The sequence below is a fragment of the Nyctibius grandis genome, chromosome 1 (genome assembly GCF_013368605.1).
Source record: "Nyctibius grandis isolate bNycGra1 chromosome 1, bNycGra1.pri, whole genome shotgun sequence".
NCBI lineage: Eukaryota > Metazoa > Chordata > Aves > Nyctibiiformes > Nyctibiidae > Nyctibius > Nyctibius grandis.
The window spans coordinates 65,090,877-65,211,792 of NC_090658.1; the positions used below are offsets into that span (position 1 = coordinate 65,090,877).

The 120,916-nt window shown below is 40.7% G+C and overlaps 1 protein-coding gene across 1 annotated transcript; it reads left to right on the forward strand.

Annotated features, from left to right (window-relative positions):
- Nucleotides 1-788: 788 nt before the first annotated feature.
- Nucleotides 789-120,642, forward strand: MAP3K5 (mitogen-activated protein kinase kinase kinase 5). The gene is made up of 30 exons (XM_068398082.1): nucleotides 789-1,579; nucleotides 35,581-35,720; nucleotides 38,498-38,521; nucleotides 49,738-49,931; nucleotides 50,354-50,522; nucleotides 51,500-51,606; nucleotides 55,125-55,295; nucleotides 62,896-63,008; nucleotides 69,470-69,629; nucleotides 71,774-71,927; nucleotides 74,870-74,977; nucleotides 84,937-84,986; nucleotides 89,900-89,995; nucleotides 91,784-91,865; nucleotides 93,799-93,932; nucleotides 98,350-98,477; nucleotides 99,301-99,437; nucleotides 100,079-100,184; nucleotides 101,154-101,311; nucleotides 101,793-101,970; nucleotides 102,768-102,788; nucleotides 103,815-103,992; nucleotides 104,093-104,261; nucleotides 107,258-107,443; nucleotides 111,118-111,223; nucleotides 113,570-113,810; nucleotides 116,472-116,584; nucleotides 117,483-117,595; nucleotides 118,492-118,568; nucleotides 119,393-120,642. Exons 1-30 carry the CDS (start codon nucleotides 1,168-1,170, stop codon nucleotides 119,451-119,453), a joined length of 4,086 nt encoding a protein of 1,361 aa, XP_068254183.1. The 5' UTR covers nucleotides 789-1,167; the 3' UTR covers nucleotides 119,454-120,642.
- Nucleotides 120,643-120,916: the final 274 nt, after the last annotated feature.

The following is a 120,916-nucleotide window of genomic DNA, read 5'->3' on the forward strand; positions in this document are numbered from 1 at the left end:
AAAGATAGCACAGGTGTTGGCTATATGCTAGTTACTCCAACTAGTTTCCTTTTCCATGAAGAAACATTTTTGTTAATTATCAAGCATTTGAGTGTTCTGGACAGGTAAACTCCAGGTGAATGTAAGAAACCGACATATTTAATCAACATACAGGGGTAGTTTTCCAGTTTCCAGGCACAGCACTTGAAAAGCTCGAAGCTGATACTGCTGAAAGCGGCCACAAACCCTTCAGTGAACTCGAAGAGAACACAGAGAGTGGGAGGTTTAGATGGGTATAATAGTAGAAGACAAGAGCTAATGATTATTAAATGCTGACACTGCTCTCAACTCAGCGCAAACACCCAAAGCACTTACTCATGATGAACTCGTTACAAGACGTGTATCATTGAAAAAAAAAAAAAAGGCAAAACTGGCGAAAATCCCTTGAACAGGACCAGGTTTAACGCCGAGCCGTTACACACGACTTAGCTTCGTGCAAACAGAGGCTCATCGACTCCAGGGCAAGTCAGGGCCGTCTCCTCACAGGGCGGCCCAGGGAGCGCGGGCTGCGGGGTGGGGGTTCCCCGTGGGGAGGGGCGCCCCCGGCAGGCGGGAAAGCCCCGTGGCGACACGGCGTGACTCACCCACCCCGAGAGCTCCCACTCGGGACGCGAAGCCAGGGGAGCAGCGGGAGGCGAGGGGTGGTTATTCCTGCCCGGAGGCGGGGCCGGAGGGAGGTGCCCGGCACTGGGGGCCGCCTCAGCCCGCGCTGCCGGTGGTTTCGCAGCTGTCGCTCGGCTAAAGCGGGGGCGCCGAAGAGCGATCCTACAAGTGGTTCCTCCTCCGCGGCCGAGTAATTTCGCCCCGAGGAAAAGCAAGCTCCTGGGGACGGCAGGAGGAGGAGGAGGAGGTACTGCTGCCGGGGGTAGTCCCTGCAGGTGCGGGGGAGAAGGGAGCGGCGCGCCATGGTGCCGGCGGCAGACACCGAAGGAGGCTGTGCTCGTCTCCCCGCCTCCGGCTGCTTTCGTTAGCGCCCAAGGGGGAGCCCCTCGCTTCAGCCCGGCCGCCTCTCCCCTCCAGCAGCTCGGCGGGGCCGTTCCGGCCCGGGCGGCGCAGCATGGCATCCGCCTAACCCCGGCCAGCGCAGCAGAGCCCGGGACACGCTGCGGCGGCTGCTCCTCCGCAGGGATGAGTGACAGCAGCGAGGGGATCATCAGCGTGCCGGTGCCCGGCCCTCCCGGTGGCGGACCCCCCTGCGAGGAGGTGCTCGGCAGGCGGGCGCAAGAGGCCGACGGTGGCGCCCGCAGCCTCCTGCCTGACTTGGCCGCGCCGCCGCCCGGCACCCTCTGGGCTGAGGACGGCACCGCCGCCGCCGCCGCCTGCCCGGGCATCGCGGCGCGGGCCAAGGGTGGCGGCAGGCGGACCGCCGTCACCTACGTGATCAACGAGGCGAGCCAGGGACCGCTGCTGGCGGCGGAGAGCGGCGCCCTGCAGAGCCTGCGGGAGGCGTGCGAGGCGGTGGGGGCCGCGCTGGAGACCCTGCACTTCGGCAAGCTGGACTTCGGCGAGACGGCGGTGCTGGACCGCTTCTACAACGCAGGTGAGAGCGACCCGCCGGGGCTGATCGCCGCCGCGGGAGCGGCTCGGCCCGGGCTCGCCGTCACCCGCCCGGCCCGGCCCGCCCTGGGTTCACCGCGGGGCGGCGGGAGCAGGCGTGGCCCTCCCGCGCTGCCGGGGCAGCTCCGGCCGCCGAGCCCTCCGGCCGCTGAGCCGCACGGTGCCCGCGCTGCCCCCGGGCCTCGGTGACAGCCTTCGGGCGGCCACGGCGGTTATGTGGGGAGGCAAAAGTGCGTCAGAGCCTTTTTTTTTGTCCCCCCTCTAATGCGTTTTGGAGAAGAAACTCTGTCAGCAAACGCGCAGAGAATCAGCACTTGTCAGCGCCTGTGATCTTTACCTGTGGATTAAAAGCGACCTGGCTGTTTGCTCCCAGCCTCCCAACAGAGTGCAGGGACGCAAGTTTTTACTAACGCGCTGAGCCCTGGCTGGAGCAGGCAGGAGCTGCGAGGCCCCGGGGGCTTTGAAAAGTAGACTTGGCACCAGCCGTGTAGCTCGATAATTTCTTTGTGCTGACACAGTATCTGGGACGCTCTGTGTGTTTGTGCTTGGAAGTTTGTGCTTCAGGCATTGGTTGCATAAAACACTTAAAATGGATGGGTTTGAACTACACGCACCGATGTGGTTAGTTGGCGTGAATGCCCTGTGCTGCATCCTCTCACCCCAGTTCGCCAGCTTTCCCAGCGATAAAATTGTGATACCTTCATTTGAAGGTGTGGTGACCCGAGGTTGTGTGTTATGATTTACCTGGCCCCGTTTTTAAAAGTAATAACAAAAAAACCTTTTCCCTGTCTCTTTTATTTTATTGACAGATGTACGGCATTAATGTAGACTATGAAAAGCCTGCTTACTAGATTTGTAAAGGCTTCATACAACTAAAATTATAGTACTGAATTTATGTCTTTTTGCCTTAAAAAAACTGGAAGCAGGAAATTGACCTGACCTACCATTTCCAGCTTATTGTGTGGCGTGGTGGGATCGTAGCCAGTTTCCCCAAAAGGCTCTTCAGCACGGACATGCATATGTGTGTCGTCTGTCTGAAACTCCCCAAGCTTTTCCTCACGGACTGCTGCTTTCAGTTCAGTGAGGTGGGCGATTCTGAAGCATGCAGTTACAGCTTGTTCCTCACGCTTCTTGCAGAGCTGTGTCGGTAGAGGTAACGTTCTCAGAAGTCAGAGGAGCTGTCCTTATGGGTGGGAATAGGAGGGCCGTAGAGCTTTATTACAGATTATACTCTCCTCACACAGGGAAGAGGGACTTCAGGTTTCAGGCACCCCAGCGCCTCTGCTTTCCAGGACAGGTGAAACTTGAGAGTCTCTTGGTTCTGTTGTGGAAGCTGTAGCGTAGTGAGGCTCACAGAGTTGAATTATCTGTGTTTTTGTGCCTCTTATGTTGGTTAATTTTTAGACTCTGAGCTGTGCAATAGGCGGGGTCTCGGTAGTTCACAGAAGCTTTTCTTGTAATGGGAGATTGGAGTTGAAGTGGGCCCCTTTTAAATCTGGCAGTAGGCGTCTGGCATATAGTGCTACATAACTGCACACTTATGTAATATAATTTACTTATTTCAGTGGCTTTTGAGCAAACTGTAAATGTGAAAAAATACTTTTTCTTTCAGTACTGTTTGGCTGTGGGATTTTAGTCAAAGTATTGCAAAACAGGAGAAATACTTTGCCATTCTACTTTAGTAGCAAAGCCCATCAACATGTAAAGAACCAGGAGAGAAACATCCAGCTCCTGGACTGAAGAGAGCAGGGCATAAAAGTTTGTGTCTGCTCCACATATGCTCTGTACTGTCTGAGCTGACAAGTCATAAACCAGCTGCGATCCCAAAACTACATTGTGCTGCTCACTCTAAGGTTGAACTTAGCTCTAGAAGGATCTGTGAGTTTTCAGACTTGTTTCTTTATTCCTGTTACATTTTACACACTTTGTCTCTCTCTATATTTTTAAAAACTGGTTGTTCTCCAGAAACTTTAAGCTAGCAAAGGAGTGGCTCTGAGGCTAGGAACAAAACAGGGTTAAAGAGTAGAAGCTGTGTAAGCTGAAGAGTGCAAATGGGGAGCAGTGTAGGGAACAAAACCAAAATGGTCATGGAGGGTGTAACTGTTGCACTGTAGGTGCATCAAGTGTTGCATCTGTAGGTGACCTAAAGTCCTTCCCTATTACACCTCTTGTCTCTTGCTGTGTGCTTTCAGTGATCAAATATGGTATTAGTAATATTGATGAAGAATGTCTGCCACTATATTATTTAAATAATATAGTGTATGAAAATAGTACAGCATGACTGAATGTCAAATAAGAATTTAGCAATAAAAGTACTTTCAAATTAAGTAATGGTTAATTGGCCTTATTCAAGGTATCAAGTCTTACTAGCCTCAGTGTAAAGGCCAACCAAGTAACAAGTGTAAGGAGTGATGTGATTTCATGAAGGTTTGGAAAATCAAGCTATGACTGTGTTTGGATGAAATAAAACAATAAACCTCTCAACTCTCATAATGCGTATAGATCAACTGTGGTTTGGGGAGGGAAGAGCTACAGTATAACATATCTGTCCATCATCAGGCCTTCCTTTTTTAATATCTTGTTTCTGCTTTGTATAACATAGTCTGAACTCTTGGTGATCCGTGGTGTAGGCTCACTTTGACTTTCACTGCTTCAAAGAGAAGTTCAAGGAGTATTAAATAAAATATAATCTCAGATGTAAATTCTCATCATCCGCTCTAAATGTAGATTAGCCTACTAATAATCTTCTTCTGCCAGCTTCAGTCAACTGATGGTCCTTAAATGCTGAGATGTAATTAGCAATGCATATGATTAGTGAGTGGGTCTCAGCTATGTATAATTGAACCATTCAAGCACCAGATATTAACAATGAGCCTATTCCAACATTTCTGCTTGCATGGTTTAAATTCTGCTTGATTTCAGAACAAAAAAATTGCTCCTTCAGAAGCAAGTGTCAAATCAGCCCTAGAAACTGTTGGAAAAGTGTCTGACAGGAATAGAAACTTCAACATTTATCATATATTCCTCCACTTAAAGAGATAGTAAGGTGAGGAGAGGAAAATCTAGTCCGATTTCTTGCAAAACTCCATGTATCTGGGTTTGATCAGCTGTCTCAAGGGCTTTTTTCCTTCATGAAGAGGATACTTAAGAGTTTCTCTCTCCCCCCCTCCCCCCTCCCCAGTTGTATTAAGCTTCTGCAGGTGAATTTCAGGTCTCTCTTAAATTCAGTTTAATTTCTAAACAGTTCAGGAATGTTTAAAGAGTCAGGCAATTAGAGACATGCCAAAATATAGCAGGGAAACCTTTCTACAATGCAGTAGATAGTAACTTTTAAAACACCATTACTATAACCGTTGATATTTGTAATTAAATGGTATTTTCTCTACATTATAATGACCAGATCTGCATATCCTGTTGGTTTTTTTCCTTTAATTGCTCAGTTCCTTTTGGAAACTAAGCTGTAAATGAGTATAGAGTACTTAAGAGTTTGTTTGGCTTAGGTAAGCATTAATTTTTTTTTCTTTCCCATCTTTTTTAGGCAATTGAAATTAGGATGATTTGCTTTCTGTGCAGATCTTTGCACAGTCATTTTGTATTGCACAAATGCATCAAAGACTAGCTGAACAGAGTGTTTTAGAAAAAGAGAAAAGGTAAATACCATAAAAGGAAAAAAATAGCTTGAATTGATAATCTGGGTCAGCTCTTCATGGGACGGAGGTGCTCTAAGTCAAGCTAATTACTTCACACAGGCTTTTAGGATTAGGCAGATTTTTGTTGATTAAAGAAATACCTAATTTGACTTGTAATCTGGCATTTTAAAATTGTATTGATTTTAAAAGGCAGGGTAAGTTAGAGGTGAGTGTTCAGTTGACTAGCAAGACAAGTGGTGTACAAGTGTCAATAGTAAAGAGAGGTTTTTTGAATGACTTGTACAGTACTGTAAAGGTGAAAGTTGAGCTCCTTCTTCTTGAAGAGGTTAGTAGTCTCATATTTTGGGGGAGATACACCTTAAGGAGTTAGAGAGAAACCTTATTGGAAATTCGTCTTACCTTCACCTTGTGAAAACGTAAAATTAATTTTTTGAAAGAATGGTAATTTTTCAGAAGCACAGTATCAAGCATTCTGACTTCTGTGTGCAACTTCAGAGGTACCAGTGGAAGATGAGAAAGATAACACGGTGATCGAGGAGGATCTGGGTTCTCTAATCTGTATAGTCACTTGTTTTATGATGGTTCTCAAGCTAAAAAGCTTGACTGATGTGCTTGTCATACAAATGTCTCCTTGTAACTTTAATGTTGTGTTATACTAAACATTTCTTCTGCTAAAGTTTTACGAATCAATGGCCCTTATGATATTATTTTGTACTAACACTGTTGCGTGGGGCTATTGAGGGAATTCCCCGAAACGGCAATGATTGATTGAAATAGAGTTCATTGAATAACAGATACTAAAATGGGTTTAGCCTCTTATTGTTGTTTCTAGAATTCAGCATCATTGCTTTTAGAATTCATGCAGGCTTGGGCTAGAAATTGTCAGTGTCAGCTTATTGGGTTTAGAAACATATTGTGCAATATACTTGGGGAGAATCTTGGCATGCAAAGCAACAAAATCTTCAGTGAGACAGTACAGTCACCTGTGTGAAAGTGAACTTTGCTTGGAAGATGTTCTACATCTAAATTGTTTCTGCAGACTTCACAGAGCGTTTGTGGATTGTGCATTTATAAACATTTAAAGGCACACAGAAATGCAGCAAAGCAGTACCATGGTTCAATGGCATTCTTGCAGTTTCTTCCTATTTTTCTCTAAATATGCTAAATTTTATGACGCTAAATTGTTTTTTGAAGAGATTTATGCCTTTATATAAATTTCCTGGAAGTTCTGTGATTGTGACATGCTAATAGAGACTCTCCTCAAACACAAAAGAGGTGATGTTCTTTTCAAAAGTGATGTTCTTGATTCTAGCTTTTGATGTTCATGTTTTCCCTGCTAAAAACAGGCATGCTTCCTACAAATATTAGCTGTTTGTAGGAGCAAAAAAACTCTACCAAAGAGAGAAACTGCAAGGTTTATTCTATTCCACATTGTGTTTCAGAACGATTAGGGTTTTTTCACCACCTTTTTCTCTGTACTTCCTGATTATTGTGTTTTTCATTTCACTAACAGAGTTTTGTCAGACACTTGAAATACAGCACATGCTTTCTGTGATTATGCAGCACTTGCATCCATAATTTATTTCACTTTTTTGACATCCTCCCCCCCCCCCCCATTCCCCCAGGTGCTGCTGAATCACCACTACTATTTCTATAGCATCATGACTGGAGAATCGCTGTTCTAAATGATAGTTCCTGTTATGTAGCAGAAGTTGTTATCCTGATACATTATTCTTGTCCAATTTCAAAGTCAAGGGCAACTACTAAAAAAAAGTCTAGTTTCAATGTCAGTGGAACTCATGTTGAAAGAGCTTTGCGTTTCAGCAGCACGATGTTGCAAGTGATGAGTCGGAGCAAGAAATGCTGAGTAATTTAATAATGCAGATGGTATGCAGAATAGAGTTGATGATTATAGCCACACTGTCAACATAGACATGTCAGGGTTGTAAGGTATTACAGAATCTTTGTGTATGGATACGTTGTGTATATTGTAACACTTAAATAGGTGGGTTAAAAAGCTCCTTTTGACTCTGGAGATGGATTCTGGACTCTGTTAGAAGGCAGCATTAGGAACCTAAACCAAATACATAGCACATCTTCAACATAAACCAATATTTCATTCTGAAGCACATGAATGTGTTCTACAACAAAAATGATGATGATGAGTCTAGAAAAAAAATAATCCTGATGTAAAGATTCTTTTGTCTGTTCATAGTTGATGCTAGTGGAGAACTTCTGAATTTATGAAGAAACTATGGGATTTGAAACAACATGTTCACAAATACTTCCATTGCTGGGCCAGCTGTAAATTTTATAACCAGATTCCAGTATTGGTACTGTATGCGTAACTTCCAGGAGGCTACTTGTCAATAGGTGACTGGAAGACTAATATCCCATCCATTTCTATATGAAGTAGGTATATGGAGGGCATGTATGGAGTGGATGCATGTGGGCTGTGAGACCTGGGTTCTCTTTCAAACTTAGTCGCTGGCCTGTCATAGCAGTTTGTAGCTCTGCTGTGCAGCAAGAGCTTTCTTGGCCCTCTCCTCCAGCTGAGGTGCTTGTAGAGCATCTAGCATGGGTGCCCTGGGCACAGAAACCCTTCTGCCAGTGTGACTTTCCAGCCATTTCTGTAATGTAAATAATATTAAGGGTATGTTCTTGCAGTGCTTTTTTACTAAATCTCCTAGTGATATCAGTGAGATACCTGGAGAAACAGTCCACATCCAGGCTTTTGTTGGATTATTAGGAGTTCCAGGCTTTTGAAATGCTACCTTCTCTGCTAAGTGCATCAGGGTGTTAGAGCTAGTTTTCAAATACTATATGCTGCATAGTATTTGAAGTGGCGAGAGAAGTGCAGGTTATGAAATTATTAGGGTCTCTTAAAATGCAGTAAAGATGTAATACTCATCGTGAGGCATCTGTATGAGCAGACATCATGAAAGTATATTTCCCAGTGGAGAAAAGGCAGAATGGAGCTACATAAATGTTTTTCGAGAGTAATGCAGAAGAAAGCCTGTGACTGATATTTTTCTGCAGTTTGCATTTCTGTAGCTCTGAACAGGACGTGTCATACAGAAATGACTCCTGAATTTACCACAGCCATGCTAAGAATTTGACTTCTCTTTTTAGTCGCTCTCTAAAGTAAGCACAATACAAAAAGCTGTAAATGTAGCAAATGAGAACAGAATGAAACAAATTGTGTTAAAGCCTAAAGGATCAAGAGAAAAGTAGAAAAGGCCTTAATACTTAATTTAGCACCATTATCCTCAGTAAATGTTCATGTCTGTTATGGTCTTAAATAAAATTAAGCAAGTGAAAATTTCAGTTTTACGGCGGTTTATTTACTTTTGTTTCTCAGTAGAGAAAAGCTGAGTTGTAAGCATATTCTGTAGTGCTGGTCACAAAAAAAACTTGTTCCCTTTTTTCCCCAGCCCTTTGGAACAGTCGCTATTTGGAACCGCTGTATTTGCGTGCCTAGGTAACCTGCGAGTTGTATTTGTAAGTTATACCCAAAGAAACTAAAAAAATCTCAGCATCTCAACAATGATAGAGACTTTGCACATTTGTGGTTAATAAAATGGAAGTTATGGCTGGGATTCCCATCTTTCATTGTAGGCTCCCTGCTTTAAACTGTCCCCGAATATCCATGGCCCGCAGTAGTCTCCTGCCACTTATTTTGTATGGCTTCTCTGGGGGTTTATATTCAACAATACAGGCACACTCAGAAGTACAGCATTTGTTAGAATGAGATAGACATATGAAGCAGTCAGTGAAGTCACCTTGTACAGCAGAATGTGTGTGTGACACATGACAACAGAATCTGTTTTGACAATTGGGGCATTTTCTGGTAATCACTGGTAGGTAGATTTCTGTAAGAAGTTTGTGATTGATTGTATTCCAGGAGAAAATGAACCTCAGGCTGAGCTTGACACAGAAGCACAGGCTGCTTCTTTTTCATGTATATTACTTTTTTTCCTCTGAGACCGTATTTATTCCTTGACCGGAGCAGGTATAGTCCTTCTTTCAGTTGTGAAGAGCTGCTGATCAGCTACTAACAACAGCACACCAGAGTTGAATTCTCTTCTAAATCGTGTCTGCCTTTATTCATAACCTTTGGGATGCATTGAGATGCAGCATGGGGCTTAAAGATTTCCCACAGACTGACTCATTTGCAGTCAGTGGGAATCAGCACTCTTTCAAATCGCACAAGAAACGTATGTTTTGATTTAGGAACTAGATACTCTTGTAAAAATTTGGCTCTGCATTTCTCCCTTACTGTAGTAAAGTAAATGAGTTGCTCTGGGATTTGCTTGCTGATGGCATCAGTGGATGTCTCTTGCAGAGAGTGCGCTCTGGGTGAGTAAGCAGCTGGTGCTTTCAGTGGTGAAGACAGCTTTTCAGTGATGTCTTCACAGAAGAGTTATCTGCAGCTCTTGCAGAGAGTTTTGTCTGATCTTCTTCCCCTTTACACAATACCTGTCTGACACAGGTATAGCGCTGCTTTCAGTACAGTCTTTCTGGCTTACTAGGGACTATAGATTGAAACCTGCAGTCTGTGAAGTGTGAAGATGCAGGTTAAATAATTATCAAGAGTTGAAAAGTCCTCACGTGGGCTTACATGCTTCCAACAGATGGGTGTTTTGCAATGTGCAAGAGTGCCCAAGTCTGTCGTCTGACTGTAGCACAGAAAGCCCTGGGTATGAACAAGGAAGACTCAATGATACACCAAGAGGAAAGGAACACTTGTACCTCTGTAGGAATTCATTTGTGGTTCTGAAGTGGGGCCCCTCATTCTGGGGTTAAATTTATCCAGTAATGTTGACACAGTAGCAAAGTGCTACATTTAACTCCACCACAGAGGCACGCCCATAAGATTAAAAGCTCCTACTTCCACTGCTCCACCTTCAATATGATTTCTACAGCTACATACACTTTTGAAAGCATGATAGTACTGTTTTTTCCCTCTAGAAAAATATCTCTGAGGGGAAACATGCTAGATGTATGCCATAATTTTGTGTTGTATTGGTTTATTACTGCCTTTCAATGGAGTATCTAAGATAAGGTTTCTCAGCCATCTTCCAGGAACCTTACGGGTGATCCATATGAAAGTGGATTGACTTTAATCTGAATGTATGTGTGCTCACCACTAGTTCTGCTTCCACGTGCTGGCAATAACGTGGCGTGCTGGTGAAAGCCAGGTTTTTGGTTGTGTGCTGCATCCTGTCTTCACTCGCTCCTTGCAGCCCATGCCATCAGTGGAAGTGACATGTGGCATCTGTGGAGAAGGGCAGAAGCTATTTGCTTCCTGAACGTAACCTTGTCTTCCAGATCACAGTTGGAAATGAGGAGTTTTTGCCAGGCGGTTGGTGTGAAGAACTGGGAATCCTTCCAAGTCTCCTTGGGAGCGGAATTTGGTCAGTTCCGAACACCGTCACCGTTCCTGGGTCAAGTGCAATTGCAAAAGGCTCAGTGACTCTGTCCAGATCACTTTCACTAGAAAAGAAGTGGTTGTTACCTGTGTAAATAAACTGAAATTCTGTTTATTTATGTTCTCTGTTTCCTTGAGGTCAGTTTCAGTTTTTGTTTTCTGCAGAGCTGAACTCCACTGGTACTTCATGTCATGATAAATATACTTCATATGATACTTGGAGTCCTTTAACATGTGTTCTCTTACGAGGGTTTTCAGTGACCTTGCAACTCACGCAAACTGCTGTACAGAAACTATTTTCTTTGCTTATCATGATGAAACTTATTTAAGGAGGTAAACTCCCCTGCTTAATTCATTCAATATTTGTATATTATTTACATTTCAAGACTGCAAAGCCCATGCAACTGTACCTTGCACAACTGTGTTTTATGAGTGTACATTAATTAGAAGAACAGAACTTCTTAGAGATTTGTTTTTTTTTTTTTTTTTTTTTTATATGAGACTGTGTAACTCAAAACCTTGGTGGTTCTAGTTTCATTTTATTTCTGCTGGAGTTTTTTATTCCTTTTACGTCTTTCAGGGTTGTCACTGATGGGGAACTTTCCTGATTTATTAGCCAGGAGTAACAACTCTGGGTACAGCGAGTGTTGCACATATGAAGCATAGGAGAGATTGCAGGGAAACCAGAAAAAAAAAGTGGCACTTCCAAAATATCCTGTATAGTTATAGCATTGCTGTACAAAGCAGGATTTATTATTTTTTTAGAGGGTGCTGGTAGAGGGGAGAATGAGCATGTTCCCTAGTGGTGCAGCTCTAAAGGGAGGAGGGGAGAAAAGGCATTACCCTTGTTGTGAGAGCAGGCTGATGGGGCCAATGCTGTTATCTTTGAGGAAGTGCTGGGATCTTGCAGCACTGCCTGCTTCTGGTCTGTTCTTGAGGGATTATGTTCTCTCCTACTCCTAGATCAGAGTGAGCAGAGGATGTTTTTTTCCCCTCTTCTATTTGCTCTCACCGACCAAGGACAGCACATGAGTACCCTGACTTACTACAGCCATAGAAGGCCATCTCCAATGGTGAAGCTGAGCTTCACGGGGCATTGCTGAGTCCAGGTCTGTAGATGGAGAGAAAGTACTTCCTGAGCCTCTTGGCATGAGGGAGGAAGCACTCTGGCCTGGGCTAGAGCTGGGGATCACAGAATCACAGAATGTCAGGGATTGGAAGGGACCTGGAAAGATCAGCTAGTCCAATCCCCCTGCCGGAGCAGGATTGCCTAGACCATATCACACAGGAACGCGTCCAGGCGGGTTTTGAATGTCTCCAGAGAAGGAGACTCCACAACCTCTCTGGGCAGCCTGTTCCACTGTTCGGTTACCCTCACCGTAAAGAAGTTTTTCCTCATATTTATGTGGAACCTCCTGTGTTCCAGCTTGCACCCATTGCCCCTTGTCCTGTCAAGGGATGTCACTGAGAAGAGCCTGGCTCCATCCTCATGACACTTGCCCTTTACATATTTATAAACATTAATGAGGTCCCCCCTCAGTCTCCTCTTCTCTAAGCTAAAGAGACCCAGCTCCCTCAGCCTCTCCTCATAAGGGAGATGTTCCACCCCCTTAATCATCTTTGTGGCTCTGCGCTGGACTCTCTCTAGCAGTTCCCTGTCCTTCTTGAACTGAGGGGCCCAGAACTGGAATGTGTGGACGGGTGGTGGACACTGGGTTCTGGACAAGCCTTCTCCTGGGCTGGACCCTATATGGGCAGCACTGTCCAGGGTTGAGACTGCACGATGCAGCCCAGCCCAGCTGTGCTGGCAGCTTTTTGCTGGACTGGTCTCAGGGTGTATGGCAGAAGTCTCTGCTTGCAGCTGAGTTTTCAAGTGTCTCACAGGCTGGATTTAGCTGCCACTCAAAGAGCTTGTGTTGAAACTTTACTCGATGCACTTATTTCTTTGAGGCTTAGTAACAACAGAAGTTTGTGGAGGTCATTAAGCGTGAAGTGGTTTTAACTTGGTTTAAATACTTCAACACGCTTGGGTGTGTTTCATAATGTTGGGGAAAATGGAGAAAGTGTTAAAAGTATGCATTCTAAAAGTGTTCCACAAAAGAAGCAAGAAAATCGGGATTCTTGCCAGTAATTCTGTTACCAGAACCCATGATCCCCCTTTTCCAGCTGATGCAAGAGGGCCAAAATGCAATAAAAGCACTAGGAAAATGGACTAATCTAAAGCAAGAGCTTCTGTAGCAAAACCCTGCCAGATGGGTGTGTAACTGGAAAACTTCCAGTCCCTTTTGTTGCTTAACTGCTTGCATTTTGGGCTGTTTTCTGCGGTGTCCCAGAAGTGTCTCTGTTTTGAATGATCAGTGTGTTGACAACCTGATATTTTTGTCTCTGTTTCTTCTCTGTTCAAGTACTTTAATAGCAGTTCCAGTGGAAAAATTTCCTGGTAGGCAGACTTCCCAAGCCTTGGTGGATTTCAGTTTATGCTGTGGCTGGTTGCAAACTGGCAGGTGCCTGTCTTCAGGATTTAATTCAGTTCATAAGAAATTATTTATTCCTTATCTATTATGAATTGAAACTATTGATTTAGAGCTACTGCCGTAGTAATTTCTAGCTGTACTTTTGCAGTAGAACTGTCTCAGACTTCCAACACTAAAAGGCCTAGTTGACATGGCATATTTTCAAATAATCTTTAATGCTGATAAATAAATAAAGTAAGGTGACAGTCACTGCAATATGAATATCAATATCAGAAAAGAGAATTATCCTCCTGCTAAGAGTATACTGCTCCCTGTCTCTAGCTGCAGTGCTAAGTAGGGAAAGAAGATCATAAAATCCATTTCTGTATGCACGTACTCTCAATAAGTAGGACTGCTGGAAGAGCTGAGTGTATTGTGTCCCATTGAGGTGCAGTCCCATGGCAGCTTAAGTGGATGAAAAACTGGATTAACATACTCCTCCCTGGTGCTGATTTCAGCCTTCAGAGAGGTACGTGATGAGGTTAGTCAAGGAGCTGACCTGATTGCTAACTCACCCCTTCATTTCTTTCTGGCTAGCTTTCTGTCGAGTCGGTTCTCTGAGCTGAGCGTGCGTTTCAGAGGACAGGCCAGAAGCAGGACTGCAACAACCTGAGCTGAGATTGCCTAAAGGTGTGGTTTCGTGTTATTCTTGATCCTGTCTCGTTGTAGGTTGCCTCATATCCTTTCCCCTTCCGGTAAGAGTGGCTGAGGAGTGTGTTTTGTGTTGGCTGTGCCAGCTGTTTGTGCTCTCAGCCTGATGTTTTTCAGAAACCTTCAGTTTAGGTGAAAGTTTGAAAACACTGTTTGGGTTTTGCTCTGGATTGGAACCAGCTGAATGTTCAAAGATTCTGCCACTTGAATTGAAATTTGTGACTGCGTCTCTGGTAGCCAATGAGAGCGTTCATGAATACCGGCGTTCAGTTGCCTGTGCTGTTAAGTTGTTATCGCTTCTGGCATGCTTTTGGCCTGGACCAACTAGTACAGTCTCAGTAGCATTCCCAGTGGCCAGTCTGAAGGCAGCAACCTGCGGCTAGGAGAATTTAAGATGGATGTAAGCCATTCTGGGCCACTTGGTCCTCATACAGAAGTGGGACCTGGGGCATGTTTAATCAATCAGCATTGCTTTACTGGTCTGCTAGTGTAGGTGTAACAAGTGTGCTTCTTTAAAAAGGTTTGAAGCTTGCATTGACGGCTGAGGATGTGCAGAGTTGAAGTGCTATATCTGTTCAGGGAGGTGGGTTAAAGATATTTCATCTGTGAATGCACAATTCCAGCAGCTATCTTAGCTTCCAAATTTGCAGTATTTCTTGGAGCCCTTAAACTGAATGAAGGGCAGTGGGTAGCTATTGAAAGTTTTAGGCCTCGATAGTCATCAAGCAAATAATATGCTAGTATGTGCTGTCTGTTGAAAAGGAATCTTTCCAAAAAACAACTTATAGAACTAGATTGCAAGTACAGCACTTGTGCATCTTTTCCATCATGGATCATCAGTTCCTTTGTATCTGCATGTAACGTGCAAAAAGTCATGACTGAATATGATGTAGATAGGCTATTTTCCACTTTAGTACACTTGGACTTTCAGTCCAAGAGCACCTCTCAGTTCCTGTTTTGATAAAAGATATACTATTTTTCAGTGATTAATTTCAGCATAATGTAACTGCTCTGCATTACTGCAGTTATACTGAAAAGCCTTCAGTGTGGAAAATGAAGAAGGTTGACTACTAAAGAAACAAATGAAGTTTCAGGAGCTTAATTTGGACTCATGCTATTGTAAATGATTTGTTCAGTGCTGGTAAAATTGTTTCCTGGGTTTCATGGTTTAATGTGCTGGCCTTTGTATCCAGGTATTTTTGGACAAATCTCAGCCTTCCTCAAAGTGAAAGAGTGGTTACTCTGCTCAAAATGAATGTGTGAGTAGGTGGTGGCTGTTGTCGCCTTTTTTTTTAAGTCTCAGATGTTTCTTAATCCTAAATGATTCTCTTTCTCCTCTTCAGATGTTGAAGAAGAAGCTGAAGCATGAGAATTCAAGTGTGAATACTGTACAAATAGAAACAGAGATGCATTTCTTACCAGCTGTGTCAGTTTTTTAGTTTGTGTAAAGCTGAATATCTATTTTGCTGGCAATTATTCAGGCTTGCATCTCTGTAGCTTTCCTATTCACATCAGTAATTGTTGTAGGAAAAAAAGAATTCTATTTTTAGTATAAATGACTGTTATCTTACCATTTCATCACTTCAGCTTGAATGGAGCTTGAAGACTATGTTGAATCTTGTGGTTAGATCTTGCATACTGATCTATTTTAGTTAATTGGTACCAGGCCACTTGGAATACTAATTGAATTCCAGACATTATTTGGAATGAAAACATTTTTACCCATACACAGAATACAGAAGGAACAGAAATATAAGATTAAATAAATCACCTGTTAAATATGCAAATAGTCATTCCTACCATTTTGACTCTACTAGCCAGTCATCAAACTTTCTCTCAGACCACTGATTTAGCCAGTTGGAGTTGATGGAATTCATAAGCTGCTTCTGCTATCATTTCCATGTCTCGGTTGTGGGCTAGCTAGTGTGAGTTTTTGCTGTCTGTTGTGATTCAAGAAATCTAGGTGATGGATTAGTTTGTAGTCTTATTTTCTCAAGTAAGATGTTTGACTGTGTTCCTGTTCTCTTGGTCCTTGTTCTTACTCAAAAATATGATGTTATGCAAGACACTTAAAATGTATAACCTCATTTGCAGCTATGGTACTAGTTCTGTTTCAAAAACGGCTACTGGAACAATAATTTTTTTTTTTTCTTAACGTGGACTTTGGCGCTGTGCTAGCTTGGTGAGTGTCCATATATAAATACTTAAGAATCAAATTCAACACTTACAGTGCTCCAGGTGTTTTATCTTGAAGTTGCTTCTACCAGCTATGATGCTGGCCATTCCTGTTTGTAGGTAGTACGTCTATTTGTGGATTTCATCTATAGATCCTAAAGCACTTTATAGAGGCAAGAAAGAGCAAGCTTGCAATTTCAAGGATAGTGAAATCATAAGGATAGAGGCCTGAGGTTTGGCAGTAGACTGCAGCTAGAGCTGAGGAGAGACCTCAGGTTTCCTGAGTTTGTGAGCTGCTGGCTAGATCAGAGGTGCTGCTGCTGTGATCACTGATGATTTAGGTATGACTCATTTCTGTTAAGAAGACAAGAACATCTATGGTCCTTAACATCAAGTCAGAAGAAAAGTTTTAAAAACTCTTACACAGTGTTTGGATGTTAGATTCTACTGCAATAATTCTAACTTAGTGCTACAGCAAAATAAAAGCAGCTTTTGGTACTAGGATCATATGCAAAGCTGGTTTGCCTTTGAAAGTAAAGTTTGAGCATTTGTGTTTTCCTATAGAGAGTGACGAGCAACAGTAAGTCAAGGCTACTCTTTTTGCTGTAAAACTGAATTGAATGAGAATGAAATCATAGCTATCGCAGGCCACCTGGAGTTACCATTGACAAAGCCAAATGTGGACCTGCTTATCAGACCTGTTTAATCTCGTTTTGCAGCAATTAGCAGCCATCAGTCAAGCGTTAAGAATTTAACTCGCGTGAGTCATATCCGTTTTCTGTTGTGGGATGCAGTAGTGCAGTTAGTTGTGAGGCTGGGCTGCCGGTGCTGCTGTAGTGGCAGATGGTGTGGTGCTGTGAGCAGTAGTGATCTTAGGTATATAGTATTTTCTGTATTGGTTTGCAAGTTAATAGTTGCTTCTCAGGAATTTGAGTGTGAAAATCCAGGAACTTAAATACTAAGTAATGTCTTACGTGATGCACACAGTTATTTTGGTAGAGCAACTAGTGTGAAGTTTTGTCCTCCTCCATAAGAATAAAGCGTGTGTCTCCTCCTCTCCCCTTTACTGATACTCTCACTCTTACCCTGACAGGCTTGAAACATGAGGGGTAGCTTTGTGATCTGTGGATCTGTGCTCCAGTTGACTAAAGCAAAAAGTCATTTCTCAAATTCTGAGATTAATTTCAGACTTGGTCAATGTAAAAGAGAGATGAACGTAAGCTGAATAAAGCAGCCTGGATGAATCTGTGTCTGTCTGAACTTAAAGATATTCTGGTTCTGATAAAGCTGCTAAACCACCAGTTCCAAACGTCCAATGATCATGCACTGCGTGCCTAGATTAAAAAGCTGGATCAGAATCACCACTTGCAGGAAAAACTAGTGTACTTCAGCTTCGAGTATGTCTTATAAATTAATCTAAATTTTGTAAGCCTAATGTTCTCAAAATTTCAGATTTTCCGTTTTTTCCTAGATGAGGGCTACATTTTACTTTATGCAAAACTTTTGTAGTTATTGTCCTCAGGAACTGGTGAGAGATGAGGTTTACAAAAGGACAGCCATTCCAAACTTTCTTGTAGCTAGAAATAATACTTGCACTGCAATCGAACTTGTACACCTGCAATTGTATACACGGCTGCAACTTTGCTTCTTTCTGCTGGAGGTAAACTGCCCGTCCTTGTTAGCTTCTAACAAGGCCCTTTAAGTTTTTAAAAGGATTTGAGGCTTTTGTGTCACAGGGCAAGATTACTTGAGTCTATGCTAGTGGAGCGCTTTGCAAAGTGGGACACTGATTCCAGCAAGATCTTTTGTGAATTGATGCGATAGAAGGAACGTAAGTAATACTGCCATGTGCCTGTTAGTGACACATGTCAGGTTCTGATGGAGGGTTGGTTTTTTAATTTCTGAGTGCTCCAAACTGTGGTCTCATATTTAAATTTCAGAATTTATTTTCTGTGTGAAGTAGATACTTCTATGCAGTGTTTTTGGTAGAGCCCAGGAGATCTTTCAAATTAAGTTTAATCAGGTCTGCAGTGTTTACTCTGCACTTTCCCTGTGTTGACTGAAGTAAATTGGTGTGTGTGGCTGAGTGCTGCAGGTGGTACAAAGGATTCGGATTTTTCCCTGCTAAATTGCAAGGAGGGCTGCATGCAAAACTCGTGCTTATGATTTACGGATCGGTAAGGTCTGACCAAACCCTGGTAGGATTGTCCTGCCTGCTTCCAAATCATGTTTGACTTGTGAAGCCATGGTACTAGTGTTAAGTGGAAAAAGCAACTTAACTGTAATTCTGTAGCTTGCTTTTGTTGATGAAAGAAAGTAGTGGTGGTTTGCCTGTGTGGTTTGGTTTGTTTTTTTTTTTGTTAATTTTTATTCTTTTTAAAAGGAAGAACTGGAAGTGGATATGAGGGATATGAGGTATATGAGGTATGAGAGCAGAGACTGGTGTATCTTTGTTTTTCAAGGATTTCTTTGAAATGGGACTTAAATAGGCTTTGTAAGGTGCAGATGAGTAGGAAAAATTAGAAATCATCTTTTGAATTTAAACAATGAATATTTAGGACGTTGCACGTAGACAATAAATCATAATAAATTCATGTGCTAGAGGTGGTGAATTTACTGTTGTGCCTGCAGGGAAAGAACATGCTTTGCTACCTGGAAACCTGTGAGCAACAAAGCAATTGATAACTAGTGCTCATATGGGTTTATTTTGAGAAATATTGGTCAATGTGGTCACTAGGTGATTTTAAAAGCAAATGAATAGACACAGACACAAAAGACTAAATGCTGCGGGGCATGCTTATTTTCTAATCTATTAGGATGCCTAACAGAGGTTACAGCTATTGTGAATAAATTTCTGAAAACCTCATGGGAGTAATAAATAAAAATGTCAGGAGCTACTAGGAAAGAAATAGAAAAAAACCTAGAAAAGTCACTTGCTGTATAAATCTGTGATATGTCATGTCTTCGTTATTGCATGCATCTCTGGTCATCGCATTTCAAAAACTGAATTTGTAACTTGGTGGAAGACACAGACAAGGGAAAAAGGATTATCAGAAGCATTCATGGAATTGTTTCCATGCAGATGGAGGCTGAATAGATAACAGTCTCTGCAGAAGGAAAACAAAGGGAAAGGTGGCATAATTTAAAATCAGGAATGGGAAGGAAAGAATGATTAAGGAACAATTACTCATTTTTAATTTTTGTCCTTCTAGCTCTTACCTGGCAACAACTTTAGAAAAAACTAAAGGAAGCACTTTTCCGTACAATGACATAGTTAAATACTGTTCAAAAGGACCAAAATTCACGAGGGATGAGTTTGGTGAGACCTATTATGCGTGGGGGACACATGAAATGACTCGGGAGCTCTTCAGGGTGTTGAATTTCTGGAAGCTTTAAGGATATACCAGGTGGCTCTGCAGTCTCTCTGTTTCTTTTCTTTTCCCTAATAACTGCTGTTGGCAGTGGTAGAGATAAGATACTGGACTAGATGGACTTTTTCATCTGATGTGATGCTGCTACCCTTAAGACCAAACTGACACAGTTTATTGACAGATGATGTAAATTTTTTAACTAATTTGCTAGACAAATGAAATTGTAAATGTTTTCCAGAAGTAGATGCAAATGATGATGAACAAGGCTGACCTATTTAATGCCTGGTGGGGGCAGAACGTCAGCTAATATAACCTGATTCAAAGAAGCACGCTGGTTTATGCTGGGTGGGGATCTGGCATCAATCTGGCATCTGAAATAGCAGGAAGACTGTCCATTAGTGCCGGATCAGCTTTGGGGTGTGTTTCTGTGCACTGTTGTGCAGCCACCTGGGTGGCCTCCTTAGCTTCATCACAGCGGAGCTCCGGGAGCTCTCCTGTCAGGATGCTTTTCTCTGGCAGTAGCTCTGCATCTTTAATTTGTGGGTCACCTTCGAAGTGAAGCCAGGAAATTCAGTGTTTAGGCTCATATTTTTTTGAAGCATGAATTCCAGCAATTTGGAATTGAGACCTGTAGAGCAGAATCAGGAGGAGGGGGACTAGGATCCACTGATGCATGTATCCGAGAGGACCTCCCTAGAATGCGCTGAGACCTCGTAGGTACTTGAGGCAGCCTGGGTTCCGGTGAAATGAAGCTTGTCTTAGCTTGATTTCCTCTTGGCCAGGCTCTGTAATGGTGGGGATATCCCTAGGTGTGCTTTAGCACACACTTTTCACAGTCCAGTTTCTGACAACTGTGTTTTTCTCTTTGTGGTTGAAGTTGTGTCTGTAGATATGTTGGAGGTTGGTAAAAGCAGTGAAAAAGCATTTCTGTTAATGTAGCTGTTAGTAAAGGATACAAACTAATCATGGCTCTTTGGGTGGCAATAAATCTCTGGCTATTTTGCCCAGGGACAATTTTCTCCCAGTGGGAAGGGGGTTGTTTGTTTTTAAAAGTTCTTATCAGTAAATTAATGCCTTTTGCCCTTCAGTAACCACCTTTGACTTGAGTGGAAGAAAGTTTGGTTAATATGAAGTACTTATGAAGGCAACATCCTTCATTACATCTCCTAGAGTGTAACTCAGACACATGAGGAAGGTTTTTTAGAAGGTGCTTCTAGGAACTTCTTTTGGTTGGCATGTGTGCGTGGGGGGGTATTATGCAACCCTTAATTTGTGCAAAAACACTGAAAGTACGTCAGAGACATCTAGAATGTGCTGGAGTAAAAGGAGCTTTCTGTGCTGAAACAAATTACAGTGTGGTTGAGCATGGTCTGAGCAAATTTTCCATTTTGTATTTTCATTTCACAAAAATTTGAAAGGGGGGTTCTCTACCCATTTTCATCTGTCCGTTCCAGATAAGGACATTTTCTTGTAAGGAGTAAATAAAAGGAGGTCTCAGGCTGCTGGAGGTGTTTGTTGTCTGCTTCTTTATTGTGAATATTAATTTCTGTATTTCATGAAAGCTCATCTGATATATAATCAAAATGTGCTAGATCAAATCTGTGTACACAGACTGCTTGGAATACCTGCAGTGTAGATACTGGCATAAAAGCATTCCTGTTTTATTTGATCTAAGCATCATTAAATTGTTGTGAATGCATTTTAAACATGAAGAAAATTGACAAAGTTAGCGTCCTAATCGCGTGAAGCCAGAAGCAGCAGTGCAGTACGGTTTTTGTTAAATGAGAATAGTGTGGCTTGCAAATACCAAAGGGCAATGCAAATCATAGAAGAATGTAGGGTTGTCAGGGAGTCCATGGAGCCCCTAATCCACCTTGAACTCCAGGGATGGAGCGGGTATTGATGCCCTCACCCCACCATGAGGAATCCAGTCTGTTATGGGAAATTTCCAGTAGCAAGGAAGGGGTCTTCAGCCTCCCCTAAACCCTGCATGGACACAGTTGCCATTAAAGATAAGACTGTTTTTCCCCAAAATCTGTTCTATACCTCCTTTGCTTTGGGAGCAAATGTATTTGTTTTGTTCCTTTCTCCTGGATACTTTGCCAGTTTGACTTTCTTCCTTCAGTTATGCCCTAGGTTGTGCACAGTATTTCATTTGATGCCTCGTGAGTGCCAAGTAGAGGTGGATAATGCCGTCTTGTGTTTTTCACATGAAACTCCCCTTCACACAGTACAGAATGTCGGGGGTTTTTGCAGTAGCCTGTGGTGCTCGCTCATTTGTTTTATGACTGCTAGTATGTGCAGAATATAGGTCTTCTTTCCTGTATGCTGTCTAGGCAGTTTCACATTTTATTTCAGCACCCCTGAAAGTTATGATCAGATACTTTAGATGAGACTGCTCATATCAGTGTTTTAACAGAATATGAATAGTTACAATCACTTTGCAGCAGAGCTCCTAAGAATGTGCTCCATTCTGGATCAAGCCTAATGAATAAATATTTGTGTGCTTTTTAAGAGATGATGGTGTTTTCTATCAGAAAACATGGCATGTGAGACTCCTAAGCCCTTGGGCATTTAGTTTTCTCAGTGTCTTTCTGTTCCTGGGAAAACATTGGACACAGGACTGAAAATGCTACAGTGCAGAGATTTTTGTGGAGAGGGTGGTGAGAACCAGGGATAGTAGATGTATTTTGTATATTCAGTTTTGATGAGACTTGGGGCCTAAAATTCTCAAATACTATATTATTTGAGAGACATATTTTCCACTTAGGATAGAAATATTTTATTGACTAAGACATTTAACAAATGTGTTTGTTTACATCTCTTAAAATACTTCTGCTTCCAAATTTTCAGAAGCCTGGGAAGATCTCCATTTTGTACAGGCATTCCAGCTGCTGTTCATCATATCCTTGAAATACTTATATTTATTTTTCAGTCTATGCTCGCTGCTCATGAATCTTCTATGTTTAAACTGTTTTTGATATCGCTGGGTTGGAAAATGTGAACTCCCATGACTTGAAAATAATTTCATAAGAAATAATTCTGCATCTTCAGATTAGAAACACTTCTGGATTTTTTTTTTCAACAGCTTAATGGGCATGGCCCTGGCCTTCTTCAGAAGGGTCTACGCACTCTGCCTCAGTCTGTCTTAGCCTTTTAGCTTGGCTTGGTGCAGATCGCAATTCTACTAGTACCTGTGTAAAAAGGAGCAAGCTTCTTAACAAGAGATTGAAAGGGGTAAGCAAAAAGAGGAAAAGCTTTTGGATAGCATGAAGACGTCTTAAGGAAAATTGCTTCCAGAAAATTGCATGCAGAAAAAGGAATTTTAAAGTAACCCACAGAAGATGGCATTGCCAAGAGGATGAAGGAATGGAATGACGCCTTTTGAAAGAAGAACTTTTGTCCAGATGAGGAAACAAATTAAAAAACCCCATGAACTATGGCAAAATAAATGTAAATCTTAGTAAGGCGGTTTCCAAGAGTTTGAGCCATACTTGCTGACAACAGACTACAAAAAAAAAAAAAAGGCATTCTCAAATGCTTCGCCAAGAGGGAGCAAGGTAGGGATCCTATGCAGTCAAGATGGAAAAGGAGGACTTGAGAAAGATGCAGTTTTCCTGCTATGATCTTAAGAAAGGCTTTCTTTAAAGGGATAAGGCTGAGGACCTGCCTCAGATTTGAATTGCCAGAAAAGGATTTAAAATAAACTGATAAAATGAACGGTAACAACTCATAGGAACTATGTGATGATGACTCAAAAGTTCTCAAGGAGCTATGACTGAAACAAGCTGACCTGTTAATTATGGTGCATGACTTCTGACTTTAGTTGATGTTGTCAGCATAGGAAAGGGGGATGATAATATAATACCAAGAGGACAAATAGGCTGAAAATATAAATAAAGAATACATTGCATAGACATATGGATAAAATCTGGCAGTAGGGAAGAGTTGACATGGCTTTTTTGTAGAGGGAAATCACACTTTTTTTTTTTTAAACCTGTACTTAAGGGTGATCCATTTAAGACAGTATATATTGAGATGTCAAAAAGCTTTTGACGGGATACCTTACAGAAGACTCTTTTAAGAGACAAAATGACTGGAGATGACATCTTTACTCCCTTCAGATGAATGGATTCTTAAAGGAATGGAACAGAAGATCAGTTTTGCAATGAAGCAAGGTTGCCAGTAGAAAAATGTGCTGATGAAAGGATTGCTCTGTACTTTCTTTTTCAGTTGGGTTTTTCAGAAGATTCATGGCTGATCTGGAAACTTGCCGCTGGTGAACAGCATGATGGCAATGTTTGCTGATGTATAGGCTAGTCAAAACTATAAAGAATTGCAGAAAGTCTTATGGTACCAGGCATGTGGGCAGGTAAAGGACGGCTGAAGTTCAACGGTAGTGAATGCAAAGTAACATATAGGAAGAAAAGCAGCTCTAAGTATTCACGCAGTATTAAGTGCTCTCTAGTTAGCTCAAGAGTTTTCTGAAAATGTCTCTGGATTGCTGACTGAGAAATGTCAGTCTTTATTTGCTCCATTCTTACAATCTCTGCAACATTGACTGCTGGCTTCTGGCAGAGAGGAGATACTGAGCTAAACAGAGCTTTGATCTTATCCCTCTAACTGCTGCGATGAAACCCAGAGCTGGTTTTTGAAGCTTGGAGGTGGATCTGCGTAGACATTCTTGTCACAGTGAGCTGCTCAAAGAAGCCAAATATGTAACCATGTTATAAATGAAAATAGTCAGATTTTATTAGAATAAAAATTAGAATACGTCTCAGGTGGAGAAAACTTCAGGTCACTAAGGCAGAAATAAACAGAAGAGAATAAACAGAAATAAAAAGAACTTTTGATCAACTTTCCTCCTGCCCATCCTGTCCTTGAGGTGGATTGTTGTTTCCTGCCTTGGTTTTAATGAACTCTTTACCTTTGAAGTTGTAGCAAACTCTCTACAGTTCCTTTAGACTTCAGGAAATCTTTCCATCACCTCTGAGGCCTGGTTGTTTGCTTTTTGTAGGACTCTTCTCTGAGTTCTTCTGTTGGCATACCTGTGGTCCCACAAGTACTTTCTTCTTGGGTAGTCTCAGTCACTTCTCCAGAGACTGAATAACCACTCCTTCATCTGATGTCTTAAAAGCATGTAACTTGAAAACATAAACTAAAATAATCACACAGATGCAATCACATCTCTTATTTATTTGTTTGTTTGGGGGTTTTTTTGTCTGTTTACGATCCTGTCCAGGCCAAAGGAGTGCTTGGTCTTGATTGGGAAAAAAAAAAAAAAAAAAAGAAATTGCAGTGATGTAGATCCTCTGGACAAAACTTCTAAATGTGGAAGTACTGAGTTGCTACAGCTTGCCTTGTTTTCCTGGACTTTTTCTGCTGTTGTGTTTGTAGATTGTTTAAAAACACCTACAGGTTTTTAAACACCTAAAACCAGGTTCTAACACTTACTAGCCCTCCAGTGTGCTCAAGCCTGCAGCTGAGCCTCATTAGTTACCTCTGAGGTCTGAGTATTTTTTCTGATGCAAAGTTTGAAGCTGAGATAATACTTAGTATTTGGTGGTTTTGGCACTAGGGAGCCTGCTTCACTGGGATTGATACAGATGCAGTGAGCCTGAATGTATTGAGGTTGTTTTTAAATAAATGGCTCTTTGTTTGCTTGTCATCTTTTATTCTTGCCTAATTCTGAGTTCCTCCCACATGCATCAAGCTGAGAGTGGGTATTTTTCACTTGTTGGGGGTTGGAATCATGTGGTAACATCAGTCCTTTGTCTTGGGCCAAGAAAGAGTGGATTTTTTGAATCTCAAGCTTTCTTCTTTTTCATTTTTTTTCTTCAGCAGAAAGCCTTTCTATGTTGTTCCAGTTCTCTTCGGATCATTGATAGTTGTTTAGATTTTGCAATGTAGTTTGCTATGTTAATTCCTATGCACTCCCCTTTTATGTTTGTCACCTACATTTTTCCCCTCCTCTCATTCCTTTTCTAGTATCTATATGTGTTAACAGTTAGTTGCCAGCTTCTGCTGTTTTATTTCGGAATGTACTCTGTGCTTTGCTCCCATCAGCCTTGGATTACAGAAGGAAGAGGTTCCTTTCCCTTCGCATCCTTGAAGTGTAGGGCAGTCAACAAAGCCGGGGTTTTACTCGGAGGCTCTCAGTCTAGAATACTGTGGGATCAGTTGTGTTTTCCCTCCTCCTTGCCTGGATGGATCTGCTTGGTGAAGTCTTGCACTTGCTTTTATGAGAATAATCTGAGCTGATTAGCTACAGAAGTTGACAGGAACTGAATCACACAGGCTTTTTCTAAGAAGCATTTTGATGCATTGTGGGAGGGAGTGCAAGTTTTGCAATGCTCCTGTCTGACAGCAGAGCAACCACCACCAATCGGTTAAACATTTGGGGATGTGCCCCGGAACATGATTTGTGGGTTATGAACTTTCTTGTGATTTCTGGTTTAAATTTAGACAGGGGCAGCTTATATTTGCTCTTGTGCCACACTCTCATCCTTTAGTTTAAGTACTTGTTTCTTACCATATCTATCAAGAAATCAGAAACTGTCAATGTTTTAAAAAGTGGAATTGTTGCTTTTTAAATGATTAGCTAATTTATTTTTGTTACTGAGCGGATTCCCAGAGATATAAATTGAGTCACATACAGAGTCTGTCAGTATGGTTATAGATGCTTAATTTCTATCTGTAATGAAGTGGATTGGGGTGTGTCTGTGTGTGTGTTTGTTTATTTTCTGTATTATGCCTGAAAGAACTCTTCCTTCTCTGATGATGGTGTATCTAGGGTTCCTGAACAAGTGGATGTTACATCCATGTCTGTATAGAGGATAAAGTTTCCTTACCCACTGGAACAATACGTGACTCTCAATTTTGAGCAGAAGTAGGGAGGCATTCTGTTGCACCCCTGCAGATATCGCGGTGTCTGGTGCCTTCTTTGTATAGAACCTAGTGATTGTGTAGATGGAAAGTGAGATCATCTAACTGATCCAGGAGGCAACTGATCCTGTGCACTCATCCCACCCCTCCAAGCCAACAGATAGACTTACTCGGTTGTCTCATTGGGTATTAACCACGCTAGATCTGATACAAACACGGGGGGAGGGGGGGACAGGACAGGACGGTGTCAGGACCACCCCTAACAGTGACAGCTAGCGGTTAGAAAAGCTTATCTGAAATGAAGTAATACCTTTTGCTTGTGAGTCTAGATTTAGAAGCTCACTTTTAAATACCAGAGAAGTTCAACTCAGTTTAACTGTTCAGGGAGCAGTGGGCTGAGGGCAACATGGTACTGTTGTATTGGAAGGTAGCTTTTTGGTTTTTGGATAAGTATTAGGTGCCGTAGTTATTTCTATCTCTAATTTGTGCTACACAGCATCCAGAAAGGAACACCCATCAGACTGCTGGGTTTCCGTAGCGTCCGCTGGGAATGTGTGCTCAGAAATTCCCCTGTGAGTAGATGGTAGGACTGGCTCTAGTTCGTGCTTGAGTGATGCAAGATCTCTGCTTCCATTTCATAAAAATGACACTACTTGAGCCAGGATTATTGTAAGGATCCTGAACCATAATGCTTTATGCTAATTAGAACTAGCACATGTCCATCGCTTGTCTCTGTCTTAGTGCCCTTGCGCATACTTTGCACATCAGTTGGAGCTTCTACAAATATCATACCTTTCCTTTAATATATGGCATATTTAACTCACCTGTACAGTCATTACCTGCTTTTCCTTCCCCATGTCCAAGCCTCAGGCACCCTTATAAAGCCTCTCCCAACAGACTAGCTCAGCTGGATGGGTTTCCTGGGAGGTCAGCCATTCCCCTGCGTTTAGGTGTTCTCACCCCAGTGGCTCCCATCAATTGTTTCCGGTCTTGGAGACGCATGAGATGCTCTTGTCAGCACCACTGGCATCAGACATTTCCTGTCAAGTCAGTGATACTGTGGTTTGCATGGTTGAACCAGAAATACCAAACTGCACTGACGTGGTGCTGGGATTTCCAGAGCAGGTTTCCTACCTCATGCAGGCAGTGTCTGGGTAAAGAGGAAGGTATCCATGCCAAGCATAGAGAACTATGAAGAACTTGAAGCAGATAAGGATGTTGTTTACTTGCTTCTGGAAGCTTACTCAATAGTAAATGTCATCATGGCTTGTCAAAACCACTGTTATAATGCTGAATGGAGAGCTACTATTGCAGCGTGAAAAACGCTTAGTGTTCAGACTTGCACTGAAATGAAGTAAAATTTGTCACAAGCCCTTTTCTTCCTGTGGAAAAGAACCCTAAATATTGGTCTGTCTCAGAAGTTGCCGTTATCAGCTTTCCTTTTGCCCTGATTAATTGTGGGACAATGAAGGTAAGGCAGTGGCCATGTGTTTAATACCAATTAATTAGAAGATAATAGCGAACATAAACGTTCATTAGTTTTATAGCCGCTCTGTTTGTATTCGTTATTTTTCCTGGCAGCACTGTAGTAAGCAGGTAGTATCAAAAAGTAGGGTGTATGTCTATGATATCTCAGAGCATTTGTTTAAACATTCTTCTTTGCTCTGTTATATTTTAAACAATGAGTAGGAGAGGAACTTTGACCACTGCACTTCATTTATCGGCTTCTTGGTGACTAAAGGCATTGGTATTAGCCAAGAGCAAAGGGCTTGATATCCACTAATGGACACTTACCCTTCTTGACCATGTTATTGTGTATAATCTTAAGTTTTTACCATTTCTTAAGAAAGGTTAATTAGCAGAGATTTTATATGTGAAGTTCTCAGTCTTTGCACAGGTGTCTTAAAAAGAGCTACGTGGATTTACACTGCAGGTAAGAATTGTTGGTAACACAGCTGTAATATATGCCAAGCTTCAGAGATGTGTCCTTTCCCACTGCTTCTCAGGCAAGAAGGGTCAAGCCAACTGCCTCCAGTTCTGTCACCTGAATCTCACAGAATCACAGAATGTTAGGGATTGGAAGGGACCTCGAAAGATCATCTAGTCCAAGCCCCCTGCCGGGGCAGGATTACCTAGACCATATCACACAGGAACGCGTCCAGGCGGGTTTTGAATGTCTCCAGAGAAGGAGACTCCACAACCTCTCTGGACAGCCTGTTCCAGTGTTCGGTCACCCTCACCGTAAAGAAGTTTTTCCTCATATTTATGTGGAACCTCCTGTGTTCCAGCTTGCACCCATTGCCCCTTGTCCTGTCAAGGGATGTCACTGAGAAGAGCCTGGCTCCATCCTCATGACACTTGCCCTTTACATATTTATAAGCATTAATGAGGTCACCCCTCAGTCTCCTCTTCTCTAAGCTAAAGAGACCCAGCTCCCTCAGCCTCTCCTCATAAGGGAGATGTTCCACTCCCTTAATCATCTTTGTGGCTCTGCGCTGGACTCTCTCTAGCAGTTCCCTGTCCTTCTTGAACTGAGGGGCCCAGAACTGGACACAATATTCCAGATGCGGCCTCACCAGGGCAGAGTAGAGGGGGAGGAGAACCTCTCTCGACCTGCTGACCACACCCCTTCTAATACACCCCAGGATGCCATTGGCCTTCTTGGCCACAAGGGCACATTGCTGGCTCATGGTCATCCTGTTGTCCACTAGGATCCCCAGGTCCCTTTCCCCTACGCTGCTCTCCAACAGGTCTGTCCCCAACTTGTACTGGTACATGGGGTTGTTTGTGCCCAGATGCAGGACTCTACACTTGCCCTTGTTCTATTTCATTAAATTTCTCCCTGCCCAACTCTCCAGCCTGTCCAGGTCTCTCTGAATGGCTGCGCAGCCTTCCGGCGCATCAGCCACTCCTCCCAGTTTTGTGTCATCAGCGAACTTGCTGACAGTGCACTCTATTCCCTCATCCAAGTCATTAATGAATATATTGAATAGAACTGGTCCCAGTACCGACCCTTGAGGGACTCCGCTAGACACAGGCCTCCATCTGGACTCTGTCCCATTGACCACCACTCTCTGGCTTCTTTCCTTCAGCCAGTTCACAATCCACCTCACTACCCGATCATCCAGACCACACTTCCTCAGTTTAGCTGCAAGGATGCTGTGGGAGACCGTGTCAAACGCTTTACTGAAATCGAGATAGACCACATCCACAGCTTTACCATCATCTATCCACCGGGTTACGTCCTCATAAAAGGCTATCAAGTTGGTTAAGCATGACTTCCCCTTGGTGAAGCCATGCTGAGTGCCCCTAATGATCCCCCTATCCTTGATGTGCCTAGAGACAGCACCAAGAACAAGTTGTTCCATCACCTTTCCAGGGATGGAGGTGAGGCTGACCGGTCTATAGTTACCCGGCTCCTCCTTCTTGCCCTTTTTGAAGACTGGAGTGACATTCGCTTTCCTCCAGTCCTCAGGCACCTCTCCCGTTGCCCACGACTTAGCAAAGATGATGGAGAGTGGCCTAGCAATGACTTCCGCCAGCTCCCTCAGAACCCGCGGGTGCATCCCATCAGGGGCCCATGGATTTATGGACGTCCAGATTGCTTAATTGGTCCCTGACCCAGCCCTCATCTACCAAGACAGATTCCTCCTCTATCCTGACTTCTTCTGGGGCCTCAGGGGTCCGGGGCTCCTCAGGACAGCCTCCAGCAGTATAGACAGAGGCAAAGAAGGCATTCAGTAACTCCGCCTTCTTTTTATCCTCTGTCTCCAGGGCCCCCCTGGAGACAGGGAGCTTATTATCTTGTTTCTCAGGATAATAAGCTGATTCCAGTGTAGTGGTATTTTGTTCTCTTGAATGTGGTGGTGGTGTGTTTCGAGCTCCTGTTGGTACAGATGTTAGCCTACTAACATAGAGTGTGACTGCTCTGTGATTGTTGCTATGTCTGCAGCTCGGTGTGTGGTTATCCAAGCTAATCGGTAGGTAGGCATCTTCATTACAGGCGGCTTGGTGGCTGTCAGCAGGCAGGTGGAGCTTGGGGTGGTTTAGGAAATGGACACCAAGAGCTTACTGAACTGCCTGCTGCTGCATTTACGCCGCTTCTGCTACCTGGGCCAGAGCTAAGCTCTGGTCTCATGCTTATGTTATGCTTCAGCTCATCTGTGTAGGCTTGCCAGTTGTTTAAGGAGATGGGAGGACGGTAATGGCTAGACTTACTTTATTGTTCGTAATCTAGCAAGACACAATAATTTACTGTAAAATTTATTGTAAGACTTTTTAGCCATAATGTCAAAGATGACCAGCAAAGACAAAGACCATGCTATCCCCATTTTCTTTAAATGGTATCAGTGATCTGTAACCAGGTCCAATTTCATGAAGTAGAGAAAGCGACATTCAATCTTACGCCCAAAACCAAAGTAAGGGATAAAATTTATTCTTTCCCGCAACCTGTGGTGTTGGAAGAATCGGGTTATCCCACTTCCCTGTCTCTTGCTCCTCTGTTTTGCACAGTGTACTTCCACACCCACCTGCTGGAGCCTGAACAGACTTTCTTTGCTGCAACATAGAAGATGTGCAAGAGCATTTGCAGTGAATTGTCAGTCCCTGGTCTTCAGAGTGCTTCATCCTGTGGGCTTAAGTGTTGAGAGGGCTCTACTCTCATTCCTGTGCTTGGTCAATTATTATTTTACTTGCCTTGAAACTGGAATTGCAAATACTTTGATAAGTGGGGTTTATTCCAGTGTGACTGCAGAGATAATTCTTCTACCTTAATTGAAATACCATTTTGCCACTGGTGAAATTGAATTTTCTAGTGAATGGAGAACATATCTTTCATTGCAGCAGGCTGTTAGATTAATTTCATCTGGAGGAAATGAGAGTGAGAGCCTGATAAATGGGATTCTGGCAGTTTATGTATTCGTGACCAATACAGCTAAATCCTGGCTCTTCTGAACTAGTGAGAATTTTAATGTGTGTTTACTTGAGTTGGACTTGTCTTGAAAACCATCAGTCTTGCTCAGTTTTGCTAAACTTCTAATCATACTTCATGTAATGGAGTATAGTATTTAGCTGCTTTATGGTGCAGTTGACAGTACAATTCAGGTACTTTATAGGAATCATTACCACTACCCTTTTTTTTAATGAGCTTCCATTTGCTGCTTTGTATTTGACATCTGAACTTCTGACCAGTGCTCCATACACCAATCCCTCCTTTGGTCAGAGGAGTTTCTCTCCTGATGTTGTGAAAGAAGACAGTCAGAAATGGGTCTGTCAGAAGCGTTGGATTAGGGTATAGGGTTTTTTTATTGGATAGACACCTGGTCCCAAAAGTACACATACTTTTTTGTGACTTGTTGGAACTGGAGGTAAGAATTGGGCTGTTCCCTTTGGAAACTGTGATGCTAGCTTGGGCTTTAGAAATCTGATCTTTGTCATGAATGACAACTTCATCTTAAAATATATAACTGCTGGACCAAGAAGGAAAATTTCACGGAAGTTGAATCTATCCTAAGGAGGATACTACTTTATGAAATGAGATTATTCAGAAGACGTGAATTTCACAGAAGTCTTAAAATGTAAAGGAAAGAGATCCCCTTTAGTTACATGAGAAATATAAGTACCACAACAGAGTTTATACCAGTATTTTAGTGTAATTTTTCTTACAAACATTTCCTTATTCATGTGATCCTTCCCTCCTCTGTTGAAGTAACTCCAGGCTTTTGTTTTTTGGTTTTTTTTGTTTTTTTTTTTGTATTGCTGTGATAGGGATAGGACAGGACCCAAGAACATTTCTTACAGTGTGGCCCTGAGTCAGATCTGTTCTAGCAATTATGTTAAATGGATTTGGTCAGCTGATCTTGATGGTAATATGCACACACACACAAGCATATATGTATTTTATTTTATTTTTTTAAAGGGTTATTCTTTCCTCCTTCATGCTCCTGGGAACTTGTTGTTTTAATGTAGGATTTCTCAAGTATTTTCTGTATTCTGGTTTTGATCACGCTCTTATCAATTTATTTTTCCTTTTTAAGTAATATTTCTTTTCTAATCTTAGTTTTGCAACTGTAGTGAAAGCATGTTATCTTGCAAGATTTGAGAATTAAGTCGTGGCAAGTTGCGCAAATTTTCCTCCTGCTCGCTGTAACAGAAATGTACCAGAGACCTACAGTTGCTCAAGATTAGACTTTTATATGAATAAGAGTAGTTAAAAATAGAGCTTGTATTATGGCAGCTTCCTAGAGAAAATAAACAAACAAGCCCTAATGTCGCCCAAACAAAGTATAGTAGCAATGTTGTCATTCTTGTTTGGCTTTTGTGATGTCTCAGTTTCCTAAAATTAAAGTCAGCTGTGTATGGCCTTTTTTTGCTTCAATAAAATGTATTTGGTGGAATCCACACTGCAAATGTTTATTTGAAATTGGACAGAGGGAGATTCCTAGAACACAAATTATGAAACTTTTAGAAAATATAATTTAAGGTTTGATTTTTGAGGGGAAAAAAATTTCCATTTTTTTATACCATGTTAGTCTCCCTTCTTTTAATCTTGTTTTGTGAAGAGCCTAAGCTTGTATAGGCAAACGTTGTCTGTTCATCCTCCATGTGTTATCTATCCTTTCTTCAGCTTTCTAATGATTTCTAAGCCCGTAGGCCAGTTATAGTAAAGTATGACTGAAGAGTAGATGTCTCAAAGATGTTGTTTTTCAACAAGTTGGAGACAGCCTTGCTGCCTTCCCAGTTGAGAGTATGGCTGCAAGGCTTATCTTTTCTTGAATATCTTCATTACAGTTTTGATGATCTAAGGAAATAGGCAAGGTGGAAGTTGTGGTTGGAGGTAGAATCTCTTATTAGATCAATTAGAGTAGACAAACTAACAAGAGATAAGCCAGTCAGCCTCACACCCATCCCTGGAAAGGTGATGGAACAGCTCATTCTGGATGCCACCTCTAAGCATGTGGAGGAAAAGAAGGTTATCAGGAGTAGTCAACATGGATTCACCAAGGGGAAATCATGCTTGACCAATCTGATGGCCTTCTATGATGGCATGACTCGCTGGGTAAATGAGGGGAGAGCAGTGGGTGGTGGGTGTTGTCTACCTTGACTTCAGCAAGCCTTTTGACACTGTCTCCCATAATGTCCTCATAGGAAAGCTTGGGAAGTGTGCATTAGATGAGTGGACAGTGAAGTGGATTGAGAACTGGCTGAATTGCAGAGCTCAGAGGGTTGTTGTCAGTGGTGCTGAGTCTAGTTGGAGGCCTGTGGCTAGTGGTGTTCCCCAGGGGTCAGTACCGGGTCCAGCCTTGTTCAACTTCTTCATCAATGACCTAGATGAAGGGAGGAGCATACTCTCAGCAAGTTTGCTGATGACACAAAAGGAGGAGAGACCATTACACCAGAAGGCTGTGCTGCCATTCAGCGAGACCTCGACAGGCTAGAGAGTTCGGTGGAGAGGAACCTAATGAAATTCAACAAAGGCAAGTGTAGGGTCCTGCACCTAGGGAGGAATAACCCCATGCACCAGTGCAGGTTGGAGGTTGACCTACTGGAAAGCAGCTCTGCGGAGAAGGACGTGGGAGTTCTGGTGGACAAGTTCACCATGAGCCAGCCAATGGCTTGTGGCTAAGAAGGCCAATGGTATCCTGGGGTGCATTAGGAAGAGTGTGGCCAGCAAGTCAAGGGAAGTTATCCTCCCCCTCTACACTGTGCTAGTGAGGCCACACCTGGAGTGCTGTGTGCAGTTCTCGGCCCTCCAGTTCAAGAAAGATAAGGAGCTACTGGAGAGAGTCCAAGCGAAGGGCTACAAAGATGATCAGAGGACTGGAGCATCTCTCTTCTGAGGAGAGGCTGAGGGAGCTGGGTCTGTTTAGTCTGGAGAAGAGAAGACTGAGAGAGGGGATCTTATCAATACTTGCAAATACCTTAAGGGTGGGTGTCAAGAGGATGGGGCCAGATTCTTCTCAGTGGTGACCAGCGACAGGACAAGGGGCAATGGGCACAAACTGAAACATGGGAAGTTCCATCTAAATATGAGAAAGAACTTCTTTACTTTGAGGGTGACAGAGCACTGGAGCGGGCTGCCCAGGGAGGTTGTGGAGTCTCCTCTGGAGATATTCAAACCAGCCTGGATGCGACTCTGTGCAACGTGCTCTAGGTGAACCTGCTTTGGCAGGGGGTTGGACTAGATGATCTCCAGGGGTCCCTTCCAACCCTTACCATGCTGTGACACTGGAAAGCAGGCTGCTTTTTTTGTTGTTCTGCTCTTCACAGAACTACATTTCTATGATGATTCTTTTTCTGAAAGAAAAGAAAAAACTGAATTGGGTGAAGAGACACAAGTGTGTTTGCGGGAGAGGTGGACATGAGTCATTATTCTTGTTTTGCTCTCTTGATCCTGCAAGCCCTTTGCAGTGGAAATCTGCTGCCTGTTATAATAGAAGCCATAACTATTTCTGCTGACACTTTGTAATTGCCTCTTGTTTTACTTTTACATTGGTGTGAATCTGGGCAAGTGAAAAACACATTTTAAGGGAAATTGGGGACTACGTTCCTTGTTCTGTTAGCATTTGTGCATGTGCTTAATTTTATTCATGCAGGTAAAATTTATTATGAACGGAATTTTCCACACAATAAAGGTCTTACTTATATGGGGGTTTCTATGGCTTTACATATTGACTCCCTCTTTCCTTCTCTTCTGCTGTACCTTGTCCTTCTCTCTCTAGTCCTTCTCTATGAATCAAAATAGATCTCAATGGTAGTTTACATTGGAACTTTACTTTTGCTTTCTTCCAGTTTACAGCTGCTTTCTTCCCAAGTTCTAATACAGAATCTATATAGTATGTTCTGCGATGTTGTACATGTATTGCATGAATTTTTATTGCAACTTGCACAGGGGGTGAAAATACACATCAAATGTAATTGTTTTCTTTTTTTCCATAAGGTCATCAAATAACCAAACAGATTTTATCGTCCAAGGCACCAAATGAACTTTTTGCCTTTTCTTGATTAGTGACGTTTTATCCCTTTTTACCTGACGAAATAAAGATCTCATTTAAAGGAAAAAAAAAAAAAAAAAAGCGGGGGGGAGAAAGGAAGAAAGAAAAGAGAAAAAGAATTAAACCACATCCTGCTGAATATATTCAAAATTCAGACATAACAGCTAAAATGGGGAAATCCCTCTAGAACTCTTATTTCCTACTTAAAATCGGATCTTCTTATCAAAGCAAATTTTGTGAAGAGACATGGCCTACAAGTATTTGGCTGTCAGAAATGTGTGGCATTGACAATGAATTTTTGATTTCTTTCTGCAGATATCGCTGTCGTAGAGATGAGTGACGCCTTCCGTCAGCCTTCCCTGTTCTACCACCTGGGAGTCAGGGAGAGCTTCAGCATGGCTAACAACATTATCCTCTACTGTGACACAAATGCGGAGTCTCTGCAGTCACTGAAGGTACCTCTGAATGGAGAAATGGGGTGTGTTGGGGAGGAAGTCACAGTTGGTCCAACTCTTGAAATGTGTTGTGTGTTTCCAGAGGAAATACAGATATGACTTGTGGTTCACAAAAGAACTGCAGAAATATTCTCAGGCCTGGAAAACGTGGCCACAGTGAAATGCTGAAAATCTGAGTTTAGTTTTCCCAAGAGAAAGACAGATGACTTCTATCACAGTGGGTTAAATACCTAGGTGTTAAATGTCTCTTCACAGAAACAGAAGTTGAACAAATACCAGATGAGAAATGAAATACATGGTTTTGTTGCTCAGTGTTGTTTTTTTTTTTACTGGTATTTGGGGTAAATTACTGGTGTTTGGGGTAAATTGTTACAGTAATAACAATCAGGTGAGAATGGTAGTGTGCAGGGGGTGGCAAAAGAATTCTCAAGTTGTAGCTCCTGTGTAAAGTAACAGTTTTCTGGTCAAACCTGATGAGGCCCCAGATGGTCTCTGGTGTGGTCTTGCTGAGTTACAGCTGTTTACATCAGGTACCTGCAGGATTGCTGTGCTGGAGATTACCAGCAGCGTAGCAGAGTTAGGAAAAACAAAACTTGTGCCTGGTTCTCAGGCCCACAGTTCACAGTACGGTAGGTTAGTTTAAGGCAAGATGGTGGTTTAAGATAATCTATGGGGCTGTGAATTGTGTCAGCCAAGGAGCTGATACTTGCTTCCTCCTCCTAACTCTACTGAAGGTTTAGTAACTTACATGGGGGTGAGGGAGGGCAGACAACTTGGATGGCAGTCTTTTCAATTACGTGCCCTCCCTCAGGTTCATTGGCTGTGATCAGGAGGTGGTTTATGCTATTGCACTTCCATTCTAGGCATTGCTGAGAGGAAACATTTTAGTAATCAGCTTGGTGAGTCAGACTGCAAATCTGGGCACTGCTGCGTCTCATTAAGGATTTGCTTCCACTGCTTCTGTGTAGTGCAGGATATTTGTTTTTGATTCTGTCCCATTATTTGCAGCTTGGCCCTCTATTGGGAGGGACATACTTTGAGTAACCCAGTTTCTTCCCCCTGTTCTTCCCTCCAAATTTTCTTGGCCAACTGGACCAGTTGCAATCCAATTTCCTTTCCTTTTGCAACAGAAAGAGTATACAGATGAAAGCCCTAAAAATAAAACTGCTAATGACAAAAGACCTATCTGTGGATTTAATTCAATTATGCACATACAGTGATCTACAGTATAAGCAGAGCAGAATTTCATTGTACTATGTAAGGAGCCAAATGCCCAACTCCCACTGAAAATCACTTGGTGTGAGGCACCAGGCTTCCTTCGGCACTTGGGAGAACTTTTTACTGGTTTAGGAGCTGGACTTTGCAAACAGGTCACGTACAGGGTTCCCACTGACGGCGGTGGAAGCCCAATTCTGTGCAGGAAGACTTAGATGTCCCATTTGCCACCAGTACAGTGCCCACTGAAAGACTCTCTTTGGTTTCTTTCAGCTTTGAGCTGGGCCTATGTTTCTGCTTTTGATTGTTTGCAAGAAAGTTGTCAGAGAGCAAGACCCTTCCCATAGTATTTAATAACTGCCTGAAAAAAGTAGTTATGGGCATACTTGGGCATCTTCTGAGGCAGTGTTTGTTCCTGTATTTGTTACAGCCAGCAGGTAGAGTAGAAGCAATGCAGGAGTGCATGTGCAGTTTTATCTTGTATAGAAGGTGGTGAATTAAAAAAAACCTCAAAATAATTATGAAAATGTAGGAAATACAAAACTGCAGCACATGATTTAACTGAAGTACAAACTTTTGCTGGTGGAATATTCCTCTATATGAACATTGAGGTCAGGCTGGATGGGGCTTTGAGCAACCTGATCTAGTGAAAGATGTCCCTGCTCATGCCGGTGGGGTTGACTAGGTATTTATGTCCCACACTTTGAAAGCTAGCAACAGTCCTATGTGGAACATGCCCCCTCAACAGGAGGAAGAGCAGTTTTATGGAAGCCTGACTTACGCAACACGGAAAGTACGAGGCGGCTTGGTTTTACACTGTGTTTGTGTTTAATGCTGTGGTGTAGGTGAAGCTGCTCAGCAGTCCCAGTGTCAGAGGTGTAGCGTAGCTGATAAATCTGGCAGGGTTATCGATTGCTGGGATCAGAATGTGCTGACAAATCTTCCTGAAAGCGAGGTCACTGTCCACAAGTAGTTCACGCTTGGGCTGTACCACCCAGATTAGAGTGCGAGAACCAGCTCTTTCTATCCGTGTGTGCTCTGGCTTCTTTATTCTCTGAAACTTTACATTTAAAATGTGAAGATACATTCTTTGCATCAGACTTATTAGAGCAATGTGAATTTCAGCCAGTTCTGGAATATTTTAAAACCTCATAGGAATACTGCTCCTACTGTTCTTCACAGTTTCTTCTGCTGGCAACAAATTAACGTCTCAAATATGAGTAGATGCGTATTAATAGTCAACTTTTGGACAGCATCCTTCTAGGAAAATTTATGGGGGTGGGTATGTGCATGTGTATATACTCATGTGCACAATGTATTTGCTACTGTGTATGTATAAGATGTATATGTCTACTGGGTTCCATAGTAATTTTGTCTCTCCTGAGACAGTACTTGATTTATGTTGATTTGACAGGCATAGAAAACATCTACCAATCAGTCTTTTCCTGTCATATGTCTGTAGACGTTAATATTAGCAAGTCATACTGATCAGATACCTTTCCTAGTAGTTGTTCAGTGCTATCAACATTATTTTTTTTTCTTCTTTTTTTTTTTTTTTCCAGGAAATTATTTGCCAGAAGAATAATGTAAGTATGATTTCTGCATGCCAGTTGAATTCTAGGCATTCCAAACTTCTGTTCTGTTTAATGTTGTGTATCTTATGTTTTCCACTTGAATAATTTAACACTCTTCTACTGTATTTTACAGAGTTAGACGTAGAATTCTGGAAATCCTAGCAGCAAATCTGTGTATATCACTTTGTTGCTCGGTACCAGGCTCACTTCTTACCTTGCCTCCATCTATCAGTGGTATTTTCCTTGCTGCGTTTACTTGTCTGTCATATTTTTTCACACACCATTTACATCTGTCATTTTGGTTTGGGTTTTGGTTTTGTTTTGTTTTGTTTTTTTTCCGGTTGCCTTTTTCTGTACAATGTTCTTCAGTGTTTTTAAAAAATACTCTTTTGAAAAGGAGAGTTACTTGGAAACTGATGCTGATATTAGAAGCACATGGCTACAGCTATGAAAATATATATCTTTATAAAGAGGCTATAGCTATGAAAATATATATATATTTATAAAGAGAGAGTGTGTATGTGTATTTATTTCTAGAAGTTGAGTCCTGGAGCCTGTTAGTCCTAATGCAGTGCAGATCCCAGTAGTCTGTGTGTGACTGCTAGTCATTAAACTGGAGGTTACTGCACCTTGGCATCCCTCTGGTTTCTGAGGTTGGCCTTGTAAATCCCCCTTCCCTTTTTTCACTCCCAAGTTCAAGGGAGGTGGACCGGTGACTGTGGGAACACTGCTTTCTCAATGTGGTTTGTTCTAGAGCAGCAGGGCCAGTCATGTCGGAATATATACCTGGCATGTTGAGTTGTTCTTGGCTTCACTTTGGGACTTACTGGTAGCCATGTGTGCTAAGATACAATTTTATAGCGGTTAGTCAGTGGTGTGTAGATATCCTGAGGTCCTATATGTGTGCAGTACAATTCCATATATTTGAATAAACTTTTCTAAGGGGCAGATGAAGTATTTAATTTTAGAAGTTGGTCAGGTTTTATTTCCCACAGTGTTAAAAGTGCCATAAAAATTGCAGTATTCCTGGGTTTACTTTTTTATTTGACAGTGCAGTTCAGGGAATAAGTACTGACTTCTGCCAGTATGAAACAGCCTGGGTGTATTAGAAGGCATCCTGGGGTGTATTAGAAGGGGTGTGGTTAGCAGGTCAAGAGAGGTTCTCCTCCCCCTCTACTCTGCCCTGGTGAGGCCGCATCTGGAATATTGTGTCCAGTTCTGGGCCCCTCAGTTCAAGAAGGACAGGGAACTGCTAGAGAGAGTCCAGCGCAGAGCCACGAAGATGATTAAGGGGGTGGAACATCTCCCTTATGAGGAGAGGCTGAGGGAGCTGGGTCTCTTTAGCTTAGAGAAGAGGAGACTGAGGGGTGACCTCATTAATGTTTATAAATATGTAAAAGGCAAGTGTCATGAGGATGGAGCCAGGCTCTTCTCAGTGACATCCCTTGACAGGACAAGGGGCAATGGGTGCAAGCTGGAACACAGGAGGTTCCACATAAATATGAGGAAAAACTTCTTTACGGTGAGGGTGACCGAACACTGGAACAGGCTGCCCAGAGAGGTTGTGGAGTCTCCTTCTCTGGAGACATTCAAAACCCGCCTGGACGCGTTCCTGTGTGATATGATCTAGGTAATCCTGCCCCGGCAGGGGGCTTGGACTAGATGATCTTTCGAGGTCCCTTCCAATCCCTAACATTCTGTGATTCTGTGAAACATGATTCTTTGAAAAGGATGCAGTTATCTACTATAGCTGGTAGAGTTCCTAAAGGTGGCTTCAAAACCCATGCAAGCTTTGGCCCCAACGTTGCATTTTAAGCTTGTCTTTTTTAAATTAAAAAAAAAAAAAGGCAAAGAGGGTTCTGTATAGAGTATCTATATAACTCTTAACCAAAAAAGGGCTTTTCAGAGACTCGCAGAATGCTGTGAATGACACGCTAGACTAAAAATCTCTCGCCTTTCTCTAATGAAAGTGGGGTGGATGATCAGTTAGGCCTTTACACATACTGAAAGAGAACAGTAAGGCCCTTCTTGCAAATGAATGTATTACATTCTGTATTTTTGTTCTGGTGGCCCAGGATCTAGGGAAAATGATGTGTGACTAATGTAATGTCCCTGGGAGGATACGGGGAAGAGCTCTCTTAGGAAACCAGTAGGAGGTGACTGGTACAGTAGAATAAAGGGGAGATGTTGTTGTCTTGTCCTATTTTTAAATGACAGTCCCTGAAGCTCAAGGAGAGGTATGATAACTTGGCCTTCATCCGTTTGAGAAAGGATTGTTCTGTTTTCCATTTCAATTTGGATAGGTGGTTGTGAAACGGTCATTTATCACTTTTAGAAATGTTTCAATGTATGCCACAAAAAGAATGTGTTCCTTGAGAGTCTCAGATGTTTTCAAGCACACCCACATAACATCTTTTCTGTGAGGAAGTGTTTTCCCAGGGATTAGAACAGGGAGGTCAGTGAAATGGGCTTAGCAGCTCTGCAACTGATTTTTTTGGCATGATGTCAGCCATATTACCTGGAAGCAGACTTTTTACAATGTTGGTACATGCCTAACTGTTGAATATTAATTCCTGCTTCATGAAATCATGTTTCTTCATAAATCGTAAGACTCTTGGATAAATGGGTATGACAAAGGTGCCGTTCTTGAGAGGCTGTGGCTGTGATGCCCACCCTTACCAAAAGTAGTCATATGAATGATTATGTGAGGTTGCAAATATGAAAAAAATGAAATTAACATATGAATAAACCAGGAGTTTAGTCCTGCTGTTCTAGAACATGTTTTTTAATAGTACACAAACATCAGCTGTAACAGGACAATGGTATCCCTGGCACCAGGGGATTAAAAAGGCTGCAAAACAAGTGCAGATATCTGCAAAAACAGATATCTATGTATATCTGTCTCACGGAAATGCCTTGTGTTTGCTTTTCCTGAACCTTGTATCTGTAAAACTAGTTGGGATAAAAAAAAAAAAAAAAAAAAATCTGTTACCAACTATTAAATTCTTTGTCCGGACTGGTTTTTTGTGCTTGCTAATAATAGTCGATACAATGTTGCATAGCTAGGATAAGCTGCCTGGAGCCTGTCAGGGCAGAGCAGTGCAAGATAACATAGGCTCATTTCCTGTTATATGTGGTTTTATAGATATTTAGTTGGACTTTTTCCAGATGTTGCAGTAATACCAAAACCATACGTTTTTACAGGGAGTGATACTTCGACAGGAGGCAGTTACTTTGATATTTGAAAGCTTAAGTTTAGTTTTTTGCAGTTATCTGATTTTTGAGGTCAACCAAGCAGCAGAGGCATTTTAGAAATTGCTAGTAAAGAGTTTCAGTCACAAGGAGATGTCAGTATAAAGGTTACAGTACATGGCTGTACTTTGCTTGTTTTAGCTCACCAATTTTTATTTCATCCTAGTTCTCTCTGATTTGAATCTTATCAACTTCAGAGACAAGCTGCAGGTCAGGTTCCAAATGGCCATTTATTCAAATATTTATTTTTTTTAAATTTTGCTTCTTGCTGAATCTGAGGAAGCTTAATGTGCATGCATTATATGTATGGTTTGCAACCAGTTATGGTAACACCTTGACACAGTGGTCACCTTTCAGTTCAGGCTGTCTGCTTGCACCTGGTTGGAGTGATAGGTAGCCTTGGGAGCTGCCTGGGGTGTAAGACCGCGGTGCAGCTGCTGGTCTGATCGGGAGGCAATGGGAACCGTTTTGCTGGGCAGCTGACTCACAGGAGATAGCAATTAAGCAACAGGGTTAATGTTGTATGACTGGGGACTTTCATTAGTCTTTTCCTTTGCTGACACTTGGAGGGATCAGAGATTGTAATTTTTATTGGTTTTCCACAGCCCATCCTAACTACCTCCTGTTTAAGGTGTAGCTTGGGAAACAATTTGGGGTGCTGCTCCTTCAGCAAGAGAGGGAGAATGAGTGACCCTGCATGAGGCCTGCTGGAGGTGTGTCTACAAGCTTGGAGCCTCCATATAGATACTGCCAGAAGAGTGTAGATCCTGTAGGATGTGTTTAGCTATTGGTCTCTTTCACTGTGGAAATAGGGGGAAATATTTTTGATACTCTTCACCCAGCTGACAAAAATGATTTGGGGGCAGTTTGATTTTTGGTATCCAAGTCTGTAAAAATGCTATGCAGCAATCTTCAGTAAATATTTTGCTGATAATGACAACTGTGGTATTTATTGTTATTTATGATACATTACTATCTTTTGCTCATTCTTTCATTTTTTGAATTCTTTGACTAATATATTTGGCACATACTTTCCTTTGAAAAAGTTAGAACTTTCTTTCCTGTGTGAATACTACCATGTAGAGTGTATGCTGACTTTTAACAAGCATTTAAGATGTGGCATGGTTGCAATAGAATGTTATTGCTGGGCATATAAAGAATATATTCCCAATGAAAATGGAAAGTATTTAAAAGAGTAGACCCATCTCTTCAGTTTGAGGTGTGAGGCTTACTTATGTTCCTTTTCAAATCAATAGCAAGGCTGCTGTTCATGTGGGGTGGGATTTGAAGTAAACCCAAACTGAGTCCATATTCATTAAAACATCAGCACATGTTGATTTATTGTGTGTTTGAGGGATGGAGGGAATAGATTTAATAATTTGGTTTAGGATTTTGCCATCTGCTACATGCAACACCATGTGCAGTCAGAGAATTACCTTTAAGAAAAATCTCATCAGAAGAATTGAAGTAAGAGCAGATATGTCTCAAAAGAACTAGTAGAAGAAATGCAAAAAAGCTGATCTTAATTAGAGGAGACTCAGCAGGAAGAACAGTTCCTACTGTGAGAGATACTGGCTATTTTTATTACATCAGCTGATTTTATTTATTTAAAAAAAAAGTTACATTGGTGGATGCTGACCTGTAGATGGGACTTTACCAGATTCTCCCATCCATGAGTAAAGCATCATGGGTTTCTTTTGGGTGATTTTTTTTCTTTGACACTTCTTGTCTTTGAAGGCAGCTTTCTTCTGTTTGTGGATATTTGTTGAATGATTCCAACAGAGCAGTGTTAGTAAAGGGCGTCAGGGAATCGAGAGGACTGCACGCTTTTGACTCTCTGGGATTTTGCAGATTTTCTTCCTCCTTTTGAAGTAAAATTCAAGATCTGAGGATGAATTGGGCAGAATCCAAATGCTCATTTGCGTAGCACGTCTTCTTTATCTGTACAGTGTTCAAAGAGGAGTCTTCTGTACTATGTCAGATGTATTTGACTGGGAGAGAATAGTGTTCACCTTACTGCATGATGTCCTTTCAATTTGGAGATCATGTCTTATTAGAATTTCCAAAAGGCTGCCCCTTTCGCAAGCAGCAGTTATGTATTAGAGAGCGATATTGAAAGAAGGGCTGTTTTATATTCTTATTGTGATCATTAAAATATAATTATATCCTATGCATTTTTATTATCTCTTAAATACAAATAGGTTCTATATTAATTTTTTTTCAGAAGCTGAGAAAGGATAACAAACAAGAAGGAAGTGCTTAATGTTCCAGTGGCCAGTGGGTGTAGCTCAGAGCAGCATAGTCTTAAATTCCATAACTGTAGAGCTGTTAAGACAACCTTATGACTGTATTTAAACTGAAATTACACACACTCTGAAACTGTTTAATTTTGGACAGTAAGTTAGGAAGGGACATTAGAAAAACATAAACCAATTAAAACATTTGCAAAAATGAATTACAGATTTCTTCACTTTGTGATAAGCATTTATGCATGTGTAGCTGGCTCCAGCCAGTACTTCTGTCGTCTGATTAGTCTGACTGATGTAATGAAATGGGCTGTGACACTGTTAGTCTTTCAGAAGGTGGCCTGATGGTGCAAGGTACTGAGCGTGCTGGCCCAAAGCCTTCAAAGACATATGTATGTTTCTATCTACTAGATACAACTAGTTCAGTTGATCTGAGAGCTCAGGCCAAATTTACCTTGTCTAAGGCCCTGAGTTCTTGTGCATCAGGCTGAACCATAGTAACTATCTGTGTGCACACTCATGGCCTGTCCCAGCCCCTGATGGTTTCAGTAATGCCTTTTAGCTTACAGCTCAGGTGACCTGCAATCACTTTGTGACTTTCATTAGTGTAATGTGAGCTTTTGAACCTTAGATAGAGAGGGATTTATAGACAAAGAGGGTTGGAAAATGAAACTTCTAGCACCTGTTGTTGGTTGTGGGGGGTCTATTCCCACCCACTTTTGAAGCCCCTTTATGCTACTCACGTTTTTTAAAGGGTGTTGACATAACTGAGAATATTGCAATTGGATTTAAGGTGTTACTCCTTCAAAAATTGCCCATTTTTCTTGAATGGCTTTATTCTGTTACTTTCATTGTACACAGTATGGTGAGTCAGAGGAACAGATCAAAGTAAAACAACGATTCTGTCTTGGGTGCTGTTGTGTTTAAGGTGTGTTGTGTGTAGGAGGGCTAGTTTGGCAGAAGCTAAACCCCCTTGTGTTCCAGCTTATCCTCAGATATTAGAGGGGCTGGGGGCAGCTGAGCTTAATCTCTGAGTGATGCCTGATTTGACACCTTAAATTTTGGCTGAAATAGGCCAAAACTCGGCACTATCAGTCCGGCTGCATTCAACAGCTAATATGTTGAACTAATACAGGTCCTGACGCACTAATAGCGCAGGGCCCAGTCGCGGTTGATGAACTAACACGGTTCCAGATTATGCCATAAATCTGTGCGCGTCCACCAAAATAAAATCCTCATGACCAGTTCCACAGTTAAGGTAATTTATTTGAGCAACAGATACAGATTCTTTTAGATTGCTGGTGATGAATAAATACACTGTCTGCAAAGCACGCTTAGGTACCTGTGAACATATATATGTTGTAAGATGACTATGTAGCACGACTAATACGATTACAAATAAAGCTTGATTTCTAAGTTTTCTGTGGAGGCACCTGGTATAACCAAGTGTATGAATCTTACCCAAAGACGTCCCTGTGGGTGGGGAAGAGAGGTTCAGCCCATTGACTGCTCCCAGAAGTCCATAGTGATGTCTCCCTGACTTCTCAGTGATGGTATCTTCCCCCATCTTGCCTCTTAAGGATTTTTTGTACCATTTCCCTGTGTTTAGGTGGAGCTTGAGTGACTCTAGTCATACATACCTTTATTATTGATTGGTGCAAAATTCTCTCACTTCGATTTAAAGGTGTAGGCCAAGAAAAATTCAGAGAGCATGCTCAGGGGCAGAGGGAGGCGGGTAGCTTTTGGGATGGAGGTGTGTTTTGGTATTATAATGAGATTATAATGAGCAAAGTTCATCTGCAGGACACGATTTCACCACAATCGCTGGCTCAGTGACCAGCATTCTGGGTGGAACGGGGTACTATCTCTCATTTGACAGTAGCTATGTAATTTATCTGTTACAAGGTACCTCCAAGTTCCCGTACCTGCCTTGTTAGTACAGAGCCTGGCCACGGTTATCTCCACACCATTCCACCCTCTGTTCTCTCAGAGTTAGCACGCCAAGCTCCCATGGCGCTGAACATCTGAGAATGCAGGCCAGGTTGCCTGGGGAACCATCACAGAGCAGATTCCTTACGTGCCAGCCACATTCTATCCTGGATGCTTTCTTAGTTCTATAGGATGTGGATATAACTTTACTTACTTTCAATAAGTGTGCCTCCAATAATTGGTTTCAATAAGTTGCCCCCAGTAGTCACTCCACAGGTGCTCTGCAAACTTAGAATCTAGAGTGAAGTTAGTTAGGGTTAGGAAAGAATATCAGAGTTTGAGAGATCAGAGTTGGGATGGAGTGTTACAGGGCATATTTTAATAGGATAAGTGGAATATATTTAAACTTCCAAGTGGAATAATGTGCATTAAGTCAAAATGCAAAGCAATGTGTGAGTAGATAGGAAGTGTGTATAGGGCCACCTGATCCTTTTGGACTTCAGTTAGCGTAGCTTATATTTTGACAAAGACAGGTGAGAAAGGAGGTAAAAGTGGCCGAGGCAAAGGTTGCATAGCCTGGGAAAGAGGAAAGAACCATGTCATGCACGCTGCTTCAGGGAAGAACGTTTAGAGCTGTCTGGCATTGGAGCAGCTCCCTCAGCTGCTGCCCCCACAGCCTGGTCCTCTCAGGCTGCCATCTCTGACATTGCCCAAATGCAGTCAGGTTTGGGCTCTTTGTAGTTAGAATTTGTGATAGTGGCAAAATATGTTTCTCCATAGTTGGAGACCATAGACTTTATTATACAAGAGCAGTCTTGCCGTCACTGTTATTTCCATCACCACCTTTAGTAAATAATATATGCTTTGAGTCTCTTTCTTTGTCTGCCTTTGTCAGGTTCAGCTGTTAAATATCTAACCTACTCTTTAGTTAGGAAGTGAAATTGAGGTCAATATTTCATGTATTTCTTTACTGCGTGTGGGTGTGTGTGGGGTTTTTTTTGTTTTTTTTTTTTGTTTTTTTTAAAGGCTGTTTCCTAAGGAAACGAAACTTAAGAGCTTGTACTGTTTTTTCATCCTCCACCCTCTTTCTGTAGCTGCCTGTTTTGTCTGTCTGACGAATTTCAGCCAAATTTGAGATGTTTCAGAGATACAGAGCTCCCCACAAAACATGACTGTCTAGGTTAAGTTAACAACCAAATTAATGCCCTGGCTCTAGGAAAGGCCACTGTATTCCCACACTCTTTGCCACTGAGGATCAAGGTGAGATTCTGACTTGAGACAATTCCCTGAGGACCCTGGGGCCCCTCTGAACAACTTTACAGTTGATTTTATTTTCTTCTGTTTTCTTCCCGTGTGTTGATCTCTCCTGTCTTTTACTGTTAAGTTCTTCCTTGTCCACTGCTTCCAAAGGCTGCTGGGTCTGCATGTCTTCTATAGCAGGCTTTATAATATAATCAGCTTTTTTCCCCTCAGGTAACAGGAAAAATGCATGTAAACTAGTTTTTGCCGTCTCTCTTGTTCCACTGAATAGATACCTACTTCCTGCAGAAGATGCACTCAGGATCAGTTTATAAAAGCTCTTGCTCAGTAATGGTCTCTGGCACTTGGCCTCTGCAGGAAGAGTAGTTTTCCTGCTTGTAGGATTATTTATGAAGACTCTAATACTGCCTCTGTAGGTGGCCTGACCATTATGCCAGGATAAACTTTGGGTTCTGTGGATTTCAAAAGCTGGAAACATCCTTTTTCAGAGTTGATGTTTAATTGAGACCTGAGCTTTGGGAACAGTGTGCCAGAGATCTGAGAAGGCCTTCCTGCAAGCAGTCTTGAATTTATTTTTAATTCACTGAATAAACATTAGGAAGTAAAATGCTTGCCCCAGGATGTCTGTACCTACTTTACCTTTCTCTTGGCTCAGACTTCCCAAACTTTTTTGCCTTTATTTAAAAAAAGAAAAGCTGGAGAATAGTCTGCTTGTGCTCCTATGCCAGTCACTGCACACCCTTGTCCTGTAATTGCTGAAATCAGTTTCAGCAAATTTATAATTTCCTCTCTGCTTTTGACTGTGGGGCTTATTAGGTTTTAGCAAGGTCAAAGGTTCATGCATTCATTCCCGAAAGTGTGTGATCACCTTACATGCTAGCATATTCTTGAGCAGAAGTGTCCATGAAGCTCTCCAATGTAAAGGTGAGCAGTTTGGGTTCTAGCAGCACAGTCCTTAATTGCTTATTAACTGTTACAACATAAAAATGTGTCCTGGCTAATTGGCTGTAATAGTTTGCAGTTGTTGGGGGAGGAAGACTAAATTCATCCTTGTGCAAGTCTGTGTATGCAGTAATCTCCAACCAAGTTCTGGGTTAGTTGATCTCAATGGCCCTCATGTAAATGCCTGCATCAATTAATTTTAAATTTTATAGAGTTTGTCGATATCCCTCAGAAGTGGGGATGGGATTGCCTTTATAGTGAGGTCTTATAGCTTTGTAGTATAATAGGTGTAATTAAAAAAAAAAAGTAATTCCTGTACTCTTCATAGCCAATCTCTGATCTGTACACAAACATATGTTTACTGACGTATCTGTACACATACATTTATAAAGAGTACCTCAATCCTTTCATGTTTTTAAAATCTAATAATGCATGTTAAAATTCATGTTTTAAGCACACAGCTGGTATTGTGCATTTGAAAACTATTCAGTCACCGCTCTCTCAATCCATGGAGCTCGGCTTGCCAGGGGAATGAGTCTCTGAAGTGATGTCCTCATTGCTATATTGAGTTCTGGGAGAGCAGAAGCAGCTGACCAGAAAGCAATTAGCCTTGGAAGTAATTTAGGGGTACCAAAATGACGGGCCTCAAGAACTGCTTCCTTAGGGCTTTTCTTGCTGGGCTGTTGGCCACTTCAGTAGTGGAGTCTGAGCTTCAAGAGCCAAGTGGCAGAACTCCTGATTTTGATGGTGTGCTGTCTCGTAGCTAAGACCCTTCAGAACCACAAATATTCAGCAAGCTTTCTGTGTGTGTAAATCTGTACTTGCACACATACCACAGGCACTAGATATCTTGCTTCCCTCTTTCCTGGAAGATAATTTTTTTTTTTTTTTTTTTTTTTTTTTTTGCAAAGTATCTGTCATACATTGATAGATGGAAACCAATACAGTTTGGCAATGCTAAGACATTTCATAAGTGATTATTCTGAAATATGTATGGTTTTAAGTTCCACTGGCCAGGAAGGTTTGCTACATAGTAAGGAATTCAATTTGTCTTTGTTATGATAAACTATTTGAGTCATTTTGTAGTTCATATGAGGATTAGTTTTCTCTACAGTTTTCCTGTTGTGAGGCAACTAGCTTGTGCTATTGTTTTCAGCATCTGTGAACCTAACTATACTAAATTGCAGAGTGCTTGCTCTCTTCTGAACATCAGTCACCTTGCAAAGAGTGTACGTCAGCTTCACTTGAGTCCGCCTGCCGCTTTGGGGTGACTAGGGTGTGCCCTCAGAAGAGTTTAGCTATTGAGCTGATGTGCTGACTATTTTAAGGTCAATGTGATGTGTCTAAAAAGACTCATCTTACGGGAAGCAGTTCAGAAATCTGAAATAATACATTTCAGGTGTATATCATATTTGGGATGAAAATTGAATTTATGTAATCCTAAACTTCATAGGTAAAATCTTGGTCTTGCTGAAGTAAGCAGCAGATCTCCCTTTGACTTTTAACAGGTGAAATCTGGCAGGTAGTATATGCGGTTGTTTAATACTCAGGCTTATCAAACCGTAACTGCCCTAAATATTGCACTTTGTTTCCCTACAGATGTGCACTGGTAACTACATATTTGTTCCTTATATGATAACTCCACACAACAAGGTGTACTGCTGCGATAGCAGTTTTATGAAGGGACTGACAGAACTGATGCAGCCCAGTTTTGAGTCGCTGCTTGGGCCTATCTGCTTACCTCTGGTGGATCGATTTATTCAGCTCTTGAAGGTGGCACAGGCCAGTTCAAGGTGAGTTTTGGGTGCCCCCTCCCTCGAAGTGTTCAAGGCCAGATTGGATGGGGCTTTGAGCAATCTGGTCTAGTGGAAGGTGTCCCTGCCCATGGCAGAGGAGTTGCAACTAGATGATGTTTAAGGTCCCTTCCAACCCAAACCATTCTATGATTCTATGAGTTTTCTTTCTGTACCCCTGTGTAACATTTGTATATCCCTGCTGGCAATAGAAATGTCAGACTCTTGCTTCAGGGTGATGCGATGTTTTGCCTTCTGTCAAGACAAATTGCTAATCGATAATTTAGCTTGACCAAATGTCTCCATTAACACTGCTCTATCCACAAGTATTCCACATATACATTGTGGGAGAGCTGCAGGGCCAGAAAAACAAATGCAAGGGACCTGTCCCAAACTGCTGATGTGACGTTGTTCCTCTCCAGCCAGTATTTTCGGGAATCCATCCTGAACGACATCAGGAAGGCCCGTACCCTCTACACAGGCAAAGAGCTGGCAGCAGAGCTGGCAAGGATTCGACAGCGAGTGGATAATGTTGAAGTCTTGTCTGCTGACATTGTGATAAACTTGCTGCTGTCCTACAGAGATATCCAGGTATGAATCCTGTGCTCTCCGATCATCTAAAACATAGTAAATTAAATTACCTTCTCAGTGAAATTTTTGGTGTATTTTGCACAGATTTGCTAACAAACTATATGAATAATGCACACTAGTGAGAATCTTTTACGGTATCTTCACTGATGCTTTTTACTTTGTTTTGTAGTTACGCTGTTTATAGTGTGCCTTTGCATAGCAGAAAAGTGTTGTTATAAAATAACACCCAAAAAGCACGCAACATATAATAACTCGTCTTCATCTCAGCATTACTATGTGATGAACAGCCCATAGTGTGTCCTACTTAGAGAGTCTGGTAGCATTCTGCTGTTGATGTGTATATGTATTCTTTGTCACCATGCATGTGACATTTCTCATGGAAACATAGCATGTTCATATGCGTTTCTGCTTCTGGAATGGTGCTAGTAATTGCTTACTTTGTTATACATAATTTCAGCTGTTGTTCCTTAAACATTTTGAAGGGGTTTGGTTTTGATTTTGGTTTTGTTTTGGTGTTGTTTTTTTTTTTTTAAAAATATGTCAGCTAGTAAGCTACTTTAAAAACTGTGGTATTGAAAGATTCTTTTATTTTGTTTTTGTGGCTGATGCCTACTTCAGAGTTTTGGGATGCCTCAATTCAGATGCAGTTAACATTGTAATGTCTGTCCAATGTGAACTCTTATGTGTTCAGCCCCTGAAGCTGACTTTAGTTGTGAAATAGATGAACTAAAATTTCCACGGGTCCACGCTGAAGCAGTACAGGAGACCAAATTGTATTTCTGTGCTAAATACTGTGCGTTTTCACACTTCTGGTGAATGCCAGACCATTTACAGTTTGAAGAAACTGAAATCCATAAAACTTACAATGAACTGAATATACTTAGTATGAAATACCAGGTGCTTAGTTCGAAGAGGAGTTCATATAGGCATACCTCAGTACAGCTGCCTAAAACTTCGTTATTCCCTCCTTTTCGAAGGATTATGATTCCATTGTGAAACTGGTGAAAACTTTAGAAAAACTGCCTACTTTTGACTTGGCTTCCCACCACCATGTGAGGTTTCATTATGCGTTTGCACTGAACAGGTAAGAATCTACCCTTCCTTCTGCTGTTGAACAGTAAATCAGAACTGCAAACTTCACGCAGGGTTGGTAATCCTGGGTGAAGTTGCCTACTGGAATCTTCATGTGCAGGTCTGGGGTTTTTACTGACGCAACTTTGGGTACTCTGAGCTTCATGATCAGTCTAAGCTTTCTTTAACTTTCACACTGTCAAATTCCATTCCTCTTCCTTTAAGCATGAGTGTTTGATTTGTCTTTCCGTAGGTCTGCATCATTTTTTCGTTTCAGTACCTAAATCGGAACAAATAAATACCTAGCAGTATTTTACCTTTGTAAAATACACTTTTAACATTGCTGTTTGGGTGGCAGTGCTGCGACATTCATGCTGACTTAGACATCCTCATTCAAGTCTGAGTTCTGCTACTGTAAGGAGACAGGAGGAGAACTTTCATCAAAAGTTGGAAGATTTATTATATTAAACAAATTTTCATGTTCCCTGATAACATGCATAAAATGTGCCACATGCAGCAACATTTAACCCATTTTTTGGGTTAAATGAGAGCCAAACCCATTTTTTTTTTCCTAGGATACTGACAATTGGGCAAGGCATTAAAAAGGGAGTTTTTCAGAAGAAGTTGCAGAGGTTTTTGGCTCCTTTGCTATTATCACAATGAACGTTTTGCTATTGACGTTTAGACGAGTAGACCAGGTGTCAACAGGCATTGGAATTCTCAAATATAGAAAATGTCTACAGATCTTTCCACTTCTCACAGATTTGAATATTATAATTCAGGTTCATCAAGGAGGCTCAAAACTGTGTATCATATCAAAGTTATGTCAAAAATATGTCACAAGTAATTAGTTGAAAAATTAAACCTGTTCTTAAAACAAAAAACAAACAAACAAACAAAAAAAGCTATCTGCCATTGTTTTGTCTGAATAAAATGTCCGGGTCCTTTCTTGCTCTTTTATACCAGGTATATGAAGGTATAAATACAGGGCCTTTTTTGTTCCTGCTTTACCATATGTGGAGCTTTGCAAATGAAATAATCCAGTACATATATGCTGCTTCTACATAGCCTTCACAAAAGTCATTAGGCGTACCTTGGAGTTTTAGCAAGTTATTTAGACTCCAAGGTCACCATTTTCTAAAACAAAGTCACCCTTGAAAACAGGACTTGAGTAGTTCTCTGGGGCACTAAAAAAACGTCAAAACTGTGGTATAAACTTTTCAGGCAGATTCTTATACTCTGTTGGTTCTATTTGGACTTATTACAGACTGAAAGGTCTGTTTTTATAGATATGACTGTAAGATGTAGCCTTTTAGGGTATCTGGCATACAAAAGGTCTGCACAGTACCTCTAAAGGAGTTCAGATCAGATTTTTCTCTCCCTCCCTTCTCCAGATTGTAAATTCAACTGGAATCCATGACAGCCATGAAAATTTCCATGCTTTGGTGCATACCAAGAAGACATTACTTGGGTTTAACTGTAGCTTTCACCTTTTGGGGAATATAGAAGATATTTCTTGGGCTAAGACAGGTCTGGAATACTCTGCACATCTGAACGTTTGCTGTGGAAGCAGCTGTCCCTCTTGCTGCTTATCCAGGTCACCAGTACAGGAGGATGGAGCAGCTCAATTAGTCAGGATTAGTCTGACCTAAATCAAGAGATAGTGTGAGGGCATGTATGATGGAGGAGTAAGCAGAAAGAAAAGTAGGGACCTCTGTCTCTGGAGACCAGCAAAGTGTAAATGGTGCATATCACAAAACACTGCTGTGCTTACTGGTTTTGTTCTCATTATGTTCAGCGAGCTATTGGTTTGATCTGGATTAGTGATAGTCGATACAAGATGTGGAGGAGTTATCCACCTGAAACTCCATTCTGAAAATCAGCCTTCTGTAATGAAAGTCAACTGAAAAACATAAAGAAGTGGCAAACGTACCTCGTTGCTTTACTTGAGTGATCAATATGAGAAGAGAAAAGGAAGCAAACCTTCAACAACTGGGCAAGCGATCAGTTGGCAGGGAAACCAAAATAATGCAGACCCGAAGGACTCTGTTATTTGCTCAGCCAGGAGCACTTGATTTCTCTCCCTGGGATTGGGAGCACTTGTCCACCTCAAATAAGTACACCAGCCTTGCTGTGACACTCAAGAAGTACTTGGGGAGCCTACTGCAGCTCTAGTCTGAGTAGACTTTTCCTAATTTGTTAGAATTCGACTAGTCTGAAGGTTGCGAGGAGAGGGCACTGGGTTTCATTTATCTTTGTCATCAGGCTGAGACATCAGTAGAGGTTGTCCCAGCACGCACACTTGCACGCTCACTTTGTTTTTTTTTTTCCTCAGAAAAGCAGTTTGTACTGTCTACTCAAACAAGTGCTTTTGCTCTGCTTTCTTAATTATTTTTGTTATGATGCAAGGACTCATTCTTCCTCTGTTACCCATTCTGCTTGATTTAAACCTTTTCTTCAACATCACTTCCTTCTGGAGCTGCATATGTGAGCTCAGAGCTCACAAGCTGAGGTATCCCTTAGAGTACAAGTGCTCTGATCTCTCAGGTTTGACATCAGCACTGCCTGTGCAGGTGCATCAAAACTTTGATATGTTCTTGTAGAGGAAAGAAAAAAATCAATTACTGAACCTCTGATCAAGTAGTGTCTGCTTTAAGATGGCTGTGGCTTTTGATGTGTTTTTTTCTTTCTGAGGTAGCTTTCTCTTGCAAGTTTCTTCAATGCAAAGCTTGCAAGACAGATAAAAAACTACTTTTATATATTCCCCCCAATTCAAGTTGTAGCCACTCAAATATTATAAGCGATTTCTCCAAAAGAATATAATACTCTTCCCAAACCACCAACGAGTAGTTTTTGCTGAGAAAGGAGTCATTTATTTGTTCAGTACACAAATATGTAAAAAATTCTAAACTCTTGATATTGAATGATGTAGGTATCCAAACTGTGAGTCACCAGGAAGTGTCTAATGCTTGCAATTATGTGGTTTATTTGTCTGAAGTACTTTTGTTAATATCACCTTATTGGCTTCACTTCCGAACCTTCCGTACCATGGGAATTCAGTCTGGTTTGTGCTTTTTTGTTTTTTGGATTCACATTCAAAATGTATATTAAAAAAAAAGATCACAAACACGAGATGGAATCTTTTTTTTTTTCCTTTAAAGCATGAATTAATATGAAAGAAATATTAGATAGAAATATATGAACCTAAGTTTCCTATGTTGTAAGAAAGTAACATATGATCTTTCTAAGACTTCCTCTTGAGGCTCTTGTTGCTGTTGTTACTGCTTTGCTGTAGCTGATGCTTCATGAGAGAGATAAAACTTGTTTGGGGTCTTTTATAAATGTGTCTCATGATATTAAGGGGGGAAAAAAAAGAAGAAGGAGGGGGAAAGTGGGTATATATAATAGTCCTTTGTGTCTAGAAACACATTTTACATGGATGAAATAATACGTATATATTCAAACATAGTTATGAAAAAGTATTTCTTCTTAACTTTTTTTTTTTTAATCAAAATTTTAACTTTTTAATAGGCGAAATCTGCCTGGAGACAGACAGAAAGCTCTAGAAATTATGATTCCCCTGGTAGAACAGGAAGACCAAGTAGCTTCAGATATGTACTGCCTGGTTGGTCGAATTTACAAGGACATGTTTTTGGAATCTGGGTTCATAGATATGGAAAGCAGGGACAAAGGGACGTTCTGGTGAGTACTGTTTTCCTGGTCTATGTCCTTTTGTTAGCTTTGCCAAAATATTCCTTAAACAAGAATGTATTTCAACTGTTTTTCATTCCAAATGTTTGGCGTCCTTAAGGGCTACACTGATTCTTCTAATCTTCTTCACTTATTTGTTAAGAATGAGAGATTTACGTTGTTCACAGATCTGGTTCCATGAAGTTCTTGAAGTGCCTCAGAGACCTGGAAGTTTAGGTAGCTCGCATCAGTGTATTTTCCTCCTTTCTCCCAAATGTGAAGTCTCCTGTTTACTATATTATTCTTGGGGATCTGGGCCAGACAATATTCAGCCATGAATCAATTGACATATCTGTAATCTGATAGATATTAGCTAGCTAGGCTTAAAGGTGCTGAGGTTTAGCTCTGCACTGATGCTTAGGATGTACCATTCTGCCTTTTTGTGGCTTCCATGCTCACAAGCAATATGACTGTTCCAGACTCATGCTGGCAAAAGTTTTATCACCTCATCGTCACCACATAATATGGTGGTGGACTGCAGCACCATCGATAGTCAAAGCAGCACACAATAGACGAGACAAATTCTTATCTTGATTTTAGAGGCAATGTTTCAAGTATGTTTTTTTTATTGCTTTGAAATGCACTAAAACGCTGTTATGTGGAATAGGTTAAAAAAATAATTGTTTTTTGTCTCTTATCTATCAGGATTTAATTTGCAAAAGTGATGTACTTGAAATGGAGGCACTGGACACCATCCTAGACTGCTGTCGGGATGAGCTGCTTTTCTCCATTATGATTCAGATGAGGATACAGGCAATCTGTGTTTATGTATCCTGCACATCAGATCCTAGTTCTGGTCTTGTGCTCATCAGCTGCCTGTTAAAGTAAATGCTTAGAATGGAAGGCTTTCTTCTCCCTTCGTCATTAATCACTTGTTTTCAGTAAACTTCAGATTTGGTAAAAGATAAGATATAATTGTTTACCATTTATGGCCTCAGAGTACAAGTACAGTTTATAATTGCTGGTCATGCTTTACGGTTTTGCAGTGCCTACTGGATTTTTTTAAAGATGTTGAAATAACAGGAATGTAGCATATAGTCATCATCATCCCCTTCATAATTTTGAATTATGGGCAGAGCCCTTACTGGGCTTTCAAACTTTCAAGATTCTGTTTTAAAAAAAAGATTTTGCTAATGTCATGAACTAATATAAAAAGAAAGCCGTAGTCCTGTATACAAATACTAGGCAGTGCTACAGGCTAAATAAAATAAATATAAATTACTTTTGCTATTGTACATCTTGCTTTTTCCTCATTCACAGTGCCTTATGAACAGCTAAACTTTGAGAATGTCAAACATAATTGAACTAAGAATGATTATATGTGTAATAGTGGTAATTACTCCAAGGATATTTCATGCAGCCATTTTAACACACTTTTAATAGATGCAATCATTATATTCATCTATTTGATGAGGGGAAGTGATTGTAGTCAGGTGTACCAGCTTGGGAAAGTACAGCAGGCTGGCAGCTCCTGCAGCAGGGCAGGGTGCTCACTAGCCAGCCCCCAAATAATCCCCCAAGTCTCTGGCAAGTAAGGCCCGGCACAGACTGCTCCGTGCACCTGCTGCCATAGACCAAGGTGAACTCTGTTGAGTCAAGCCGGAGTTTGGCCGGAAGCTGTACCCCATGGGCCAGTTGCTTTAGGTTTGTACTTTGTGCTGGATATTGATTTGAGTTCTAGTGTTAGTCATGCAGCTTGACGTGGCTGAAGGGTTGACTCATAACTCAGTGGGAAGGCTCTTGGGAAGGAGCAGACCTCCTGCAGTACTACAGCAGGCCACAAGGGGCGAAGGTGTGCGCAGGAACAGTGCCCCCATGATAGTGTTACTTTATGTTGAGAGGAAGGTTACTATCTCAGTCTTAGAGAAATGAGGATGTAGGAGAAATGTAGTGAATTGCATAAGATAATGAGAACCCGGCAGCAGAACTAAAGCATTGGTTTTGCAACAACTAGAGATGTCAAGGTACTTTGGTCTATTGAAAAAAAAAAAAAAAAATAGGCAGGCAGTGTGCTTTCCTGCCAATTAAAAAGCAGAATAAAAGATATCTTTCATATAAATATGAGCGAAGAGATGAAAGATTAATTATTAACTGTCACTTTCTTGTTGCATACTGGCAATGTATATCAGACTTACCAAAGCTATCAAGTCTTTATTCAAGTCTTTTCACTGCTCCCTCCCTAATTCAGTGTCTGCACTGCAACATTTTCCCAAATGTCAGCTTTCAATTTCTTGATGGCATTTATAATCACATCAGCTAAGCCAGCCTCTACTTTATAGGCAGACTTTTAAACCCTACCACCTTTCTACGATACTGCACGGGTTCCTCCACTGATAGTGAGGCACGATGATGTACAGCAATTGCACCGGTTGAATTATCAGTTCAGTCAACACATGTGACTAGTGAATTGTTTGGGAAACTGTTTCCCAATGACATCAAGCCGATGACACCAAGCTGTGCGGTGTTGTGGACACGCTGGAGGGAAGGGATGCCATCCAGAGGGACCTTGACAGGCTTGAGAGCTGGGCCTGTTTGAACCACATGAAGTTCAACAAGGCCAAGTGCAAGGTCCTGTATATGGGTCGGGGCAATCCCAAGCACAAATACAGGCTGGGCGGAGAATGGATTGAGAGCAGCCCTGGGGAGAAGGACGTGGGGGTGATAGTTGATGAGAAGCTCAACATGAGCTGGCAGTGCGCGCTTGCAGCCCAGAAAGCCAACCGTATCTTGGGCTGCATCAAAAAAAGCGTGGCCAGCAGGTCGAGGGAGGTGATTTTGCCCCTTTACTCCACTCTCATGAGACCCCACCTGGAGTACTGCGTCCAGCTCTGGGGCCCCCAACATGAGAAGGACATGGAGCTGTTGGAGCAAGTCCAGAGGAGGGCCACAAAGATGATCAGAGGGCTGGAGCAGCTCTCCTATGAAGAGAGGCTGAGAGAGTTGGGGCTGTTCAGCCTGGAGAAGAGAAGGCTCCGGGGAGACCTCATAGTAGCCTTCCAGTACCTGAAGGGGGCCTACAGGAAAGCGGGAGAGAGGCTTTTTACAAGGGCATGTAGAGATAGGACAAGGGGGAATGGTTTTAAACTGAAAGAGCATAGATTTAGATTGGATATTAGGAAGAAATTCTTTCCTGTGAGGGTGGTGAGACAGTGGAACAGGTTGCCCAGAGAAGTTGTGGCTGCCCCCTCCCTGGCAGTGTTTAAGGCCAGGTTGGATGAGGCTTTGAGCAACCTGGTCTAGAGGAAAGGTGTCCCTGCCCATGGCAGGGGGGTTGGAACTAGATGATCTTTAAGGTCCCTTCCAACCCAAACCATTCTATGATTGGTGTGAGTAGCATGTAAAGATAGCTAGAAAAATGAATTTCTTCTGTGGAGAAGGGAGATTTGGAAGCAATTTGGAAAAAAAAAGGCAGAACCCAGGATGTCTCTTCTGGTCTACTAGGGGCAGGTGGCAAGGTCCTGGCAGCAGGGGACTGGAGGGGTGGCCTCTAACAAGAGACAAGGAGCTGCCCGATGTCAGGCACAGACAGTTCCAGCCAGCTCCAAATGACTCATCACTGTCCAAAATGGAACTTGTGAGCAATGCTGGTGGTGCCTCTGTGGTAACATATTTGAGAGGTTTTCTTAGGCTGTTTCACCAATGCTTCTGTATTGGTGAACTATTTTGTAAACTTAATCTCATCTTCACCTCTTTTGCCTGTATGATTAACACTGTTTACAGCACAAATGTGCCCACCTGTTGATACACGAGAGATGCTTATTTTGTCTTTAAATTTTGAAGTTTTGTATGTATCCAAGAACTAGAGAAATTTTGATAGTCATGGCAGAGATTAGGCATTTTAGGGCAGAACAAAAAAGTGAAAGTACTGAGTCTCTTGTATTGGAACAAAAATACTTATTTTCAATGTTTTTTTTTCTTCTTCTGTCCATCTTTCCTCTCTCCTTTTCCTGATATTGCATGAGGGTTACAGCATGAAAGATCTCTAGGGCAAAAAAAGGAGTCCAGTTCCCAACATTGCTATGTCTCTTAGGCTAGGACTTAAGGAAAAAAAGAGAGCCTATTTGCTCTGGAAGAAGGGTCGGGTAACTTTGGAGGTCTATAGGGATGTTGCCAGGTCATGTAGGGAGAAGATTAGAAGGGCCAAAGCTCAATTAGAGCTTGATTTGGCTGCTACAGTCAAAGATAACAAAAAAAGTTTCTACAAATACATTAACAGCAAAAGGAGGGTCAAGGAGAGCATCCACCACTTGCTGAATGAGGAGGGTAGTGTAGTGTCAGGGGATGAGGAAAAGGCAGAGCTGCCTAATGCCTTCTTTGCCTTGATCTTTAATGTCAAGACCAGTTGTCCTCAGGAGACTCAGCCCCCAGAGCCTGAAGTCAGGTGTGGGGGGCTGTGTGAACCCCCCGTAATCCAGGAGGAGACGGTTAGTGACCTGCTGTGCCAGTTGGACACCCACAAGGCTATGGGCCCGGATGGGATTCACCCCAGAGCAATGAAGGAACTGGCAGATGAACTTGCCAAACCACTCTCGATTATCTACTGGCAGTCCTGGTTAACTGGAGAAGTTCCAGCTGACTGGAAATTAGCAAATGTAACGCCCATCTACAAGAAGGGTCAGAAGGACGATCCAGGGAACTATAAGCTGTCAGCCTGACCTCGGTGCCAGGCAAGGTGATGGAACAGATCATCCTGAGTGCCATTACACAGCACATGCAGGACAATCGGGGCATCGGGGCCAGCCAATATGGATTCATGAAAGGCAGGTCCTGCTCGACCAACCTGGTCTCCTTCTATGACCAAGTGACCTGCTTAGTAGATGAGGGCAGGGCTGTGGATGTAGTTTATCTAGACTTCAGTAAGGCATTCGACACCGTCTCCCACAGCATCCTCCTAGACAAACTGGCTGCCCGGGGCTTGGATGGGTGGACTCTTCAGTGGGTTAAAAACTGGCTGGATGGCCGAGCCCAGAGAGTGGTGGTGAATGGGGCAAAGTCCAGCTGGCGGCCGGTCACTAGCGGTGTTCCCCAGGGCTCAGTTCTGGGGCCGGTGCTGTTCAATATCTTTATAGATGATCTAGACGTAGGGATTGAGTGCACCCTCAGTAAATTTGCAGATGACACCAAGCTGAGTGGGAGCGTCGATCTGCTGGAGGGTAGGAAGGCCCTACAGAGGGATCTGGACAGGTTAGATAGATGGGCCGAGACCAACGGCATGAGGTTCAACAAGAACAAGTGCCGAGTCTTACACTTCGGCCACAACAACCCCATGCAGTGCTACAGGCTGGGGGAAGAGTGGTTAGAAAGCGGCCCGGTAGAAAGAGACCTGGGGGTGCTGATCAACAGCTGGCTAAACATGAGCCAGCAGTGTGCCCAGGTGGCCAAGAAGGCCAATGGCATCATGGCCTCTATTAGGAACAGTGTAGCCAGCCGGTCTAGGGAAGCGATCGTCCCTCTGTACTCAGCACTGGTGAGGCCGCACCTTGAATACTGTGTCCAGTTCTGGGCCCCGCACTTCAAGAAAGATGTTGAGGTGTTGGCGCGAGTCCAGAGGAGGGTGACCAAGCTGGTGAAGGGTCTGGAGGGTCTGACCTACGAGGAACGGCTGAGGGAGCTGGGGTTGTTTAGCCTGGAGAAGAGGAGGCTCCGAGGTGACCTTATTGCAGTCTACAACTACCTGAAGGGAGGTTGTAGTGGGGTGGGAGTCGGCCTCTTTTCCCAGGCAACTAGCGATAGGACAAGAGGACGTAGCCTCAGGCTTCGCCAGGGGAGGTTCAGGTTGGACATTAGGAAGAATTTCTTCTCAGAAGGGGTCATTAGACATTGGAATGGGCTGCCCAGGGAGGTGGTGGAGTCACCATCTCTGGATGTGTTTAAAAAAAGACTGGACATAGCACTTAGTGCCATGGTCTAGTTGACATGGTGGTGTCAGGGCAATGGTTGGACTCGATGATCCCAGAGGTCTCTTCCAACCTGATTGATTCTGTGATTCTGTCTCCAAACAGCTTACACCAGCCAATGGGTCTCTTCTAGCTATATATGCTTAGAATCAATGAGAGTGTCGTCCTGTTTGGTTGGCAGGTTTTTATGGGGTTTGTTTTTTTTTTGTTGTTGTGGGTTGGGTTTTTTTAAGTGAGAAAAAATGTTTTGTGTGTACTTTTTTCCTTGTTTTGTTGTAACTCACAGTACAAGAGGAAAGGCAGATGATGAAAGAAAAGAATTGAGTCTTCTCTGCTCATCATGCTTTTTTAGAGGACTAGACTCTTGTCTACTGATTAAGTTCTTTGGATGTGGGCAACTGGTGTATAGAAAGAGTATATATATGTTGCACATTGAAGAGGAGCCTGTCTTGCAGTTTTGGAAAGCAGAGCTTATGTTAAAGGATGCAAAGTCTTGAGTCATTAGAGCAGGAAAAACAACAAACAAACAAAAAATTTTAAAAACCAGCCATATTTTTGGCCTGCTAGGATTAAAATGCCTTAGCTTTGCATATGTGTCAAAGCGTGGTCTGGAAGCCAAATCCTTAGTTTTTTGCGTAGATTATTTTTCTTTCCTTCCTTATGTATTAATCTCACAACCTGCTTACTTTTTTATATAATCCATTTGTTTGTCTGGATTTTTTCCATCCTTTTGAAAGTAAATTTAAGCTCCATTACTTTTACTGTACTAGAGTCGTGATGACTGAATCTCTTGTGCTTCTTAATTCGTATATGATAGCCTTGTTTGCCTCCTCATTACCGAGGTGTGTGTGTATGTGCAACTAAACATGTTCTTATTCTGTAGAACAAGTTTAAAGCACTGTAGATCTGCTGTCACTGTTGTCACCACAACTTGCGTTGCTAGCATGAGGATAGTATGTGCTGTTTTTGTGTGAAGGCCCTCGACTTCTTTTAAGACAAGATTTAGGCTAGGTGAATACCACCACCGTTCCTCTTGCTAGCTCACTTCCTCTTGAGGAGAATAAAATCTGGTGTAGTCCTTTTTTTATGTGAATAGACTCGTAAGGACAATGTCAATGAGACACTCAGTAAAGAATAAAATTTGGAGTAGCTGAAATCGTAGCTAAATGTGAAGTATGTTCTTGTATCACTTGCTTTTGTGCTTATGCATTTTGACATGCTTGTATGTCACTGTAGCAGATCCACAATAGAATCTAAGGTTTCAAGTCAGTGAAGATTCATATATTTAAGAGTAAATTAATGAGCTTATTAATAAATATAGCTGTGAAACGGGTCTCTTACAAGCTGATAGTATTTTTTTTTTCTTTAATCACAAAGAAAATTGGAAATCCAGTAAGATACTATAACTTCACTGGGATGGATGAGTAGAGTCTGTACTTCTTGTGTAAACGGAGAGGAAATGGGAGGAGGATGTATAATTAACAGACTCCTAAAAATAACCACAAAGCATGTGTGGAAAATGGTAAAATAGTTTTGCTTCCATGGATTCTTGCTGTGTAAACAGAAGATAAGCACTTAAAGTACCTAAAAGTATAATTATGTCCCTGTGAGATCGTATTATTTAGAAAGTAAACTTGTATGTTTGTTTTTTCTAGGTTCAAGAAGGCATTTGAGTCAGAGCCAACATTACAGTCAGGAATTAATTATGCAGTACTCCTCCTGGCAGCTGGACATTGCTTTGATACTTCTTTTGAGCTGCGGAAAGTTGGTAATTATAGCTTGCAAATTCACAATGAAATCGCATTATAGTGAAAATATGACACCACCCAGTGTCATGGGGGAAAATCTGGTGGTTGTATACGAATGCTGTGATAGTGAGCGTGTGAATATTTAAGTTGGTCTCTCCCACCACCACTAATCCCACCTGATTGCAGGTGAGTGCTGTCATGAAGACCTGGTTCCAGTTTCAAGGTCTTAACTGGCTACTAGGGCTTAGTGAAAACTGACAGCCCTTATTTGCAATGGCATCATTTGTGTGAAACAGGAACACCTGAAGGGGGAATTCAGTTCCAGCTAGCATTCTTTAAAACAGACAAACAACCCCCCCTGTCGAACTGTAGGGAATATAGACAAGAAGTCCATCCTAAGAGTGGGGAAAATGTACTTGATTTGAACTTGGGATGGGCTGAGAAGAATGTTTCTCTTCCCATGTTTTCTTTGAGGTTTCCTGAATGTCTGTATTCATAGAGTCACAGAGTGGTTTGGGTTGGGAGGGACCTTTTAAAAACCATAAAGTCCAACCCCTCTGCCATGGGCAGGGACATCTTTCTCTAGATCAGGTTACTCAGCCTGACCTTGAACACTTCCAGTGATGGGGCATTCACAACTTTCCTGGGCAACTTGGTCCAGTGTCTCACCACCCTTGTCACAAAAAAAATTCTTGCTTAAGAGGGAAGAATTAAGGTGACCGTTTTGTTTGTGACTTTGTGATTTTGCTGGATTTGAGGAGAGTGCAAAGTCAAGATTAGTCAGTAATACTTTCAGGGAAGGCATGGGAGAAAGCACTGAATGTTGTAATATGTAGTAACATATCATTTGCAACTGGCATTCTCCTTCATGAATTCATATAATTCTTGACTTATTGTAAAGTCTTTTTTATCCTTCTGTCTCTTGAGGAGGTTATCAAGTGGGGAAAAAACCTATGTCCTTCACTCCACAGAATGTATCTGTAATCAGCCACTGCTCTAGTTTGGATGTTAGGTGTGCACTGTATGTCTGAAAGTAATTGTCTAGATAGAGAAGTTTTGAGTGTGAAGGTCAGAGTGAGATGGTTACTTTCACATAGATAATGGAAGTGAAATTCAAATTCTCTGGTGTGAGTAAAGGTATTCATTTGGATGTGGCAGGCTGCATAGAGTTGTCCCAGCTACTGTGTTTGAACTTCTGTGAGTGGGTGACATTTTGCTTTTTGGGTCGGATAGAATACTTTGATCTCCTACACTGAAATTTGAATTCTTGTGCCAGTGTAGGGAGGTAAAAATACATATTTTGCTTTCTACTTAGCATTTACAAATATTCACTCAGCTGGCCTAATTTTACATTAGATAGTTTAGCAAAGCTGGGCTATATTTATTGTGTAGTTTAATTTGAATCCTTCCATTTTACAGAAACTTCTCAGTTGCACACAGGCTACAGCCAACTAGATTTGGACAAATTAATTGTACTGGTGAAATCTGGGTGTTATTTGTAAGGAACAGGTGTTTGGTATCATCTTCTCATGAGTTTGTCCAGTGTTGTTTTCCCTATTCTTTGTATGGAGAATATTACAAAAATTAAGGTTCCTTATTACTTAAGGTTCCCTCCACAGCTGATGAATGATTTAGTGGAGAAATATCTGGTAGCTATTTGGTGGAAGGATTTTTTTTTTGAGCTGTTGGGGTGCTTTTCTCTTATGTAAACATTTACTTGGTGTCTGCTGAAAACCCTTGACACAGCAACCCCTCCTGTTATCTGCTAGTGTCCATCTTTCTTATTTTGTTATGGGAAATATTGTCAAAATACTTTAAGCTTCAGACTGACTTAGCTATTTTGAAACAAGTTTTCAAGTACATTTTTAATATAGAGCTATGTGTGTCATTGGTCATTGATTTCTTGTTGACAAGACTGTGGTCACTGTTCATAGAATCATAGAATACCAGGTTGGAAGGGACCTCAAGGATCACATCTGATCCAACCTTTCATGGCAAAAGCACAGTCTAGACAAGATGGGCCAGCACCTTGTCCAGCTGAATCTTAAGTGTCCAGTGTTGGGGAATCCACCACTTCCCTGGGGAGATTATTCCAATGGCTGATTGTTCTCATTGTGCAAAGTTTTCCTCTTGTATCCAATCAGAATCTCCCCAGGAGTAACTTGTAGCCATTACCCCTCATCTTCTCTATGTGACTCCTTGTAAAGAGGGAGTCTCCATGTCCTTTGTAGCCACCCTTTAAGTACTGGAACATGGTGATGAGGTCTCCCCTAAGTCTTCTTTTCTCAAGGCTGAACAAACTGAATTCTCTCAGCCCTTCCTCATGTGGCAGGCTCCCCAGTCCTTTGATCATATTTGTGGCCCTTCTCTGGACCCTCTCCAGCCTGTCCATGTCTTTTTTGTATAGTAGAGACCAGAACTGAACACAGTATTCCAGGTGCGGCCTGACAAGTGCTGAGTAGAGTGAGATAATGACTTCTTTATCTCTGCTGGTGATGCCCTTGTTGATGCAACCTGACATCCTGTTGGCTTTCTTTGCTACAGCAGCACACCGTTCATTCATACGGAGCTTGTTGTCCACCAGGACCCCCAGGTCCTTTTCCACAGAGCTGCTCCCCAGCTGGGTAGATCCCAGCCTGTGCTGCTCTCCTGGATTGTGTTTTCCCAGGTGCAAGACCTTACATTTGCTTTGTACAATAAGGTTTGTCAGCTGACTTGAGTTGTGCTAGATTCTGAGGATAATTTAGTATTTTCTTTGTCTTGGGCTAATGTTAATGTTTTAAACAAAACTAAGCAAAGCCACAGAGATTGTGTGGGAAAATGTTTTGATTTTTTTCCTGTCCTAAGAATCTCTTGCATGTGTCTCATTCTTTTGATGTCGCCTCTTGTTTAGATGTGTGTGTACAAGACAGTTCACTAGCAGTAGTTAGATTTGCCTGACAGTGCTTTCAGTTTGGCGTCCACCTGCAACATTGTCTGTAGCACACAGAAATTAGAGGAAGTCTGTCTTCTGGTGAGAGATGAGGTGAGGGGTGAGAGCAAGCTGGTTGAAGTTCAGTCCAGGTTATATGGAAATGATATTGGTAGGTTTAGAAAGGCTAAAGAAGGATATGGTCCCTAACAGCACTTCAGAGGGTGCATGAGGATGTAATTAGAAGACCCATACCTGATTACATTGGCGATAATGTAGTCACTCCAGTAAAACTAAGAATAAGTCCAGTATCCAAGAGAATGTTTACCATTCTGCATCAGATCAGAAAAATTGCCTTCTAAAAGTTCCTACCTCTACTTGTCAGATAATAGTCCGCAACTAAATGATAATGTGAAGCATTAATGAAAATCCTCCTTCTATTTTCTGAATAGTATTGCTTTCTCAACTGTACAAAATTACAGAACTCTGAGACCAAAACAGATATGTAGTGCTTTGCATTGACAGTAATGATCTCTGCAGGCTGTGCAACTTTGATACACAAAGGATCCTGTAATATGAATTGTTCTGTCAATATTTGAGCAAGGAAAGTAGTTATAAAGCCTTCATAGTAATATTTAACTGGTAATATCTACTTACTGTATCTTATTTTCTTCACAAGCTGTCAGTATATTCTTGGCATTGTAAAAACAATGGCTTTTCTGGCATTAATGGTTCCTCTATTTTGGTTCATTTATTTTTGAGGCAGAATATTTTTGATAAAATATACTGTAATTCAGCTGCTGCTTTTTTTCCTCCCCCTGTGAATGCCAAGTTTATCATGGAAGAAAAGAATATCTTGTCGCTGCCTGGATTTTCTTATACTCTCAAAAAACTTTTAAAGATGGTGAAATCAAAATAAACTAGAGAAATTATACGAGGAAGCCACAAACTTTGAGTGAAATTCATGAAGGTGCTCACTTTGCATGTTTGCATAGAAAGGTTTTTTGTTCCCCCCACCAAAAAAAAGACCAAACCCACAGAAAAACAAAACAAAACCCCTCCACCTCTATAAATTAGAGTGATAGTCTTTTGAACCTATTGCTAATGTCTCCACACTGTAACTGCATTTTTCCAACTTGCCTTTCAGGGGTAAGTAAGTTTGTAGATGAGCTTTGTAGAGGAAGGGCAGTAAACTAGAGCGAGTATTAGCACTGAGTACCTCGTCTTTCTCAGAAGAATTTGATGAGAGGCTGATGTGTTCTCTAAGGTAATAGCATCCACTTCACAGAACACTTGGGTAAATCTTCCAGTTCGTCCAGGCTACGTAACAGTAATGATTTCCAAGCTTGGTGTCCTCAGATATCATTGCTGCTACACATCCATCCTTTCTCCCACTGTCTTCCTATAGCTCTCCCTTATTCCGTGAGTTGGGACTCAAAATCCTTGCTATCCACCGGTCTTACCCTCCTAACAAACACTTCTCCCTGCCACATCAGTAATCCCAGTCCTTCCCCATGTGAGTTGTACTTCTCATCAAAACCATGCACTCAGTTTGTACCTTGCTTTGGCTCTGTTCCCATGTCTGGAGCACTGGCAGGTTGTGATGGGTGGGTTCCTGCAGGCACAATGAAGCATGGCAGAGTATATAAGCCTGTATACCAGAGACCGGTGCTGCTGCTTGCTGTGACAAATAGCTTGTGATACCTTGTCAGTGGTCACTGCAACTCTGAGTGCCATCGCCCAGTACTCAGCAAGGGCCCCTCCGCACAGCTAAATTGCTCCCTTTCTCCTTCCTTCCAGCAAAGGTATACCTGTCTGAAATGATTCATGTATCCCTGTGATACCAATTCCTTACTTTCCTTCTGATGAGGTCCCATTCAAAGCCTGTGGAAGTTAGTAGGTGTCTGTCTGCTCTTGTATGTTGCTGTCATGTGCATGCAAATGTTTTAGACATTCCAGCAGAGACCTTCAGCCTTTGAGGATATTGCTGAGCAGTGTTACTCTAGGGTCCTGGGGGAGATGATTAATTTTTTTCCATTTACTGTGTTGTGTGGATAGCGTATAGGTTTTGGTTTCTAGAACCCAGCTGAAGTTGAACACATTTTAACACAAATTCCCCCTTCCTGTCCTACGCTGACAAGTGTAGGTGTACATCCTCAAGCGATCTCTTGACAATGTGCATGTGTATAGCACCCTGGCTTAAAGCCTTGCAGAGCTGATATACATAGAGATGGTCACTGCTGTACATTGTGGAATTGATGGAGGTGATGTACATTGCATCATGTCTCAGGTAGAGCTGAGATATTTTGTAAAATCTATTGCATTTCCTTCTCTTCAGGAATAACTAAACAAACTTCTTTCCCAAGATGCCAACGCATAATGGTTTTATACGATTTAGGTATTATTTTGTTCTGTATGTTATTCAAGCATGACAATTTCTTTTTAGCAAGAGAGTACAAAGTGTGAGGTGTAGACATGAAATAGGCTAAAGACTACTTGGATACAATTTCACATTTTAAAAACTTTTATTATCTGATGTTGATAACAAAAATGTGAGCAACGTGAGAAAACAAGATGAATTTTGTAGACTGAAATATAGCTGATGTAATTATATCCATTTTTATAAGATCTATTGCTGCTTCCAGCATGAAGTTTAGTCTGCTAGCTACTTAAGGAAGTTTAAGGAAGAAATCAAGATCAATAGTTGCATTGAAATTTCTTGTGAATACTCAGCCTTAATATCAAGGACGATGGAAGGTGACGTGGGAGGGAAACTGTCAGAGTGGAGTAGTGTGGGAAAAGTGAATAAAAGACTATGGTCATGAAGAGGTTAGTCTTGTAAGCTGCAAATGGTTTTATTTGCAAGGGATGGTGTAGCATATCTCATGTTAGCTATAAATATGGAGCAGCTAATATGAACTAAAAATCATCCTAAAGGCCACAGGGAAACTTGTAGTTCTCAGAAAACTTAGCAAGTCAAAGTAAAACCTGAGGCTCTCCATAGTCTTGAGTTGCTGAGGGACTTATGAATATTAATAGATGTCTTTCATTGGGGTAGGACTTGCGGCAATTAAAAGAACATCACTGCTGGAAGAAGCTCAGTGGATCATCTGTTCCTTCTGCATGGGACCTTGTCTATAAAGGTAAGTTTGGGGCTTGGGGCTTGTAAGTCAAAAAAACAAAGCAGAAAAAAACATAATAGGTGCCTTATTCAGCATCTGTTAAGTTTTTACAGCTATGTTGTGTAGCCTGAGGCCCCAATTTACCTTTACAGATGAGGTCCATGCAAGAACATAGGTAATCTGACTGTGGCCTTGTCCTAACAGTGATGTCTTAAAGTTCCTTTCTTGAGAAGCCTTTAGGAAGAGGGGGAGGGGAAAAAAAAATCTGCTACCACTTAGGGTGTTTGGAAGGCATATAACATTAACTGGTAAGTATGATTTCCATCTTACTTTGTTAAAATGGAAAGGCTACAGTAATTTAAGCAATTAATAGATTTAAAATCAGGGAAATGGTTATTTTAAAACTGCACTAATACATTCCTGTGACCTATTATTCTTTTTACTACAGGAGTAAAGATCAGCAGCCTGCTTGGTAAAAAGGGGAGCCTGGAGAAACTGCAGAGCTATTGGGAAGTGGGATCTTTCTTGGGGGCCAGTATGTTGGCTAATGACCATATAAGAGTGATCCAGGCTTCAGAAAAGCTGTTTAAGCTAAAGGCACCAGCATGGTAAGGCAATAAACGAGATCGTGTACATTGCTGTGTATTAAAACATGGGACTCCTTCAGCTTTCACATTCAGCATTGTATGTAGCTGACAGGAGACTGGTTTTGTTTTTTTGACAGATCTTGCTCTCTGTGTATTGTTTCACTGCACTTTTACCCAGACAAGAGACTCTCTTCCTCTTTTGCCCTTATTCAGGAATAGATTTGATATAGGTTTTTAATTTGATGTCTGAGAAGGGCAGATTCACCATTGGCTCCAGACTCTTCTGAGGGCAAGGGGGAAAGGAGGAGGTGGAAAGGAAGAGTTGCTTGTAGGCACCATACTTCATCGGTTACATTGCTGAAGAGAAGTGGTAGTGGCACGTAGGTTTAGTCATAACTGCCTGAAAGTTTTGGGTAATGCAGACGGTTTGGCTAGAGAGGCATGGATATACCTTGGGTAACTGTGATGGTTACTGCACATATCAGCTGTTTTAGGAACTTGAACACAAATGAGCTGTACGGTGCAAGCTGCATTTCATCATGCTTGAGAAGAATGCAGATTAAAGTCCAGTTAAGAGAAAGGTTATAAATCTAGGACTGAAGACAACCCTGTAGACTCAACATCTGTTATGCAAAGGCCAAGAGATGTGTGCTCTGACAGGAGGCTCCTGGCACCTGTTCTGCTTTGGATATAGGCAGCAAGTAAGGACCAGTCACCTATTCATCGAGGGCTGGCATCCTGTTATCTGGGGAGAACCAAGACTCCTTTCTGACTAAAAAAGTTGTCACTCTGCCAATTGAAAGAGTGCATATGTCACAGCCTATGTGTTTTTGTCCTTTTATAAAGGCTGAGAAGTGTCTCCAAAATCTGATCAGAGGGGAATGTATGTATGTGTGCTAAAATATGGAAGTGCTAAACTTCTATATCAACATAACATAGGAAACCATCAAAATTAAAACTCTTATTTTCTGACCAAATATTTTATAAATGCTGTTTACAGTGTATTTATCTGCAAGGTTTTCCATTTTTACTATGTGCATGTTTTACTGAGAAGCTGGATAGCACTCTCTGGAAGTCTCCCAGTAGAGTTTTCTGGAGTTTATGAATGCCTGGTTGTCAGGATTTTATGTACCAGTGTCTTTGGGGTTTAAGTCTGTGGATTAAACTCTGAAAATACAACACACTCATTTGTGCTTGGAGAAGGATTTCTCTTGTGAGCAATTCCTTCCCAGTCTGTTGCCTGCTGTTCAGCAGACCCCACTTGGTGCAAAGCGAGTAGACAGAGTACCTTAAGCTGGATATCCCCATGGCCTAAGAAGGATGGTTGGAAAATATACAGCTATGGAACTGTCCCAAAAGGCCCTCTGAGTTTACTTATACCTTCTTGTCATAAGCCTGGAAACAAAGTTTCCATGAATAGTCTAGTTGCAATAAGGTGATAGCTGCAATAAATCCTCTTTAAGCACATATATCTCATTGCTGTAGTATTCATAAAAAATGCATAAGATTATGTTTACAACTTTTTTCCAAAAATTTCAAGAGAAAGCAATGTTATGAGGAGCCCCAGAAATCAGCCCCAGAAAGCAGAACAGCAGAGAGGGACGAGCTGCATTTAGGGGAGACATTCAGCATTGCTGTTGTCCTTCCCTAGCAATGCCAAAAGGCCGCTTAGTGTAGGTGTTGTCATCTTTATAGGATAATCAGTTCCAGAAGCGTCACGTTTTAGAAATCTGTGTTAAACAGCTGCTGGTGCAGATACAATACGGAAGACAGAACAGTGTAGAAAGTTAAACTAGCAGACTTTTCACCTGAGTTTTTATTTGAGGTTGGTCACTACTGAAACAGGTTTGACATGGGCTCGGTTTGGTCCATAGGTAGAGGATTTAGCTCTTTCATGGTTTTTAGGAGACAGTATATGGGCTCAGGAGTATATGCAGGAAGGAGTGTTCCAGAGCTCATTTGTTTTTCACATTACTAATATAGCAGCTATGTTTCCAGTTCTAAATGAGGTATTACTGTTATTAAAAGCAGTCCTAGAGAGCCTATATCTTACCGGCTGCCTTGGTGTTGCAATGGTGAATGCTTCAGTTGTGATTAAAGGCAGAGACATTATTATTTACAAACTGTATTAAATTTACTATCTGTGTATGCTTGGATGATCACAGGTACCTGAAGTCTATTGTAGAGACTATTTTGATATATCAGCATTTTAAGAAACTGACTCCAGAACAACATACGGCCAAACAGGAACTTGTGGACTTCTGGATGGACTTCCTTGTTGAAGCCACAAAGACAGATGTGTCTGTAGTTCGATTTCCAGTAAGTGGTTGTTTTGCTGTTGGTTTTTTGTTTGGTTTTTTTTTGTTTTGTTTTGTTTTGTTTTGTTTTTAATAAATTGTGACATGAAGGAAATGAACACAAAACACTGCTTGTTTTTAGGTTGCCAGACAATAAACTGCTTGTCCAGAATAAATGTATTTGGCCTGTGTATTAGATTGGTTTTAATTGATTGCATGTGGCTACAATGGGATTGCACAGTGTGTTCCGTGTGAAAGTAATGAGGAAAAAAGTCAAGATAGAACTTTGCTATTTAGTGTTTGCTTCCAATGTGTATACTGCTAAAGCAAACCTTTGCAGTATATTCCAGGTGATACTATATTAACTATATTATGTTTTGAAGAAAAGATATTTAATTTCAGTCTCTTTCTAGCTCAGCAGGCTTTGCATACCCTACTGCCAATTAAGCCTGTGCTCTGTTAGAGGTTAAAAAACAGCCCAGGCAGTCAGAAATCTATTGTTCCACCTACTAGACAATGTATTTCAACAACACTGCACTGTAAGTGTATATATAATACACTTTTCTGATTTCTTCCACAAATATTTTGCTGAAAATTGTTATTAGATTCCCTGGTGTTGTAAAATATCCTGAAAGTATACTGTAAAAAGATCTTTGTTCCCTGTAATTATATATATTAATTGTATATGTACAGGAAATAATGTCTTGGGTATTCCTTTTAGCCAACCATTAGCAAATATAGCTTTTTGTTTTAAATAGCAGTGGCTGTTGCCTCCCAGATACTTGAAGTGCGTGCTGGTTGTTTTGTACACTTCTTTTGGCTTCCATGTGTGGATGGGATAATAAACCATAGGGAAGGCTCTAGTGTTGAACAGCAACAGCTTGAGGCAGTAAAGTGAAAGCAACGTGAGACTCTCTAGGGAGTCTAGTTCTCCTCCGTGGAGAATGGGCATAAAGTTTTGCAGGGAAGCAAAAATATTTTGAATCCTCTTGTTTTTGTAAAAGACAAGGCCATGTTCTTTTTAGATTTTTGATGATGAAATGGCACAATTAGATACTTAAAATAGGTTCTGACTTATAAAACTGTCCGAGTCAAATGGTTTGGGGTTTTATTAATACTCAGAAACAAACTGAAACTGATCACTGTGATAGCAGGAGCCAAAAGATAAACCCAGTGACCGCATAGTTTGATTGTTTTGTACAGGAAACTACTGTGGTGTTGCAGACAGACATACATGATATCTCATAATACAAAAATTCTATTTGTGCCTACTCAGAAGGAAAATCACACCATTCAATTCAACAAAATGAAACAATAACTTTTTTTCCCCTCCCTTCTCCCAGATTCTTGCAAATAATTTATTCTGAAAGAAACTTTTTGCAGATTTGCTTATTGTTCTCAGAGCTTGAACTTAAGGACTTCACTGTCTGTAGGTACTAGCTTAGCTGTCAGTTACTCTCTTATCTGGTAGCAGCAATGTCCTCATCCTCTTTTCGGCCTTTAGAGGAAGAAATGACACAGCATGCAGGTTAACTTGCTATAGGCTAAACACCCCAATTTGCAAAATGGTCTAAACCAGTTTTTAGAAATTATAGGTGTCTGGAGATGCCAAGCAACATATTTGAATTCCCACTGGTCATCATTTACAGAGGTAAATGCCTAGCTACTTCTCAAAATTTGGCCTTGCACTTCTTCCAGTGTATCTGTGTGCTCATTGACTCTGTAGGAGGTGACATGGTTTAGATATGACTCTAAGCCATGGCTCTCTTCAAAACTTTCTGCTTAGGTGTTTGTGTATTTTTTTAAATAAATGTAGACCAAGTTGCCCCAGAGCCCCTAAAGCAATTCTTTGAACTCCAAAAATTTTCAAATGAGAAATTCTGTATCTTGGATATTTTGAAGATGGTGTTTGATTGGCACTTTTATGGGAGAGGGAAGAGCAGAAGAAAGGAAGGAGATTATCAGATTGTTAACCATCTTTATCTTAGTCCTATTTTATAAATGTCTCTCAGCTAAACACTGAGGGCTAGAAATCTTCCTATGTGTGCTGCTTTGGAAGAGAGTAGCATTTTCTTGAATTAATAACAATACTTTCCATTCTGAAGAATGAGAATACCTTCAACACAGGCAATACAGATTTGGTGCTTTAGACATCAGTTTTTAACCACTGAAAATCTAAAATAAATAAATAGTTCTAGTGAGAAACCACACTTCTTCAAATAGACAGACTTTGACTTTTTCCTTTAAAGCATGCTGGAAGTTTTAAAGATCTGGAAGTATCTCTGGCAGAACATTATTAAAGTGGCAGAGTGGCTGGCTTCATTTACTGAGTGGTTACGCTAGACTAAATCTTGCTGCATTACATCCCATCTCTTATGTGATGGTTCTAGTTTTTGTTTCACTTATTCCAGGAAATTTTCCATAATCTTTAGCTGTCAGCTTCTTGCAGTGGTGCTTGTTGCTTTTGAGAAAATCATTTGATCTGGTGGCTACAGTTCACAGTGGTCTAAAGCAAAACCAGTTCAGTCTAGCTCTAGGTTGATGTGTTTTTCCGATTTACCCAAATGTGCTTCTACCAAAAGATGATAAAGGTATACCATGAATCCCGTCTACCTGGGAGATGGACATTCTTGAATGGCATTGCAAGAGAATGAATTGTGACAGAAAGGTTTTCAAATCTCATAGTTGTCAGGAAAAAAATCATTTGGAAAATTGTATGTGCTACCAATTGACACATAATAGCCTTATATAAAAAACTAAATTAAAATTGGCTTTTTCTTTTTTAATCTTAAGTCACTGTCAGTCATACTAAACTAGCCCAGTACCTAAAATTTTACCTTTCATTCTGTTTCCCCAGTTTTTCCTGCTATGATATAACTACAGAAATAGTTTTAACAGATTCTACTACTGTTTAAAGTTCTACATATTTTGTACTAACTCTTAAAAATTATTTTTTTCTACAAGGTTTTAATATTAGAACCAACAAAAATCTATCAGCCCTCATATCTGTCCATCAACAGTGAAGCTGAGGAGAAGACTGTATCTATCTGGCATGTGCTGCCTGATGACAAGGTATACCATGATGTCTCTAGTTGTAACTTGTTTCACAGTGTAAAAGTATGCATGGTACATAAGGCATATAACGTGTAAACAGTTGCATCTAATGATGGATTCTGCGAAGGAGAGTGTTTTAGTAACACACAGGAAGATGTTGTGGACATATGTTGCCATGCAAATTTTTTAATATATATAATTTAATATATATAATTTTTTTTTCTTTAAGTTTGTCCTGTTGTTCAATGGATCTTTTGACTTCATCATTTTTTAAAATAGCTTGCATCTTCTTTCAGGTTGTTTTAAACCAGTCTATAATATACAAGTCTGTTGTTTAAGATTTCATAAGTAATTTACAATATATTGTCATCATATAAATAACGTAGCATAAAATTACGTATACAAACAGAGCTATCTTCTTCCTGTATTTGCAATATTGCTTGTCAGCTGTGGTAAATACTCCTTTAATATGAAAGTAATAGAGACTAGTGTCTTAAAATAGGAGTGGAATCAATCAAAAGCCAAATAAGTATTTGGCAGAAGGATATGTAGATGCTCACAAGGTCTAGAAATTGAAAAAGCTGGGAAGTCCGTATGTCAAGGTGTGAGGTAGCCACACATATTTGGAAAGGAGCTTAGAAAATCTGGAGGTGCAAGGGAAGAGGAAAACCTAGAATGGTTATTGCATTCGGGGATGCTTAGGAAGCAAAATATTGGTGAGAGTGAAGACAGGGAGGACAGTGTAGATCCTCAGAGAAGGATGGGAGCATGGAAACATGGGGGGAGTATATGAAGAGTGAATGGAGGCTGAGTCAGCTGGACACACAACACTGGAGATGGTGCGATTTGTTAAGATCTAGCACTGTTCGTTCTTCCATGGCAGCATTTTGTTTGTCTGCAGGATAGGACAGTGAAGACCTATTTTTCAGGTAGTCCATCCTCCAGCTTTCGTACTTGTAGTCTGTTAAATGAGAAACATTTTTGCACGCAGAATATGTGAGGCCATACTGCTTAGAATTTTTGTTGTGAGTTCATGAGAAAATGTAAATGGACAGTGGCTGAAAGAGCATATTTAGAGCACAAACTGAAATGTGTGCCTAGTCCAATAAATTTCTGTTTATTTGTGGTTTGTTCGGACTGATGTTTTTCCAAGTAGGCTCAGCCTCTGAAAATAATACAAAAAATAAATTTATGCAATTCTTGGACCAAACCAAAGTTTACCACACAGTATATAAATGATTTGTCAGTACTATAGAGTAAACGTTGCTATTGTAAAGTATCTGTTCTAAAAGTATTTCTGCATTCAGAATGTAGTCTATGTAGAAACTACTTATACATGCATTTTTTTTGTAGGCTTTTTTTTTTGTGTGTATGTAGTTCACCTCCAAAGACTACTTTCCATTCTGTTAAGTGGCTTATCTATAGTATAAGAAGGAACACAGGACTAGAAAGAATTTTCTGGACTATTGAGTCCTGTTCATCTTGGCAGAGATTCTTGCCATATAATGTTTCTCATAAAGTGATCAAGTGCCATCTGAATACTAGTGTAGGTTTCACAGATGACTGTGCTGGAAAGTGGTTTGAGAATGCAACTGCACCTCTAGAAGAGCTTAGAGTGGAGTAGGGCTGGTGAAGTAGAAGAACGTTACTTTGAGTCTTCTAGCTTTCATTCTGAATTTGTTTGTTGCCAATTCATACTCATTTGTTCTTTTGCTAACACAGCATTTATGTTAAGTGGTTCCTTTCTCTCTCTGATGTTTACCTTCCAGTATTTTTAAGGACAATCATAATATCTCTTAGTGGTTGTTTTTTTTGGGGTGGTTTTTGTTGTTTTTTTTTTTATGCAAAGCAAGTAGTCTTGGTGTACTGGCCACAAATAGCATCACATTGACATGACTTCTTATGTTCCAGTTTGAGTTAACCTTACTTGAGCATGTGCAGTTGTGTTCCAAAAATGGTATTTCATGGTGCATCCATGTATCTTTTAGCTACTGGAATATTTTCACAGAATCACAGAATGTTAGGGATTGGAAGGGACCTCGAAAGATCATCTAGTCCAATCCCCCTGCCGGGGCAGGATTGCCTAGACCATATCACACAGGAACGCGTCCAGGCGGGTTTTGAATGTCTCCAGAGAAGGAGACTCCACAACCTCTCTGGGCAGCCTGTTCCAGTGTTCAGTTACCCTCACCGTAAAGAAGTTTTTCCTCATATTTAAGTGGAACCTCCTGTGTTCCAGCTTGCACCCATTGCCCCTTGTCCTGTCAAGGGATGTCACTGAGAAGAGCCTGGCTCCATCCTCTTGACACTTGCCCTTTAAATATTTATAAACATTAATGAGGTCACCCCTCAGTCTCCTCTTCTCCAAGCTAAAGAGACCCAGCTCCCTCAGCCTCTCCTCATAAGGGAGATGTTCCACTCCCTTAATCATCTTTGTGGCTCTGCGCTGGACTCTCTCTAGCAGTTCCCTGTCCTTCTTGAACTGAGGGGCCCAGAACTGGACACAATATTCCAGATGCGGCCTCACCAGGGCAGAGCAGAGGGGGAGGAGAACCTCTCTCGACCTGCTGACCACACCCCTTCTAATACACCCCAGGATGCCATTGGCCTTCTTGGCCACAAGGGCACACTGCTGGCTCATGGTCATCCTGCTGTCCACTAGGACCCCCAGGTCCCTTTCCCCTACGCTGCTCTCCAACAGGTCTGCCCCCAACTTGTACTGGTACATGGGGTTGTTCTTGCCCAGATGCAGGACTCTACACTTGCCCTTGTTATATTTCATTAAATTTCTCCCCGCCCAACTCTCCAGTCTGTCCAGGTCCCTCTGAATGGCTGCGCAGCCTTCCGGCGCGTCAGCCACTCCTCCCAGTTTTGTGTCATCAGCGAACTTGCTGACAGCGCACTCTAATCCCTCATCCAAGTCATTAATGAATATATTGAATAGAACTGGTCCCAGAACCGACCCTTGCGGGACTCCACTAGACACAGACCTCCAACTGGACTCTGTCCCATTGACCACCACTCTCTGGCTTCTTTCCTTCAGCCAGTTCACAATCCACCTCACTACCCGATCATCCAGACCACACTTCCCCAGTTTAGCTGCGAGGATGCTGTGGGAGACCGTGTCAAACGCTTTACTGAAATCGAGATAGACCACATCCACAGCTTTACCATCATCTATCCACCGGGTAACATCCTCATAAAAGGCTATCAAGTTGGTTGAGCATGACTTCCCCTTGGTGAAGCCATGCTGAGTGCCCCTAATGATCCCCCTATCCTTGATGTGCCTAGAGACAGCACCAAGGACAAGTTGTTCCATCACCTTTCCGGGGATGGAGGTGAGGCTGACCGGTCTATAGTTACCCGGCTCCTCCTTCTTGCCCTTTTTGAAGACTGGAGTGACATTCGCTTTCCTCCAGTCCTCAGGCACCTCTCCCGTTGCCCACGACTTAGCAAAGATGATGGAGAGTGGCCTAGCAATGACTTCCGCCAGCTCCCTCAGCACCCGCGGGTGCATCCCATCAGGGCCCATGGATTTATGGACGTCCAGATTGCTTAATTGGTCCCTGACCCAGCCCTCATCTACCAAGACAGATTCCTCCTCTATCCTGACTTCTGAGGCCTCAGGGGTCCGGGGCTCCTCAGGACAGCCTCCAACAGTATAGACAGAGGCAAAGAAGGCGTTCAGTAACTCCGCCTTCTTTTTATCCTCTGTCTCCAGGACCCCCGCCTCATTCATCAGTGGGCCTACATTGCCTCTAGTGTTGGCTTTACCTGCAATGTATTTGAAGAAGCCCTTTCTGTTGCCCTTGACCTCTCTTGCAAGGTTTAATTCCAAGGAGGCCTTAGCTTTCCTAGCTGCCTCCCTACATCCTCTGACAACAGACTTATATTCCTCCCAAGTGGCCAGCCCCTCCTTCCACGATCTGTACACCCTCTTCTTCCACTTGAGTTTGCCCAGCAGTTCCCTGTTTAACCATGCAGGTCTCCTGGTACCCTTCCTTGACTTCCTACCTGCTGGGATGCTCTGATCGTGAGCTCGGAAGAAGCAGTCCTTGAATGCTAACCAACTATCTTGGGCCCCCTTACCTTCTAGTACCCTGTCCCATGGGATTTCCCCTAGCAATTGCTTGAAAAGGCCAAAGTTGGCCCTCCTGAAGTTCAGGGTTGTGATTCTGCTAGCTATTCTGTTCCTGCCACATGAGATCCTGAACTCTACCATCTCATGGTCACTACAACCAAGGCTGCCCTCAACCTTCACCTCTTCAACCAGACCCTCCTTGTTAGTGAGGATAAGATCCAGCAGCGCTCCTCTCGTAGTTGGCTCATCCACCATTTGCATCAGAAAGTTATCATCAACGCACTGGAGGAACCTCCTGGACTGAGGATGGCTGGCTGAGTAGGCCTCCCAGCAAATATCAGGGTAGTTGAAATCCCCCACAACAACCAGGCCCTGTAATTGAGAGACTGCTCTTAGCTGCCTGTAGAAGGCCTCATCACCCTCCTCATCCTGATCCAGTGGCCTGTAATAGACACCCACAACAGTATCACCCCTGCCAGCCTGCCCCTTAATTCGCACCCACAAACTCTCAACTCGCTCCTGATCCGCCTCTGGACAGAACTCAATACATTCTAGCTGCTCACTCACATAAAGAGCAACTCCACCACCTCTCCTTAGCGGCCTGTCTTTCCTGAACAGGACATAGCCATCCATGACCACATTCCAGTCATGCGAGGCATCCCACCAAGTCTCTGTAATTGCCACTAGATCATAGCGCCCCGACCGAACACGGATTTCTAACTCCTCTTGTTTATTCCCCATGCTGCGTGCATTGGTGTACAGGCATTTCAGGGAGCGAGCTGGGCACACCGATTTCACCCCAGGGGGATGGGGGGCCTCCTGGTCTACCTCAACACTAGAGCGTTGCCCCAGTGGTGCAAGCCCAGCTACTACCCCATCCCCCTTCGAATCTAGTTTAAAGCTCTCCGAATGAGCCCTGCTAATTCCTGTCCCAGAACCCTTTTGCCCCTACGACATAAACCTTTCCCATGTATCACTGTCACGCCTGTTGTCTTATAAAACCAGCCATTATCAAAGAACCCAAAGCCCTGCCTGTAGCACCAGTCTTGTAGCCAGGCGTTAATAGAGAGAATCCTACTATTCCATCCCACGTCATCACCTGAAAATGGAAGGAGGGAGGAGAAAACAACTTGTGCCCCAGACTCTTTCACCAACCGTCCTAGGGCCTTGTAGTCTTTCTTCATCCCCTTCAGACTATGGGATGCAGCTTCTTCCCCACCTGTCTGGAAGATCAGCAGGGGGTAGTAGTCTGTGGCCTTCACCAGGTTGGGGAGTTGCCTGGTGATATCCCTGATTCGGGCTCCAGGCAGACTGCAGACCTCCCTGTGATGGGGGTCAGCTCTGCATATTGGGCCCTCAGATCCTTTTAGGAAGGAGTCTCCAACCACTAAAACTCTTCTCTTCTTCCTTGTGGAGGAGGTAGCTATACGTCTGTCAGGTTTTTCTGACTGAGGTGGGACCTCTGATATAGGTTGCCTCTCCACCACATCCCCATTGGACTGGCTGTATTCCATTAGGGCTTCATATCTATTGCTCAGAGGCACCTGTGGAGGCAAGGTAGGCAAGGAGGGCACTCGCCTTTTGCCACGGCCATAGACTTGTCTCCACTCACTCCTCTCCTCTAGGTTATTGTTTTCCACCTGAGAGGGGCAGAGTACAGGGGCCCCTCAATCCTGGGAGCTCTCTGGCAGGTGCTCCCATTTTTGTTGCAGGGAGGGCAGAGCCTGGCTCCACCAGCCTATCTCCATTTCAGCCTCCCGAATGCTTCTAAGCCTTTCTACTTCGGCTTGAAGCCTTTCAACCTGGCTTTGCAGCTGTGCCGCTCAGCCGAGCAGATCATCTACTTGCTCACAGCACACAGCCCCCTGACACCACAGAGACGGTGTAGCATTCCCTGCAGCCCGCAACCCGCACCATCGCCTCCTTCCGTGGGAGCTCTGTCTGGGTTCCCACATCCATTTTGGTCTTCTTCCACCGGGTAGATACCATTGTTCTTCCACTGAACTGGGAAATACCTGTTGGTGCCACCCCTGGTTCACAGCTCCTTGGCACCTTCCTCGCCTTGTGCACTGGGAGGGAGTCAGCACCCTCCCCAACGAGCTGCAAACGACTGCAGCTTCTTCTGCCCTGGAGGAGCCTCTCCTGCCCTGGGACACACCCAGTCACTGCTGACTCAAACAGTCACAGTTGAGTCTCCCACTCCCTTCTGGGCAGGGACTAGTCCCTGTCCTCCAGGAGACTTTTTATCACCCGATAACAGGGGGTGGAGCGTTTAAATCACTTAAATCGCCCGCGGTGCCTCTGGCTATGCCCCCTCCTCTCCTGATTTGTTGCCGGGATCCTCCGGGTCCGGGGTCAGGGGGAAGCAGCTCGGGGCTGATGCTCGCGGGGGGCTCAGGGGGGGCCCAGAGTACGAAAAACCGCCCGGTTAAGCCCGATGTCGCCCTCGCCCCCGCACTAACCTCAAGTCGCTGCCGCCGCTTTCGCTGCTGCTGCCGCTGTCAGCTGATTTTGCTTGATGCTTTCACCAATGGCCTTTTTCGTAGCATGTCACTTGGCTGCCAAGTCATCCTGTGACTGGGAGAAGGATTTGGATGTATCAGTCTGTACCTGTGTGGTGTTCAGTAGATAGGTGCTTTGACTTTGCAAAGTTTGTAACCTTTGCTTTGTGGTGTTTTCCATTATTGTAATCCTGTTATTCCATTTTTAAAGTTTCTTTATGGTATGCTGCACCTTTTTTCTCTCTGCCCCCCCTTCCCCCCGCCCTTCCTGATTTGGGGAGTGTATCTTGGTATTTTCTGTGGATCAGTGTTTTTCTATTTTTGCTGCCCTAGTGTTAATAGCATTAAACACGGTCAGTTTTAAGTGTGTTCCCTAGTACCTTTGCTCTGGCCAGAATCCTTACTGTGGTGAGCTTATTCAGTAGCCCAGGATCTGATTGATAGTCAGTGCAGGCATCTTTGCCCTGCGAGCTATAATACCCATCAAAAGAATGCAATGGGCAATTTGGTAGTTACCCCTTCAGTGTACAATTATAGTCTGTTGTTGCAAGTTTGTCAAAGTCCTTAGAATCCATCAGAAACCTTACAGGGAGAAAAGGGACTAGAAAAATTTGGAGACACCAGCTTCCTTTTCAGTTGAATATAGCTAGTATAGCATTTGTCCTTGATAAGAGATTTTGTGAGGGAAATTGATGTATTATCAGTCAGCCCACTGCAAAGAGGAAGACTCTTACTTTGATCCTTACTAGGCTGAGAACTGGCATGTTGCAGTCTGATTAACAAGCAAAGACCACCTATCCCTACTGCAAGGGCAGGTTAGACAGCTGGGTTTGGAAACTTCTTCAGCTATACAATTTCAGTCGACCTACCATAGGTCTGTCAGGGCTTTACCAGCTCGTGCTTCAGATTTCAGTTCTTTTTGGCTCATAAATTAATGGTTCTACTGATTTTCCAAAATGCAATCAGTGCTCTAAGAATAAGAATTGAGAGTTACGAAGTCTATGAACTTCCTTTCATGCACAAAGAAACTGAATTTCCATTTCAAATCCAAACTGGAACTCAGTGGAGCGTACAGCTGGCTATTTTGTAATAACTAGTCAATAAACGGGCGATACCAGGATAAATAATGTGGCCTTTTCCTTTTCCGTGGCTTTTTTAGCAGCATATCTTAACATTTATACCTTTAATAATATCAAGTTCAACATAAACAAAAGCCTGTAAAAATCAGATAGCATTATATTTTGTAGAAAGCACATTACCTTTGCCTTGCAGTTACCTAATTTTAGCAGCCCTTTCTGCATGGGGTTAGAGGAATGCAGCAGTGCTGTTTGCAAGTTTGAAATAGAACAGCTTGTCTCTGTTTTGCGTTGGCTTCTGAAGCCATTTTGAGTTTTGTTTTGGGTGATTGGTGGTTTTTTGCCTAACCAAAGAACAGATGCTGAATTTGGATAGCACGCCTGATATATTTACTCCAATGTATTCAAAACTTGGCAAGATCATGAGGGACATAACTTTTGTATTATTTCATTGCCTGAGAACATTGTGTGGTAAATAAAAGATGTATGAATCTGAGAGAGATTAGTTGCACATAGATGACAGGTAAAACCCATAATACTTTTGCTTCTTGTTACGCTTCTTGAGCATTTCTGCCTGTCAGGATGTGTATTTTAACTTGTTTAGATTTTAGATTATTCGCAATAGTGGGAACTGGGCAAGTACCAATAGCTAAGCTCTAAGAGAGTTTCCAAGCATGGAAAATTGGAAAGTGGCAGAGTTTGTATATGGAGGGAGGAGTAAAAGACAGTGCAGATACACCCTCCCTGTTAGCAGAGGGATTGAGTTGGTAATCGGTCTTCATGCAAGAGAACCAGGGAACTCAAATAGTGGTTTCACAAACACTTCATACTGCCATCAGTTTAGTAGCTCCACTTCAAGATGCAATCCCACCTCTTCTTAATATCAGGCTATTCTCCTGTCCCTGTACCCCACTGAAGAAACCCTTCCCCCTGGTTTAACATTGAAGAGATACTAGTTACCACTTTGTACTTTACCATTATAATAGGGTGAAGCTTGTGCTTCAAGAAAGATGTTTGCTTGTATTTTTGGTACATTGTGTTAGGCATTTTAGCATCACAACCTTTAACGTGATTTGAGCAGGAAGGAAAGAATTACAGAGGAGGAGAAAACTGATGTAGGAAGCCTTACATAAAGCTGGTATAGCTGGGAGAATAATTTCCTCTATCATTTCCTGCACATTGTACAACTATTTTGGCAGTGTATCTGTTCTAACTTCTGTATATTTCACTATTCGTGAAATGTTTTAAAAGGTACACATTTTCATGTCGTCTTCTGGAATATATTTGATTACGTTTGTGTTTGACACTATGCCCTTATGCTGTAAATTACCTCTCAGCAAGAAATGTCTCCGCGCCTTTTAGTTGCTCAGGACACTAAAATGCCAAATGAAATTCAGCTCTAGAAAGCAGAGGTTTTTCAAAGATGTTGCTCATTGTGGTGGGATCCCAAGGCTGCCAGGACCCTGAGGTGGTGTAGTTCCACCTTTTCCTGAAAGGAGAATGTTTTTATTAGAAGATACAAAAAGCTTCTGTTTCCTATAGTAAAGTTTTATTAGAACATAAACATTGAGCAATATGACTGTCTACAGAGAGAACTCACTTCTGCTGAATGTGACAGATGTAAATTTAAAAGATCTGAAAATAAGTGAGGCCTGGCCCTTTGTGTTTTCATAGGGTGGCTTCTTCCTTCCAGCATTTATTACCCCAGCAGCTCTGCGGGGTTTTGGTACATTCTTACTGCTCTCTCCTGGATTCCTACGGAAATAGCCTCCTTTTTGTTTCTTTGGACACTTGGCCCTCAGGTTTGCTCCTTCCCTGAGCAATTCCTCCTACTTTTCAAGAATTTCCCACTTTGCTCTCCAGCGTCAGGCTTCCTGCTTGTAGCTCTCTTCACCTGATCTTCCCATACTCTAGGTAGGGCATTGAGCATGCAGAGCAGGCTCCTGTTATTCTTGGAGGTGAAATTTTTTTCCCCCACTTTCCACAGGGTTGCGTGTGACCCCAAGTTCAGCACCCAGACCTGGCTATACTGACAGCCCTTCTGATCTGTTTTGCATGCTTTCTAAAATAGTGTATTGTGTTCACAGAGTAAACAGTGAAGAAACAAACAAACTAAAACTTCTACCTAGATCTTCTGTTGCTTTCGTTTTGGGTGGAAAAAAAAATGCTCTGAAAAATATCTGTTAAAAGGTAATAGGCTGTTGTAATTCAAGTGTTTCTCTTTCCACCTCTTGAGTTTCAGTCTGGAAGATATGCCTACTGGCACTTCGTTCATAAAAAGGAATGTTTCATTAATTTATTTTCTTCTGTATGTTACAGAAGGGTATCCATGAGTGGAACTTCAGTGCTGCTTCTATCAGAGGAGTAAGGTATGTTGTTTCCCTTTCATGTTTTGAAATGAAGAGAGTGATTGAATGAGTATTGTATTAAGCTGCTGCTGTGGATGTTGGTGGAGTAACAGACACAGAATTGGAGCAGAGCATTGCAGGTACTTTCACAGGTGCCCTGCTCTGAGTGAAGCCCCAGAAGTCTTATTCCAGATTCAGAAATGACCACTTTTAGAGTTCATTATGTAAAAATTAGCAAACATAGTCTGTTTGAATTAAAGAACCAATATTTTCTAAAAGTTGCTAGTCACTTTATGCTAACTAAGATTGAGTTAAAATAACTGCCAATGTTTCATGTCATTTTACCTGAGTTCTGTCACAGCCAGGAGCTGCCTGGTGCACAGAACACGTAAGCCAGGAGGTAACACGTGGATGCAGAGCGGGAGGATATGAGGAACTGACAAGATCAGGGTGTCTTGCCATCTCCTAATTGCTTACCTGTTGTTGGGTTTTGGTGCAAGTGTGTACGTTTGGGGTTTTTTGTTTCTGTGTCCATTTATGGATATGGCAGCAAAACTGTTTCAGAGAAGGCCCGTAAGGAGGGGAGTCTGTCAATGCGGAGTCGTAGTTAGACCACCAAGTGAAAACTTGAAGATTGATTGAGAGAACACAAAAGGGAGTCAATAAAAAAAAGAAAAAAAAAAACAAAAAAGAAAAAAAAACAACAACAACAACAAAAATAACCTCCCAAAGATTCATGTGGAGTAGGATAACATGGATTAATAAATCATACGGAGACTTCTTCTAGGGAGAATTCTTTATTGAATTGTGTGCCATATTGTCAGTAGAGAACAGCCAAATCCGAGCTAGCGGGTCTGCTCTGGTAGCCCAGGTTGAACGTAGTGTGCATCCTGTTTGGCAGGGTCCAGCCTTGCAATTTGTATCTTCTGATAGTAAGAAAGTAGTGTTCTACCACTGCTGTGACCACTTCAGATCAAGTCTTCATCTTAGTCTCATCTTCTTTTTTTTTTTCTGGGATTTATCTATACTTTGGCATTCTGTAACTTTCCACTCTCATGTTTGCTTTTAGTGTAATTTAAAAAAAAAAGTCCAGAAATCTTACTTTTTTTGAAATAGTCGTTGCTCTGTTCTAATAATAACTGTTCCATACACACAAAGCTGTTGCTATGTCTGCAGGACATTTTTGCACAGATGGATGATTCTTTTTCCTTCCAAAAAGTAACTTAAAAAAACAAACTATCAATAGGCACAGAAATTCAATCCTGTGGGATTCAGCTTATTTTAGGCAAAAATTGCAATGATATGCTTAGTTCAGTCTGGTTTGGGTTTTGGTTACAGTATGTTTTTGTGTGCTTCTGAAAAAAAGGAAAAAAAAAAAGAATGAATTTATTGTCCTTTTTTTTTTTTCTCCCCCTCCCCCCTATTAAACCGTGCTGCGGTCAATACCGTTTCTGGTATACCCTCCTGCATTTATTGTTTAAACTGCCAATTGTCGTTTAATTTGTCAGTTAAATTTCCAATGTGTTCATCTGGACAGATGTCCAAAACAAGTTGAAAGACTCTACAGTGAGCCAAGAGTTGCTGTGAATTCTTGGAAAACTCTCTGGCTGCCTCCATGAGGAGCTGCAGGGGGAAATCTTTATCTTATGCAAGTGTAGAACTGAATAAACCTTTTCTTTTTTCTTTTCTCTTTTTTTTTTTTTTTAATTCTTTCAAATATATGCAAGTTTCTGATAATTTAATTTTTCAGTCTTTATCAGTTGTTTTTTTTTCCCAGTTTTATGAAGGCAGATATTCTTTGGAGTGTGGGACAGCCTTCAGAACCAGGCCTGCTTCTAATCTATTTTTGTATCCAGACTATTTTTGGCTCCTTTGAAGCTCCTAGACTTAAAGCAGTCTAGGAATGGGAGGTTCCCGGCTTTATGAGGATTCTCAGCCTTTCTAGACTAGTAAGAGCTAGCTTTAGAGATGCAGCTTTAACGTATAAGGCAGGTCTTTGTACATCTTGGAGGCATTTTCAAAAAAAGGTATCCATAAATATTTACTGCATTACATAAGGAGAAAGCAGATCTGAAGAGACATCTAGCATTGAAATGGCTAATGTTTTTGGTAAATACTTCAGGGAATGACTGAGGGGTCACTTCTTCTGTGTGCTATGTATCAGCCAGTGTAATCGGCATCTTATTTCATGAGTAATAGAGTTCAGCTCTCAAGAATTGCAAAGGGAAAGTGTATAGAGCTCTCTGAGCAGCACAGTGCTAAATCACACTGTGTGCAGGGAGTCATAGTAATTGGGTTTAGCTTAACAAACTCATTGATTAGCAGTTCATGTGCCAATGTAGATAACTCTGCTTTTGTCATATGCCTTCTTGACCTCTTAAACACAAATGTTTGTTATTGAATCAGGATGGAAAGTCCTGTTAATCTTAAAGGCTTCATCAGAGCCTTTGGAACATGGCTGCTACCCCAAGGTGCTTTGCATCTTAGGTTATCCAGAAAAGTCCCTAGTATTCTGCAGAGCTGACATCATATGAGCAAGAAGATACCATCTTTATTTTTCCAGTTTAAAAATAAAAAAAAAAAAGTAGCAGACTGAAGTTGCTAGACTACAAGTTGGCTTTTTCTCAGTGTTTGGGACAAGCCCTGGATTATGAAATAACTGCTACTTGTGTTGTTTCTGTGGGAGAGTGCCTCAGAGGTCGTGCTGATGAATGTTGTGTTAGAAACAGTGAAAAAGTTGGATTCAGAGCTGCATGCAGTTTTCTTCATAGCTTAAAATTGACAACAAGGGTGTTCAACTTCCATCCCAAGTTCTTGGAGCTTGGAATCTCATCAGACTACTTAATTACAACAGTCAGAGGTGTCTGTACTGCTACAGTTCTAGAAAACAGACAAAAGTTCCACGGAGCTGCTTTTCTGTGGTTGCTCAACTGTTTATCTGCTGCTTCATCTGGAAGTGTTAGTAAGCAGTATTAGTAAGCAGTAGTTATAGCATTTGCAGTATTTCTCAGTGACTAAGGGGAGTTCTAGATGCACACGAGCTGGGCACAAGGCTACGCTACATTGTGCTTCCCTGTTTGTCTTTGGAGTTTCGCAAATTCAGCCCCAATTCTGCTGCCGTAGAAGTCGGTGGGTACTATGTGTGCTTGGGAACTGAGAGAATGAGACATTTCCTGAGCAAGTTACCATGTCTCTTTATAACTTGGTATTTTTTAGTCTTCCTTTTCTCACTTTAACAACTTCTTTTCAGGGAGGAAAGCAACATATAACAAATGTAAACGCTCACTTAAAGGCCTTAAATATTTATGAATTTGCCTGCCCTATGTGTACACTCCACATTCTTACACTTTTATTCACTGCTGTGTTAGTCAATGGCTTCTATGCATGTCAAACTGACATTTTAATCAGTAAAATGTTTAAACTCGCATGGAACTTGAAAAGTTAATTCTGTTTTTGTAATGTAATTCTGTTAATGTCAGTTACGTCATATCTGGAGAGTTTACTTATTTGCTTGGAAAACTTGAATTAAAAGTTAGTTTATAAAGTGGGGATAGTGACTGTCTTCCAAGATGTGTACATTACTTAGCACTTACGAATTTTTCCTAACGTAAAAATAAATGAGGCACCACACCCAAAGACAAATATTCTTATTCTCATAAGTACCTTTGTGAAAGGCAGGCCCCCAAGCTTGTCTAAGGACATTTGTTTATCAAAAGTTACAGGGCTTTACAGTAGAGGAATCATAAAAGGAAGCAAGGATCAGACAACCTTAGACACCTATTGAAGGCTGAAAATTACAAGTATTTCCTGATATTTGAAGAAAAACTGTTATGTTAATCAAATTATCAATCCTTTGGCACAACACAGTATACCATTCTACTTTATTGTGCTATAAATTAATTAAAAACATTATGGCTATCTTGATCCAGCTAAAATAGGTTGATTCCACTAGGACTGTGGATTTTGTCTAGTATCTTGAGAGTGTTATTAACAAGACTTAATTGTCTTGGTTTCTGAAATACTGCATTATATTCCCGTGTAACACCTTTAGCCATCTTTTTTTTTTTTCCTTTTCTAAACATAGTAACAAAAGTTTCTAACAACTTGACACCTGGCACTCAACACGTGACAAAGTTACAGAAAGAGCTATTTCAAATGTTGTTTGATATTTTCTATAAGGAGCACAGTAGTGACATGCATATAAAACCATTCTGGTGTATGAATATCTTTGCAAGAGCTGCAGCCTGCTTGGGGTAGAAAACTGGCAACTGTACCAGAGTTTGCACCTCTTCTGTTGAGACATCTATGCATCCATAAGAAAATGGCATACGTACTTTTTCATTGTCTTTGTTCTCCTGTTATAGGAGATAAAACCAAAATTGAAGAAAGGCTTGGGTGGGCAAGGGTGGCAAAGTAATTCACTTCATTTTTTCATGCTATTTTAAAATATTTTTCCAACATACTATCAAGGTACCAATTCACAAGGAACCAATTGGAGATTTTTGTATTCAGGATTGAGCTGTGGCTGATTTCTAAAGTGGGAAGAACTCATGGTTTGAGTTCAAAGTCCAGCTTTCTAGCATGGTCCTGAAAGGATGTTTCATTCTGGCTGTGGGAGTGGAAATTAAGGGCCTTACCTAAACGCACTGAAGACAAAAATGTCTCAGGTCAATGGAAATAATCCTATTAATTTCTTTGTTCTTACTCTTTCCTGGGCAATGTGTGGGCTAGGGGGCAAGCTGAATGATAGCAAAGAGTAGAACGTGAACTTTGGAGGATACGAGTGCAACTTTACAATGAGGAAAAACTATGGATTCTTAGGTTTAATCTGGTGCTTTCTCGTATTAAATGGGTTGATCTGTATGGTTTGACATAGCCGGTAGAAGTCCAAATGCATCTTGCCAGTAACATGTTCTGCCTGGCTGTTCTTTCAGCATTTCGAAGTTTGAAGAACGGTGCTGTTTCCTATACGTGCTGCACAACTCGGATGACTTTCAAATCTATTTCTGCACAGAACTTCATTGCAGAAGGTGTGTCATTGTTATTTCAGGAAAAAAAAAGTGGCCTGTGGTGGGGTAGATGGTGTCGGCATGCACAACAGGGACTGACTGTTTCAGAACTATAGTGAAAGTTGGTCTGAGCATCCTCAGTGATCACCATCTTTCTGCGAAAGCTTAGTACTAGAGTACCCTGGAGATGTATGAGGTTTGAAGGGACAAAGTGCAAGCTCAGACAAACATTAGAAACAAATATGATTACGAATTTCTTTTTTTCTTTTTTTTTTTTTTTTTTACACACTTTGTGGGATTATTTTTCTAGTATTTGTCATATTAAGGCTTACTACAAGTGTTTGTTGCCCCCAGTCCAACAAAGCATCCTAAACTTAAAGTGGACTTTCTGAAGTGGGAACAGTTGGACTAACAACAAGGTCTGGTCAAGATTTCTCTTTTAGTGTAACTAGAATTTTATTTATGATTACGAAGAAGCATATTTGATTTCCTTTACATTGGCATCATGTTTACATAAGTAAGATTGTACCAGTATCCCTACAGGAAACTTGGCAAGCGTTTGTTGCACAAAATTAGGGGTGTCTCAGATTCTCTAAGCTGTGTGTCTGCTCCATAGGCTTGAGGGCTGTGGTCTTGAATTGATCGAGAAGGCATTCCCAGAGGAAATGTCATGTCTTTTTGTGCTAAAAAAGGCTACAACTTTACCAAAAATCACAGCAGTACTCCATATTAATGGCTGTGGCCACCTCCTAGCCCCATCCCTAGCTTGTACTCCCATCCCTTTTAGTTCATGTAGGTTCTTTTACCGTGTTCATTCCCCTTCATTTCTGAGCACTACTTAGAAGATGAGTAAGCAATACCTTAGCATGGCGTGGTATTTGTACTTGCATTCTTTCAGAGGGGGTAGAAGTTGTATGTAATAGTATATTTTTTTTAATGGGAAATTGTAAAATAGACCCCCTTTTCATTCAAGCAAAAACTTCCAGCTAACCTTCCTGCACTACCAAAATTACAGAATCACAGAATCAACCAGGTTGGAAGAGAGCTCAGGGATCATCGAGTCCAGCCGTTGCCCTGACACCACCCTGTCAACTAGACCATGGCACTAAGCGCCATGTCCAGTCTTTTCTTAAACACATCCAGAGATGGTGACTCCACCACCTCCCTGGGCAGCCCATTCCAATGTCTAATAACCCTTTCTGTAAAGAAATTCTTCCTAATGTCCAACCTGAACCTCCCCTGGTGAAGCTTGAGGCTGTGTCCTCTTGTCCTATTGCTAGTTGCCCGGGAGAAGAGGCCGACTCCCACTTCACTACAACCTCCCTTCAGGTAGTTGTAGACGGCAATAAGGTCACCTCTGAGCCTCCTCTTCTCCAGGCTAAACAACCCCAGCTCCCTCAGCCGTTCCTCGTAGGTCAAAATTCCTCTGAATGTAGGCAAGACTGCTAGGCACTTCTCATGATGCTTGAGTACTTTCATTGGACATAAAGAAACAGTGGTATAGGACGAGAATTTCACCTGATACATAAATTTTGAAATGTGAATTTCATTAATAATTTCAGACATCATGGATGTCTTGCATATATAAAAGGCGTATGTAAGTAGGACAACTGCAGATTTTGACTGTTAATTCTCCATGTAAATAAAAATTTTTTTTTTTCTTTTTGCCAACAAACAAACTTTTACAATGAGTTTATGCTTACTTGACTTAAGTCCCATTTTGGTTCATTCATGACTTTAGAGAGAAGCGTTCTCTTTGTCCCCATACTGTCTCAAGTGTGTATTTTTTCTTTTTTTTTCCTTTAACAGGTTTTTTGACATGGTGAACAGTATCACTGAAGAAATAGGGAAGACCACAGAAGAAGGGGAATGTGAAGGAGACTCTCTAGAGGTATTTTTACTTCCACCCCCCAACATACTAAGAAATTTTAGGCTTCTCATGTAGCATTTCACTGAAGGGAGGGAATTACTCTTCCTTTCTCTGGAAGAAGTTAGACAAGTTATTGTTTACAAAATTTTATCCTCTACTGTTTATAAATGAATGATTCTTTTTAATGGTCTACATGTAGTTTTTAAAACCAGCACAGCTAAATCTCTCATATTTCAGTTTGCATACTTGCTTGAGAAGGCACTCATCTCTGGAATTTTCCAGTCGTGCTTATTACAGAGTGACTCGTAACAGTTACTTCAGAGTGTAATCATAGTCAGGCAGCATTAGTGTCTGTTTAAATTTTGAAGACTGTTGTCTGTTTCATGCATTACTGGAATCATGTACACTTACATTACTGGCAGGTCATCTGCACAACAAGTAAGGATATAATTGTAGTAGGGGAAAGCTTGTCCTGGCTAGTTCATCTGTAGGCAAGCAGGGCAATGAAGAGCAAACTCAAATTGGATGATGATGTTGGTGCTGCTGGGAGTCTGCTTATACCCTTACCCCCCTAACTCACACTGAAGCTTAGGATGCCCTGTTCCTGCTCCTACCTGTTAGCTAAGTTATAGCTTGCCTGGGTATGCCATTACACACTGTGTTCTCACGTGGGGTTTCTATCTGAACATACACATAGTTGAAAAGTGAGTACAGGGCCATTGGGTGCAATGCAGTACTTAGGGCATTTAGGCTTTCTTTTTTAGGTCACAGGGAACAGGATAGAATACCTAAGCCCATGTCCTATCACATGAAAATCTGGTGTCCTGAAGGTCGAGAGACATCTAGAACTGAGAGAGTCAGTACTGGATAATGAATACAGCCCTCTGTCCCAGTTTTGATGTTGGCATTTTATAATACATCTGAAATTGGAGATGGAACAAACAGAAACCACTTGAGCGACTTGTGGGATAGAAAAATACCCTATAATGAGAACCTTAGGGTGCCTAATTTGTTTATTTTAGCAAAAAGAAGAGCAGTGGGTGACTTGATTACAGTGGGTAAGTATTTTTACAGGGAAAATTAGTATGTGCTAATGGTCTCTTTAATCTATTGAAGAAAAATGAAATGAAATACAGTGACACCAAAGAAATTTGAATTAAGAGACATGACTTCACCATGAGAGTAATTAATTGTTGAAACAAAGTACTAAAAGAAGGTGTGGATCCTCTCTTTTATTAAAAAGATAGCAGTCTTTATTTGGAGGAAAAGAAAAAATACTGTATCTAGGCATGAGCTGCTGGGCTTAGTGAGTGTGTGAAATTACATGTCTGTGTTACCAAGAGGACAGATCAGATAGTCTATCTAATGACCGTTTCTGGACTGGCCTTAAACTCTTTGAAATTCAAATTCAGCCAAAACCACGCTTAATACTTTGCAATCCTGACTAACCTCCATTGGCACACTGCCGGCTGACCTGGCACTGGCAAAATTGAGGTTGTGCTGTTTTTGGAAGATGTGGTCAGGTGAGGAGAGCATCTGGAGCACATTAAGTGTATCCTGACTTGCTTTCTATGTCTGTACAGAAGCTGCAGGTCTCAGTTTGGCCCAGCGTGCCCTCTGTTGTCTTCTCTTGTTTTTACAGCACCTGCCAGCAGAATTGCAGATGCTGTGAAGAAGACATATAATTGTAACTGCACAGAACAGATAAAGGCTAGCTTAGCTTTACACAGTACCTGAAATAGCTGCCTTAGAAGCCAGTGCTTCCTGTACAGTCAGTGGAGAAATACAGGCATGTCTGCACGGTATCCACATTGTCTTCTTGAAGTGTTTTTCTTTCCTTCTCCATAGTCTGCAGAAAGCAACTAGCATCCTGGATGCCTTAGTTATGAGCACGGTGTCAGACGGAATAAATCTTATCCCTCTGTTTCATTTCATGTTGTTGTTTGCTTTGCAGTATGATTATGAATATGATGAAAATGGCGAGCGAGTCATTCTGGGGAAAGGAACTTATGGCATTGTATATGCAGGACGAGATTTGAGCAATCAAGTCAGAATTGCTATTAAAGAAATCCCAGAGAGAGACAGCAGGTATAGTAACTGTGGCTGATTCCAAATTTTGTGCATTACATAATTTCATCAGTAACGTGATCAAGGAGTACCTCTTCTACAAAGGTGCCAATAAATGACCTATCTGTCGTATATAATGGTGTTCCCTGTCTTATTAACTAGATGTTTCCAAGTTGCGGAATGGATTATGATCACAACTGAGAATTTAGATGTTTACTCGTTTTGGTACTAGTAGTTTATGATACTTTTTCTTTCCAAAAGAAGTATTGCTGAAGTGCAAAATCTCACTTAAACACCTAGTGGTAAGCCCTATCTGCTTAGACATGCTCAGGCATGTCCTTATAAAACAACTATTGAAATTCATGATTTGCGGAGTCCTTTAAAATTCTGAACTGTTGATAAAGACATTTTTCCTTTCCTGTTTGTGAATCATTTATTATGAAGTTCCTTAACATTAGAATAAATCATGTGGCATGATCTTTTTGTCCACACTTTTTTTTGATGCAGAGTCTCTTTGTATATGTATCTACCTCTCTCATTTATGAAGGTTGCTGTGTAAAGACCAGACACTTGATGTCCTTAGTACTTGTATATCAGGAGGCTTACAGTGTATCCTATTTTGAATACATGGATTTCCACAAATATTGTGATAAAAGTGATAGCAAATCTGAAGATAAGATTTTTTCAAATTAAACTGTATTAAACTGTCAAGTTATTATTATTCTTAAATTCTACTTTAGCCTTTGGTTTTTGTAGTCAAGTGTTGTACAAGCTGCTTCGTAACAGGTGACTTGAGTGCCTGGATCTTTAAAGCGCCTCTCAGACTGTAAAATATTATCAAAGACTGTAACTCAAGCTTATGTTCAGGAAAGCTATGAAAAGTAGGAAATAAAGTCATTGCCATGGTTGGTAACAGAAAGATAAATCCCCCCTTTCCCAATGGTTAAAGAAATAATTTTTATGAAGGAAGCTCTTCTGATACAGACAGAACACTGCTTGGTAGCAGGAGGAATCGCATACTAAATGAATGTAGGTAAAAATATTGAGTGTACCAAGTGGTGAATTTTTGTCCATTATTTCAGTCAGGAATGGAATCCATATTTCCAAGTTTCTTGTTGTCTTTTGCCCATTTGGCTTTTTTGGTTTACTACTGTGATCTAATGGATAGCTTGTCCTTCAGCAGGATTTCCCATATTTTGGGAAGCGGCATTTCCTCTGTAGGAGGAAATAACTGTATCCTTGTTTGTGCAGTGTTCAATCTACAACTAATATCAGGCAGGAAGCTGGTTTTACCCGTCCTTCCATAGCAGTCATCTTAAAGAGAGTGCTAGTATTCAAAACAGTAAATACAAAAGACTCTTCTAACCCATCACAGTGGTTGTTACTCTTCTCACTTTTATCTAGAATGTATGTCCCTGGGGGTAAAACCACTGTTTGTGGAAAAGGAGCGTTATTCTCTACAACCTATCCATCATCAAGTACTGTGATTTAAGTTGTATTGGAGCCTAGGAGTTGATAGGACACTGTGTGATAACTCTTATGAAGTTTTCTTTGTGTAATTTACAGACTGGCAGATCAGTAATGCCCCCTGGTGTCCTAGCCCAGTTTCTTTTTCATGGGTCTCTCTTGTGGGTCTTCCTTCAGTTATTCTGTCCTCACTTAGTTGTTCTTTTCTTTGACGTTTAAAAAATGAATCTAAATCTTTTTGAATCCATGTATATGTTGACTGTTCAATATGGATATGTATGTGGTCTAATAATTTTTCCATACTCATAACATTTTAAAGATACTAGAACTTAGATAATGGAAAGGGGAATCCTTCCATCCTCTATATTGTTATTGTAAATTTAACTCCGAGATGTGTTATAATTTCTCAGAAAGTATGGCCTCATTACATAAAACAATCTCTTGACTCAAAATAGAGTTGCAAGTTTTGTATGTGCTAAGAAGAAATTTGTTGTTTGTAACAACTGTAGTTAATAGCAAGCTACCCTGAATAGAGCAGTAACTAAAGGGGAAAAAAAAAAATCCAGATTTTTCTTCTCCAACACATATTTTAAAAGAATTTTCAGTGGAAAAGGTTTCGGGTTCAATGTGCAAACCATACTGGAAAAGAGATTATTAAGAAGCTGTTAGTCTTTCATCTAGACTTTCAAAAATATTTACAGGCTTCCAGAACAAATTTCAAGTATTATTCTTTTCATAGCAAAGTAAGAAAAAAAATTATTAATCCATTTCTGATTAATTATAACCTGATCTTTTGGCACTTTGAAAGAAATGCATAGAAAGAAAAGTATTAATCTCTGAAGTTAATTCTTATCATTTTCAAAGTAAAAATTACCATCTTTTGGATTCATGAGAAATAATTAAGTTCTAAGTCAGAGCCTGGCCAGAAATGCAATGATTCCTGTGCAAAAAGCAGTGAGTCTTCGATACTGCTATATGTTAAATATAAGCTACTGAATAATTTACTCAATTGCCAGGAAATGGTAGACTACGAAGACACATTCTGAAAGAAAAGGAAACATTCCTGCAATGCTGTTGCCCTCAAATGCATTTCCAGTACTACAAAATAGTGCCAGTGGCCAGATAAACTTTTCAAGTTAAAGTAAAATCATGCTAGGTAGATAATAAGATCTAGCTTTCTAGGATTTAGAACTTTTATTTCTTCGTACCATTTAAAGTCTCCTAATGACTAAGTTCTAAAATAACAAATGCTTCATCCCACTGCAGAATTTTCTTATGGCTTTATTTTATTTGCTAGGTGATTTTAGTTGCTCAAGACTCACTTAACTGTGCAGTTGAAAAGTGCAGGGGAAAGAATTATTATAATGGTCTTCTTTTTCCTGCTCTGAATGAATATCCCATTAATAGAACTCAGGAATATAATCTCTGATTTTGTGTTTCTGAATGACTAACAGTGTAGTCAGAATCTTTACAGTCATGTGTGGAGAGGCAAGCCAAAACTCAAATTAGTTTTCAGTAAATAGACTCGGAGTTGCATAATCACACTTTGTTAACACTTTCCTTGTTTTCTGCAACAGCTGTTTTCCAGAGCGGTTTTCAGAGGCTCTTTTTTTTTCTTTTTTTTCTTTTTCCCTCCACTTTTTTAAGAGTTCAGCCTCCACTTGTAGCTTGATGCTGTTGTTAGGGTGAGCTGATAACTACCTGCCCCAAAAGGGAGCGGAGATCACAGGCACTCTTCCCCTAACAACTTCAGTTGCATTTGTGCTCTGATTGCATTCCTGGCACTGGCACTCCGCTGGGTCCAGGGGGAGCCAACTCCCAGACTTGAGACAGCAGGAAGCTACCCCTCCTACCAATAAATAAAATAAGTTTTCTGCCAGTTCATTAAGGGACGAGAATGTTCCAGTGTTGGTGTGAAGTCTACGCTGAGACTAACCTGCTGAAGGTGAAGGTGGCAGTAAAACTATTCCTTTTGGTGGCAAGTAGCTGCAAGGTTGAGTTTGCAGTTATGTTTAGTACTTCCTCAGTATAAGCATCTGAACGTCTTCCACTTGCTTAAGACTCTGCAGCTCCTTCTCACTGCAGAGGTCTGTGGTCCTTCATCTATTTCAGCTACCCTGAAAGTCTGACTGCAGGTGTTAGTGCTTTACTGAAGATAGCCACCAGACTCTCGGCATATTGTCACGTTTTGCCAGACAATACACAGAATCTGGCAGCTGATGTGCTTCCAACTTACCCATGGTTGGAAGAAGAGCATTAGGGCTGGCCCAGGGAGCACATCAGCTGCTGAGCTCTGGTGGTGTTCCACCCTGGAGAAGGATCCAGACTCCAGAAACCTTCTTGGCAAAAAGACTGCTGAAAAGCTTACATCTCTGAAAAATATTTTGCATTGGACTAAATTACATTTGATGAGATTGTTTTGATCAGTTCTTCTGAATATCTCCCCATGAAATGATTCCTGTTTTCTTATTCTGATAGCTATCCACTCTTGCTTTCAGATAAGACTCCTACTTCAATTAATTAAAATTTAAATGGTGATTAGTTTTCATTATTGAGGTGACTTTAATTATACACTAACTTTATGGTTTACTAATTCACTTTGGCACTAGTCTGAATCCAAACGCTTGCCCGACTGTTTATTCTCTTTGAGTTAGGCTGGAGAGAAGTTCGCTTTCCACAAATTTTGTTTTGCGCAGTCTATCTATGTACACTTATAACATTTTGTGTGTGTGTGTGTGTGTATACACAATTTTATATATATTTTATAAGTTATATGTGTATTTTTATATGATTACATAATTTTTTAGTATGTGATGGTCACAACCACTGTTGCTAAATGCATCTAACATGGAGTTGTTTTCAGCGTAAACATGTTTCATGGGACCTAAAACAGAACTTCAGCTACTACAGTAAACACAAGACTTTCTTCACAAAGGTCAATATTGAATAAACTGCTTCTTTTTCTTTCCAGGTACTCCCAGCCTCTGCATGAAGAAATAGCTTTGCATAAGCATCTCAAACATAAGAACATTGTCCAGTATTTAGGTTCTCTTAGTGAGAATGGCTTCATTAAGATATTCATGGAACAGGTGCCAGGTGGTAAGTTGTGAGGGAGACTGGTTTGGTGGTTGATTGGTTTGGTTTTTAACATTTTAAAAGTATAAAAACCTATAGTACTGCACCAAGATATATTTCATGCAAATGTAATATTCTTTTATATATCTTTCCTAAATTAAGGGGGAAAACTGTGTCTTCAAAGTGCTTGAGTCCTCTCATTTAGTGTTTAGACAGGATGTGCTACAGATACAGCTCAGATCATTGCTGTGGCAGGTGAGGTCCTTTTACCTACAGTTCAGAGATGATCTGTGGTCATCCTACTAGAAAGACTGTAGGTAGTCTCAGATGACTGAGCCCTCCTCGGGTACCTAACACAAGAGAAAGGCGATTGGTGATTGCTGCTTCTGTTTGAGACCAAAGGACTCACAGCAGCCAGATGCAACAAAAATCCACTTCTTGAGCTTAGCTTTTTGAGAAACTGTGGAGTTGGTGTATGTACAAAGACATGCATATGCACTTCCACCCTTTTTCACTCTTTTGCAACATTCTTATGGGGCAGCTTCTCTTCAGGCACAGGAGAGAGGTGAGCACATTGATTAAATGGGTTCTGATCTGCCTCCTTGAGGAAGCGTATGCTTCTCTGCTGCAGCTGAGGCCAGTCGAGATACTGAGGCTCTCTTTTTAATTACTCAGGCCAGTGATGATGCAAGTAAGCATTTGTCTGGAGAGGCCTTTGGTTATAGAAGAAGTGCCTCCACTTGGTTTGGGATTGATGTTGACTGTTACTTTTTTTTTTTCCCTTTGGGGGACAAGGCAGAATTTAGTTAGATTTTTACTCCCAGTTTTTTGCTCTCCAAAATTACAGGCAGTCTTTCTGCTCTTCTACGATCAAAATGGGGACCATTAAAAAATAATGAGCAGACAATTGGCTTTTACACGAAGCAGATTCTTGAAGGATTAAAATACCTCCATGATAATCAAATAGTGCACAGAGACATTAAGGTAAGAATTTGCAGAGAATTAAGCCTGATAGTGTTATATAACTGCATAACCATTTATTTGTCCTGCAATTTAAAAACTTTTTTCTGAAAGTTCTTCATTGTCACATACCCTTTCTGCTGTTCTGAACTGTGGCTTAGGTAAATGAATTGAATTGTTGATTTGAATTTGCACCAACAAAATACATTTTTTATTTTAAAGAATTGACATATAGTCACTTAAGATGTGATAAAGTGGATATTTCTATTTCTGTTTTCAATGACATGATTGAACTTTCATAAAAGCTTATTAGAAGTGAAGAAGATTGTGGATAGGATATTAGCAGGTCCTTTGCCAAGGAGATTGCAGATGAAAAAGTTCCCTTTTTGGGGAAAAAAAAAGCAAGCCTTTTTCTCCTCTCTTGGTATTCTTTAACTGAATTCTTGTAGTATTCTTGTAGCAGGGGAAGTTCACTTTGAGATGAAGTTTCTGATAATGGGATTACATAAGGCAGGAACACTATTGATTCCTCTTTCATCTCCCCTATGAAGAGCCTTAGGAAGTAGTTGTTACTAAAGAGTGCATTGTAGAAATAGGCTATGCAAGAAGTCTTAGATGAAGAGTCAGCAGAGAAAAGTAATTGCTCTGAATGTTCTTTTCCTCAGGGTGATAACGTGCTTATCAACACATACAGTGGAGTGTTAAAGATTTCGGACTTTGGAACTTCAAAAAGACTTGCAGGAATCAACCCATGTACTGAAACTTTCACTGGTATGTTCCCAGAGGAGACTCTTTCCTCGCTCGAACTGTGCATGTAGGGTCAGAATCCACAGCTGTTGGACTTTCATTATCTTCACAGCAGTATAAAAGGTTGCTGCAAGAATAACTTTTTGTATACCTAATCTTAAACTGCACACTGTTCAAAGATAATGCTCTTTTGGAAGTTCCACGTGAGACATGAAAGTCCTCTACAACAGAAGAGCTGTGTCTTTCCTATGTTGTATTTGAGTCCCTCTTCTGCGTGCATGACTTTTTCATCCTGCTGTTTGGAGGCTAACATTTTTTTTTTCTTTCATGGGTGGCTTGGACATCCTGGCTTCATCTCCAGAATTGCTTATCTACAGAGCCTGTCATTAACTTGATCCTCATTCTGCTTGATAGTTTGATTTGGATGTTAAATCGTGTGGTGGCACTGCATTAAATAATTATGCAAAATGAGAAGTAACTGTTATTTTAATTCCATCCTCTGCTCTTCCATTTCTGCTCTAAATGGAACAGAATGCAGAATGATGTGTCAGGTTGATTCCCTTACTTCAGAAGAAGTGTTCATATTGCCTGCTGTTGCAGGTTCAGATTTCAAGTCTCATTTCCTTTTCCTCTCTGCATGCAATTCAGAGTGATCTTCCTTATTTTAATCTTAATCTATAATACAGTAAATGAAGATTATGTCTTATCCAAAGCTCATTGAAAACTCTTAATAATTGTCATTGACTTTGAAAAGCGATATCATCGGATCAGTATGTGATATCAGATGCTTTTAGCACAAGTAATATTTTTGAATAGTATTTTGTGTTTTATGTAGAATGCATATGGAAATTTTTGAATTTTGAGTAATAGGGCATATTTTTTAACTCTCTCGATACTGCTCACTTCTCAGTGATTTTGTTCCTCTTGTCCTTTAGCTGTCTATTTGCATCATTAGTGCATCTAAGTAAAAAAAAAAGAGTATGTTTTAAACAGGTACCCTTCAGTATATGGCACCAGAAATCATAGACAAAGGGCCACGTGGCTATGGGAAGGCTGCAGACATCTGGTCTTTGGGATGCACAATCATTGAGATGGCTACAGGGAAGCCGCCGTTTTATGAACTGGGAGAACCACAAGCAGCTATGTTTAAGGTCAGTCATCTTCCTTGTGCAACTCAGACCACTATTTGTAAACACTGGAAGTCTTATGACTGTTTGGAGAAGCTAGAATTAGAGATTGCAGGAAAGAAGATAAAGGAAATGCTTGGTTAGTGAGGATGTTAAGAAGAATGAGCTGATTCAACTGAGTGGGAGTACTGCGTTGTTTTGAAGAGAGTAATGGAGCCATAGCAGCTATTCAGAAGCCTGGGTGTTTAAAAAAAAAAAAACAAACCTGAGAAAAGAAGCAATTTTCTGCTTTGTGAGAGCCTCTACTTGCAGTTGTGGGGTTTTTAAATGTAATTGTTTATACAGTTTGTAATAGTTTTTTTTTATCTGAATTAATAAGCTAGTTAGACAATATCAAAACTTGAGAACAATATACCACTTCTAATATCTAAACACTTTTTTGATGCTATTTAGTGTTTGGGAAAAGAACAGCTTAGGCCATTGTTTTTCCCTTTATTTGTCTCAGGTGGGGATGTTTAAAATACACCCAGAGATTCCTGAATCCATGTCTGCAGAAGCCAAGGCTTTCATATTGCGTTGCTTTGAACCAGATCCTGATAAACGAGCTTTTGCTCATGAGCTCCTTGTAGATGAATTCTTGAAGGTGTCAAGCAAAAAAAGAAAGTCCCCATCAAAGCTCTCAGGTAAGCTTTGCTAATCTCAATATGGAACTTTTCTCTTGTCAACGATACTGTTTCCTGAAACTGATCTAATCTTTAAGATGAACACAGTAGATCTCCATCCCAGGTGAACATTCAGTTGTAATCTTCTCGTCTAGCAGCTTGCTGCAGAAACACTGTTGTAGCAGAATTCTGTTACCATGTTGTCACCGAGATGATTTTACATAAATATTTCTAACAAGGTTTCTAAAAGTCAGTTTATGGTTTTGTGCAGCTTTTGTGTGTTGTTTTTTTTTTTTTTTTAATTTGCATGTGTTTTTGTTCAAAGCATGTTTGCATAGAGTACATTCTGTATAAACTTAGAACATGCTATTGAGCCTCAGGGGAGTTTTCTACATGAGCAACATAATCTTTCTCCCATGGCAAATGTGCATGCACTGCATTATTTTTGTTTCATGTACTCATTTCCTGTGGTGTTCTAAATTATGGCAAATAACAAAGGAGTTTTGAGAGTATGAGTGACATATTCTATGTGTGTGCATATATACATATGAAAATAACTTCTCTATATTTTTAGCATGATACCTAAAAGAAATAAAAATATCAAGGAGATTATATTGGATGAGCACTTTTAATGTAGTTTCCATCCCCTCAGGTTAAAATTAACTTTAAATCACAATAAATTACATTTTTAGAGACTGCTTACAGGAGAGTCCAGATAGTCCATAAAAATGTGCAGAGAGTTGTCCTTTAGGCTATGCTTATTTTCTCAGTTAATTTCAGCACATCTAACTTTTTTTTCCTTTGCTTTTCTCCCACAGCTCTTTCAGCTAACACAAATGGTGAGTTTTAACATACTTCTCTATCGAAACATAACTGTGTAGATACTGTGGTTGTCACTTATTCTGGTACAATTTGTCACACTAAAATGCTGCAGAGAAGTGGACACAATTATGAAAATAAGTGACCTTTCTCTGCTAGGAACCTCTAATTCATTGTGCAAATTTAAACTACTGTTTGTAATCCTACCAGACTATGGCTTAATTGTCTAGGCAAGTGGGTAATACAGGCTTGAAGAGCTGCGTTGTTGTTATAGGGGCATTTAGTGGAAATCTGAACAGGAAACCAAATGGCTGGTTTATAGTAGCAGGGTACAGAGTAATCATATCTTTCAGGAAATGAACTGGGAAGAGTGAGGGGGGTGGGGGGGGACCGAACAAACACAGTTACCTTCATGCTGAGTTGCTGTCAAAGTACGTTTTGAAATGTGCACATGTGAAATAGGCATGAATAGTTCCTTGCAGCAGTAGTGTGTGCTCTGGATTTAAAAAATAAAAGTTCTGACTTTAACATGCATGCTTATTATTAATCAAAGACTATGAACTAATTAAACTTGTACAAAACAATCTGATACATTTCTTTATCTTATATGTGTTATACAATACATGTAAGCATATATATTATATATAAATATATATATTTATATACACATATATTATACACATAAAATTAAGATCTTGGAAGCTGCTTGGATGACTTGCCCTGTAGAAACATTTTGCTACTGCTCAAAGTGTGTACTGATGATGCGAGATACACATTCACTCCAGTGGTGAAGTTCTGTAAGTGAACTGGCAGAGAGCTCACCATTTCTGTAGCTCAGGAAGCTTTTGAATAAAAACATAACTGGAAGATAACTCTATTCTGGAAGAATAAGCTTTAGGAGTTTTTTGTCAATTTTGTTTTCATATTCTTATTGGTATGGAGGAAGACTGGAGTCTTTCCATTTTTCTCTGAAAGAATAGCCTTTTCACTTCAGCACTGTGATGGCACTATTAAATTCTAATTTCTGAATATTTCTATATGAATAGAGTATCTTCGGAGTATATCCTTACCTGTCCCTGTTCTGGTGGAAGATACAAGTAGCAGCAGTGAATATGGTTCTGTCTCACCTGATACAGAATTAAAAATTGATCCATTCTCTTTCAAAACAAGAGCCAAATCCTGTGGAGAAAAAGATGGGAAGGGAATCCGGTCCCTTTTTCTGAGGTAAAGAGCTATCTGGCATTTATGTTACACAGTAGATTAGGAATGTGTGCATTTGGGTGTTTTTTATGAAGTTTCTTTTCACTGAGTGTCTTTCATTCAGCATCCCAGATGAAAATTTTGAGGATCACAGTGCACCTCCTTCACCTGAAGAGAAAGATTCTGGGTTTTTCATGCTGAAGAAGGATAGTGAAAGGAGAGCCACCCTCCACAGGATATTAACTGAGGACCAAGAGAAGGTGGTGAGGAACTTGATGGAAGCTTTGGCTCAGGTAAAGTAATTTCAGAAGGCAGCAAAAATTTTATGCAATTTGAAGACTTATCTGCAGTTACCTGGAACTTTTGAAATTACACATAGTAAAGCAATTAAAAAATAAAGTTTGATTAAACTAGGAAGCATACACCATGTAAGCTTTCACAGTTTATTGTTTTATTTGGCCTATTAAAAATAGGCTTTGGAATTGTTTATGCTGCATTACATATGCCTTTTGTGTTGTTTGTAAATATTATATGTATACCTGGATGTTAGTGCTGGCCAGACAACAGAAAAACATGTTTTCATGATACTGTATTTTGCCACTGATTTTCAAATGGGACTAACTGAGGCTGTCAGGTCAACTCATGTAAGATAGATCATCCCCAGGAGGTGATTACTTTGCCACCTTTTTAGAGTTCTGTCTTCTGGCTGACTGGTCTGACGGAGGGAGGTTTAGGTCTTTTGGCCTGCTTTGGCTTTAGATTAGATTATCGCATAGAAAAAATGGGAATAAGCGGTACACCATTGCCTTCTAGCCAACAGCCATAAAAGGGGAAAGGGGGCTAGGGAGAAAATAAATTGCAGCTATTCCTCACAGCAGTTGGGAGCACATATGGAGGGGAGGGAAGATGGAGTAACAGTGGGAGCTACAGCAAACAACAAAATAATTGCAGAATGACCTTTTGGCACTCCTTTGTGGGGGTGAATCATGATGATGTATCAGTTCAGGGTGACACTGAATAAATTACAGGTCATGACCACACTGCTAAATGTTGCAACATGGTAATTGGATGACATGATTTTTTTTCCTTGTTTGTAATGTGTGTGTTAGTAGTTAATTGACTCACTTCATTCTCAAGGTTAAGTATTGCTGGTCTAAAACATATTTGTCTAAAATGTGACAACTCATCTTCTAAAGATAGTACCGTTTAGAAACTGATGCAAGCCAGTATGATTCTTATGCATGTACTACAGTTAATGTAGTTGGAAATTGCTGCCATACTAATAAAAAGAGCTTCTAATTCTTGGTAGGGGCAGGGAGGAACCCACAGTTGTCCTGGTAACTATAGAAAGTGTTAAAATAGAAGGCAATAATAGAGATACCCGTGATCTGTGCTTTGCTAGAGTGTTGCTATAACAGACACAGTTGTTAGCAAGTGTATGAAAGGAATAATCGGTGATTGTGAGAGGCTGAAACTCAATCACAAGATCCAGAGAGGGTGCTTGGTGTTTCATGCCTTCCTCAGCTGGGGCTGGAACAGCCCAAGATAGGAGCAGAGACACAGAGCTGTTGAGCCAGAGTTCAAAGCACACGTGCATGGGACTATCTGCTCTTCAAGAGGATGCAGAACTCTAACTCCCAAACACCATTTTCTCCCTTGAGCGAGGGACCCTTGCAAAGAGTAGGAAACTCGCTCAAACCACCAGAAAGTGGTAGTAACTGCAGTTAAGGGGAAATTGAGTTGGCTTCTTGTTATGTCCTGCTTAAATGCAAGTTACCAATAGATAGAAGCCTAACTTGCTTGTTAGGCCTCATCAAGATTGAGGCTTTGATAGCGCCTTTCCCTTCACAAAAACTTTTCATAAGAACAATTTCAACAAAGTCATTGGGTGTGGAGGCCAGGGGAGGAGGATGACCCTCCCAAAATAGTTCACTCTTTCTTATTAGGGAACCATACTGGTTGCCCTGTGTCCAGCCTGCCTCGATGGACTTCGATCGTGTAGGCCAGGGCTACAGTGTGTTGTGTGTCCACCTATCTGCCCTAATGGCTTTTTAATTGTTTACACAAAAAGGAGATCAGCTACTGCAGGAGAGGGTGAGGGATCAACTTCAGTACAGCCAATCATCAGGTGAATTCTCCGATCAAAGCGGATCAGGATCAGAGGCCAGGATCTTTTATCTCAAAGATGGGTGCTTTAGTCTGTGGAATGTTTGACTGCTCTAGAGCTTTTTCTGTTTTTCAATTTCTCTCTATCAAATAGTCAAATTATCTTTGTTTCATCCTGATCAGAATTAATTAACTATAGTTAAAACCTCAATGTTATTGGCAAACAGAGTTCTTGATGTCTGGCCAGCTGTAACATTCATGGCATAAAACTGACAAATACAACAGAACCAAATACTGTATGTCCTTCTGTTACAGAACTCGATATTAGATATCTTTAGTCCATACAAAAAATTACTTAACTTCCTTCAGAATAAGCATCTAATACTTTGTGTTGAACAACCAGTATGGTTTTCGATCTCTGGTGTAATTTTAAGATTTGAAATTGAAATTTGTATTCAGTTGACATAACTTTAGAGAGTAAATACAGTCCTCTATTTCCTAGTTACTTATGCTGGTTATTCTGATGAATGCTTTTGAGCTTTTTGCTACTTTGGTAGCTCATGCAAAACCACAAAAGCTTTTAAAAACAGGCATATGAATATTTCTAATAGAAAGGTGACAGATTTGTAGACCTGCTCTAAGAATAGGTAAGTGTAAAAGTTCTGTATCAAGGGAAATGATGTAGGAAAGAACTAGTCTCTTTCTGAGCCTTCTTTGTAACTTTGACTAATCCCTTCTTTTAAACACTACTCTGTGAGTTTGCATGGTGTCTCTCAGAGGCGCTCTGAAATCAGAGGCACTGCGAAGTACATGTTTGCAATTAAGAGTAATTTGTAGTATTCAGTGCATAGTATATTTAGTCACATTTTTTCACTCCTGTACAATGAGACATACAGATTATAGTGTGCACATATGCTTCAGCAACTGATACAAAACAAAGTTCAGCTACTTGCTTGTCAAGTAATCTGCATTAGCAGGGATCTCAGCGGTAGAACTCTTGTGTTGCTGTAGTTATGCTGCTGCCATTATCTGACCTCCAGCTGTACCTTTCCCTTACTGTAGCAGTAGAGTTTCTGAAAATCCATATTGTGAACTGAAGTTATTGGGCTAAAGTCCCTCTGGGTGTACATTTCAAGGGATGGCTATCAAAACTAACTATTCCTTTTCCTCTCTCTTCTATCAGGGAGCCGAAGAACCCAAGCTGAAATGGGAACATATCACGACACTTGTTTCCAGCCTCAGAGAGTTTGTACGGTCCACTGATCGTAAAATCATCGCAACCACTCTTTCAAAACTGAAACTGGAGTTAGACTTTGACAGCCATGGTATCAGTCAAGTGCAGCTCGTGCTGTTTGGTTTTCAAGATGCTGTAAGTTGTCATTTTTACTAAGAACTCTGTGCACCAAAACTGCCAAAAAAAAAAAGTTCTATCAGCCAGAAGCAAACAGAACTTCATTAGCTTCCATCCAGAGTTACTGAAACAATAATATTTGAGGGCTTTGAACCTGTAATAACAAAAACCCAGTCCACAGCCATGACTTGGTTGAGTTGCTATGTGATCCTTTGGCAGGACACAAACCCTGAATACAACTGTGGAGATTTTGCTGATTAAAGACCTAGAAGATTCAGCAGAGTTGTGTAAACAGTATATAATAATACTAAAGCAGGAAAGCCTTTTTAAAAAAATCTCATTTTGAAGGGTTTTCTGGTAAATAAGACCAACACTGAATGTCAGGCTTATCCTACCAAAATGCAGATCTCTTGGACTTGACTTATCTTATAAACTACTACATTAAACCACTCTATGCCCCCAATAGTAGTCTGTCTACCTTGTAATATTGTATTGAGTTCTTATTCTAGTATTTTTGGTTAGCAGCAGATTTCTGCCAAACTAGACATTTTCATTTCAGTTTGTAATAAGTAGGATAAGAAGGAAGAAAAACAGGTTATCTTCTATCAATAATTAATGCATAATTTATGAGTTCCTACAGTGAGCAACCAAACACACACATGGATACCCTTCAAATAGCTAGTTTACCAAAAGCAAATGTTTTTTCTTCTTAAGCTATGTATTTAAATGTTAGTTCACAAGTAATTAGGCTTAATAATTAAGATGAATAACCAGCATGGGAGTGTGCAACTGTGCTGGGCATCACTTGTCCAGAGTGAAGTCATGTAGTAAAAATGAAATGACAGTCCAAGTAGGTATGTTTGAGGTGGATGATTCTATTAGCATTTAAGCCTGGGGCACTCTGACAAGTAAAAGAGCTGTCAGGAAGGATTGTATAGCATGTGACCTGTTTGTTGCATAGACTACACTGACAAGAATTAGATGCTGTTTACAAAAAAAAAACGCACACTAATGTGTGAAATGAATCTGTAAAAGAGAGGTTTCCACAAGTGAAAGCTTTCTCTTTGAGTCTTCACTTTGAGTACACTTCAGCTCTCCATTCTACTTAGCCTCATACTACTACTGTTTTGACACTTGGAAGAAAAAAAAACAAATATACAAGGTCAAGAAAAAAACTGAGAGGGGGAAAGTACAAATATCTGGGTTGGTTATCTGATGGAGATGTTGCTGGGCATCAGTTGTTCAGTGGTAATTGCCTGAGTCACGTTCTCTTCAATAAAAATTTTACCCTTTTCTGTTAACTTCATCATTACAAGTTGCTGGTTTTTAACTGATGAATGTCTCTTCCATTACGATCTATTATTTAACTAAGATAACCCACAGAAAGTTCAAAGAAAAACTGTGCTTTATATGCACTCAGTCTTAATTTTTTTGGACATACATTAGATTTCTGTAGTACAACACTGAAATCCAGATTGGTTTCAAGACCTCAGATACTGCCGAAACTGGGATATTGCTAAAAGTGAGGGAAAGTAGTTCCCTTGTTCTCAGGACTTAATAAGGTAATCTCTGGTAACAAGGTTTAATAATCACAGTATCCTCATTGGAGCAACCAAGAAAAAGTAGTTTTGTGCTGTAATCTAAAAGCTAAATCACATTACTGTGGATTGTTGTGTTCTTGATAAAGTTACATCATGCTTCTTCAGTACTTAAATAAGCTGCACTTAGCTAAACACATGTCAGCGTCTTGGTAAGAGTCAGTATGAGAAGGTGCAAAGTGCTTGCAGACAGGAGTTGTGCTGCCTTGGGAGGCCGTGGGCCAGCCTTTGGGGCCCTTAGGCAGCTGCTGCCCAGGTGTCAGGCCCAGGGCAGGCTCCCTGGGTGCTGCTGACAGCTCTACATGTCCAAGCGCAGTGTCCAGGTGCCATCTCGTGGCCACTGGCAGCAGCACTGAGGTGCCATAGGCAGCGTGGTGGGTCGACCCTGGCTGGCAGGTACAGGAAAGCTCCTACCCAGTTGCTTGTTCACTCCTTCCCAGCGGGATGGGGGAGGGAATCAGAAGGGCAAAAAGTGGGAAAACTTGTGGGTCGAGATAAAGACTGTTTAATATGTGAAGGGAAGGAAAAAAAGCAGAACCCCAAACATACACCACAAGTGATGCAAAAGCAATCACTCATCAGCAGTAGACTAATGCCCAGCCAGTCCCTGAGCAACAACTCCTTTGGAAAAACTACCCCCCTGGTTTTATTGCCATGTGTGATACTATATGGAAGGGAGTATCTCTTCAGTCAGTTCAAGTCAGCTGTCCTGGCTGTGTCCCCATCCAGCCTTTAGTCCACTCCCAGCCTGCTCACTGGAGGGGCAGGGTGAGAAACAGAGAAGGCCTTGACACTGTGTAAGCTCTGCTCAGCAATAGCTAAAACATGGGTGTGTTACCGAGGCTGTTTTAGTCACCAGTCTGAAACATAGCACCATATGGGCTGCTGTGAAGAAAATTAACTCCATCCCAGCCAAACCCAGTACAGGTACCTACATAAATTACTGCATTACTGAATACTGCTGCTTTGGGGCAGTGATAATATGATTAATAACACTTATTAACTCTTGCATATCTTCTGAAGGCATAATTTCTGTAATTTCAGTCATTTTTTACAGAGAGGTTATCACAATGTGGGAGAATTGAACTAATCCCTTTTTTAGGAAGACCTGAGTGAAGTATCTTCTTGCCACATTTTTTAGTAAGCAGCAGTTGCTACTTTTTTTGTAAGGCTTTGAGCAACTCCATAATTTTCTAAATACAGTTATGTTTGTATCTTCCTGCAACTGCTTGAGTTCTGCTCCTACAGAGTTTGTTGCTTCAGACTGTTTCTGTGCCTGGAAAACAGCACAAAGGCTGTTTTGTGCTATTGCTGCTTACTGTGGCTAGGTGTTCTGTTGTAGCACTCTCACCCCACCTGCTTCTGCTCTGTCGTTTGGGAGTTGGAAAACAATTTCCCCAAGGCAGAGATGTTCTTGCAAGTGGTGTGGAGCATCCATAGAGGCACCTGGGAATGGCTGAAAGCAGTTTGAAAGGAGGCCTGCAGGGAATTAGGAGCCTATTAGTATAGAAAACTAGCTTATTGTATGAAGTAAAAAGTTGGAAGGAAAGAGAAAATGGCACAGCGTACAAATGAAGTCCCCTGACTATTTAAACTAACATTAATTAATGATTTTCTGAATCAAGAAGGCGCAGCATTACATTAGTTCTTTGAAATTTCCTACAATTATACTTTAAAATAGATAAGTATTGCTCTGAGCAAGCACTGAAAATGATGCCAAAAAAATAACAAGATTAATTAGCTTAAGTTATAAGTCTTTCATGATATAGTCCTTGGTATTTGTCTTGCTTGCATTCTTTTCAAGTTTCTCTCCACACCTCTGAAGGTTAAATAAACTTCAGTATCGCAGTCATCAAAAATCACCGAACACAGGAACTAGTACCTGATAAAAAATACAAAATACTGCATGACTTGTAATAAAAAGGTGGAAGCTGGCAATGTTGCTATTTTCTTTGTTAATGACAACATGAAATAGTCTTAATCACCTGCTTTGATACAGCATCTCTAAATTCAAACACTTTATATAATGCTGACAGATATTACAGTTTTAAGTTGGGGGGGATATAATATCTGAACTGACTTCTCTGTTGCTAGGTCAATAAAGTTCTCCGAAATCATAACATCAAGCCACATTGGATGTTTGCGTTGGACAGCATAATCAGAAAAGCTGTGCAGACTGCTATTACTATTCTGGTCCCAGGTGAGTCATTTCTTAATAGTCAGCAAATATTTATTGGCTGATCTCTTTAAATGTGCTTTAGAGCTGTGATTATGATGCTTTGCTTAAGTTTTTGAAACCAACAGTGGCCTTTTTCCTGTTCACTGTTTTGCAACACAAAAACTAATCAGTGTATTGCCCAAGTTATTTTGGAAAGCACCTTTCCAAGATGTGTCATGTAAACAATTCTGTAACACAGTGAGCTGTAGTAGGCTAAGGTACTCTGGGGCCTAATTTTTTTGAGGTGCACAATGATGTCTCTTGAAATGCAAAGGACAGACCACTTGCCAGCACATGCCAGTTTTGGAATGTGTTTTACAAAGTGCAGATTAATTAAGTGCTTTTTGGAACACTCAAAAGTCTCTCTGGCTCCTGGTCAGAAGCTGTCTAAAGCAAAAGACAAAACAAAAACTATCAAACAAACAAAAATCTGCGGTGGCTGCAGTTTCAATATTGTATTTTGAATGTTGTAGAAGTAGAATGCACAGCTTAGCTGAGGGAAGGAGTCTGTGTAGAAGAAACTGTAGCCCATTCTTTTATTACTTTACCTATTTCCAGACTTAGTTTCTTTGCTGCTTCTTAACTTCTAAGCTTGTGATTCTACCATTCCCTACACTGGAATTAATGGTGAAATTTTCAAATATATTAAGTCTGAAGTCAGAATTCTTATGTTCCTGTTTTCTGCAGTGGGTTAAGTCTTAAATTATCAACAGGATCTGTAAATTCCTCAAAAGTTACAGCTTTTCATGTTCTTTTTGGTATTTTCTGTATCCCCAGCACAACTAGCAAGGCATAAATAGGGTTTCTGTGTTACTTTCGAGTCATAAGGAAACTCTATCTTTTTATTAGAATGCTGAACACCTTCAACAGGCATGTGCTTCATTGCTGTAGAATTCCTCCTTAATAGACTCTTCTTCCCCCTACAGCTCAGTATCAGCATTAATTGTATATGGTCAAGCCTAAACAAAAGCCTCTGTGCCCTAGTAGCTTTCAGGCACCAATCATCTGCCTCTTCCCTAATTGCCTTACCCTACTTTTGATTGCTTCCCTTTGTCTGATTTTTTTATTTTCTTGTGAACAGTGTGAATATTTCTTTCTGTCCTTAACACTTCTAAAAGTTATGGGATGTTTTAGGAGTGGTACAAAGCAGATGTTGTATAGTTATACTGCCTGGTGAACAACGGCAAAATGAACTCCTGTTCTTGTTAGCATGATGCAGAAGTTCAAAGCAAATTCAGACATACTTGCCTAGTGGTATTTGGGTAACTGCTATATAATCTGCTTTCTTTGATTTAGAGGAAGCACAGCTCTGTTGATCTTACTATGTTCAGCCTTGAAAAAGATATGTAGCATTGAAATGATGAAATGGATCAAGGAATGAATGTCCCTTTTGTAAAGAATAAAAATGTACTTGTTAGTTCTTCAGCAGAAAGGACAAAAACCTACAAAAACCAAGTGTGATTCAGAAAAGTATATTTTGGTGAGGAGACTAAAGGGAGTGCTCAGCAGTAAAAAGCCACAATTGAAGGAAGGAAGGAAGATTTTATATTAAATGATTAGAGTTAACAAACAGATGTTGTTGCAATAATAGGTTTCATAGGAGTATAAGATCTTGTGTACATATCTTGCATACCTGGTAAGCTCTGGTAGATAGTTTAAATGGAATAACAGAAACCAGAGTACATGTATAGCTTTCTGTCCGTGGTTTTGTGGTTGTACATCATTATAAAATAGGCAGTGTTCTCTCTGATAAGTAGAAGGGAAGTGTGCTACTTTTAATTGTCAGGAAAGGGGTCTGTTTGTTATTTCCTGTCTATATCTTTGGATACAGTTTTTTCGTAAACATCATATTCTTGCAATGAGAGAGTGCTAAATATGCCAGAATAGCAACAACAAGAATAGCTGGATATAAGAGAAGTAATGGTTATTTGTTTAATAAAACATTTCAGGTCAGACACATAAGAAATTACAAACCACTGAGAATGTAATAAAGCCAAAGAAAGTACTTCTGCTGCACATAGTACTTCAGCACAATTTGACAAGAAATGCTAGCCAAATCTGGAATCCTATTCATCCGGATTTTTGTTCTTTAGAGCTTTTGACATTTGATAGGCTGAATAATAATGAGCATAAACTAAGATGCTGTTATGGTCTGAGTGGTCTTAAACCCCTAGAAAATATCATCTGTTCTCTTGCTACAGAAATTTCAGGTGTGGTTTAACCAAAGCTGTAGGATGATCTGTAAATAGTCACTTAGGTCTGCTTTTCTTTTAAAGTTTAACATCTTTAATGTTTTTTCTTTTACTTATATTTTAATGTTACTAATAGAACTGAGGCCACATTTTAGTCTTGCATCTGAAAGTGATACAGCAGATCAAGATGATATTGAAGTTGAAGATCAAGATGAACAGCCTCAGAATCAAACTATCCAACAGCCTTGCATTGTCATGGAAGATGCAGTAGCTACCTCAGGTGTAAGCACACTCAGCTCTACGGTATCCCATGACTCCCAGGCTGCTCACAGATCACTGAGTGTACAGCTGGGCAGGCTAAAATTAGAGACAAACAGGTAAGTCTGGACATCAGGAGACACTAGCCTATTTGTGACAGTATGTATTGTTTTGCTTTTAAAATATACGTGCTAGAATACTAGTGACAGTATCAAAATTCCATAGTACTGCAAGTTGTTCATTTAAATGATGGTCATTGTTTAGCTGTGACTGATCACTTAGTTTTATTCATTTTGGAACAGTAGTGATGCAAGTTAAGGTCAGTCTTGATTTCAGGTGCCCTTTCAAGGAATGTCTGAAAAAAAAAAAAATTGAGCTTGCTGCCAAGCTTCTGCTCTTTCTCTCCTTCATATGCTGTGTAAGGCTGATGAATGGTGTTGTGTTTCCATTAAGGCAGAACTTGCTGTTCTTTTGTATAGTTATTCTTGGGGAATGAACTCAAGCTAGTGGACAGCCACACATGAACTCCACAAGGAAATTGCTTCAGACTTGTTATGTGCACAGAATTCACTGCAGCAGGATCTGTGCTTACCAGCAAGCATTACGTTTTTGTTCCATAAATGTTGTTCATCAGAGAAAGATGGAAAAATAGCTGTGTTATTTAAAAGAAGAAATAAGCCAGAAATTTGGAATGGGATTTTTTTCAGAAATATTCCGCTTTAAATTTGAGAAGTAGTTCTTTTGGGTTTTTTGTTTGTTTAAGAAATGTCAGAGACAAATCTGTCTCCCATCATTTTATCCAAGTAATTTTCTATATAATTTTGTTTTCTTTTCATTAAAATACACCAGATAGTCTGTTTAAAGTAGACATTTTAGTTTTTGCAGCATCTGATTTATGACATGAGGTTTCTTACTAACCTCAGTAAATTTTGAATATGACCTTGGTAGAAAGAAAACGTCTTCAATAAGACAGTTGTTATGCTGCTAGAACATTCTTTGTATTGTTCCAATTTAAATTAAAATGTTAAATTGCACTTTACTTTTAAACATGTCTAAGAATTTTGCCGTAATTAGAGTAATTCATTAGAATGTATTGGTTTTAATAAATTATCAGTATTTTTGAGCTCTTATGTTACAATTCATTTTTTTGCTTGTGATGACCACTGAGAAATACTTTGATTGCCTTATTGATACATTTAAATACATAAATAATTTAGATTGGCTCACTTCTCAACTTTATGATGGGGAGTGGCATCAGAAGTGATCCATTTGTCGAGGTACTGTTTTCTAGCACTTTGCTTTTGTAAATTTCTCAAATGCAAAGCTTTTGGCCAAATAATCACATCCTGTCATTCATGCAGAAATTTTGAGGTAAATAATATGGGCAGTTGTTTAAGTATTAATTAAAGCTTTATTGACATAAGCAGCAAGCAGTTATCAAGAGAAAATAGCTGATTATTTTCTTGGCCCTGAAGGTCTTTTTCAACCAGAATGGACAGAGTATCAGTCTGCACTGAGATTAACCAAGCTGTGGGTGTGTGCAGAGGCACAAAGCAGCTCTGTTCACATGCAGGTGGACTTGTTAAGAATTGTTAGCTCAAGTGTGGAAGCACTTAAGTGCAACTATGCTGCTGGTAGGCCTGCATGCAAGCTAAAAGTAGGGCTGGATGTTTTTACAAGGCAATCATATGAGATGCAGTTTACTTCTGTGCAAAGACAGGTAAGGTGCTTTTGTGGCACATTCTCTAGCTGAATTCCATAATGTCCAGAAAAAAAGTTGCAGTGCTTAACTGGTATAAATAAATAAAATTTTTAAAAAGGAAACAAAATCATATGGAAATGGAACAGTTATTGCATAGTTCTCAGCCTGACAGAGGCTTCAAGGAAGGGATGAAGGTGCTGAAATTCTTTCAAGGCAGAACTTCCTAAGACTCAGAAGTCAGTGATAGGTTTATGAGCATGTTCTCCATGTCCAGTTTTTCTGACCAAATTCCTGAATACATATTGTTCACAAGTTATTTTCTTTTGATCAGTTTGAAAGGTGCTGACCACTCAGTCTCTCGGGGTTTCTCTCTGGGTTTGTGTTATGAAGGAAGTTGAACATGGGTTCCAATTTGTTTCTGCTTGACATTCTCAAAAGTAATTGCTTAGGAGAGGACACATGGTATTTTGCCTCCTCTTTTCTCACTCTTCATGTAGCATAGGAGGGTAGGCACAAAGCGCCTAGTGTGTGAGGAAGGGACAGCTCTCGTGTGGATGGGAACATATTTTCCCCACTTAAGAAATGCAGCCATAAGTTTTCACCACATTTTCATCATAGCTCCACCCTTGCCGTACCTTTGAAAGTGTCTGCTGGAGAGATGTGAACTGGCCTTTTTCCTTACAAAGGATTATGTCACAAAGTTTAGCCCTTGGTTTATGAAACACTATGATATTTGTTATTCTCAGTTACACAGTTTTGTTTAAAACAGAATGCTGGCTGTAGAAATTTTGGTGAAATTTGGTACCGTACCACCTGTTTAGTGGGTGGATGTATATATGGAGACTGGTGTGTTTAGGGCTTTTTTTTTTAAAGAGCTATAGCTTTAGCAACCAGTGAATGTTTATGTCTTCATATAGGTCATAATAAATCTATAGTGAGAGGATATTCCTCTGAAAGCTAAAGAAGTCTGTCCTTGTCTCTGTCAAGAAGGTTTCCAGTTTGTGTAGTAAGATCCTTGTTTTCCTGAAAATTTGAAATGACTTAAGGAAGTGTGTGCTTCCTTCCTGTTACTTCACAGGTTATTGGAGGAGTTGGTTCAAAAGGAGAGAGAATTTCAAGTCCTCTTACATCAAGCTATAGAAGAAAAAGATCAAGAGATCAGAAACCTACGGCTTAGGTCACAGCCAATAGGTAAGTGAGAAGAGTTTTCAAGGAGGTTACTGGCTACAGATGAAGACAGTGGCAGCTAAACTTCCATTCTTTTTGTTGAGCCAGTCTCAGCACAGATGCTTTATTATGCTGCTTCTGGTAGGGTTTGCTTTGAAGTAAGAATATATGTTGTGGAAACAAATTACTGAATTTGTTAATCACAGTACAAGAAAAGGTAGAATTTAGATATTTTTGATTGTGATTATATGGAAGAGTACAAGGCTCATATCCTACAGAATAAATATTATTTCTAAAGAGGATAATCTAGTACGTTTAGGTACGTGTTCTTTGAATTACAGACTGTTCCAATTGTTAGGCTGAAAGTTCGAGAGGATCTAATCGCTGAGATGTAAATACAACTTAAAGCTTACTGAGGGAGGCTGAGTTTGATATGTATCTGCCCTGAAAAAGGTGGAAGTGCTGATGCAGTTTGATGTTTCCATGTAATTTGCTTCAAAGAAGCGTTACTTTCTAAAAGCAGCTGATCCTCCATCTAAGGCATTGTCTACACACCCATTGTATGAGTTATGCTGAACAGTTTAGTTAAATTGATGCAACAACCTTGGCGTAGAAACAGTTACAGTGAAATTGATGTGCCTTGTACTAGTAAAGTCAATTTCCGAAGAGGACAGGAAACGTGTCTGTATCAACGTTCACACTACTTTAACTGTACCCCTAACCAAGCAGAGTAATTGGTGTATAACTGTCTGTAACCTGTAATTAAGTGTGTGCTTTGGGAATTGACATTTATCTTTCTTTATGGAGATACTCATATTCTAAACTTGAAGGAAAAGCTTGCTGAAGAAAGTACTTCAGCAGTCAAAAATGACAAGAGGTTGCTTTGGCAATGCAAAACCTTTTCTCAAAAATGCTTTTCTAGATATTCCTGGATTGTCTGTCTGTCATCGTCATTCCACTGGCACAGGGACTGACGACCCTGATCTCATAAACTGGCTGAGCGTTCACGGAGCCGATGAGGCCACGATAAACAAGGTAGCAATGATTCTGTTCACTCTCTGACACAGTTGCAGTACTGTTTTGTGCCTCGATGCAAGAAGATACCAAACCTTTTGAATTACTTTAGCACTTTTACTTTAATCTTTTGAGAGATTAATTTGTTTTCAGAGATAGGAAAAAGCTCTGAATATGAAGGCCTTCATAAAAATACGGTATTGTTAATAATTCCTATATCTGATTAGGAATAAGGGAATAAAATGTCCTGGTAAATAGGCAGTATTGCTCTGGTTCGTATTTTTTCAGTGTCTTTACACATTGCAGCAGTTCCTGGTGATTATACCCTGGATACAGGGTACATGTTCACCCTTAGCTAATTGTGTTGAACTGAAATCTCCTGAAGTAGATCAGTCTGCTCTGAAGCAAATTATATAATTTCAGAGGTGTTGAGCATCTCAGAATTTCAGCATGTAGTTATCACTCCTACAGATCAGATCAAATGTTCCTCAAAATCCAAGTACATCAAATTTAGATGCCACTTTTGAAAAGGTAGGTTTTAACTGTTGTTTTTAATTTCCTCATGGGTGAAATGTGGTATTAATTATGCTCCAATTTGTGTTCATTGAAGTCTGTGACTGAGATATCAGTGATAACAATAGAAATGCCGGTTGACCGAAGTTTTGAGTAGCTGTAAAAGCATGACACCTTTCAAGTTGTGCCTGGTATGCCAATGCAGAGTATATAGTATAAAAATCAAGTAGTTTCACTGTATTTCTAGAAACAATGTGGAATAATATGTTACATGTACCACATTTTGGCCCAATTTTAGGTTTCTTCTAAACTTAAACTTCTATTTTTAAGGGCAGATGGTATATAAAGCTTAGAAAGTTAGATTATATTTCTAAGAAAATGTTCATTTAAACTTCTTTTTGCAGTTCTTGGCTGAAGACTATACATTAATGGATGTCCTCTGCTATGTTACACGAGATGATCTGAAATGTTTGAGACTGAGGTAATGCTTTACAGTTAAATGAACCTTGCTGAGCAGGAGTTGTGTTTTGTTACAAGAGAAAATAATTGATACTAAGTCTCTGTTTAATGGATTGTGTAGTATTAATTTAAATAAGTAACACTGTCTAGTAGTCTTTGTACACTGATGCATTCCTGATAAGCAGCTGGTAATGTTTAAATTTAAAAATAAGCTTTTCTATGAAAGGAAAGCAAAGGGGAAATTTTAAAATAAGCTTTTACCTTACACTTGGAGACACTGGTTATCCCATTAGAGCCTTGCTTTTATTTAAAAATGTAAAGATAGCAAAACTGTCTGTAGTTTATAGAAATATTACTCATGGACTGCAACTAACACTAGATTTCACCTAATCATGCCAGGTGTGTGGGTCACTGCAGAACGAAGTTTAAGTAGAAACAATAGAAGTTATCAAACACCGTGTGTGTGCCCAGTCAGTTTAAAAATAAATAACTAAATAAAAATTTAAAAAAATATGGCAGGTGTTAAGATTTTTTCATAATCGACACTTTCATAATGTTGTTAGTCTGCTGTGGGTTATGCAGGTCCTTTGGACCAGAAGTCTGAATTCCAGAAAGAAGGCATCTGAAAAGCAGAAAGATTGTCCTGTACTGTAATCAGAAAAGGACTCTGTTCTCTATTTCAGTATTGCATGTTGAATTTCACCTTTGATCAGCCTTCCCACTGAATTTCATTGGTCAAAACCAGAGCAAGAAAATCAGAAGGCACCTAAATTGGAATGCTTTCAGGCTAGAGAGTATCTTTATACATATGATTTTTTTTTTTTTTTTTTTTTTTTTTTTAAACAGAGGAGGAATGCTGTGCATGCTCTGGAAGGCCATCACTGACTTTCGAGAGAAACACGCCTGACACTGAAATTTTTCTTCAATTCTCTGCAAAGAGGAAGAGATTTTCTTTCAGCACAGAGCAGGTGTGCTGTCAGAAGGACTGTTGCACTTTAATCCAGTATTTGTTTACCAATGTTAAAAACACTGCAGCTTCCTGACTGCTTTTACTCCTATAATCCATAAGGAATCCGTAAACAACCTGCAACATTCTTTTACTTTAAATGTTTTTACATGCAAGTTTTTCAAAAATTAAAAAAAAAACACACAAAAAAATATTATAAACTCATGAAATATTGTAGGTAGAGTAACCAGATGTTCATTTCATGAAAAACTGATGTAAGATTTCATGTGACTGTACATCACTGGAACAAAACCAAAATGTGACAACTTCTCAAGTTTCTTTTTTCTTTGTAATATCTCTCAATAATCTGTAGTAGAACTTCATAATTTCAATCATAATTAGATATTTTTCTTTTAGTGTGGAAGACCTAAAGGTAATTGTTTTTACCTACTGCCCTACATAGTTTAATATTGTTTATTTTTGGTAATTTAAGTTCTATGGTGCATTTGTTTGAGTTGTTTATGTACTACTGAACTGTACCAGTTGCATACACCTGAACCACAGTAATGTTAGCTTGTTCTAAAGCTATCTCTGACATACACAGTTGAAAATAAAAAGAACTTAAGAGATACTTTTTCCTATATTTTTGGACTTCTAAAATAATAAAGGTGTAGAACTGGAAAATATTGGAATAAAAAAAAAAAGAGGAAAAAATACTGAGTATCAAGGGAACCTTTCTGACACATGTTAAAGTTAACTGTGATTTGAGTTTGATAATCATAATAGCATTGAATATTTTCTTATTTTTCCTGTTCAGCCTAATTCCTGTACTGACAATCCAGGGCCAAACAAAGTTCTTCTCTGGGTGCTCTACTTGACTTGAGAAATTAATGTCCTGCCTCTATGCACTGAATAGTCATTGTGGATGCTTGTTTTCTTCTGCTTTTGTTTATGCAATATGTCCTTTCTCACATATAATGAAAAAGGATGGTGGATATTCCCTGTCCCTCCACTCTCATTGTTACTGCAGCATTCTAGCACTGCGTATCATCAGATTCTTATGGAGCACCTGCAAAAAATTCCATTGTGAATAAGACTTGTTTCTTTCTTCATCAGCATTGGTAATCAGTGAACAGCTTATGTGCTGAATTTTTCAGGTCTAGCAAGTATTTTCAAAGAAAAGTAAATATTTTTTTCTAAACATAAACTTGTTGTCCTAACATGTATGTAGTAATTTTTGCTGACTAAAAACCAACAATTACGTATTAAAAAAAAAAAAACAGGCTAAAGAAAGAATAGCAGATTAAATCACTTTAATCAGATTGTTTTACTCTGAAGAGGGTTCCACTGATGTTTGGGCACAGATAGATTCAACTCATTCCAAAACTGTAAGTACATTTCAGGAGAAACAGAGCTAGTGTTTA

Bases quoted from the DNA above. Each gene is read 5' to 3' on its own strand.
- MAP3K5 (XM_068398082.1), top strand. From the start codon at position 1,168: ATGAGTGACAGCAGCGAGGGGATCATCAGCGTGCCGGTGCCCGGCCCT. The intron at 63,009-69,469 runs GTAATTATAGCT...TTTTTACTACAG, and splicing joins TTTTGAGCTGCGGAAAGTTG to GAGTAAAGATCAGCAGCCTG. The intron at 107,444-111,117 runs GTAAGTTGTCAT...CTCTGTTGCTAG, and splicing joins TGTTTGGTTTTCAAGATGCT to GTCAATAAAGTTCTCCGAAA.